The 142,025-nt window shown below is 36.7% G+C and overlaps 17 protein-coding genes, 1 long non-coding RNA gene, 2 other non-coding genes and 2 pseudogenes across 21 annotated transcripts in view; 14 read left to right on the forward strand and 8 right to left on the reverse strand.

Annotated features, from left to right (window-relative positions):
- Positions 1 to 233, reverse strand: part of LOC137716380 (aquaporin TIP1-2-like) — a 1,373-nt gene extending 1,140 nt beyond the window's left edge. Inside the window, exon 1 of the mRNA XM_068455825.1 lies at positions 80 to 233. Within this exon, the coding sequence (XP_068311926.1) occupies positions 80 to 212 (133 nt within the window). The 5' untranslated portion in view covers positions 213 to 233. The remainder of the gene's footprint in view (positions 1 to 79) is intronic.
- A 19,603-nt stretch (positions 234 to 19,836) lies between these two features.
- On the forward strand, positions 19,837 to 22,190 carry LOC137716279 (uncharacterized). The gene is made up of 2 exons (XM_068455707.1): positions 19,837 to 19,970; positions 21,136 to 22,190. The coding sequence occupies exons 1-2, from the start codon at positions 19,932 to 19,934 to the stop codon at positions 22,057 to 22,059; spliced, it is 963 nt and encodes a 320-aa protein (XP_068311808.1). The 5' UTR covers positions 19,837 to 19,931; the 3' UTR covers positions 22,060 to 22,190.
- Positions 22,191 to 22,933: 743 nt separating this feature from the next.
- LOC137714280 (RING-H2 finger protein ATL74-like) lies at positions 22,934 to 23,536 on the forward strand. Its single transcript, XM_068453525.1, has one exon. It carries the CDS (start codon positions 22,934 to 22,936, stop codon positions 23,534 to 23,536), a length of 603 nt encoding a protein of 200 aa, XP_068309626.1.
- Positions 23,537 to 24,061: 525 nt separating this feature from the next.
- Positions 24,062 to 26,214, reverse strand: LOC137716281 (large ribosomal subunit protein uL23y). Its single transcript, XM_068455708.1, has 4 exons — positions 26,139 to 26,214; positions 25,956 to 26,014; positions 24,497 to 24,857; positions 24,062 to 24,397 (listed from the first exon to the last, which is right to left on the reverse strand). Exons 2-4 carry the CDS (start codon positions 25,969 to 25,971, stop codon positions 24,313 to 24,315), a joined length of 462 nt encoding a protein of 153 aa, XP_068311809.1. The 5' UTR covers positions 25,972 to 26,014; positions 26,139 to 26,214; the 3' UTR covers positions 24,062 to 24,312.
- A 526-nt stretch (positions 26,215 to 26,740) lies between these two features.
- Positions 26,741 to 29,837, reverse strand: LOC137716489 (monofunctional riboflavin biosynthesis protein RIBA 3, chloroplastic). The gene is made up of 7 exons (XM_068455945.1): positions 29,688 to 29,837; positions 29,128 to 29,458; positions 28,550 to 28,771; positions 27,954 to 28,279; positions 27,656 to 27,785; positions 27,231 to 27,527; positions 26,741 to 27,116 (listed from the first exon to the last, which is right to left on the reverse strand). The coding sequence occupies exons 1-7, from the start codon at positions 29,741 to 29,743 to the stop codon at positions 26,835 to 26,837; spliced, it is 1,644 nt and encodes a 547-aa protein (XP_068312046.1). The 5' UTR covers positions 29,744 to 29,837; the 3' UTR covers positions 26,741 to 26,834.
- A 3,408-nt stretch (positions 29,838 to 33,245) lies between these two features.
- LOC137715669 (UDP-galactose/UDP-glucose transporter 5B-like) lies at positions 33,246 to 38,242 on the forward strand. Its single transcript, XM_068455004.1, has 10 exons — positions 33,246 to 33,648; positions 33,740 to 33,946; positions 34,031 to 34,096; positions 34,912 to 35,010; positions 35,974 to 36,065; positions 36,524 to 36,636; positions 36,956 to 37,044; positions 37,268 to 37,354; positions 37,452 to 37,520; positions 37,607 to 38,242. Exons 1-10 carry the CDS (start codon positions 33,538 to 33,540, stop codon positions 37,712 to 37,714), a joined length of 1,041 nt encoding a protein of 346 aa, XP_068311105.1. The 5' UTR covers positions 33,246 to 33,537; the 3' UTR covers positions 37,715 to 38,242.
- A 371-nt stretch (positions 38,243 to 38,613) lies between these two features.
- TRNAH-GUG (transfer RNA histidin (anticodon GUG)) lies at positions 38,614 to 38,685 on the forward strand. Its single transcript has one exon. It is a non-coding gene; the product is annotated as a tRNA-His (tRNA).
- Positions 38,686 to 41,837: 3,152 nt separating this feature from the next.
- LOC137716138 (11S globulin seed storage protein Ana o 2.0101-like) lies at positions 41,838 to 43,824 on the forward strand. Its single transcript, XM_068455538.1, has 3 exons — positions 41,838 to 42,263; positions 42,451 to 43,168; positions 43,450 to 43,824. Exons 1-3 carry the CDS (start codon positions 42,068 to 42,070, stop codon positions 43,601 to 43,603), a joined length of 1,068 nt encoding a protein of 355 aa, XP_068311639.1. The 5' UTR covers positions 41,838 to 42,067; the 3' UTR covers positions 43,604 to 43,824.
- A 255-nt stretch (positions 43,825 to 44,079) lies between these two features.
- LOC137714281 ((2S)-flavanone 2-hydroxylase-like) lies at positions 44,080 to 47,390 on the forward strand (annotated as a pseudogene).
- Positions 47,391 to 48,105: 715 nt separating this feature from the next.
- On the reverse strand, positions 48,106 to 50,100 carry LOC137716570 (putative pentatricopeptide repeat-containing protein At1g12700, mitochondrial). Its single transcript, XM_068456024.1, has one exon. The coding sequence runs from the start codon at positions 49,757 to 49,759 to the stop codon at positions 48,245 to 48,247; it is 1,515 nt and encodes a 504-aa protein (XP_068312125.1). The 5' UTR covers positions 49,760 to 50,100; the 3' UTR covers positions 48,106 to 48,244.
- Positions 50,101 to 60,188: 10,088 nt separating this feature from the next.
- Positions 60,189 to 60,902, reverse strand: LOC137714282 (pentatricopeptide repeat-containing protein At1g62930, chloroplastic-like). The gene is made up of 2 exons (XM_068453527.1): positions 60,713 to 60,902; positions 60,189 to 60,502 (listed from the first exon to the last, which is right to left on the reverse strand). The coding sequence occupies exons 1-2, from the start codon at positions 60,900 to 60,902 to the stop codon at positions 60,189 to 60,191; spliced, it is 504 nt and encodes a 167-aa protein (XP_068309628.1).
- A 701-nt stretch (positions 60,903 to 61,603) lies between these two features.
- On the forward strand, positions 61,604 to 63,633 carry LOC137716551 (pentatricopeptide repeat-containing protein At1g07740, mitochondrial). The gene has a single exon (XM_068456006.1). The coding sequence runs from the start codon at positions 61,661 to 61,663 to the stop codon at positions 63,059 to 63,061; it is 1,401 nt and encodes a 466-aa protein (XP_068312107.1). The 5' UTR covers positions 61,604 to 61,660; the 3' UTR covers positions 63,062 to 63,633.
- Positions 63,634 to 64,054: 421 nt separating this feature from the next.
- Positions 64,055 to 64,988, forward strand: LOC137714283 (dirigent protein 25-like; annotated as a pseudogene).
- A 1,091-nt stretch (positions 64,989 to 66,079) lies between these two features.
- LOC137716613 (uncharacterized) lies at positions 66,080 to 67,356 on the forward strand. Its single transcript, XR_011065694.1, has 2 exons — positions 66,080 to 66,212; positions 66,938 to 67,356. It is a non-coding gene; the product is annotated as an uncharacterized lncRNA (long non-coding RNA).
- Positions 67,357 to 72,977: 5,621 nt separating this feature from the next.
- Positions 72,978 to 74,609, reverse strand: LOC137714136 (protein SODIUM POTASSIUM ROOT DEFECTIVE 2). Its single transcript, XM_068453418.1, has 3 exons — positions 73,915 to 74,609; positions 73,749 to 73,824; positions 72,978 to 73,379 (listed from the first exon to the last, which is right to left on the reverse strand). The coding sequence occupies exons 1-3, from the start codon at positions 74,413 to 74,415 to the stop codon at positions 73,207 to 73,209; spliced, it is 750 nt and encodes a 249-aa protein (XP_068309519.1). The 5' UTR covers positions 74,416 to 74,609; the 3' UTR covers positions 72,978 to 73,206.
- Positions 74,610 to 78,616: 4,007 nt separating this feature from the next.
- Positions 78,617 to 80,532, forward strand: LOC137715246 (large ribosomal subunit protein uL29-like). The gene is made up of 4 exons (XM_068454500.1): positions 78,617 to 78,724; positions 78,824 to 78,959; positions 79,049 to 79,205; positions 80,292 to 80,532. Exons 1-4 carry the CDS (start codon positions 78,721 to 78,723, stop codon positions 80,364 to 80,366), a joined length of 372 nt encoding a protein of 123 aa, XP_068310601.1. The 5' UTR covers positions 78,617 to 78,720; the 3' UTR covers positions 80,367 to 80,532.
- A 985-nt stretch (positions 80,533 to 81,517) lies between these two features.
- Positions 81,518 to 81,591, reverse strand: TRNAR-UCG (transfer RNA arginine (anticodon UCG)). The gene has a single exon. It is a non-coding gene; the product is annotated as a tRNA-Arg (tRNA).
- A 5,312-nt stretch (positions 81,592 to 86,903) lies between these two features.
- Positions 86,904 to 88,061, forward strand: LOC137714284 (protein EXORDIUM-like 1). The gene has a single exon (XM_068453528.1). It carries the CDS (start codon positions 86,904 to 86,906, stop codon positions 88,059 to 88,061), a length of 1,158 nt encoding a protein of 385 aa, XP_068309629.1.
- A 4,225-nt stretch (positions 88,062 to 92,286) lies between these two features.
- Positions 92,287 to 93,058, reverse strand: LOC137714285 (protein DETOXIFICATION 33-like). The gene is made up of 2 exons (XM_068453529.1): positions 92,562 to 93,058; positions 92,287 to 92,434 (listed from the first exon to the last, which is right to left on the reverse strand). The coding sequence occupies exons 1-2, from the start codon at positions 93,056 to 93,058 to the stop codon at positions 92,287 to 92,289; spliced, it is 645 nt and encodes a 214-aa protein (XP_068309630.1).
- A 10,800-nt stretch (positions 93,059 to 103,858) lies between these two features.
- On the forward strand, positions 103,859 to 105,486 carry LOC137716585 (3-ketoacyl-CoA synthase 12-like). The gene has a single exon (XM_068456033.1). The coding sequence runs from the start codon at positions 103,873 to 103,875 to the stop codon at positions 105,280 to 105,282; it is 1,410 nt and encodes a 469-aa protein (XP_068312134.1). The 5' UTR covers positions 103,859 to 103,872; the 3' UTR covers positions 105,283 to 105,486.
- Positions 105,487 to 136,010: 30,524 nt separating this feature from the next.
- Positions 136,011 to 139,232, forward strand: LOC137715169 (ankyrin repeat-containing protein At5g02620). Of its 2 annotated transcripts, none has more exons than XM_068454406.1 (4): positions 136,011 to 136,257; positions 136,427 to 137,143; positions 137,238 to 137,647; positions 138,145 to 139,232. In XM_068454406.1, exons 2-4 carry the CDS (start codon positions 136,783 to 136,785, stop codon positions 139,021 to 139,023), a joined length of 1,650 nt encoding a protein of 549 aa, XP_068310507.1. In that variant the 5' UTR covers positions 136,011 to 136,257; positions 136,427 to 136,782; the 3' UTR covers positions 139,024 to 139,232. The 2 variants fall into 2 exon arrangements, with proteins under 2 accessions (XP_068310507.1, XP_068310508.1); XM_068454407.1 differs by having other exon boundaries at positions 136,481 to 137,143.
- A 1,699-nt stretch (positions 139,233 to 140,931) lies between these two features.
- LOC137716217 (E3 UFM1-protein ligase 1 homolog) overlaps positions 140,932 to 142,025 on the forward strand; it is an 8,316-nt gene continuing 7,222 nt past the window's right edge. Inside the window, exons 1-3 of the mRNA XM_068455638.1 lie at positions 140,932 to 141,172; positions 141,491 to 141,802; positions 141,882 to 142,025. The exon at positions 141,882 to 142,025 is cut by the window's right edge and continues 123 nt beyond it. Coding sequence (XP_068311739.1) covers positions 140,999 to 141,172; positions 141,491 to 141,802; positions 141,882 to 142,025 — 630 coding nt within the window. The 5' untranslated portion in view covers positions 140,932 to 140,998. The remainder of the gene's footprint in view (positions 141,173 to 141,490; positions 141,803 to 141,881) is intronic.

Genomic DNA, 142,025 nt, shown 5'->3' on the forward strand with positions numbered 1-142,025 from the left:
GATTTACAGTATGATAATATATAATACGTTTGAACGAAAGTTACGTAAAACGAATTGGGAAATGGAGAGGGTGACTTACTGAAGGCCATGCCAGACCCTTCACCAGCAAAAACAAAGATCAGGACTGAGATGAACTCAGCAAGAGCTGCTTTCAGAGCATCAGCCTGACCAAACTCAGCTGCGCTTCCCACTGCAATTCTGTTGATCGCCATTTGGACTTTTGACTTAATCAAAAAGCCGGACAGTCACGAGGAAAATAAGCTGCTTTTGCTCTGATTGCTTTTGGTTAGTGTCATAGTGACACTTATATATAGGGGTCCCTAATGACAACGTTAACACGATGAGTAACCGGAATAGTCGGTTTCCATCCGGTGACATCTGAAATTCAACGACATGTACAATTGGCAGCCACCTGTCATTGTCTGGGAGGGCTAGTAGGCGGGCCTCCAATTTGTTCCCATCTTGCCACGTGGACGGCTGATGTGACTTGGAGGCTTGACTGATCAGCTATGATGGAGAAGTTTGATCACATTCACCGGCCAACGTTTTGCCTTTGCGTCATTGCGGTTGTGGGTCCTCTCAATGATCCTCGAAAATTTAGACTGACCAATATTATTTTATTTATAATTTGTGGCTAAGTGTGATTAGTTGGTGCTGGCTTCACTTGTCTTTTATCATGCACTAATCATCAAGCAAAAAGGAATTCCCAACATAATTATAGTGATTAAATTCATTTTTCATTTGTTAAGAGTAATATTGCATTGGTCAAAATGCGAGATCATTCAAAATTCAAATTCAACATGATTTACTTATTTACATTGCGGAATTCAAATAAAGACGAATGAAGAATATTGCTCCTACTTGCCTTTTTTAACTTACGACAATGTTCTAAGAATTTCTATGTGAGTAGAGTATAACTGCCATAACAACAAATTGTTTGATAGAAATCATCCGAAAAAGCTAAGGTATGGCAATTATAGGCAAATCGGCATAGATTTTTGAACTACTAAGCAAGAAAGCGAAGAGTGATGCAAACTTAGGGTACGTCATGTACTTAGTATAAAAACTGCATAAATTCGCTACTAATTGAGTACATACAAGGTAAAGAGGGAAAATGATGTAACTATATGTTGGGATGATTGTTTCTATCCCAAAAGTTGTTGAAAGAAAGCGAAATTCCATGTAAATAAACAAGATCATGGTAACATTTATGTGAAGATATTTAAATTATAAAAAAACAAAATGCTTTACAACGAAGCATCTCATCATCATATAAACTAATGTGGTTATAAAAATTAAATTGAAATTGTGGGCCGCGGGGGAATTAACAACGGTATATTTTTTAGGGTTAGGTTGTTTGTATGCATATACATGATTTGTTTGCTATCATCTCACCTATCCATTTAGGTTTCTCCTAATCCATTGTTAAAACGAAAAGGACGAACCGTCAATGTCATCTAATAAATGAGTAGCAAATAAGCAAATTACATCATATTCTTATAGGATTAATTACCAAAAAGAAATTATATCTTCATATTGTCAATTCAAACTTTTTTGTTCGTTGTTTATAATGATAAGTTCGGGTATGACATTACAATATTTTAAATGAAGACTTGTAGCATAACCGAATCTAACCACTTCATTTAGAGATCGGTTTGGTTTGTTTGGTTCGACCATTTTATATGAAGACTTGTTTAAGTGCTTCTGAATAAAAAATGGAAGAACCAAATGAAGAAAATTGAGGTTCCACCATCAATTGGCAATATGAGGAATGACTCAACTTTATAAGCACATGCAACCCCTATGTGAGATTGATCATCTCAACACGCCCACATGTGATGAATTTTCAAACTTAGCACATGTGGCCGTTGGGCATCACACATGGGACAATCTGCTCTAATACCTTGAAGAAAGTTGAGGTTCCACCATAAAACCAATTGCTAATATAAGGAGCAACCCAACCTCTTATAAACATATTCAAAGTCTCTCCTTTCTTCGATGTGAGATTGATCATCTCAACACTAAACTGGTCACTAAATGAAAGTAGTTTGATTCGCCGTAAATCGAATCAATATGAACCAGGATGTTAGATTGATTTGGTATGTATCGAACCAAACTAGTCCATACTCATCCCTAATTAACAATATGCTACTTGTTAAAAACAAATAAAGTTCACTATAATGAAAAATTAAATAACATGGTGTCACATGTTATGAGATTCAAAATTTTAGGACCTTTTTTTTCCACATCTCAAGCATTTTTCTTTTGTGGCAGGGGCCGTAGAATATGTGGCCATCACGATGCTAAAATAAGGTTTCATAATGCCATTCTTAATTTGTTGTTGTGCTCTGCTGTCATATGCAGATATGCTATATATTATAATTCCACAACTAGCTACTACGCTTTGTAGCATGACATCTCCGCTAATTAAAAGTATACTAAGTGGGTAATTAGGAGATGAACTTAAAATTTGTCTCCACTTCAACATATAAATTAGTATTTATTAATCATTAAATTATCAAAGCCGACCACAATGATATGGATGAGCCATTTAAAATTCTAAAACCACATAAAATAAGCAAGAACATGACACAAATCCTGAAATATAATTATCCACAGTTTCATTCGTATTGGTATTGTCCGCGAATATATGAGATCAAGCTCCATGTTTTTTATAAAAACAAAGTCTCCCTCCCTCTCCCTTTTTCTCATAATTTTATATCTTATCTGTTGATTAATTTATCTAAAATGGACGGCTCACGATCACTAATCATAATTAAACACTATACCCTTTTTAGTTTATAGTTTTCTTGGATCAGATCCAAGTCGAATTCAGAGAGCTAGCCAGCCAATCACAGTTTGGTGGTAGAGGTGAGCTGTAAACTCTAATAACCAAATTCGTTTGAGGCATGCAGTTAGTAAATATGTTTTGTATTATAAATGGATTAACAATGTCTAGGATCACATGCAGGTGCTAGAAGGTTTTATTTTTCCCCAAGTTGGAGATAGTTTCTTGGCATCTTAGCAGTTGGTTCCTATTCGATAACATGAATATTTTTGGATTGCCATGTTAGACTGATTAATGAAAGAGGAAATCACAATCCATCATTGCTTAAAACTAGTTAATCCTTTTTAGCATATCCTTTTTATGGATGCTAATAGTATCTTGTTATGATAAAAATTTCTACCGTCGGTTCAAATATAACCAAAGTTGTGCTAAAAAAATAAAGGGCAGTTAAATTGTGTACCCTTCGAGTTTAGGTGAAGTGACAGTTTGATCCTTGTCATTTGAAATTTACACAAAAAAGGCTAAAGATACGAATTTTGACGCCATTGGTTCTTCCTTAATTAGTAATCTAATCATCAAGTTCATCTTTGTTTTTCTGACGTAACACTCGGTGACCTATTTTTTTCTTCTTGATTATTTTTCTTCATGATTCATTTTTGGACTTAAAATTGTATCTAGATGACAAGTCATATTTATATAATGTTTAATTTTACATGTTTTACGTCATGTGTCTTTTTAAATAAGTTATGTGACACAATCATCGGAGCTCCCGTTGTTGTTTTTGGTCCTCTCTTTCCATATAAGGTTAGACTTCATCCCTACATCCCTTAATGTTTCATTCTCGTTGTTTTGAGAAGGCTGCTGCCACCAATATATTCATTTTTGTGTGAAAAGTTCATCATTTTCTTCATGAAAAATTGATTTTAAATCCGAAAAGAAATTGGTTCACATCCACATTTTGCATGATGATCTAAGATACACTTGTTCCTTATAGTATATAATCATCTTAGGTATATTTTGTCTTTGTCTTGAAGTTTCAATCAGCCATGTCGTTACATATTTGTGTTGTTGTTGGTGCTACGAAGATGAAGAGTTCAAGAAGGAGCTGCCATGTTTTGCAAAGACCAAAATCTTGGTGATGTGCGAAGATGAAGTTGCACGAAGGTATATAAATGCCTCTTCGAGTAGATTAATTAAGACATAAACCGCTATTGAATGTTACCTTTGTATTTGAACTTTATCCACAGTAAATACCTGGTTATAAGTAATGAGCACCAGTTTTTCCCAAACGTGGGTTTTGCGGGTGAACACCTCTTTTGTGTTCTTCGTTTCGCTTTTGTGACTTGAGAGTTGTTGAATGTTCATCCAGCAATCCCCATAAGTTCATGGGAATTTTTGTACATTGTTGTATATGAGTTGATGTTAATGAATAAATTGCTATTTAAATATTGCTAGCTCGACGTGCCCTAGCGTTAAGGTTGCTACGATTAAGCATGCTACGTGTTCCAGTAAATGCATATAAATGTGTGTGAATTTTTTCTGAAATGTTAAGTTCATATGTACACAGGCCGCTCACCTAGAATTGTTGTGCTTGATTTCTGTGTCTGTTCTAGTCATCTATATTTAGTTTTCTGATAAATTACTATGCAGTAGGTTTGTGAAGTCTGCTTTATGTTCGTGTGATCTTGATCTTGAGTCATCCCTGGTATCCAAGTTTCATTAGCATTCCCCGACTTCACCGGCCTAAAAAAAACTTATCATTAACAAGTGAAGAAAAAATGACATTAGATCATATATAACACCGTCGGTAAAGTAGAATTGATATTTAAGCCCTTGTTTAGCCATTTAGCCTAAAATTGAATTTTTGTCAAGTCTCTGTCTGAAGACTGCACGTGAGCCCCTTATGAGATTAACTATTCACTGAAGTCACAACCTCTGTCAAGAATCATAGTTGTTAGCTTACTAGTCCTGAATCTTATTAAAGGGGTATATATGAGCAATGTTCTAAAATATGCTAGGCGCTAGTCAGACGGCGGGTTGGAGCCTAGCGGTTAGGCAGGGTCTAGGAGAGTGCCTAGGAAAACTAGGCAGATTTAATTAAATCTATTATATTTCGTATAAATAAGTGTCTATTTATACTTAAAATATATATAATTTCATCATAAACTACAAAATAGAATTTTATATATATATATATATATTATGAGCTATTGGAACATAATGAAAACATTGGAAAAAAGCATATAATGTGTGTTCATTTAAGTATTCAACAAGTCTCTTACAATTTATTGAAAAAAATTAAAATGCAAAATGAAAGTTATCTATTTTTTGTCTAAGTGAGTTGCAACCTAGGCAGATGCTTAGGCAGGTCTTGGAGGGCTAGGCGGCCAAGGCGGGTGCCTCAATAGGTTTAGGCACCCTTTCTTAATTTTCAAACGTTTAGGCATTAATCAAGGTGGTGACTAGCCGCCTAACGTCTAGGCGGGAATTTTTAGAATAGTGTATATGAGGAGTTCCATATATAAGAAATCCCTCGAGCCAAACAAAGAACGCACAATTTCTTTGTTACTCTCATTCTCCACATCTCCATGATATCACCAATTTTCCTCTCCCACTTCTTATGTTCTATTTGTTGGGCAATTGATCAAGATTTGACATTGGTGTATGCCAGTAAGGTGCATAAGGGACCATACATCATGTAAGGCTTTTGGTTTATATTGGAGTTATACATGCATTATGAAATGTCATGATATGCAAGTAAAGAGATGTTTACAGCTTTAGGACAATGATATCGTGCCTTTCTTATGTTCACAAACCAAAGTACTTAATTTTTCTTCTCATATATTAACCAAATTTGCGTCACCTTTTTTTTTCCAGTACAAATGGATCTATTCCTAATTACACCAAGACTTTTGGAATAAACACCACACCTCTTGGGCTACAGGTGCTTAATTAAGTTGGGGACAATATCAGGTATTAGAGCGGGTAATATTGGGTCTTTACTCTTTATGGACCCCATTAACGGGTATATTCTAAGTGCATACTATTAATGTGCTTGTCCTTCCTTTCACGATGTGGAAGATCTCTAGATGTGTGGCTCACTAAAAATTTGATTTCACATGACAAGGCGTGTTAGAATTCCGCATTTAAGATTTGACAAAACAAATGACCATTTATATAACAAATGGTTCCATTCGTAATTACACTGAGGCCTTTCAGAATAAACCCTATACCTCCAGAACTACATGTTGTCACTGATGATAGACCATTTGGCATGTCTCTCTGAAATGTTGCCTTTGAATTAACAAAAGTGAAATGACAAAATTAACCTCTCACGCTATGCTCATTCGAGTGCTTTAGACGAAAATTCATGAAATTTCAATTTTTGAACTAATTTCAGGGTCCAAGCCCTCGTCCTCTCATTAAATTAGTTTATAGTAAGTAGAGAAACCGATTGTTTATCTTGAGACTATCCTATCACACTACAAGAATTGTTTATGCAATTAGGCCTTAGAAGTTTATAGAAAACGAACCCAACAACATTTTTGGCCCACTATGAACACTACGAACCAAATAACTTACAAGTAGATGAAAGACTCAAATAACATGTTACAAACTTACAGGAGCAAATACTCATAGGCCTATAACCCCAAATCGGAAGAACGAGAGCAACCAAGGCCCAAGTCCACACAACCGTACTGCCAATAATCTTGTTACAAATGTCATTGTTGTTAATATTTAATTGGGTTTGGCTGTTGGGTTTGGTAAGGATTCAATTGTTACTCCGTAGCTTAGTTTAAGGCCATGAGAACTGATAAGAGTGATCGACTCAGCCCAAATGGCTCAAATCATACCATAAGCATGATATGCTTATCATGTATTGCTCTCCTCATACCCCTTTAATACCAAAAGGTGCCCTTTACTATTTTATGATCACTGCGAAAATTTTGTTAATTAGAATGCCTCACCTACAACAAGATTACGTTACGAAATGAAGTTATTCTAAATTAGGTAACGATCTCCTCATCTACGTCAGTTGGAATATGAAATATCTTTCAACTAAGTGAAGACAATTACCATGCTGGATTAAAGGCTAGCTAGTTGGTTTTTATGTTGTGTTATATGTGTTTTGTGTCATAATATCAAATAGCTATGATATGTTGCTAAATCAAAATTTTTTTCTAGAAGTTATGTTCATTTTTCACAATGCCAACCCTAGCTAGCCCCCTACCACTTAACTTATAATTCACACTTGAGTCATACATACTTGAAAATGAGAGACAATGACAAGGTTATATAAGTTTCCTTTTCTCTCTTTCCGTCATACACCTACTCATGCAGACATGCACCAACTTAGCCTCCCTCCCCTCCCACGACATTAATAAAGACGACAACTTTCATCTTTATGAAATGTGCTTTTCCTAACAGTAGAAATTAAAAAGCAGCAAGCTGAGTTCTCTCTTCAAACTCTGGACAAGCTTTTTTTCTCTAAAAAGCTAGACAAAAAGCATGGATGGACACATCCTTTCTTGCATGCACTCCATGCAGTCAAACAAAACATCAAAACACCACCAACCGATTAGTACAATTTGGTCAAACCCTAGCTGAAATTGGGAAAGCACTTTTTTAGGGCAGAACCTATTGGCTTATATATAGTTAGAAATCTAACTAAGAGCATCCAATGAAGGCTTAACTAAATGTAATTAATCTCATGATTAAGTGCAGTTTATTAATGTTTAACTAACCAACCTTATAAAAGAGAAAATTGACAAGTTGATCACCCACCACATATAACCATATCATAAATGGCAGACAAGGGTCGGACATGATGGCTCTATTTGGTACCATATAAAGGTAACATACTCAAATCATATAAATATGTAATGCAGGTTATTGATATAATTGCTAGGCATCTTTTATAGTTACTTTGCATGACATCACAGTTAATTACTAGTAGCAACCAATAATGTTGGCTTAATGGTCCATTTTGGTCGTAATTATCATCAATATCATGACAAAGCATCTTCTATAGAGACTGCTCCATTGGGAGCAAAATCTTGACCCGTTGGTGAAGAATGTAGTTAACTCCTTAGTCCTTACAAGTAAATCATCTCAAACTTTTCTTTTGTGTTTGAAGCGAGTTAATTTTGTTTGTATGTTTGACAGTGATTCGTAAATAAGAAGAAACGACTACTTAATTACAACATTAACACATGCAAGCATTATTAAAAATATAATATCAAGCATCGGAAAACATGTTGCTTAAAATAGGATGACATGCAATTACTTGATTAATGTTACATAAACTACAATATATAGTTATGAACTAAAATGAGACCTACTTGTACAGATGGATATACCATGGGATTCGTAAATGTGGCCTATTTAGGTTTATTACTTGTTACACAATGTTATGAACACCTATGCTTAAATTAAAAGTCGATCGATGTATGAAGCACAAAAAGTAAATGTGGCCTATTTAGGTTTATTACTTGTTACACAATGTTATAAACACCTATGCTTAAATTAAAAGTCGATGTCTGAAGCACAAAAAGTCAAGAGGTGAATAAGAACAATATGATTCATGTGAACATGAAGCTCCCATAAGAGAACATTGTATTGGTTGTTGAGGGCATACCTATTCTTTTCCTTTTCTTTTGTAAATATGGGCGTTGGAAGATATAGATTCAGCCTAGCTAGCATTCTCACAAGAAAACTGTAAGCAGGAGACTAAGTCAGCATTCACAAGAACTCTGTAACTAGGAGACTAAGTCACTAAATTAAGATAGAGATCTAGAGAAGCCGCCGACAAAGGCCCAATAAACAATTTTGGCAAGCATTGGAGTGAAGCACAAGATTTAGATTGTGTTTTGGTCTGTACATACACTAGAATGTTGAAATATTCTTTAACATACAAGAGTACCAAGTGAAGTATACGTATGACCACTTAAAAACTGCATTAGGAAAATACATTATCCACAAGATCTGTGCCAAATCGTCTACTAAGTCAATCTACATCATACGTTCAAGTAAGAAAACGTGGAGTACCATCGTAAAAGAGCATTTTCCCTTTTGAATTCGAATAACTTGCTTATGCTTCCTATTGTAGGTATATATCATGATTATACTCAAACTTACACCGTTCGACTTTCTGTTTAGTTGATTTCATTCAAAATTACGGGCAACCTTGCTTTTAGCTCATTTTAAAAAACGGAAACTAGCTCCGTCATTGGTTTCAATATAAATGTAAACAGGGTTATACGTTAGCAAATGACTAAGTATGTTTTGACATTAAGTCTTTCAACCCTAATTTTTCTCTCTTTTCCGTCGAAAGACTTAAACCCTTTAAGTATGTTTTGACATTGAGTCTGTCAACCTAATTTTTCTCTCTCTTTTTGGTCGAAAGACTTAAACCCTAAACGGAGATGGAAATTTGAGGAACTGCATAATCGTTAGAGATAAAGGAAGAGGATCCTCTCCTGAGCTCAAGATGGGGATCCTCCTGACTAGCTCATCTGGGCCGTTCAAACTTAACCTAACGGTTGCAATTATTATAACTTTTAGAGGATCCCCATATTTGGAGCCGTTAGATTAAATTTGAACAGCCTAGATGAGCTGGTCAGGAAGATCCCTATCTTGAGCTCAGGAGAGAATCCTCTTCCAAAGACAAATCCATTTCTGGCTCTCACAACGGGCCTATCTAAATGCATTGCCGTCTGTAGACTGCTTTCCTTCGTTCTCAAGGGAGCACCGACTCGACCACGACGATTCACTGAGTCACTGAGTCATTGTCTACTGTTGCGCAGGTCCTTGTTTCTGTTCAATTTCTTCACCAGAACGCTTGTGCCGACGTGTTGACTCCGCACTGGGACCACTCCCATGCAGCGACAGACGCGCATTTGCATGTGCCTCGCCGCACGGTGAATAATTCCAATTGTCTCGTACCACGTGTGCGACTTCCAGGTTCTGGTTTTCGGGCTTTGGATGTTATACGTACGTGTCGTGACGCGATGGTCCTCACATGAATCGTACCTAACTGCCATGTGCAGCTGCACTACACGACAATCATATCGGCTTACTGCAGCATTGCTTATGATAAGGACCGTCTTAATTAATTAAGTTTAAACATAAGCACTTAATTGCATTTATCTAATTATGATTTATATGATTCGGTGGATAAGGCACCAAAAAAGTGGAGAAAAGTTCTCAGTATGATCGTCATACTCTGTATCGTTTGTTACTAATTTATAACGTACACTACGAGTAAATGACAAAGTTAGCATGTGCAAAATTAACAATTAATATATTCTTTTACTCAAGTAATATTCTAGTATAATTATGAGTAGAAACTTGTTAAAGGGGGAGACGCTAATTGAAGATTCAGTTAACCTAGCTACACTTAAAGTAAATTATGAATAGATAAAAATAATATATGATAAATAAATTCATAATACTACGTTATAATATGACATGCGAATTAAAAGATTACTTGTAAAAGTTATCAGAAGGAAAAAAGATTCTCACATGAGTGGCAATTATACCTTCTAATTATGAAGATAAAGGGTAATGGTGATTTCTTATTCCCCAATAAACAAATGAGTAACGGAAATGTTTTCTTCTATATTTTTTTTATTTTCCTAAGCAAGAACATGATTTGGTCGACAGGTAAAGTCGTTAACAGTTAGGAGGTAAAAGGGAGAGGTGGTCTCAACTTTATAGGACCATTCTTCAAAGTTAATCCATAGGACCATTGCCCATAGCTTTGTATCATTCTCCATCAACAATTCGACATGCATGCATTCTCTCCAAAACCAGGATGCTATACATATCTATGGACATTAGTGGATTATATACAGTTGAGCTATGATTTTCAAATAATGGAGTCATGATGTTGACTAAAGAAACTTTAGTGAACCATTTCGTTTAACACCTGATCAGAAAATGTCGATTCTTGCCAACATATGCTGAAGGCTTATGCTAACATATGTTAACAACTACTATGAGGTGTACAAGCTTGTCAAAGATGGCTAGAAGAAATTGTACAGTAATGTTGAAGACTGCTAAGGCTTGTCGACTGAGGTATTTCATTGAGCATTTGGTGCGCACAATAAAGTCTCACACAAGAAGAGAGAACAGAAAGATATATATGGATGATAAAAAACTAAAAGAAGAAGGAGGAGGAGGAAGTTGTAACTTAGTTTGCCCTAACTATTTATAGGGTCATCACACATACGAATATACATATAGGTTTTTGAAGTTGTTAGGGACATAGACAACCAATGACACCGTACTTACTCCGCCAATGATTATATTTGTTTTTATTTTCTTAATTGTTAAAGTGTTATGTGTTCAACGCAAAACTTTTAAAAATGATTTTTCCTAAAAATAATGTTTGGTTTCTTTCTTTTCTTTGATCAATTTTACATATTTACATATATATTTAATAGGTTTGCACGTACTTATATTAACACACACAATATTTACTTAAATAAAAGTTAAAACTCTAATTGTATAACAAGAAGCTCAACCATTGTAAGTACGATTGGTCAAGCTCCAACAAACTGTCACTAGCCCATATATATGAATTTCATCTCCTAGTACTTTCTTTTTCTTTTTTTTTTCTTTTTTTTTTTTTTTTTTTTTTTTTTGGGAACAAAAACTTCACCTCCTACTTAATTTAGTCACAATTATAGCAACATATACTCCTTACATATGTCACTACGAGGCATCCTCCACAGTTTCATATTACTACATATAATATTTGCTTCATTTAAAAACTACCATGGCCAAAACTATTCATGCAGAAGTTACACTCAATATTGACCCATCTGCATTATTGTTACCCTAGCAGCTCAAACATTTTAAATCCACCCAAATTCATCGTTGAAAAGATCTAAAATCCAACATCGGAAATTTGACAAAATTAAAGATGACTTATATTGAGTGGTTCTAGTTCTAATTATACTAAGGTATTTTGTGATAAAATGTATCTTCATACCTACCGTACAAACATCAAAATATAAGTCGAGAAGAACATTAGCACGATTAACAGTGGATCTGCTGATATGTTTCTCTCAAATATTGACGAAACTTAGACCTTCATTTTGATTAACATCTCAACATTTAGCTAGTCATATTTGACAACGCAATTAGTTTATTCACATATAAAAGAGGTACGATCTCCTAATTGACAAGTTATAATCAAGTATTAAACTCAACACAAAAATGTATCGTGTTGTATTTACGTTTATCATTAAATGTGAACGGCTAATAGATAAGTCGCACATATCAAAACTTTCATCGATGAACAACACAAATCTTAATAACAATATAAAAATAAAAGGTCAACTAGTGAAGGTGCCCAAACCATAAAGCGAAGATTAAAGAACAAAAACAAATACTAAACACTCACTTAACACACGTATAAGCAAAGTAGATACATTGCATCAATGAGAAGCATATGTTTCTAATTCAGCAGCTTTTGTCCGAAACCAAAACATTTTTAAATTTAGCAAAATTTTTGTCCTCTTCCAAGTCGTAAAAAGAACCGCCAACATTAAGTACAAGATTAAGTAAACTAATCCAACAATTAGAAAAACATTGTGGGAACATCAAAACATTTCTCACTGTCTAGTTGTATGGTACATGCATACTTATTTTCTTAATCTCAATGAATTAAGGAATAATGGTATAATCAATATTAATCAAGTCGGTGACTGAGATTGAAGTTCAAGGAGGTTTTCTGTCTCAAGGGTGATGTTATTGTGTTTGATAAAAAATTGTGAAAGAATGCCGAAACCGTTTGTCAGGTATAAAGAAAGAAATATTCTGGTCTTTTCAATGGATTCCTGAAGAAATTATCCATGCATTGTGCCTTTTGTCTCTGTCAGAAAGAGGTTTATCAGGTTGGTTTTGTTGTTGAGAAATGTTAAAAAAGACTCACAAAAGTAAAACTTTTTATAGACTTGTTGACACTTCATATTTTTTATACAATATTTTATAATGTTGATACGAAAATTAATATTAAATTGTAAGGTGACAGGGAGTTCAATGAGAGTCTCAATTTGATATAGTCCCCTTCGCATTTCTCTCGTTCTTAAATTCAATGAGAAATGTTAAGGAGACTTTCTTAAAAGTAAGACTTTTCATGGACTCTATGCAATCTCATATTTTTAGCACAATATTTTATAATGTTGACACGAAAATTAATAAATTATGAGGTATCAAAGAGTCTATAAAGAGTCTCACTTTAAAAGAATTTCTTTAACGTTTCTCTAATTCATTATTAATTCTATAAATAATACAATCCTTGGCTATCTATGTGAACCTTTCTGCCACCTAATACTGCTGTATATCTGGATGCACCCCATTGCCAAATGGAAATGCAACTAATTAAGATTCTAATATTAACATGTAAAGGGTTTTATTACTTCAAATCAAACTACTGACACCCGCTGATTGATGTAAGTTTCGTATTAATTGATGGGTACATTATTAAAAAAAATATGAATTTTACATCATGATATGTACCAATTGATGACTTAAATTCAGTTGCCCATGTCCGCACAATTTTATAACCTCAAATATTCACAATTTAAAGTACAAAAGATTAGTTCATACATGCATGAATAACTAATCCTAGTCAGTATTTTAGAATTTTGTGTGTTTAAATGAAATGAATGATAAAGCCTAAGAAACACTTACGATATAAAAACTCAATAGTGATTACCTATTAAATCTCTTCCATATATATAATTGTTGACCTTAAAAACTACCAAGTTTACGTGGTGCGCATGCCGAGTAATTAATAAGCTAACTACATCCTTCGGTTATGTGCGGGACGTGCCAACTCGTCGGCCGAGGAGTAAAATGTGTTGGTGTTGCGTTGTGCGCACTGTTGACTTCTTGATCCTGCGACTGTGGCCGAGGAAGGAACACGTCTTGGCCTTCGGATTCTAGAGCCTGAAGACAAGGCTGCTAGTTCTGCGAAGTTCAATATCAAATTCGGCTTTCAATGTGCCAATGTAATAACCTGTAACACCTCACTTCGTCGAGAAGGCCAATAAAATGACTTTTGCCAATAAGGATTTGAAAATCCTTCTCGGCCAAGACTTGGATAGATAACCAGTCGGCTCGACGCAATGCTGTTTATCCAAACTAAAGGTGCTTCGTGGTCGGCTGATTCTACCGAAACAGTGATGTTTATCCAAACTAAAGATGTTCACCGGTTGCCTTCACAGTGCTGTTTATCCAAATTGAAGATGTGTCGGCAAAAAAGGAAAATAAAAATCTCAAGGTTGTTGAGAGGTTCTACGTTGAGCGAGAGTTTGCGTAGGACAGTTTGTGTGTTGAATTGGAGGGGCTTCAATAATGCACTCCCCTCTCTTTATATATAGCAGCGGACCTACTCCTGGCTGAACCAGAGTTGTATTCGGAATAAAACTCCCAAGCCTAATCTGATTAGGATTCAGCCAACCCGAGTTCAAATAGGTTTCTGAACTAAGCTCCATAATGATCTAGGTTCACTCACGTCCTCTCAACATCTTCAACTCTGAAATCCCCTTGTTGTATCATGACTCGACTTATTCGCTCTTATTTAGATCAATCCTTTTTGCAATAGGACTCGACTGACCTAATTGGACGGCTTGTAACCACTGGACGACCCATAGCATTTTTGAAAGATCCTTGGGCTGAACATAAACCTAAGCTCGGCTCAATAATATTATTTTGGGCCCAAACAATAATATATTGAATCTCTTCATATTGGTAATGGTGAACCTAAAACTTAAGGCTTCATGGGGTTTAGGCACTAAATTCGTACAAGTATGGTAGAAGTTGCATTGTAGAATTGGATCAAGAAGCATACTACATCAACCGTTACGTTGTTGATTTCAGTTTCCTCAGGCAGTTCACAAGGAGATCTAGTACAACCCTAGAAGTTAAGATAATCTTAGAAATTGGGTCCATCCTTCACAATATAATAATTATCTAAACTAAAAGCCAAAGTTTTAAACGAGTAGTTATATTTTACGAGTGAAAATTTGATATTCGAGGTATCTCTACTTCAGAGTAGGTTTCTCCCTCATGCTAATCTCCTCATTTTTTCTCTCTCTCTAGTTTCTATTGAGAATGAATTTCACATTAATGAGAAAAGTGATTTTGCATGTCCTTATATGTAGTTGGGCTACTCTCTATATTGCAAATTGGTTTTATGGTGTGGAACCTTAACTTTCTTCACGGTATCAAAGCAAGTTGTCCCACGTGTGAAGCCCAGTGGTTACACGTGCTCCACGTCACCCGAGTTGTGTTGTCTACGTGTTAGGCTTGAAAACTTGTTACACGTGAGAGGACATGTTGAGAATGAATCACAAATTGATGAAATGAAGGACATTGCATGTGCTTATAAGTAGTTGGGCTAATCCTCGTATTGTTAACTGGTTTTATGGTAGAGCCTCAACTTCTTCACTCTCACATTTTCCTCTTTGTCTTTCTTTCTCTATAAAAAAAATAAAAAAATAACAACAAGATTGTTGATGTGGCTTAAGCGTAAGGAGGGGATAGATGGGGAGGGAGATTAGGAGATGAGAGAATCCTACTCCCTCTACTTCTTGTCAATACGATTGTCCTTAGTTACATGGAACTTAGACTATCTTTTTAAAAAAATATTATTATTATTATTAAAAAAGGGAGATGGTTCAAAATAATTACAATACTTTAGATAATAGGGGAATTTTGAACCTTGGACGCATGAGTGGAAACCAAATACCTTATCCAATAAGATATTGGACCATATGCAACATATAACTATTGACCTTAAAAACTACCAAGACTACGTGGCGCGCAGAGAGAGTAATTAATAAGCTAACTACGTCATTCGGTTGTGTGCGGGGTGTGCCAACTCGTCGGTCGAGTTCAGCCGGGGAGTAAAATATGTTGATTTTGCGTTGGGCGCTGCTGAATTCTTGATCTTACGACTGCGGCCGAGGAAGAAACATGCCTCGGCCTTCGGGTTTTAGAGCCTAAGGACAAGGCTGCTAGTTCTGCGAAATTCAATATCAAATTTGGCTTTCAATGTGCCGATTGTAGTAACCTGTATCACCTCACTTCGCTGAGAAGGCTAATGAGATGGCCTCTGCCAATAAGGATTCGAAAATCCTTCTCGATCGAGACTTGGATAGATAACCAGTCGGCCTTGACGTAGTGTTGTTTATCCAAACTGAAGGTGTTTCATGGTTGGCTGATTTTACAGCAACAGTGCTGTTTATCCAAATTGAAGATGTGTTGGCAGAAAAATGAAAATAAAAATCTTAAGGTTGTTGAGAGGTTTCGCGTAAAGCGAAAGTTTGCGCAGGGCAGTTTTGTGTGTTGAATTGGAGAAAGCCTTTCTGTTACAGTACACCTTGTATTTATAGTATTCATATTTTCTGCTTGGTAAGATCTAATAATATTGTAGAGTCCAGCTGCAACTTAAACTCGCAGAGCAAAAATTGATCTATGTCAGAGGCCTATCCTTCAGATTGTTATCCGTGGTTTTTCAAACAAAGCAAAAACCTATCTAGGCTTCTAGGCTTATCACATCATAATCAGAACTCCCATCAATGCCTTGCTTTATCCCATTAAGACCCAATGCAACTATAAAGCGTTCTTTTTCCATGACATCTGTTCAAGTGCAACCACGCATGCAATGTGAATTGCAATATGTCACTATAATCCAACTCTTGCACGACATTAGTCAAACACCTATTCAATCTCATTTGTATTGTGACATCCCACATCGCCCAGGGAAATGATCCTTATATGTATATTCTCATATCTACCTAGCACGAGGCCTTTTGGGAGCTCACTGGCTTCGGGTTCCATAGGAACTCCGAAGTTAAGCGAGAAGGGGGCTTGAGCAATCCCATGATGGGTGACCCACTGGGAAGTTGCTCGTGAGTTCCCAAAAACAAAATCGTGAGGGCGTGGTTGGGGCTCAAAGCGGACAATATCGTGCTATGGTGGTGGAGCGGGCTCAGGAAGTGGTCCCGCCCCGGGCTGGGATGTGACAATTTGGTATCAGAGCCTAACCCTGGTCGCGTGTGTGCCGACGAGGAAGTCGGGCCCCTAAGGGGGGTGGATTGTGACATCCCACATCGCCCAGGGGAGTGATCCTTATATGTATATTCTCATATCTACCTAGCACGAGACCTTTTGGGAGCTCACTGGCTTCGGGTTCCATAGGAACTCTGAAGTTAAGCGAGAAGGGGGCTTGAGCAATCCCATGATGGGTGACCCACTGGGAAGTTGCTCGTGAGTTCCCAAAAACAAAACAGTGAGGGCGTGGTCGGGGTCCAAATCGGACAATATCATGCTATGGTGGTGGAGTGGGCCTGGGAAGTGGTCCCGCCCCGGGCCGGGATGTGACATATATCCCCTTGTTCTCTTATTTGACAAACATTTAATTTTGATGAAAATTGTTGTTTAACCAAATAGAAAAGTTAACGAATATTCCTTTCGACGGCACTCTTCATCATCCTTACTACTTCAAAACCATCTGATTAAATACCTTGCCGCATGAGTCTCGAAGTTGGAGATATCGTTTGCATCCCATTTATCTTGTTGTGTAAGAAAATATCAAGACGAATCCCATTAAAAGATAATTATTATGATAAAACCATAATATTATCCCTTAATAATAACAAAATTATCTTCACTCGTCCATCCGGTGGTTGAGAGTTATGCTCAATTAACGGCCTTGATTGCACGGACCGATGGTGTAAATTTGAGTCCAAACAATAAATTAAACTATTTCTGCACTTTTTGGTGTAATGTATGATTGTATTAAACAATTATGAGGTAGTTTTGGCATATAGTTGGATCTTATCTGATCGACGCAAAATGAAATTTTTAGAGATATATTTACAGGGAAAGAAATTTTCTTTTTGATGCCATTACCAAATTTCTTGCTAGCGGATGTTTGATTTAGTTGATTTCTATTGTAATGGGGCTTCGAAGACAAATACGATTGCCCCTGAATTTTAGACTATTTTTGGTAAATAATTTTTTTATACAATAGCACTAAACTACAAACTAATGTTAATTTCATAGAATATTATTTTTCAAAATCTTAATGTTTTTCATGTTGCAACTTCATATGACATACGAACATACTTTTAACCCTCCATCTTGATGGGATCCGCATAAACTCATAATCTCACCCTCTAATCTTGGTGGATATTCACTTAAACTCATAATATCAGCAACTAATCTTGAAGGATTCACTTAATTAATTAAGACTTATTTTTAGCTACGCCACTCCACTTTGCCCTAAAACTCAATTTTGGATCCCATTTTACTCCCTGAAACTCAAAAATAGTCATTTTACTCTATAAAACTCAAAATTCGTAGAATATTAATGCATAGTGAAAATTATACTATTTTATGTTAATTTCGTCATTTTCGTCATTTTACTCTATAAAACTCGATTTTAATATTTTTTATTGGTAAATGTTAATGCATAGTAAAAAATTATAATCAAATTCATTGTCACATGTGGCATAGTCTTATTAAGTGGTGGGCTCACATATTTTTTAGGGGGCGACTTTTGAGTTTCAGGGTGAAGAGAGAGTCAAAGCGGAATGAACTTTAAGTTTTGGAAAGTAAATGGTGAATTATAAGTTACCACCGACAAAATGAGATTAAAATTAAATTCTAAGCACCGTATCTAAAAATCAGCCTTAATTAAACGCTTAATCCCATAAAAAATGAAGCGATATTAACCTGCTTATAATGCAGTAATTTGGAAAAATAATTAACCAATAATGCAGTGAAATAATTTATTTATTTATTGATTTTTTTAGCACATCGATATTTTTACACTAAAAGAAGGGAGAGTTTGGCTAAGCCACACAATAAATAGCCTAATTTGGTATCGAATTTGTCATCCATGATATTTGAACCTAAGATCTCTCACTTCTAAGCGACTTAGAAGTGAAATAATTTATTTGAAGCATGTAAAAGTAGATTAGCCTCTAAACTAGAGTACCCCCAAAAGTAAATAACTTTTAAATTAGGGATCAACTTTTCACACTACAAAAATTAACTTTTTGTATTAACTTTTTATTAATTTCCTTTTTAGAATATTGCAAAATAAATATTTTATAAAAACTTCCCAAAGCTGAAAATAATTTAGAACTAATAATTAATGAAAGGGAGTGTTATTCACATACTCTTTTCATTTTTTATATATCTTTATTAATTTTTATTTATTGATCTTCTTTAATTTATTCGATTTGACGGTTAGAAATTAAGAGTGGTATGTGAAAAGTAAAAATAAGTATCTGAATAACGACACCCTTAATGAAAAAGGGAAGCAAACATCTCACCGTTGATTGGCCAATGCCAATCCTAAAATAAATCTTGCCATTATCAACCAATATGGAGGGGCATACCATTACCCATCGCGCTCCGCCGCTCTACAATTACAAGTCTCATCCAGACAAGGTGAGCGCCGGGGGGGCAATTTCATTTAAAATAGGGGTATTTATGGGAAGTCACCATCTACACATAATGCAAAACCGCGTAAAATCCTCGACACAAAAAATATATCAAAGCAGAAGGTTCTATATTTATTTGAGATTAAATGAATTTTTTTTTGTTACAATTGAGATTTCGAATCTTACACTTAGCATACTCGTATATATCACTCTGCACTTATTCTCGCAATTAGGCAACCGCAAAATTTTTTACGCATTCAAACAAGTAACAAAGTGCATAAATAAAAAACAAGAGTGAAAATCACTAAAAAAAATTTGTCTAAATTTCTTACACGTAACAAATTATTTTGTTTTGGGTAAGAGACAAGGGTCCTTAAAGAATGGGAAATATTTTAAGGAAATTTAATTTAATTGGAACCTCCAAAAATTAAAAATGATTAATTTAATTTAATTTAATTTAATTTAAGGACATATTTCTTAATTTTCCTTGATGTGGGGTGGGCATTTTATGGATCCTTGTGAGAAAGCCATCACTCTCTGTTCTGCCACATTCTCCTTCTATAAATTTGTCACAGCCTTACTTTTGTCTTTAACTCCTAGTTCTCTCATTTTTCTTCTCCCTTCTCTTCCCTTCTTCCATTTTCTCACCAGAGGTTGAAAGTCTTCCAATGGAGGAACTGGGTTCTCTGTGGACTACTGATCCTGAGGTGGGTTCCTCCTCATTTTTTCTTCTGAGCGCCATCTTTGTTGGGTTCTTCTTGTTTGTGTTGCAGTTCAATGAAAGTTTGCTGCTTTTTTTTTTTTTTTTTTTTTTTTTGCTTCAATTCTGTGTTTTTATGGTGGTTTTTCAAGTTTGTGCTGCAATATTTTCACATTCATTGCCCTTCTGGTTCATCTTTCAGTTCTTTTATGTGAATTAAATTGTTAGTGATGGATCTTCCATATCTGCGTGGAATTCAACTTTTAAAGTTTTCAGTTTTCACAATTTCTGGTTTCTGTTAAACATTTTACTTTCCAAGACTATTTTTCTTATGATTTTTTTTTTCCTGCAGCTTCATTAGAAAGTAAAGGGTCCTGTGATTCTGTGAATGAAAATTTTGTCTGTGTTTTTTTTTTTTTTTTTTTTTTGGTTCACGAGACGATATTCAATTATAAACTATTTTAATTTACGAGGTTAATTGGCTTAATTTACGTCTGCAACTTGAATTCTGTGAATAAAAACTATCTTACGGTTATATGTAAATTATTGAAAAATGCGTACCTTTACTATTAATACATGTTATGAACAGAATATGCAGAATCTTTCGGCTCTAATGTGTTTGTAGTATTGAATCTTGATGGAAGCTTTGTAAATTATTTCATGACTTCAAGGAGTTTATAGGACCCAGTTCTCTGATTTCGGTTACAGGGGTAGGTTTTAATGGAAATTCCTTATATATTTGCCCCTCTTTTTTCACCCCTTTTCTCTTATTTCAAAAAGAAATGCAGGATTTGTTGACCTGGACGTGGGATTTGCATGGGCCCTTGTTGGGTTGTCACTTTTCTTCCTAACTTTGAAATACCATGATTTTGTTTCGATCCTCCTCCTTTATGTTCCTGTTGAGAACTTTTGGGGTTTTCGGTGTTCACGTTGTTGTTTGAAACTGTGGCCTTTGATGTTCGTTTTGGTTTGTCTGATCTTGAAAATGTTTTGAGTGTGACAGTCTCACCGTCTGATGTTACTAATTCATGTGTTATGATTTGAGTTTATTCACGAAGAGATTGTTTCTGGTCTTTTCTATTATGTTCAGAATTGTTCTTTTTATGTTCTTCAATTTATTTATTTTGATGGATTTTGCAACTCATCTCTCAAATCCTGTTTCGAATTGACAGAGCGCTGAGGAGCTGAAGCAGAAGCTTCTGTACGCAACCCTTGAGCTAGAATCTGTAAAAACACGCGCAACGGATGAAATCCGGAAACGCGAGGAGAATGTGAAGAAACTAGTCAATCTTCTAAACGTTGCATACAAAGAAAGACAAGATGCCGTGGATCAGCTACAAAAGTTCATAAACAAGATCATGCCTTCAAGTCCAATGGAACTCCCCCTCAACATGTTTCCTCATGAAAGTACACTTTTGCTTCCCACCAAAGCAAACTCAAGCATAACTGAATCCAACAGCCTCTCTGAAACCTACAATCCCCAAAAATCGCACGCCTCTTCCTCTGTGGACTCCTTATTCGATGCGGTTTCTTCACCTGAGTTTTCGAACATGAACATGGCTGAATCTGGCTGCATTCCTTTTGTGAAGCAGCAGCCTCTGGTGCAAGAATATAATGGCATTGTATCTGCTGGTGTAGTCTCTTCAGGGATGATCAAACCTGACCCGGCTTCTCAAGTGATTGACAATTTTGTTAAAGGAAAGATTTTGCCTCAACAGGGCAAGTTCTTGCAGACTGTGATGGAAGCCGGTCCACTGCTCCAGACGCTTCTTGTTTCCGGGCCAATGCCTCGTTGGCGAAACCCCCCTCCTTTGCAGCCCTTCAAAATCCCATCTGTTTCAATCAAAGGCTGTGAAGCTGCTGCAAGCTTCAACCAGAAATCAGTGGGAAATACTAGTTATGTTGTTCATAAGCCAATCAACTCCGCGTCATATCCTGAGATGTCTCAAGGGTTTTCACAGACATGTTCGGCTTCCATGTTGAACTTCAACAACGGTGGTGCTTCTGTTTCATGCCTGAACAATGCAAGGATGTTGGCTTCGAATTCCAGCACTGACCACCAATTTTCGATTGGCAAGCGGCAGAGGCTTCAATGAGATTTTGGTGAACTTTTGCTTCTTAAATTTTTGTGTAAAAAATTGAAGTTTGAGAGGGTTGAGGGTGTAAAAATGGGATACTTTAGTTTTTTGGGGGTTTCAATTTTAAATGACATAGCCATTTAACTTCAGTTTTATCCTTTTTTGCTTGTTTTTTTTACATCAAGATGCTTCTGTTTGCCAGTTCATTTGCATAGGGAAAATTAATAAGTAAAGATCATATTGGTCCAACACTACATGCACCAAATCAAATTCTAAAATTTCGGATTCCAACTGATGCGACAGTGTTTCATTTGTTCTTTAGTAGAATAATCACGTCAAGCTCTTACATTGCATGAGATTAGTGGGAGCTTAAGTGGGGCCAAATACAGAGAATCTCATGCTTTTGTGAGAGCTACTCTACGGATAACGTGATTCAAATGGCCCTACAAAGCTTTGCTCGTAATGCTTATCATCAACTAATGGTGAAAATAAAATCTTTCCTCGATTTGGAAGTATGGAGTAGAAATACTAAACCATCATAGCTTCATGTTCTCTCTCTCTCAACACGCGAGCGAAAAGTGTATAAACCTTCAATTTTTGTGCTGTTTAATCTGTAGTTCCCTTGTTTGAAACTACACTCCGAGGTTTGTCATTTAACAAAATCAGAATCCAACTTTGGTATTATCTACCACAACACAAACACATTTAGCAGCTCATATAATTTTGGTATCCACATCTTTTTTATCATTGATTTAATCGTTGAAATCTTTAATTAAACTGATTTGTTTGCTAATCACCCCTATTTAATCAGCAATACAGCTTAATACAAAGCGCTTTTGGGAAATCATTTTGGTAATTAATCTCTAATTACAGAACTTTTGGTTAGATTAGCATGTCTTCAGGCTCCCAAGATACAAATTGGAAATCATGGATCATACCTTATGTTGCTCCTATTTGCATCTTCACCCTCCTCTTCGGTTACTACAAGATACGCCGACTGCTTTGTAGACCACTTGAGAGCGCGGGCTTATCGAGAAACCCGAACCAAAGTCGTGTACTGAGCGAATTCAACCCAGACGATCCCTCGCTGCAGTTTCAGCGCAACGGACTTGACTTCTCAATTGCTCGGTCTCTTCCCGTGACTCAGTTCAAGAAGAAAGATGAAGCTGAGGCTGCAGAACGGAGCCCCGGCCAGAGCAACACAGACTGCGCAATCTGCTTGGGGGAATTCAACGACGGGGAATGGCTAAAAGAACTACCGAAATGCTCCCATGAATTCCACATTTCTTGCATAGACGCTTGGTTTGTGTCTCACTCAAACTGTCCCATATGCAGATCACAGGTCTCTGATTTGATGCGTGATCCTCCTGTTCCTACGCAAACTCCAGAAGAAACATTGAGCCAAGACGAAGTTGAAGAAAGGGCGGTGAATTTCGAATTGCTGCGATCTGCCGTCATAGATGCAATCCGCCATCCTGGAGATCTCATGACATGAAGCAAGATATGCTCACTGATTTGTTTTCCAATCCAAAAGATATGAGAAACAATGAATTGCATAGATGCTCAAGACAAAGCTGTAGAATCCAGACCGGGGAAGGTGTTTCCGCTTAGAGAAACAATGACTTGCATAGATACGACTCAGCCTTTGCCTTAACCTGTTTCCGGCAAAAGGTCGAAGATGTAGAATCCGAACAGAAGCATTTGCTCTCCATGTATATTATATTTCCAGCATTGTCGTACATGTTATGTTATCAAACTTCGGAGAGAACCACCCATTCAAACAACAATCAACATTAATATAGTGGACTTCAAACTTTCTTTTATCGGATGCAAATGAAACTTGAGTTTGAAGCAACCCAGAAACCTTTGCCTCACTACCCACCTAGCCGCCTCCCTACAAACATGACGGTAGATCAACAATTGCATGACTTTCAACTACAGACGGTGGTGATTCTCACCATGCAACGCCGTCTACCATACCATCATTGTATGAACACAGTTACAAAGAACGGATGGATCATAAGTTCATAAAACATTTAGGCATTAACCATTACTTAAAATGTAAAATGTCATTGCATATGAAAATGACTGCTCAATCAAATAATGTTCCAAAATCTATTAAACTTTCACGCCTACAAGGTCAGAACTGCAGTTAAAACCACAAAAAGATAGAGACAGGTAATCGGGTATCAAAAGTTGTAAAACTTCAAAACTAAAACCAAGTCCGAACTCACAAAACTCTCTTCCTCTTAATGGAGCTTTACTACTACATTAGATGATACCGATTTTGTTTGCCACATCCAAAGCATCGTAGTCAGGGGTCAGCCTAACATAAGCCTTTTTGGTACCATCGGGCCTGGATCAAAAAAGATATTCAGATTATCAGATCATTCAACGAAGATGCACAGAAAGTAACACAAGCCAGTAATCTTTACTGAAATTGCAATTTACTAACCTGATCAAGGTATTCACTTTCTTGGTCTGAATGTCGTACATCTTCTTCACGGCATCCTTGATTTTCTTTTTGTCAGCACGTATGTCAACAATGAAGACCAAAGTGTTGTTGTCTTCAATCTTCTTCATTGCAGACTCAGTGGTCAGAGGATACTTCAATATCTGATAATGATCAAGCTTGTTCCTCGGAGTAGCACTAACACGAGGGTACTTAGGGTTCCTCTCCTTTTTCAATGTCCTAGGGCGGTGAAATGTAACTGAGGTTCTGATCTTCTTAACTTTCTTAACAATAGGTCCAGATTTCAAAGCCCTTGCAGCCTTCACGGCTTGTGACTTTGGGTCAGCCTTTTTTGAAACATCAGCTGCAAAAGATATGCACTGGTCAGATAGACGCTATTTAAAATTTTATCCATATAAATTTTCCCGTAGCTCATTGGAGAGGGGAAAGTCGAAAGGGAACTTACGGGAAATAACATACTAAAGGCCAATGAGTATGGCAAGTAAGAGTGGAAATGAATTTGAATCACCTATGGTTACTGATTAAACAAAACCCAAACCATTGCAGGGCTAATTACATCTTGTCAATAACTACGGGTAGAAGCGATGAAAATGTGCAAGTACAAGCTAACGTTAACAGGCATTGACTTATAACTAGATTGATAGAATTTATTTCTTCCAAATACTCCAAAATTCTGCTACCCTCAACCAATAATGCTAGCAGACAAGTCATAATTATAACCCACACTCTAAGATGTTCAAATCCACTTGACTATGAGTTTATAACTTTTGTCTTCCAATTCCCTTGATACCCCTAGACTCTGACGACACCCGCACATGAAACTTAAACGAAACTAGACTCCAAACGTGCTATTCAATTGACTAAACATTTGAATTCTAAGGGAGACCCATGCATCCGAGTGTGACAGGTATCATAAGAACTAAATCACCGATACATTCAAGTGCAGTTAACGACAGAGATGTAAATAGAAAAGGGAAACATGTGGGCGTAAACTGAATACGATGACGAAGCACTAAATCACCGATACATTCGTGTGCAGTTGATGAAGTAACATATGGAGTCCAATACAACCATTAAAACTAACATAACTAAATAGCACGATAAAGTTTTTCTTATAACAGGCCAACCATACACAATGATAAAAGGTTAAACTAAGAAATTAGGGTGCACAAAAACATAGAATAATCCTAATCCACTGTTTCTCAGAAAATGCAGCATTCAGCATTAGGGTTTTAGACACACAAGAACCCAAAAGATCCTCCGGCGACGACAATTTGGTAAATTGAGTTCATTTTTCACTAACTAATACTAAGAAATCATGACAAGAGAAATAAAATATATCGAGATTTCGAGACAATAACTCGATTTTCCTCCATTTTCTCAGTAACCAAACAGTACCATAGGAAAATTGAAAATGAAAATGAGAATAAAGGGGCAGGACCTTTAGCTGGAGCCATTGATGCCGACGAAGAAGCCCTGGTTGTATTCCCAAATCACCACCTGGAAATTGTAAAAGGACACACAAAAACAGCAGCACGTAAATTTCAATACTTTCTCAGTTTTCAAAAGCGCGTATGTGCAGAGAGAGAGAGAGAGAGAGAGAGAGAGAGAGAGAGAGAGAGACCTGCCAATCTGCGGGCGGGAAGCTGAACCAGTAGGGTTTGGAATGGAGGAAGGGATTATATATAGTAAAGGAAATTACATAACTACCCATGTAAATTATTTTATTCACCCGCATCAGCATATGGGCTTTCTCACGGGACGTTTATAGCTTTTCTAAAAAGCACTTTTGATAAAAGTATTTTTGTTAAGTAAAATGTTCAATTTGATTAAAATTTAAGTGCTTCCTATAGGTAAGTACTTCTCTAAAAAAAATCATTTTGCGACCCAAAATTACTTTTAACTTTTTCTATCAAATGAAGGCAGAGACGTTTCATAAAACACGTTTAATTATTTCAAAATCAGTTCTAAACATTCTTTAGTTTACAACTCAAAGTAAGCAGTCTATTGTTCCACAAGGCCAATTTGTTATGCACCTTATCAATGACACTTTTGTAAGTAGCCATATGAATCAAATTTCAAGATGTATGTTCATCACTATAAGTTCATTAGTTATTATGGTTAATATTAATATTATTTAATATTGACATATATTCTTATTCGACATTTCAGACAAAAATACTACTAAACGAAGGGCTAGTTCCGTTATAATAATCCCCATAAGTGTATAGAAAATGATTGTGGAATCAATAACAAAATCAATGAATTACTCTCTGTGGTACAAAAAATAAATCCTTAAATATCTGTACATGTGTGAAGGCTACGTATAATTTGAACCTTCACTATTTCCTGATTCCGGCAGACCTTGGTCATTTACATTAGGGTTGATGAACAATCCATCTGAAAGTCCTTGAATATCAGAACCGTAAACATGTCCCATCTTTGTTCTTTTTGTTTCCAAGTAGGTCTTGTTTTCCTCAGTGATTGGTGTCAAAACCGGAACCCTCCCGATCACGGCCAACCCGTATCCCTTTAGACCGGTGAACTTTGCCGGGTTGTTCGTCATTAGCCTCATCGTTCGGACACCTATGTCTCTCAATATCTGCTCACAATTATTCAAACAATCGTATAGTAAGTCACACAGTCTGCAATTTCCGAAAAATGTTCTTATATGTGCGGTTGAAATTCACAGTCTGACAATATAAGTGAAACTAACCTGGGCACCGATCCCATATTCACGAGAATCAACAGATAGTCCGAGTTCTATGTTGGCCTGGACGGTGTCATGGCCTTGATCCTGCAGATTATAGGCTTGAAGTTTGTGACCTAGACCAATGCCTCTTCCTTCATGACCTCTGAGGTACACAACGACTCCTCGACCGGCTTGTTCGATTAGCTGCATTGCCAAATCCAACTGGTTTCCACAGTCACACCGCGCTGATCCGAAAATATCTCCTGTCAAACACTCCGAATGCACTCTTACTAGCACATCTTGTCCATTTCCAATGCTTCCCTGTTGATGTCCATTAGCTTTAGCAGCAAAGTTCGGTACAAATAATGTTGCAGTTTGCTGTAACATGCCAAATGAACCATCTTCTCGTTTTTGTACAGGAAAATAAGAAGGGTTAGGTTAATTTATACCTTTACAACTGCAACATGTTCTGTTCCGTCTAGCTTCGAGCGATAGCAATAGGCTTGAAATAGACCCCATTTCGTAGGTAGACGCGAAACGGCTTTTCTTTCAACTAATTTTTCCCTCTTTCTCCTGTACCTGTTAGCATAAGTAACATTTGTTGTTGAGGCTCCCTTTTTTTTCTATTGATACAAGCGATGCGGTGGGATGAGAGATCCAAACATTCAATCTCGCTCAAATGTAAACGCTCTTAACTGCTTGAGCTACAAAATTCTGAAAGTTACGATTGAATTAGATTATTATTACCTGATCAAATCAGTAATGGAGACAATTGGAATGGAATGCTCCAACGACAATGTCCTCAAATTGGATAAAGAGGCCATAGAGCCGTCATTGGCATCAACTACTGCTGAAAGAACAGACACCGGCCTTAAGCCGGCCAGAACAACGAGATCAACTGAAGCCTCAGTGTGACCGGCTCTCCTAAGAACCCCGCCGTTTCGGTACTTGAGGGGAAACACATGGCCAGGCCTTCTGAAGTCCTTCGGTTTAGAATCATTAGATGATAGAGCAGCCACAGTTTTTGCCCTGTCTGCAGCTGAGACTCCGGTTGATGTTCCAACTTTTGCATCCTTTAAAACCAAGAAAAAAGAACGACATTCACAAAGTAAGCCCTTCAAAACGAATCCACCCATTTATGCTATAACATATAAATTTATTTACTAATACGATATTCGATGTTTATGACATATCTCATTCATATTATAACACGTAAATTAGTAACATCATGTGACAGTATGACTGTCACACAAAAATAATGCCATCCGAAACTCCTTCATGGCCCAAAACCCTAGTAACATAGATCTAAGGAGTATTCTGGGGCAATGCTAAAGCATTATTACCACTGTAATTGTGAATGTGGGAGCAGAAGAGTCTTCATCTTCAGTCTCTGGTGACATGAGAGGAAGCTCCAATCTTTCAAGATCCTCCTCCATCATGCCTACTGAGACAATCCCAGACCCCTGCTTGATCATGAACGCTACGTTTTTCGGGTTCGCAAACAACGCGGCCATGACTAGGTTTCCTTCAACTCCCCCATTTTCATCATCTACAACAATCACAAACTAAACGTAAAAGAGAAAAAGAAGAGACAAATCAGTGGCAGTTCACATAAAATGCACCATTGTTAAGAGGTGCATCAGTAGCACAAGTATTAGTTACTAGTATATATAAATTAACGCTCGTTGGAATTGTTTTTAAAATTACTGAAGCGCTTTTAGGGGAAAAAAATTTGGATTCCAAAAGCACTTGAGGTACTTTCTAGAAGAAGCATAGTTATGTACATCTTTTAGGAAGCATTTTAAGTGTTTTTCCAAAATTCACTTGCGTTTTTACTAAGGTTTCAAAAACATTATCAACAAAAGTGTTTTCAGTGAGTTTAATAACAATTCCAAACAAGCCAAGATTAGTTAGTCCAAACCTTTCCTTGGCGTAATGTGTTAAGCGCCTGCTCTATGGAAGAGTAGCCGTCAGATGGGCAATCAGGGTCACCCTCAGCATCACTAACAAAGAAATCAACGGTCTCCGGTGTGATCTCCGCATCCAACGTCCCAAATGGTCCTGCCGAAGCTGACTCATCTAACCCACCCAACAGAGAACCATTTTCACTCCCCTTCAAATAATTAGCATCACCAAAGAGGTTATTCCCAGCTGCTCCTACACTACTTTCAGACACCCCAATAGCCCAACAAGTCGGATTTAACCAACTCTGCCTGAACAGACATTGACGAACTGCAAGAGATCGATGCAAGCTGCGACATAATCACCCACGTTAACAAAAACAACGGGAGAGTGTTGGTCTGGTGACATCCAGTCTCCACTTTGTCGGACAAAACTCAAAATTCGTATCTCATAAGCGGTAGTAATTAATTAATATAAATAAATAAACATCACTGATCGATGTCTCAAAAACAACGAGAACGAGGATCTTATGGACGACAGTTGTTGAATAATAAAAAAAGAGAGACGGAGAAAGCGTACCTTGAGCTAGAGAGGATATAAGGGAAGAGGGGGTGAGGAGCTCGAGCAGAGTCCATGAGCAGGAGACTTCAACTTCTTCTCTTCTGTAATTGTTCTTCTTTTGGCAAAAGCAGAAGCTGCGTATTTACGTCTACTGCATGAAGGGAAAAAAGACGACCTCTAGTTGTGGATGTGTTTTGCAAACTTTTGCAACCGGAGGAGTTATCCAAAACTTGACTAATTTTGTACGGAATTGTGAGCCACATTATTTATGTACATGTGTAGGGCTTTTTGGTTACTTTGTCGACGACAAAATAGAAAGAAAAAAAGAAGGTATGGTGTCAGTTGGATTTGCCTTAAAACAAATTATAATCTTGATCTAGAAAAATAATTATAGTTTAGTTTAGTTTCAGAGGATAAAAATAAGAGAATAAGCAACGAAAGTTAGGATAAACTACTAGAAAACTTAATTAATAAATTTTGTATAACGAATATGACTATTTGATTTAAGCGGAATTTTATCTTTATTTTGTTGAAATTTTATTTTTTTAGGACATCGATATTTTTATGTTAAGCCGCACAATGGGCGGTTTAATTTACCGAATTTGCCATTCACGAGATTCGAACTTAAGACTTTTCACTTCTAAGCGAAGAGGAATACCACTAGACTGTAGTACTATGTGACTTATTTTGTTGAACTAAGTGCTAAGTTCAAATATCACGAACACACATTTTTAATCAACAAAATGAATGTCAAGTTTTGATACACATGCCTAGGTTTTAAAATTTTAAGACTAAACATTTATGCATTTTAGAGTTTTGATTAAACATTTTCCTACAATTTATGACATCACCCCGATCCAAAAATTCGTTAGGGATTCCGTCTATGCACCAGGCACGTGTGGGCGCGTGAGGCTTCAGAAAATTTTTCTAAAAATATCGGGGTGTGTCAATTTAGGTGCCACATGGATTAGAAGTAATTTTTTTTTATAATTTAAATTACCCAACTTGCCAGTATATATATATACCTTTTAATTCCTAGATAATACATCAAAACTTATAAAATCTTGTAGAATTTAATTCCAATAAAAAGTCTTTCAAAATACCCATGAATGCGACTTGCTATTATATTTAATATACCTTTTAATTTTCTTAGATAATATCTCAAAACTCCTAAAAACTTGTAGATAAATATTGTAGTATTCAATTTTAATAAAAAAGTCTTTCAAATTACACATGAAACGTAGATTTCTTCTTGATACATATTTGATACATTACTTAATATATCTTCTTGGTACATATTTGGTATGTTTGTTTTCTTTCTTGTATGTATTTGGTGCGTTTATATTTATTTAAAAAAAAACATATTTGGTACATATATTTTCTCTTGATTAAACATATATTTCTCCTTGGTACATATTTGGTACGTTACTTTATATATCTTCTTGGTACGTATTTGGTACGTTCATATTTCTTTTTTGTATGTATTTGGTACATTTATATATTATTTTGGTACGTTTATATTTATTTAAAAATACATATTTGGTACGTTACTTTATATATCTTCTTGGTACGTATTCGGTACGTTTAAATATATTATCTGAACGTACCAGCTTTAAGCCTCCGAAAGTAGAGAATAAATGTAATTATCTCACATGATATCAATATAAAATCGTGAAAACAACCACTAATTGAAATGGATAAGTCCATTCAAAATTCAAAATTGAGGATCACAGAATTCTAACGTGGGAGAAGAAACCATACGGCTTAAACATGGGAGAAGAAACTAAAACCATACGGCTTAAACATGGGAGAAGAAACTAACTTCCTAAAAAAAAGGCCACATACAAAAATATATCAACCTAAAAAGATATATATGGAATTTAATAATTAACATTTTAAATTAAAAAAACACAATAATTAGGGATGGCAACGGTTCGGTTTGGGGATGGAAATGCTACATCCATCCCCATAATCATGAAAATTAACCATATCCATAACCGTAAATTAACCATCGGGGATTATCCATAACCATATCCACCGGGTAATGGATTTTCAATCGGTTATTGGTTATATCCATCTTCGTCAAAAAACAAAAAAAAATTATATTCATCCAATTGACACATTATAAATTTTAGTAGATACTAATTCCGTCATTAAATAGCAACATCCAATTACAAAAAACATAACAATATATTTGAAGTTGTTCATGATAACATGCACCAATTTCTTGATAGTGAAACTCTTGAAGAGAGATGAATTTGATAAACTTGTAACATTTGATAATTGATATATAAAATGATTCAATGACTTAATTTGGTTGAGTATAACAATAAGAGTATTGAACTGATGAGGTTGTTGTTATGCCCATGCATGATGTTTGGTGCATAATAAAGATAGAATAGGGTTTGATGCATGCATAATGAATTAATATAGGGAGGGTTCGGTAAATTAAATAAAATTATATTATATATCATATATATATATATATATAATATTTGGGGACGAATTAGGGACCCCTATAACCATATCCAAAACCATAACCAAATAAAGTTTAGGGTTTTTCCCCATATCCATATCATACTCGAATTTTCATATCCAAATCCAATCTATTCGGATGGTTATCTACGATTATCGGGTTTAACGGTTAGAATTGTTATCCCTAACAATAATTACATGTAATCTAAATAAATATAAAAATGCTGACATGACTATTGTTTAGGCGTTATAATCAAATTTCAGTATAGAACCAATGTTTAGGCGTTCTAATCAAATTTCAGTATTAAAAAAATGTAGGAGATTCTAATATTCCTTAAAAAAAACAAAATAAGATGTGGCATATGAAATTCATAAATTAAATTGAAAACAATAAGAAGATGAAAAGCTATAAAAAAAAAAATTGGGTAACAACGGGCTAAATGCCCAATAAAGAGAAACTAAAATGAATTTCACAAAAAACATGACGGAGTCAACCATTCCAATTTACATCAAACAGCTTCCGACAATCCTGCACCAGTTTACGATGATGATAATTGTCATGTCACAAACCCCTTACAGTTACAGATAAGTTCACGTATTATTACATCGCGTTAATAAATCATCTTTAAAATTATTTTTCTGACCAAATAAACTGTTGATCTTGCACTGTAATATTTTCAGATTTTTCCTTGCTTACTAAGAAAAAAGTATATATATTAAATGAAAACAATTTAAAAACTTTCAGTTTTTAATCAAAATGATAAAAATGTATTGTAAATAAATAGTATTAGATGTGATTTTTTTACGGGTGTGTGGATTTCTGTCTGTTGATTTCTCACATACCCTTTTTACTTCTTACATGTCATTTGTTAATTTCTGTTTGTTGATTTTCTTTAATTTATCCGATATGACGGTAGAAAATTAAAAAAATATATGAGAAATAAAAAGAAATGTGTGATATCACACCCTTTTTTAACTAAAAATATCATTTTTATTATAAATAAACATTACCGAAAATGTTTCATTAAATCTCCCCCTAAAAAAAACCTATTTCCAGTTTTTCTAAAAAAAAAGTCTAAGTTGGAAAGGCATCCAGCCTTTTGGACCTCAGCGAGGGACGAGGCTGCTGACGTGTCCACACTTTTCAAAAGCCTGGGCAGCAACAGTTTTCCAGACAGCACACATAACAGAGAGAAGTCACCGCCGACGATTCCGTTACGCTGCTCGCTGCTCGCTGCCACTGCTAATTCCGCCACGTGTCCCTTAGCTCTCTTCCTGCTCTATTTGATCCCCTATCCTCGGGCCCCGCACCATTTATCCGGCGACCTAACGGCACCGTATTGTCACAAGTTCCCGGGCGAGCTCCATTGGCTACACTCTTCGCGATCGTGCTATGGCCGAAACAACGTCGTTGCCGGGCGCTCCGCAGCCGAGCAAGCTGTGGAAAGGGGTTTTCGCGGTGGCCGGAATCATGACCACGCTCGTCACCTACGGCGTTCTCCAGGTCCCTAATTCCCTCGCATTTCTCCAATTCTTCGAATCGATCTCCGTTTTCGCGGCGGAAATGTTGAATCTTATGCTTCGATTTCTTGCAGGAGAAGATCATGAGAGTGCCTTACGGCGACGACAAGGCGTTTTTCAAGTACTCGCTTTTCCTCGTCTTCTGCAACCGCATCACGACGTCGGCCGTCTCCGCCGGAGTTTTGTGGGCCAGAAAGAAGGCACTGGATCCTGTGGCTCCGGTTTACAAGTACGGCCTCGTATCGATTTCAAACATACTAACCACTACATGTCAGTACGAGGTGAGAGCTGCGGCCTTTAATTTTTGCAGAATGTGTAATTTTTGTTGGTTTTGTTATTGATTTCGTACATTTTGGTGACCGCAGGCTCTCAAATACGTCAGCTTTCCGGTTCAAACGCTTGCGAAATGCGCCAAGATGATACCTGTGATGGTAAGAAAATACAGTTCGATCAGTTATGGTGCTTCATTGTACTATTTGTGAGTAGTTTTATCTGTTGGTTAATCTTTTTTATGTTTAATTGTCAAGAGGAGTAACATTTTGTTCGAATCGGAGTTTCAAAAAAATGGCTACACTTGCACGAGTAATGAGTTTTTCTCAATAGCCATCACTTTTGAATTATAACCAGCTAGTTGAAGGAAACGGACAAGAAACCAAAATGCTTTATATAGCTTAGAATGTCCTACATACTATAATTTTGGAGTAATTAAGATCCAAGCTTTAGTTTTATGAGGAAGGATGTGGCAGGTGGAGCTGTGGAAGATTGGTTCATATGTTAACTGTACGTCTGTAGCATTCTAGGTGCCTGTAAGAAGTCATCAACCATGGTGTTGATTCGAATATGCCCCAAAAGAAAAAGGTTGACCCAATATATGGCTAATATTTTTTTGGTAGGGGATTATGCGTAATATTAGTGTATCTGCAAATGTGGTATTTCATGTTAAAAATGATACAAAATGAACAGCTGATGCAAAAAATTAAACCCAGTAGATGGGAAGGTCCATATTGAACTATATAGTTAGCTGTTTAGGGCGAACAAAATAGGCACTAAACCTTTGATGTCAATGCAAGGGCAAGAGTTGATGTACATGCTTGATTGATTAGTGAGTTCCAAATGTTTGAGAGTGTGAAAGTTGGGTTTGAGGTGAGGCCTATAAGTGAAGAGGCTAATTGAGAATATTGTTAGTTACTTCAGTATCTTTTTCATGAGGTTGGTTTGCCAATTCACACGGTTATTTTGTATGCAGGTTTGGGGCACTATCATTATGCAAAAGAAATATAGTGTACCGCACTATTTTCTGGCATTTCTAGTGACAGTGGGCTGTTCAATATTCATTCTATATCCGGTATGGTCCTTGGCTCTGATTCCCTGTCGAATTCCTTAAAATTCTCCACTGAGGTGTGATTTTATTTGAAAAGTGGTATTAATTGTTAGCATGCTACCACTTTGTAATACTCATAAGTGACCGTAGTCTCTGATTTAGCTTTCCCTGTCTGGCATGCACACCTTCTTCCAATGGTACTATAATTCCTATTTCTATCCCTGCATTCCCTCTTTTGGTCTATATACATTCCAGGAAATTCATACGCTCCAAGGGCGGAGCAAAAAGTGGAGTCTTGGTCAGAGCAAGCCGCCCTATTCTATTATCAGACATAATTGAGAGAAGCTCATCCGAAACTAGAGCTAGAAACACCTTCCTGGATGATGGTACATTGGGAACTTTTAACAAGTGTCAGCATGCTACTCTTAGAATCTCCTGCAAAATGAGAATACATATAAGTACACTTTTGCCTTCCAAGTGTTTTGAACAATGGCTTCTGTACGGTGCTCAGTGATATTATTGTCTAAATGGAATAGCTATTAATTCAAGTGTTTCCCATTTAGTTTCATATTTGGGCATAGAGCTACCAGAATTACCATCTCTCAGTTTCAAAGCCAAAGATTCGTTCCAGTTGTGGTTGTTTATTACAATCAATGGGGTGATTGTAGCTTGCATGCGAGCTTCATTCATATCTTAGTATGGTGACAGTACCATGCACCCTTGACTTTCCACGCTTGAGTACTTATGTACACGCTCACTCTGTGAGGGCATTTGACAATAAATACGGTGGGCCTAATATCTATAAGGTTCTATTTTTTAGGAATGGAATATATGAATATTTTTTTGCTTGTTTTGAAATGGTATAAATTATTAGAGAAAATTCCTTATATGTTCACGAATCCAACTCTGAAATCTTGACAGATTCTGATGAGCAAAATGTAGTTCTTTGATTCAAAATAGAACTAATTGTTTGTGTTTTGAATGTAGGCAGGATCTGCTGACATTGGTCCATCTGATATATACGGAAGAGGAAGAGAAAATACCATTTGGGGCATTTCTCTTATGATTGGTTATCTTGGGTATTATATTGAACCCTCTGTTTATTATATTGACTGGTTATGATTTATCTAAAAAGAACTTGTTGCTAGCTGCTGAGATGAACATACTAATTACACTTCTACCAATTCAAAGATATTAATACACCCAAAATTTTTACTATGATAAAGTGTGCCATCGAACTTTATCTCCAATTCTTGATGCTTAGTTGCTAGGATAACAATAATTTATGATACCAACGCAGCTCCATTAAGCTAATTGCTTACAATGATATAAATGCTACCTTACGGAAGCAAAACGTACAAAAACAAGTAGTTTAAAGTTTTCTCCCTTGTAATTGATTATGAGTGCACTGAGTGTGGGTGATTTTGTGTTTGTCTATTTTCCTCTTTACGGAGAACTTGACCAATAAAAAAAAAAGCAATGAGATACTTGGAACCGAAATTTTATACATTTAGACGCTCGTTCCTCTGTCTAATAGGTTTGACGGCTTTACAAGCACGTTCCAAGATAAGCTATTTAAGGGATATGATATGGAGATACACAATCAAATATTTTACACCACATTCTGTTCTTGTGTTCTCAGCATGACAGGTAAGATTCTTATTCTAGTCTTGTTGCTCCATAAGTAGTTATGTTAATCACACACAGGGATATTTCGTGGTGTGGTTGTGTATGTTTTCATACTCCTTAACAGGATTCGGTGTTTATATGTTGTCGCAATTTATGTTGTGGATTTCGTATCATTATCTTGTCTCTAATCTAACTTCAAAGTGATCCAAGCATGTGTTTGTGTGCCTGCTTGAAGGTTGTGAGTGTTACTACAATGCTGTACTTACAATGGTTGTTTCTATCCACAATTAGCATTATCTTGCCTTTTAGGGATGAGTTATTGATTCTGCCGAACTTTCAGGTCTTCTACTACAAGGGCAACTTCTGCCAGCAATTCATTTTGTTGCTAGTCACAATGGTTGTTTTTTCGACATTGCATTGCTTTCCACTGTAAGAGATATTTCCTTCCAATTATGGGATCTGTTAACGTTGTCCATTTCATTACTTTGTATTTATTTTAGCAGATGCTTCTAATTTTTCTAATGCTTGTGTCCATTGTCTAAGATTTTCTTTCCCATTGTGCCAAATTTTTCTTTTTCTTATTTCGTCTTCTCCCCTGTGTTTTGTTTCCCGTTTCTTTTCCTTCCTGTTTTACAAGTGGTTTGTGTTGCAGGTAGCAACAGCGAGCCAGTTTTTTATTTCTTACACAATTCGCACTTTTGGTGCTCTCACGTTTGCCACAATAATGACCACAAGACAGGTAATCCGAACTCTCCAAAATAATCCTTGTAAGCATTTCCACTTCTCAGTTATTAGTGCTTCTAATTAATGGTGTCTCTTTCTCTTTGGTATTGAAGCTGGCCAGCATTATGTTGTCATGCTTGTGGTTTTCGCACCCCCTTAGCTGGGAACAGTGGATGGGAGCCGTAAGCCTCAACCTCAACCTGGTAATTTTTTGCTTTGTTTTCTGTTTCCCCAAGCCAAATAACGCCACTTTTGTTACAATGACCAGGCTATTGTCTTTGGTTCCCTATATGCGAAAAGCTTCTTGAGAACGGATCCTTCACCTTCCCAACAAATTCAGAATGGAGCTTCGAGTCCTGTGAAGGGGATCCCTTGATAGTGTTTGGGTTAACGGTCACCACAGTATGTCGGACTAGGTACTTGCCTCTAACTTTGACCGATGGGCAGCTTTGGTTTTACGATTGTCAAGCTGCAACCTCCGAACAGGCCTTCGATGCAGTGAAATTGATCTAAATATACTCTAGAGTCTAGACCACACAGCATGCATACCGCACTCAAGAAGTCTCATTGGAGACTGAAGATTCTTGGAGGCCTACGTCTCCATAGAGAGGATTAATCATAGACTAACTAAAGGAACAAGAATGTTTCGTTTTATATTTCTTATACATGTTCTGAATACATGGCTCGAAAATGTATAATGCAACTGCGCAAGCAACATTTCGTTCGAGAGGAGAACTGGAAGAACAAAAAAGAAGAAGAAAGTCTTGGATACTCTGGAGTATTTTCTTTCTCTTCCTGTGTGACCCAAGCTTAATTAGGATTGTAAGAATAATATGTTTACTGTGTCGATTAGGGATGATGATGGTTTTTAATTATATGATTTTTTGGTGGTTGTTTCGGTTTCTTCATGTGATCAACGTATCTTTGTTCTCCCAAGGGAAGATCCAGAAAGATTTGAGAAGTTGTATTTCATCAGTGTTGTATATTGCATTGTTAGTAAAATATGCAACGGGTATAGTACGTGAAACATATGTGCGTATGTTCACAATACGCGTGTTATATGCGAATTTACTAATTATTAGGAGAAGAAATAGAAAACCGAAGTAGATTGTAATCATAATATCAGGTCTAGCTATAATGCTATGTCCCACAACACATTGAGAACAGACTAGTTTTCGGCTAATGTAGTTCCTATACCACAACGCGTGTATTTTGCCATCTGATCGACCTAATTTTTCATACTTATGTTAAAATTTCACAACTTTGAGCAACAAAGTGGCTGTAGTTTAGTGGTAAGAATTCCACGTTGTGGCCGTGGAGACCTGGGCTCGAATCCCAGCAGCCACATAGCTTTTTAAAGTTTTTTCTTTTGATTTTGTTTTTTGTTTTTTGTTTTTTGTTTTTTGTTTTTTGTTTTTTGTTTTTTTTTTTATCATTTCCCCATTTTTAGGAAAGATTATTTTGTATTAATAAAAAAAAGAGAATTGTAATTACGTTGCTTTGTTTTTTTTTTTTTTTTTTTTATCGTTTCCCCATTTTTAGGAAAGATTATTTTGTATTAATAAAAAAAAGAGAATTGTAATTACGTTGCTTTGTTTGTAGACTGTAGTTATATATTACAACCTAAATGTGAGTTTCCTGATACTTTTGTATACTTTAGATGACTTTGAATATCTTTGTATAATTCCGCGTATGACTTTGAACCTATAATTTCAAATATTATTTTTACGAGCTCTTGTTACGCTATAGAAATAAACTTTTGTTTTTTTTTTTTTACATATTGGATGTGATCCCATGTAAATGAAAGGACTAGAATTGATCAAATTAGAGTTGCGCGAGTACCACATGAACTTGTAAACATACCCGCATGAACTTTTAATTTTTGTTTTTTTTACCACCTGAGCTTTTTTAACTATTAGAATCTACCACCTACGTTATTTACCATTATTTTGTTGTTAAAACATGTCACCCGTAGGGATATTTTCGTCAATTAACTTCATGAGGCTAGCTAGAATCAAATTAACTCCAAAATAATACTACGGTACCTGAGTCAATATGACGTTGAAAACAATTCGGCAATTCCCTCCATAAGAGTTTGAAAAATTAATGTTTGAATAAATAATGATGAACCACACACCCACCTACTAACCTACAAAAAAATTTGAAAACTCCAACTTGATTTTTGTATAAGTTTCACTTCAATTCTTCAACAACCCTTACCAAAATCAACTTCTCCATTTCTCTTCAACACTGCTACAAAAAAAAAAAAAAATTTGCCTTCATACAAATTGATTCCGGCGAGCCCTAGAAAGTGAATTGACAAAAATATCCCTCCACATTAGAGGCGCTTGATGTGTTTTAACAGCAAAATGGATGAAAAGTAAAGTAGGTGGTGGATTCCAACAATTAAGAGAATCCAGGTGTTAAAAATTAAAAATTGAAAGATCAAATGGAATTGGTGCGTATGTTTCTAAGTTCAGGCGGTATTTATGCAAAATCCTCATCAAATTAAAATATTTCATTTCACAAGATTTGGTTTCATTTCACGTCTCAAATTATAAAAAACAAATCAATGTGTTAGACAAGGTACTCAAAACTAACGTTCAATTTCAAAAGGATAAGATCTAAAATCTCCATCTTAAAGTTCCAAATTAAACACATAAAAGGATTTAGTGTTCCCCTAATAAACTACTCAACATAGGATTAGATGTTCACTTCAAATCCATACCTAAATTAAAAAAAAAATAAAAGATATTCAGTTAATTAAAAAAATAGTATCCCACTAAAGTGAAAAAAAAAAAAAGAAAAAAAAAGAGAGATTAACATTGTATTTGTTTACAATCCATGCAATACATGGATGACAATTCATAGTGTGTCTACATTACTTTGTAAATCAGGTCACATCCTAATTAGTGAATATATTCCCAACTTTACATAATTTTGGTGAAGTTATTCTAAATTTCGGATCTTTTTATTTGCTTTTTAAAAAGCCTTTTATGCTTTCCTAAATATATATATAGAGGCCCTTTATGCAAAAGGAATTCTATATATTTTTTTTAAAATAGGGATAGGTTGAGGTCCACTTCACATCGAATTTTAATGATGGAAACAGTCTATTTTGTATATCTTGATTCATAGATCATCCTTACAAAAATTCAATTCAATTCAAAACCATTCATTTGTCTATTTAATTATCAAGATAAAATTTCATTGTTTTTTATATAACAAAATATTCGTTAATTTATTTAAACTCAATTAGATGTCTTAAAATTTTTTAATTTGACTAATATTTTGCAAGAATGATTTATGAGGTGCAACTTGAAAAATAAACAATTTGGATCATTAAAATTTGATGTGGTGTTGAACTTACAACTAATCCCCATTTATAAAAAAAAGAAATCTCTTTCCTTAAAGGTTTCTTATTTATATATATATATATATATCTCCTATATATTGGCATCTTACAAATAAAATAATTTTATTTCCTTTTATGAAAAGCGAGACAAATTATTAAATAAGGTTCGAACTTAATCTTGAGCTGAATTAAATATTCATTAGGATGAAAGTAATTTAGGTCGCGAAACAAATGTATGATACAAGCACGATTGTGCATATGCTTAATATTTTATTTATTTATGCTGCGAATACTAATAGCTAATTCTTCTACAATTTAAAATGAACGCATGGAAACAATAAACTATTACTTTTTAATGACAATGATAAATTATTGATAAATTATATGATTATTGATACCCACTTAATCAGCTGCTCCATTAATCTATTATTCTAGATTCTTTTCAAAATGTCAAAAATATTACTTGCACATTAATTGAGATAGCAATTATACGTAAACACGTCAAAGACAACTTCATCTTTCTACCTCCCAAACAATTCTATTTCTATACAAATTACAAATGGTAGAGCTATTTACAGAAAACCTTGCCTCAGCCGTTGTTAAACCACGTTCAACGAGAAAGTAACTTGGCAGCGCATCGCCTTGCTCTAGTAGGAATTGGTAGTAATTAATAGTTTATGTGGTTTGAAGAACTCTTGATTTAGTTAGGGATATTTTGTTTGAAGATGTTTCGTAATTTACCTATGTATTGTCATTTGAGGATAGATTTTCTTGTTATGCGAGACATTCTTTTTCCTTCAACAGGATTGAAAGCTCTGGCAAGATTTTATCAAGGCTCATTTTGCACACTATCCTTAGTTTGTACGTTTTTTGATTTGTTCAATGAATATCGTATTTTCCTTATAAAAAAAAAATTTACTTTTCACACATCCTCGTAATTTTTGACAATTAAATTGAATTAATTGAAAAAAAATCAGTATTTAATAATTAACAAGCCTGTGAAGGTGTCTGAATATCAGTATCCGTTACAAAGTGATTGTAAGAAAGCAAGATAGATAGAGTTTTATTCCCGCTAATCTTCTTTTAATCCTGATTAATGTTTTCAAGATTAAATAGAATCAGACCATCCAATTATCCTTAATCCAATCCGAATTCACAATCCTTCTCCTCATCAGATTCTACCTCCTTCCTCCTCCTTCTCTAATCTCTCTCCAACAGAATGTCGTACCTCCATACCCGCTCAACTCCCCTATATATACACTCCCCAACATACGCCTTCCTCACCACTCGATCGCATCCTATCAATCAATCGATCACTTCTCTCTCGATTTTGCGTTTTGGGATTTTCTGGGTTCGTGAAAAAAATCGCAAAGAATGGAGCTTGATCTTTCACCCAAGTTGGCCAAGAAGGTGTACGGCGGCGATGGCGGGTCCTACTTTGCCTGGTCCCCGTCGGAGCTTCCCATGCTCCGTGAAGGTAACATCGGCGCCGCCAAGCTCGCTCTGGAGAAGGACGGGTTCGCTCTCCCCAAGTACTCTGACTCCAACCAGGTCGCCTATGTCCTCCAAGGTATACATTTTTGAATTTTCTGTTTAATTTTACGGATTTTCGGCATTTTTCAATGATGGGGTTGTTCTTATTTGTTTATTTGATTGCTTGTCTGCTTCTGGATCATGAATTTTATATATAAACAGTTCATAATTTATGATGAAATAAGATCATATGGGTTAATTTAATTTTTGTTTTGTCCGTTCAGGTACTGGTGTAGTCGGAATTGTCCTCCCGGAGAAGGAAGAGAAGGTTCTTCCAGTTAAGAAGGGTGATGCGATTGCCCTCCCTTTCGGAGTTGTGACTTGGTGGTACAACAAGGAGGACACCGAGTTCGTTGTTCTTTTCTTGGGCGACACTTCAAAAGCTCACAAGAGGGGTGAGTTTACCGACTTCTATCTCAACGGCTCCAACGCCATTTTCACCGGCTTCTCAACCGAGTTTGTTGGTCGGGCATGGGATTTGGAGGAGAGTGTTGTGAAGACTCTCGTTGGCAAGCAGTCTGGCAAGGGCATTGTCAAGCTCAGCGGAGCTAAGTTGCCCGAGCCAAAGAAGGAACACCGCGATGGCATGACGTTGAACTGCGAAGAGGCCCCCTTGGATGTTGACATTAAGGATGGTGGAAGAGTTGTGGTCTTGAATACCAAAAACCTTCCTTTGGTCGGTGAGGTTGGGCTCGGTGCTGACCTCGTGAGGTTGGACGGGAGTGCCATGTGCTCCCCTGGATTTTCTTGTGACTCGGCTCTGCAGGTGACTTATATTGTTAGGGGCAGCGGCCGTGTCCAGGTTGTTGGTGTCGACGGTAAGAGGGTGTTGGAAACTACCATCAAAGCCGGTAATCTCTTCATCGTTCCTCGGTTCTTTGTTGTGTCAAAGATTGCTGATCCGGAGGGCTTGGAATGGTTTTCTATCATCACTACGCCCAAGTAGGCTTTTTCGTCTTGCCTAATTACGCTTTCGTTGTTCTTGATTTAAGCTCAGCTAGTTGAGTTATATATTTCTATGCATTTATAACATCCTGCTGCTTGGAATACACGCATACATATAGATTATTCCCACCACACACACAACTTACTTAATTCGAAAGAGTTGGCTCCCACCACACACGCAACTTACTTAATTCGAAGGAGTTGGCAATGTTTCACAGAAAAAGTTTATCGGTTGGTATCTTAACGTCTTGGTGATTCGTTTAATTACTTGTGTGCAGCCCGATATTCACCCACTTGGCTGGAAGCATTGGATGCTGGAAGGCTCTATCTCCGCAGGTGCTCCAGGCTGCGTTCAATGTGGATTCGGAAACAGAGAAACTCTTCCGTTCGAAGAGGACTTGTGATGCAATCTTCTTCCCTCCACCCAAGTGAACAGATTTAGATTTAGAGCAGTGCTAGTTTAGTTTAATGGTCCAGACTCCAAATAAAATTGCTTTTTGCTATTAGGTATTATATGTTATGGACTTATGGTTTAGTTTCTGGACCTGCCATATTTCGTATAAAGTTTTCTATCAATTTCTTTAACCATTTAATTCAGATGGTTCTCTTTGCTTCATGAGTGTTATGCATGTTGGATGGAGTGTTAGTTTCTATTCATTCGTCTTTGGTTCGAAACCTCCTTTTTTAATAATTTCGAACTCTTCCTCCGCCCTTAATAATAATAAATTTAGAAGAAAAAAATACATCTTATTATCTTTTGTGTGTACTTTGGATTGTATTTCAGCTTATATTTTGATGAAGGTTGTTTTTATTTTATTTTTGAGAGCATAATGGGAAGTTTATACTTTAGTATATTAAACGACGAGGTCGAGGTTGTGTTGCAAACGAGCGTATAGGTGATTGCAAAGATGATTTTGGGAAGTTCTAAAGGGCCGAGTGACGAGGGCAGGGATGAGGAAGCTAGGGTTGTCATGAGAGAGGTGACAAGGATTTTTGGGGAGTTTAATTTGTCAGATTTTGTTTGGTTTTGCAAGAAGACTGCTTTGTAGGGATTTGGGAAGAGAATTGAAGATACTCATAGGAGATATGACACGTTAGTCGAGAAGGTTATTCCAGAACGTGAAGACTTGAGAAAGAAAAACATGAGAAATGGAGGAGGCAGTGGTGGCCAGGAGGAGGAGGTGGAGGAGGTGAAGGATTTTCTGGACATTTTGCTTGATTTGTTAGAAAAAGGCGGTGGTGAGATTACAAGAGTTCATATCAAGGCTTTGATCATGGTAAAAAAATCTTTTGCTCCAAGCTGAAATTTGTTTTTTTTTGTTATTAGATAGTTTAGTAAGGAGATATTTTTTAATATACTTAGAACATAAGACGGTACGCTATGTTATTATACAAGAGGGGAGAAATTTTTTCTTCAAGTATCCATCTACTTGTATAATGATATAAAGGGATGTGCGCATGTTTCAGTACAACCAAAAAATCTTTCTTTAGTAATACGCATGAGTTCAACAAAACATGCAAGAGGATTTGGCAATGCATGACTGCTTTTACCAAAACGTGGCATGAAAAAATAGTAAATAGTTAACAGAAGAAAAAAAAAGTAGTAAATTGATTTATATTCTGAAAATATATTTTCCATTTTCTTTCTGCAATTTGTAACTCTCACTGCACATGCATGTATCATGGAGTCACAATTGGTCAGCTTTCCTGTGTCTTTTCTGTACGACGTAACGAAGAAGACAATAGTTTTATTGGGAGAAGAAAAGGGAGGCATGCTATGTCAAAACGGTTGTGTAAGAGTCAGTAGTACATGTTGAGGTGTTCTAAAAATCGACCTAGGCGGCCGTCTAGGCGTTGGACGGTGACCGACCGCTCCGATTAACTGTTAATCGATCGTAAAATCGGAAAATGTATTAGGCGGACGCCTAGGTGGGATTAGACGGGTCTAGGCAGAGCTATACGGGTCTGGGTGGGACTGGGCAGAAGCTAGGCGGGTCTAGGCGGGCGTATGAGAAGACGCCGGGATCTGAAAATGTTTCTGGAAAAATGTTGTTGCAGGTCGAGAGGAACTGAGGAAGAAGATGCACGGGTGGGGACCACCATTTAGCTTTCAATTTAAACATACGGGTAGGGTGACTTCTTTATGGTCCCACCATCTCCTCTCTTTTGAATTTTAATTGCACGGGTCCAGGTTCAATTACTCTCTTTACCATTTTTTATTCTTTTATTTCTAGTCCAATTACTCTTTTTATTAATTTTTTTGTTCTTTTATTTCTTTTAAGACCATTTACATAAACTGGTAAAGGTCTATTGTTTTATTATTCTTTTTTTTTTTTCAAGATCATTTACATTAGTATGTATTTAAATCCTAACATCACATATGTTATTTTAAAAGAAAAGACATTATTTATATATTATATAGTAATTTTAATTAATTTATATTAAATTTACATAAATCCGTCTAGGCGCTATGCCCAGCTAACCGTTCGACTAGCGCCTAGTATCTTTTAGATAATTGATTTTATCTTTCTTTTATTATCTTATCCATGGATTTTATACAAGTATAATTTTTTATAAGTGTCAATATACACTTATTTACAAGATATACAATAAATTTACCTAAATCCGCCTAGACCCTGCCCGCCTAGCCGCTTAGGCGCTAGGCGCCAACCTACCGACTAGCGCCTAGCACCTAACGTTTTTTAGAACATTTCGACAGAAACAAAGTGAGTCATGCATGTACATTTCAAAGTACAACTCGTGTTTCAGGATATACTTCAGAGTTGTTGAGTGTTTAGATTTTTGGTTAATGATGTCAAAAGTTTTAGTGTTTTTGAGTTTTTAGATTTTTGGATAATGATGTCAAAAGTTTTAGTTTATAGGATACATCAGAGCATGCATATAGTAGAATTTGTGTTATAAATTCATTATAATAGTGTCTTTTGCACTTTCCGAAAACAGTTAAAGAATTTTAAATTACAGATGATACTTTATCGTAATGACAGAACTCAATCATGTTTTTGCATTCTGGCGCAGATTCGATCTCTACAAATCCCTACAATTTAAACCATTAATGCTATTGTTTGTAGAAAAAAAAATCCATTTTAGGATTAACCGTCTAGAAACTCATATTTTGCAATTTGCATCATGATGTAAATAACATAAGAAATCAATTGTATTTCTTTCTTATGAAAAAAAAAAAAAAAAAAAAACAGAGGAATACATTGAACTTTTGGGAGTGTGACTCTCTATATGTGTCATATTTCTTTCAAGTGTAGCTGCATTTCCTTATGTTGTTTTTTCGTAAACACTACTTTTTGGAAGTTGTTCCAGTCATTCAAAAAATATCATCATGCACTCGTCAATACATATATATATATATATATATATATATATTTTTTTTTTTTTTTATTAAGTTTTTATAAATGCGAGAGTACACAATAATAGAGTGCTAATAACAGCTCTACAATATGTTTCTTTGAATAACTATGGAGTTAACAAGGTTACCTAATTTTATAGGGCTTCTAGGAATGTAACAAACTGTATTTTTCAGGATTTCTTCACTGCAGGTACAGACACAACCGCCATTTCAATGGAGTGGGCGCTGGCAGAGCTCATCAACCATCCAAAGGTGCTTAACAAAGCAAGGGAGGAGATCGAAAGAGTCGTCGGGAACGGACGACTACTCGTAGAATCTGACGGTCCAAACCTTCCGTACATCCAAGCCATCATAAAAGAAACACTTAGACTACACCCACCAGTGCCGTTGATCACAAGAAAATGTGTCCAACAATGTAAGATTGGAAAATATGTGATCCCAGAGAACACAGTTCTATTTGTGAATGCTTGGGCCATTGGAAGGGATCCAAAGTATTGGGAACATCCTTTGGACTTTCAACCCGAAAGATTCTTGTCGCTGCTCGGAGAAGGCGGTCGGGCTAGCACAATAGATGTGAGGGGACAACATTTTCAGCTAATTTCATTCGATTCCGGGAGGAGGATATGCCCTGGTTTAAACTTAGCCTTGCAAATGCTGCCTGGGCTACTTGGTGCTATGATCCAGTGCTTTGATTTTGAGGTTGTTGAGCCAGATCTGAACAATATGAACGGTGGTGATCGTGTTCTTGAAATGGATGAACGGCCTGGAATGACTACTCCACGAGCCAATGATCTGGTTAGTATTCCAGTGGCACGTTTGAGCTCACTTTGTATCCCTTGAAACAACACTACCATTTTGATAGTGTTCTTGTAGCCTCTAGAGGGGAAAACTTCATGTATCATTCGCGTTTTAGTAAGTAAACCTTTCATATCTAATGAAACTGCTTTATTTCACAGCGGACTACTTTCACAGTCTAGGAGAGGCAGCTTTTTTAAAAAGCACAACAAGACCAGACTGAACCTCGACCTTGAGAGAAATTTGCGATGTACAACAATGTTTCTTGGAACTTGCAAAACCCGTTACTAGGTTGATGCAGAAGCCACAATCAACCCACATGGATGAAAAGTAGTCATTGCGGAGCGTCGCTTCTCCTCAATCGATTCTTTTTATCCCAAAACGACAACCAATTGCACAGTTTCATCACAATGGTGCAAGTGTGGCTTCTACGCATCTAATAAACATGTCCATGTACGTCACACTGTCAATTTAATGGAGCATCATACCATCAAACAATATCCCCAATGATTTCTTTACAACACAAAGTCTGAATGCTACAGTTGCAGAATCATTCCGGCAAAATAACCGAAATTTGCAGACCATTTTCTGAGATAGAAACTCAAAGACCTACACAAATTATTAATGTTTAGGTCAAATCCTCCAATCACCAAGAGGGAATTGATGGATATTTTTCTTCCTAATCTTAATGCTTTCAAGCATGATGTGGTCAAATGCAAATATATTTGCTAAAACTTTGAGCACCAACTAAAAGCCGACATTGTGAAAGAGTTCCTAAGTGCATTGTGACAATTAAAAAGATCTGTATCAAAACTCCAATATCCAAATGATCTTTATCATTTTATTAAAGCCAACAAAGCAGGATCTACTTCATCCTTAGAGAGTAAATTAATTATCAATTATGTAGTCGACGCATCTGCAAACCAGCCCCTCTCCACCATTTCATGGATAAGTCTCATCGCTCTTGACGTTTCATTCTTCTTGAAAAACCCCCGGATAATTGTGTTATAGGCGCAACCATCTGGAGAACAGCCTTTCTCTTCCATTTCTGTAAACAAATTTTCCACTTCACTTATTAGGCCTGCATTACAAAGTCCAGTAATCATTATGGTAAATGTCCTGACATTAGGCTGAAGTCCTTTTGAAAACAAACTGCTAAAGAGATCCTTTGCGCATTCAACTTTTCCACTTATGCACAATCCTTCAATAAGAATACTGTAAACCACGATATTTGGATCCAATCTCTTGCCCTTCATTTCTTCAAACAATTCAATTGCCTTAGAAAGTTGTTGGTCTTTACACAGACCATCAAGTAAAATAGCATAAGTTTGAACATCTGGAAGTTGACCACAAACTTGCATCGTGGCAAACAGCTTTTGTGCATCGTGTATTCTGCCCCGCTTGCAAAAACCATCTATTAGTGTGTTATAAGTAACAGTGTTTGGAACCAGACCTCCACCAGACATTTCCAGAAAAAGTATCCAAGCCTCGTCTATCCCTTTATGCTTACAATAGCCGTTTATCAGTATGTTGTAACTATGAGTATCAGCCACGAACCCCTTGCTAAGCATTATGTCAAAGACTTCTTTTGCCTCGTCCATTTCTCCTCGCAAGCAATAACCATCCATAAGCGAATTATATGTAAACATGTTAGGCTCAATATCTCTTTGAGTCATCATTTCAACCTTGCTTTTTGCTTCCCCAACCAACCCCTCCTTGCAAAGTGTATCTACTAAGACATTGAAGGTGAACACATCTGGAAAGATACCTTTGCTCACCATTTCATTAAACAACTTCACTACTTCTTTCCACTCCCCTAATTTGCATACTCCATGAATCAAAGTGTTATAGGTGATGACATTAGGAGCAATACCTTTACTTGTCATTTTTGAGAAGAGTTTCAATGCATCCACAACCAGAGTATCTTTACAGAGGCTGTTGATAATCGTGTTATACAAAACTATGTTAGGGTTGCAAGCTCCTTGTTCCATCCTCTTAAGCAATTGCATAGCTCCAACGTTGTTACCCTTCATGCAAAAACCCTTAACTAGTATGTTGAATGTAAACACATCGGGCTTACAATTACCACTCTCCATCATTTTATTCAAAATCCCGACAGCATCAGCCTCTCTATCCTCGAGAAGGAAGCCGTTGATTAATGTGTTGAAGGTCACCACAGTCGGTTCAAAACCCAGTTTGAAGAATTTTCCCAAGACAGACAAACAAAACCCCATTTGGCTCAGATGACAAAAGCAATTAATGATAATGTTTAGAGTGTAAGCATTAGGACCAATTCCCAACAGACCCATTTGATCATTCAACGAGATGACTGCCGAGTAATGCTTCAACTTGGCGACTTGAGTCAATACTTGATTGAAACGGACAACGGAAGGCAGAGGACGCATTTGAAGCATTTCGTCGAACAGACGGAGTGCATCGTCAAGGTTAGCTACTTTGACAAGCTGATGCAATTGGGTCTTTGTAGATTGGTAGGATAGGAAGGTCGAGAGTGAAACGGAGCGAAGTAATTGTTGAAGAGAGTAAAGTTACGAAGAGGACAAGGCAGAGGCGGCATACCTCTCACTTTCACTCTTAGTCTGCTGCCGATGCCATAACCAACCTTCAAGGAAGAAGAAGCGGCAATTGTCGCCGCGCGCATCATCCTCAGCATGCCTGTTGTGGCAGAAAGAGAGAATCGGAGACGCCAGGGAGAGGAGAAAAATTGCGAGTAGGGTTCTACCGCGTTGTACCATATGATAAAGTTTCAATGCTAACCGGGATCTTGTAATCATGTCTGTTCGTACATTATACGATCAGTTTTCGTTAGTTACTATTTATATTTAATTTTAAATTTTAAATTTTAAATGATTTTTGACCGTACGATATACAATGAACGAACATGATTACAAGATCTCCGAATCCCCATGAAAAGGATCGGGCAATGATCTTTTTCCGTTTTCACCTTCCATTTCTTCTTGCAAAAGATAAACCATCCATGAAGAGAGGCTGAAATGTTTATGTGAGTTTTACCGGCCTCCAAAATGGATGAATAAGCATGTCTTACCACCAGTTATCCTCTTTAAAAACATTTTTAAAAAATGAGAGGAGCTGCATGTAACTGTATCAAGGTGAATATCTCGTTCAATCATCATTTAAGCCTCGCTTTTTGCTTTCTGGACCATCCCCTCCTTACAAAGTGTGTCTACCAAGATAGTGAACATGCGGAGATGAGGAAAAATATTTTTACTCACCATTTCATTAAACAACCTCGTAGCCTCTTCCCATTCCCCTAATTTACAAACTCCATGAATCAAACAGTTATAGGTAATGTCGTTAATTTGGAGCAATATCCTTACTCATCATCTCGGACAAGAGGTTCAATGCATCAACAACTAATTTATCCTTACGAAGACTGTAAATGATGGTGGTATAGGCAACTACGCCAGGCTTGCAATCTCCTTCCTCCATCTTTCTAAGCAATTTAAGAGCTGCATTGTTGTTGCCCCTATTACAAAATCCCTTTATCGGTGCTGACTGAAAGTAACGACATTGGGCTTACAATTAGCACTACCCATCGTTTCATTTAGAAGTTTGTGCAAGAGCTATGGTCATTTGATTGACTACGTCAACTTCTAATTTTATGCGTATGATCAGGGCACCGCAGTGTCTCAGTTCATCAATTATTTCAACACTCACAACTTCAATTACAACGGCGGAAAGTTCTTGGCAAGCTTTATCAATGACGGGAGTGGCGGATTGTCCCTGGAGATGTATAGGTTTAGAATAAATTATAGGGTAATGTTAGGGAGACCAAAATTTTAAATCAAATGATATCGTAGTAGATGATTAGGTTATTAACTAAGTATCGTTTACCGTGCTTGTTTCTTATTGGTGACACATCAATTGGTTTAAAATTTTTGTTTCCCGAGTATTATCCTAAATTATATGTATGTGCGATACTTGTGCCACAAGTAAATAAAACTTCTTTATTTAATGTCTTGTCTGTTACGGATTTTGATTTTTACTTGATGTTATACTAGATACTACTAAGATAAGGTTGAATATAAACTAATTATACTCAAACACACAACATTAGTCATTCACAACAGAATAATAAAGACAGTAAGTACATGACTGAAAGTGGTATTCATAATATTGAATGCCATAAAATAAGTAAAGTACATAAACAAATAAACTTAAAGCAACCAATGAAACTCTTATCAGATTGGTTTTAAGGCCGTTCGATCGGGTTAAGGATGCTTATTGTAAAGTGTTTCAACCAAAGTGACAAACTTTATCTACTGGCTGGTATATCGATACTACACAAAAAGATGGTAGTAGAGCAAATTTTAATTGGTCTTTGAGTGTAAAGGAAGGATTCCTAGAGTTCTAATGTTTTGGTTTCAAGTGATATCCCTATTTGGATCTCATTTCTTAGTCTTATGTTACACAGACACCATCATTGTCTTCTTCACATGTTGTACCACCATCAATCACACTTCATAATGTTGTTGAATCACACACATCCTCATCATCTCAACATCATCTACATCATTGCATTCAGCGCCTCGAGCTCCAAAGTCTTCTTCTATGATCCCTAATGCTTCAGAGTCTTTGGCATCTCTCACTACAGCTCCAGAGTTATTTAATTCTTCTCCTACCAATCCTATGCCTTTGCCTATACATACTATTAACCCAGACATGTCACACTCACCCTTATTGGCTCCTCTCCCAGCTACACAGTCTCCAATCCTTGTAGATCCTGATTTCCAGCAAGAAAGTCTAAGTGTGGTGTTGCCAGTACCTTCTGTAAGTCTTCATCCAATGCAAACAAGGTCAAAGCATGGGATTTCTAAGAGAAAAGCTTTCTCAGCTTCTGTCACATCATCAATTGTGCCTATTATAGAACCATCTTTTTACAAAACAGCTAGTAAAGTTCCAGAATGGCAAGTTAGCATGCAAGATGAGATCAATGCTTTGGAAGCTCAAAAGACTTGGACACTTGTATCTGTTCCTGTTGGCAAAAACTTGGTTGGTCGTAAGTGGGTGTATAGGCTTAAGAAGAATCCAAATGGGTCTATAATGAGGTATAAAGCTTGCCTTGTAGCTAAAGGATATAGTCAAGAAAAGGGCATAGACTATACTGAGACTTTCAGCCCCATAGTCAAGCCAACCACTGTCAGGTTAATTCTAGCCTTTGCAGCTCAATTTAATTGGAGTTTAAAATAATTGGATGTTTAGAATGCCTTTTTACATGGTGATCTACTTGAAGAAGTTTATATGAGTCAGGGTTCGTGAGTTCTTCTCCTTCTTCCATTATGTTTGCAAACTTCAGAAATCTTTGTATGGCTTTAAACAAGCTCTCAGGGCATGGAATAAGAAATTTACAAGTTTTTTTACCGGGTTTAGGCTTCAATGCCTCTCTTGCAGATCCTTCTTTGTTTATCAAGAAGACCTCTACTGGTATTGTGATTTTATTACTCTATGTGGATGATATCATCCTAACTGGCAACAGTTCATCTTTTATTTCTGAAGTCATTTTGGCCTTGACACAAGAATTCGATATGAAGGATTTGGGTTTTACATTACTTCTTAGGTTTACAGATTACTTACAAGAACACAGGCTTGTTTGTTTCCCAAACCAAGTATATTCAAGATCTTCTAGCCAAAATCGATATGCAAGATGCAAAATCATGTGCCACACCCTATCATCCTTATCATAGGTTATCAAAGATAGAAGGAACACCGTATCATAGTCCAGAACAATATCACAGTATTGTTGGTGCATTGTAATATTTGACCTTTCCCAGGCCAGATATTACATTTGCAGTCAATCAATGTTGCTAATTTATGCATAATTTTCTGGATATTCATGTAGTTGCAGTGAAACGAATTTTAAGGTATCTCAGTGGAACTCTTAATTTTGGCATTCATTTCACTCCTAGATCACTACATCTTCAAGCTTATAGCGATGCAGATTGGGCCAGGGATCCTAATGATCAACGATCAACGTCTGGCTATGTTGTTTATCTTGGTAACACTCATTTTCTTGGGCTTCCAAGAAACAACACACGGTGTCTAGATCCTTTATTGAGGCTGAATAGAAAGCACTTGTCATTAGTGCTGCAGAAGTCTCTTGGATAAGGCAGCTTCTATGTGATCTTCATGTTCCTTTATATGATGCTCCCGTGTTGTTCTGTGATAATATTTTAGCAATAGCATTGTCCATCAATGATACGCATGTTAAGCGTCTCCTAAGCCCAAAGCTACTTATGTTTCGCATCGTGCAAAGTGATTATAACATACTATGTTAACAATATTATTATACACACACAAAACATGTACCTTCACATAAGTGTCCAAGACAAGACATCTTCTTCTGGCAAACATGTTAGATTAAGCATTTAGTCTCAAACTAAGATTACAATATACAAATAAATGTTAGTTCAAAGTGATTGAATCAGTATATATATACACCTGAAAAGGCCATGAAAAATAGTATGAATGCACCGAAGAGAATACTAACAGAAGGTCTTCTACTCACACAACCTTTATGTCCAATACTAGTGATAGTCTAGTGATCCAGTGAACGTATATCTGGCGAGCAGGGACGTTCATATTTATAATATATTCTAACGTGATCCCAACTATCATGGGATCAGTTAATAACCATTAACTTGCACGTTCGAATTAGGTTATGTATAACGTTCCCATAATTCCTTAATACTAGGAGATCAGTTGTTGACATGGCCATGACTCCTAATCGGTTTAAACCTAAGCTTAGGCATCCTTATCATGATATGTGTAAGTTCAAAACCTAAAATCGTCCCACTTTTGAACTTCCACTTATCATGTTCCTTGTCCAACGCATTAAACCAATCCCTTAAGTGATCACTTGAGTCATGTCAACCATACAACAACTCATATCCGCCATGAACCCAGAAAATTTGTACTTCATAATTTGTACTAACACTCTGAGATGACATCCCCCAAAACTACTCATGCATGATATTAACAAAGTAAACAAACATATTTAACATGTCTACTATTTACACTCCTACTGATCAAATCAAATATCCTTGTCAAGCCTTTATTTGGCTCCAATGATAAGCCTTTTACAATAACCAGCTCATTAAACCTCGGTTTGATTAGTAATTCATCATTTCAAACATTGCATATTCATATACACACACAATAAATGAAACAATCATCTTGAATTCCTTGTTTAAAATCAACATATGAATGCAATAATCTATGCTTATTCAATTTGTCATGAAAACAAAAAAATGATGAAAGAAAATAACCTTCATTCACGCATCACTAAAGCATCAAAAGACCCCATAACACTCATGTATGTTACATGGTCTTTAAACACTCCAACTCCAAATGGTTTTGTGAGAGGATCTGCCAACATTTCTGAGGTATTAATGTGCTCAATGGAAACTATCTTAGACTTCACCTTTTCCTTCAATGATTGATACTTTACATCCATTAACCTTGCTGCATAAGACTTCTTATTGTTTTTGGAGAAGAACACCGATGCCTTATTGTCATAGAAAATGACAATTGGTCTTGTTATGCTTTCAACAATATTCATTCCAGTGATGAGATTCCTCAAGAAGCCAACTTGCTGTGTGGCTTTAAAACATGAAATGTACTCAGCTTGGATTGTTGAAGTAACCAAGGTCTTTTGTTTTGCACTTCTCCAAGATATTGCACCGCCATCCAAAAGAAAAATAAACCCACTCCTAGACCTCTTGTCATCCTTACAACCTGCGAAATCAGAATCACAGTAGCCAACCAATTCTAATTTCTCAGTTTTCTCATACACTAACATGTAATCTTTTGTTCTTTGTAGGTAGCTCATAACCTTTTTGGCTGTTGTCCAATGCTTTTCTCTTGCTTGAAATCTCCCAAGCATACTTATGGAAAAAGCCAAATTCAATCTAGTGCACACTTAAGCATACATTAGACTGCCAACAATGGGTGTATATGCCCTGTTTTCCATCCCTTGCATTTCAATCTCATTTCTAGGGCACTAAGACTTATTCAACTTATCTCCTTTGCTCATTGGTGCTTCACCCTTTGAACAATCATGCATGTTGTACCTCTTTAGCATTTTCTCAATGTAGGTCTTTTGTGAAAGACCCAAAAGACATCTGTTTCTGTCACAAATAATTTCTATGCCCAGAACAAAAGAAGCATCACCCATATCTTTCATTTTAAACGTTCGTGACAACAGTTTCTTTGTTTCCAACAAGAGATTAAGATTATCGCTTGCTAATAAAATGTCATTAACATATAGGATAAGAAAGATAAACCTCAAGCCACATAGCTTGAGATACAAGCAATCGTCAATTTTGTTTTCAACAAATCCAAAACTTGTTACTTTCTCATCAAACTTTAAGAACCACTGCCTAGAAACTTGTTTCAACCCATAAATCGATTTCCTCAATTTTCACACCATTTGTTGTTGCCCCATTTCAACAAGTCCAGGTGGCTGGACCATATAAATCTCCTCATCTAGGACTCCATTAAGGAACTCAATTTTCACTTCCATTTGGTGGAGTTCTAGATTGTAATGAGCAACTATAGTAAGGATGATTTTGAGAAAATCCTTTGAAGAAACTGGTGAGAATGTATAGGAGTAATCCAATCCTTCCATCTGAGTATACCCCTTGGCAACTAGTCTTGCCTTATGCCTCTTAACCTTTCATTTTGAATCTTTCTTTGTTTTGTATACCCATTTGCACCCAATGGGTTTTATGGATTCATTTGCTTCTGTTAAGACCCACACTTCATTCAAATACATGAAGTCCATTTCCTCTTGCATAACTATTTTCCACTATTCAACTTTTTCACTTGCCATTGCTTTCTCCCACATAAACGAGAAAATCTCCAGAAATTGGTGACTTTCTTGTACGTTGAGGCTGCCTCCTTATCACTGGGATCACCACTGATTGCATGGCAATTGTACCATGATTTTCATCTCCATTATGTTGCATGTTGGAGATTTGTGTATTGTTGTTGCTTGATGCATACTGGAAGTCAACCCCACCAAAATCACTTTAAAAAAATTCTTCAAGCACTTGGTTTTACATGTCAAGAGTTGCAAAACCAATTTTGGTTGATAACTTTTGGGAAGTTGTTGTCACAACCTCTTCTTCTTCTTCAAAAACAAAATCACAAGCCTTATTTCCATTCGATTCTTCCACTTCAATAAACCTTGCATTATTTGTTTCAAATATTCTCGTATGTAGGGTTGGAGCATAAAGCCTATACCATTTTGATCTCTCTAGAAAACCAATAAAATTGCAGCTTATAGTCTCAAGGTCAAGTTTCTTTGCCTCTAGATTGTACATTTTTGCTTATGCCTTGCAGCCCTATATGTGAAGATGATTTAAACTAGGCTTTCTTAAAGTCCAAAGTTCAAATTGAGTCCTGTGCACTGGCTTACTTAGGACTCTGTTGGAGATATAATTTGCCATTTTAAACACCTCACCTCATAGAAACATAGGAAGATCAATCCTACTCATCATGCATTTTACCATTTCAATCAAAGTCCTATTTTTTCTCTCGGCTACACCGTTTTGCTGTGGTGTTCCGGGAGTGGTATACTATGCTTGAAACCCATTTTCTTCCAAGAACATAGCCATTGGACCCTTTTGTTGACCTTTCTCTGTGTACCAGTCATAATACTCCCCTCCACGGTCCGATCTTAAGATTTTAATCGTCTTTTCAAGTTGTTTTTCCACTTCATTTTTTAAAGTTTTAAAGCAATCAAACACTTGATTTTTCTCAAATATATATATATATATATATATATATCTTATATCCGAGAAAAATCATCAATGAAAGACACAAAGTAGGCATTTTTGTAGATTGTTTGTGTAAGGAAAGGTCCACAAACATCTGAGTGGACGACTTCTAAGAGGTTAAGACTTCTTATTGAACCAGTCTTCTTTGTGTTTGTTATTTTCCCTTTCCAACAGTCGATACAATTTTGCATGTCATTAAAATCCAACGTTGGGAGCATTTGTTCTTTAACTAGAATTTCTCATCTTTTCTTGTTAATATGTCCAAGCCTCCTATGCCAAAGCATAGAAGACCTTTCATCATTCAGAGACCTTTTCAAAGACAAATTTGATTCCACTACCAAACATTTTGTATTTAGCATTATTTGACAATTCAATCTCCAAAGATCATTGTTTAAAGAACAAATACCAAGCAAAAGATTCATATTATTTTTCTTCTAAATCCGTACACTTTCATCATCTCCCACAAAAGTATAACCGTCTTTTACAAGCTTTGATGCATAAATTAAACTTCTAGTTAACCTAGGAACATAAAGAACATATAGCAACCCTAAAATGAAACCACTTCACAACTTGAGCTTTGGGGTGCCTACTGCCTTCACATCTACTTTATTCCCATCTCCAACATGGACATCATAGACTTCATTTCTTGAAATTTCCCTTCTTGTGAATTCATGCAAGGAATTGGTAATATGCACCGAATAACCAGTGTCAAACCACCAAGAATCTGGAGGGACTTCAACAAGATTAACATCAACACAAACAAAAACATTTTCAATTTTATTACCTTTCTTAGGTGCCCCTTTCTTTCGTTTATCACAATCCCTCTTCAAGTGACCAAATTCTTTGCAAAAGTAGCACTTAATATTTTCAATGTTGCCCTTAAAACCGTGAGATCCCTTGGAGGATGAGGGAATATCATTTCCAGCAGGATGAGAATAGGAGAAAGGTTTATATGTCTTACCAAATGTCGCGATAGTCTTCCTTAGAGTTTCAGCCCTTATAAAATTCACTGGTTCATTTGACACCTTTTTGATCCTGCTCTCCTTTTGGACACATATGGAAATAAGATCGTTCAGGCTCCACTTCTCCTTTTGTGTGTTGAATGATGTCTTCAATTGGTTATAAGTGTCTAGGAGGGAATTAAGGGCCATATGAACAATAAAAGCATCATCAATGGGGACCTCCAGGTCCATGAGCTTTGCAGCACCCTCCACTAGCTTCAGGATGTGCTATCTAACAATGCATTTCCCATCATATTTCAAAGTTGTCAAGGTAGTCATGAGATTCCCCATTTCTCCCTTCTCTAAAACCTTAAATTTGCCCTCAATTGCTTCCAGAAAATCCTTTGCTTTGTTAGATGCAAGAATGCCTCCTTTAACAGCTTCGCCAATAGATCATTTGATCACCAACAGTGTCATGCGATTTGCTTTCTCCCATTTTCCAAATTTCAGCCTTTATTCAACTGTGCTATTGTCATCCAGTGCTTGTGGCTCATCTTCCCTCAATGCAAGATCGTAGTCCATTAGTCCTAGGATGATCTCTATGTCCTGTCTCCATTTTTTGTAATTTCCCCCACTTAGAGGCTCAATAGAGGAAAAATTCATTGAAGCGGGATTCACTAAAGAAGCCATGAAGACATAGGGAAAAACACCATAAGATACAACACTTTTGGGTGAGGAACGTTTACTGCAAAAACTTAATCCATGCATAGCCATTTAGTTATTTGTTAAAATATTTCAAAACTTAGGTCTTTAGACAATAATCAGCACTATAGTTAACCATTCACCAAAAACTATGCTCTAATCCATTAATCGAACCATTCATACGTTGCCTTCTTTAGAAGAACTTATATGCATGTTATGATTAAATGAACTACAAAATTCCCATGCTTTTGATTTCTCAGTTTAACATTTCAGTATGAACCTATATATTATGCTAAGAAAACAAATCCATACACGATCCTCCTTTATTTTGCAATCACTGAAGAACACTGTGAAGTATAGACATTTATATACAATAAAAGCTTGAATCTCAGTGAGACTAAATGGCTCTGATACCAAATGTTAGATTAAGCATTTAGTGTCAAACTAAGATTACGATATACAAATAAATGTTAGTTCATAGTGATTGAATCCGTGCGCGCGCGCACACACACACACACATACCTGAAAAAGCCATGAAGAATAGTATGAATGCACCGAAGAGAATACTAACAGAAGGTCTTCTACTCACACAACCTTTATGTCCAATACTAGTGATAGTCTAGTGATCCAGTGAACGTATATCTGGTGAGCAGGGACGTTCATATTTATAATATATTCTAACGTGATCCCAACTATCATGGGATCATTTAATAACCATTAACTTGCACGTTCGAATTAGGTTATGTATAACGTTCCCATAATTCCTTAATACTAGGAGATCAGTTGTTGACATGGCCATGACTCCTAATTGGTTTAAACCCACATTTAGGTATCCTTATCATGATACATGTAAGTTCAAAACCTAACAAAACATTGTTTGCTGAATTTCATCGCCTGCAAACAGTTGGTATCAAGAAAACTAGCGACATCCTTAAACTCTTCCATCAAGATGAGAAGTTAATTATTTAGAACATGTTTGAATGTAAAACCAGTCTTATTCTCGCTATGCACCTGCATTGACATGAGTGTAATAAAGAAGCAAGGCCAGGGTCGCCTTCAACATTTATTCCCAAATCAGCATCCTTGGTATCCACAGAGTGACTTGAAGAATACTACCTCAATATTTTTATTTGGCAAGTCGCCTTCAACATTCAAGACTCAGCTCAAATACCATGCTACTCGAACAGACTTCTCTATTAGATGATGGATTAAACTAAATAACATATACAATGCATTAATGGGAATGAAAGGTGAAACAATTTCAAAAGTAACTGTAATCATTTGAAGGATCTGTTTCGACTTTCCAAGATGGAAATTAATTTCATTATGATCTTCCTATCAATGGCAACAAAGCACAATCTACTTTATCTTTGGACAGCAAATCAATTATCAATTCCGCAGTTGATGCATCTGCAGAAAAAACCCTTCTCCACCATTCGTTGAATAAGTCTCATCTCTTCTGATGTCTCGTTGTTATTGAAAAAACCTCGTCTGATTATGTTAAATGTCCAACTATCTGGAGAACAACCTTTCTCTTCCATTTCTTTAAATAACTTTACCACTTCGCTCATTAGCCCTCCGTTACAAAATCCACCAATCATTATGTTATACGTCCTGGTATTAGGTTGAAGACCTCTTGATGATAATCCGCGAAATAGATCCCTTGCAGATTCAACTTTCCCACCAATGCACAAGTCTTCAATAAGAAGAGCGTAAATCACAATATTTGGATCCAACTTCTCACTTTCCGTATCTTTTAACAATTTTATTGCCTCGGGAAATTGTTGGTTTTTACACAGGCCGTCCAATAAAACAGCATAGATTTGAACATTTGGAAATTGGCCGCAAGCTTGCATTTGAGCAAACAACTATTATGCATCTTGTGTTCTCCCTACTTTGCAAAAACCATCCATGAGAATGGTATAAGTAACGACATTAGGAACGACTCTGCTGCTAGACATTTCCTCAAAAAGCATCAGTGCCTCATCTATTCTTCTATGCTTACAATAGCCATTTATGAATATGCTATAACTATAAGCATCAACAATGGATCCCTTGCTGAGCATTTGTTCCAAAATCTTTTTCGCCTCGTCCATTTCCCCTTGCAAGCAATAACCATCCATAAGTGAATTATAAGTAGTTGTCAGGCTTTATATCCCTTTGAGTCATCATTTCGATCAATCTTTTTGCTTCCTCGACCAAGCCCTCTTTACAACGGGTGTCTACCAAGACATTGAAGGTGTCCGTATTTGGAAAGATACCTTTGCTCACCATTTCATCAAACAATCTCGTAGCTTCTTTCGACCACCTTAATATGCATACTCCATGAATCAAAGAAGTATATGTAATGAAGTCAGGGTCAATACCTTTACTCATCATTAAGAGGTTCAATGCATCAATAACCATAGTATCCTCAAACAATGTAAGGCTTGCAACCTGCTTCTTCCATCCTTTTAAGCAATTGTATAGCTTCACTGTTGTTACCTTTCATACAAAGACCCTTAACTAGTTACTAGTGTTTACCACTCTCCATCATTTTACTAAAAATCTCAAAAACATCAACCTTTCTATTTTGAAGGACTCCGTTGATCAGTGTGGTGAAAGTCGCCACATCAGGTTCAAAACCAAGTTTGAAGAATTTTCCCAAGACAGACTCTTATCTTACAACTAATTTCTTGGAAGAAATTTCATTGCCAACGTATATACCCTTGATTTGCTCATTTATTTATTTATTTTTATTAATGTCGTTCTCTTATTTTAATTTTATCACAATTAAAATAGCTCTAATTTTCTTGAACATTTGTTTTTGGAAACGATTGCTTCAATTTGTTTTCTTTTCTTTTTCCCGCGTCCAATGTTCCATTCAAGAGCCAAATCGATCAACCTTCTCCGTCATTGCGGCAGCAATCCCCTGCAATCCCATCACCAACCATATCAGACTTTCCGCTCCAACAAACCCAAGACCACCATCCCTCGCCGCCGCCAACGACTTCACAGAAACACCGCAAAGCTCCGCAGGCCGATACCTTTCGTCTCCGATGTCAAAGCAACGCAAGACCCAGAAGAGGCTTTGTCTCTCTTCCACGAGTACCACCAAATGGGCTTCAAACACGACTACCCTTCTTACTCTGCTCTTCTCTACAAGCTCGCTCGCCGCCGGAATTTCGAAGCCGTCGACGCCGTTCTCGGCCTTGTCCGAGATCGAAACATTCACTGCAAAGATACCCTTTTCATTGCTCTGATTCAACATTACGGGAAAGCCGATTTGGTAGAGAAAGCCGTCGATCTTTTTCATCAAATGCCTTCTTTTAACTGTGTCCGTACGTTGCAGTGCTTCAATGAGCTCCTTAATGTGCTTGTTGATGGCGGTAGGTTTTCAGATGCGGATGAGATATTTGGGAGGTGTTCTACATTGGGTTTTCGTCCGAATTCGATTTCGTATAATATAATGATCAAGGGGTGGCTTCAGAAGGGCGACTGGGAAGAAGCATGGAAGGTGTTTGATGAAATGCTTGAGAAAAAGGTGCAACCTAGTGTTGTGACGTATAATAGTCTTATAGGGTTTTTCAGTAGAAAGGGTGAGTTGGAGAAAGCTACTGGTTTGTTTGAGGACATGAGACAGAAAGGGAAATACCCGAATGCGGTGACATATGCATTATTGATGGAAGGTTTGTGCTTGGCGGGGAAGCATGATGAAGCAAAGAAGATGATGTTTGATATGGAGTATCGAGGGTGTAAACCACGGCTTGTGAATTATGGTGTATTGATGAGTGATCTTGGAAAGAGAGGGAAGATTGAGGAGGCAAAGTCTTTCCTTCAGGAGATGAAGAAGAGGCGGTTTAAGCCGAATGTTGTGATTTATAACATATTGATTAACTTTCTGTGCAAGGAAGGCAGGGCTGCGGAGGCTTACAAAGTCTTGGTTGAAATGCAAGTTGGAGGCTGTGAGCCGAATGCAGCTACTTACAGGATGATGGTTGATGGGTTTTGTCAGATAGAAGATTTTGAGGGAGGTTCTAAGGTTTTGACTGCAATGTTGGCAAGTAGACATTGTCCTCGTTTAGAAACATTTGAATGTTTAGTTACAGGCCTATTAAAGTGCGGGAAGATCAATGATGCTTGTTTTGTCTTGGAGGAGATGGAAAAGAGAAATATGCAATTTCATTTGGAAGCTTGGGAAGCTCTAGTTGTGGATGCTTGTGGAGAGGATATTGTTGCATGTGACGTTGTGACTGAACTAGGCTCTGCCCATTAATGGTCATCCGGGAAGAGATGAATCAGCACAAGTGGACCATAACGTCGCTTGGCCTTCGGCAGAGAGTAAGAGGAATGGTGTTCTTTGGGTGATGGGGAGCTTCTGATAAGATTTTTTCTGTGCTCTTAGGTACTTGAAGCTCTAGTCTCTGGTAATTGTGGTGAGAAAACAGTGGTTAGGTTGGCATGTAAAACAACTAAGCAATGTGCATTGTGCACCCGTAAGGCTTCAGGAAGAAGAGGAGTTTATGAATCGAAACATTGCACCAGTATCATGTAGTATTATTGCCAACTCAATGTCTGAGGAAGCTCACTATGCTTGTGGTTTGAGGTTTAGTCGGCATGTAAACTTAGCCAATATATGACCACTGTAGACTTCAGGGAAGCGAACCCTACTTGAGGGAAGAGACAGAAGGTTTGCTCCAGAGTCGAATTGTCGATGCGATTGCGAAGTCAAGTTTCTGGGGGAAGCTCTGATTGATGATGCTTGTGGTGCAAACACAGCTTTTTGTCATTTGTTTTCAATTTAGTTGTTGATACCAACTCCTTTGTTTAATTTTTGGTGGGGAATATAATGGCTTCCATGGATCTTACTTCTATTTCGATTTTTTGAGTTTATATACAATAAAAAGTTACCATATATCTTAGAAATTCTTCTATGAAATTACTTTTTACTCTGTTAATGGATCAAAAGTTAAAATAATAATACGATTTTAATTAAAAACTCAATTAAAAAGGGAACTTCCTAAACGAATCCAAAGGTTTTAATTAAGTTCACAACTGAAACACAAGCCTCTAACCAACACACCAGGGCCAGAAATGCAAGAACACCTACTCCATCTTATAATTTAAACTTAATCTTGTTAAACTTAAATATATGTTAAACTTAGATATATATACCCAACAATTCTGTCTTAATTCATCATCAACCCATTAAACAAAATATCCTCTCCAGATCATAAGTTCTTCAATTTTCTACCTTTCCTTCGAATTTATGGCAACCCGGAAATCGACTCCCTTGGCCCTCAAGCTCACAATCTGGCTGCTGCTTCTAGCTCTTGCCATTCCATGCGCCACCTCTGCCCGAATCCTCGATGAGGAAAACCCTGCGGCCCCCGAGGAGACTGATACAACTCAAACACAAACACCTGTTTCCAATGTGCCACCTCCTCAGGTAGCTACAAATCCAGCAGGCCCTGCTGCAGCTACAAGTGCCACAGTTGGCAATACAGCATCCTACCATCCACTAACCTTCTTCTTGCATGACATTATCGGTGGATCAAACCCCTCGGCTAGAGCTGTCACTGGAATTGTGGCCAATCCGGCAGTCAGCGGTCAAGTCCCTTTTGCCAAACCCAATGGAGCAAATATCCCAATTGGGAATGGCATTCCCCAGAACAACAACAACAATGGAATCATCAACAACAACAATGTCCCCTTCTTCACCGGCCTTGGTGGAAACGCCGGCAACAACTTGATCCAAAACAATGGCAACAACAACATCATTGGTGGGAATGGGCTTCCGTACCTGAACAGGGCTCAGCTTCCCCCTGGAATCACCCTTCAGAAGCTTATGTTTGGGACCCTTACAGTTTTCGACGATGAGCTGACTTCTGAAGGGCATGAGCTTGGATCTGGCTTGCTCGGCAAGGCACAAGGGTTTTACGTGGCGACTTTCTGAAGATGGGAGCAGCCAGACCATTGCCTTCACAGCCATGTTTCAGAGTGGAGGTTATGCTGATAGCCTCACCTTCTTTGGTGTGCATCAGGTGGCAGCTTCGGAGTCTCATCTTGCAGTCATGGGAGGAACTGGCAAGTATCTCAATGCAAAGGGTTATGCTCTTGTTAAGACTACTCCTGCAACAAATCAGCAAAACACTGATGGAGTTGACACTGTGCTGCAGTTTACCACGTATCTTACTTACTAGTGTGCTAATTAAGGTTTTAATTTAAAATGTTGTTAATTTTGTGTTTCGCTAAAATCTCTGCATTAGAGATGCATGTTCGAAAAGGATTGTGACTTAAATTGCAGAACTGATTGTTATTTGCATGAAAATGACGTATTTTTCTTTTGAAATAACTCTTAAATCGGATGGGACTAACGTGAGATTAGATGAAACTAAACTACATGAGCCTCGTGCTTTTGTGAGAAGTATCTCACGAAAAGTTTTTCTCTGCTTCAAGAGTAGGCTGATTAGCCTTCTAACTACCTTGGCTAATTAGCCTCTACCACTTCGAGATTAAGTGATAATTTAATATTGGGGTTATTAAGGGCATATTTCAATCAAGTTTTATGAAGTTCTTTTAAGATTAAAACTTACCTATATATACCGATTAAGTTGGAGAAAATGTCAGTACAAGAGGGCTGAAAGACGTTGGCAACCAACGAATAAAAGCAAAAATGTGAAATTTGTCCTGCGTGGTTGAGGATTAAGTGAAGAGTTTAAGGCATTTATGCGTTTTACGATAGTGAATGGTTGATTTAGTGAAAAGGTTGATCAACAATAGAACATGGGCGTGGCATCAGGGGTTGGGTCATATTGGGCTCAAACGGGCAAGGTCGTGAGCTAGGCTTGGATTCTAACAATTAGTTCAATCCAGTGTTTGTTCTGTGCTGAGATTATGTTTAATGAGATTAAGAGGGAGTCGCACGGACAAACTCCTTCACTAGGAGTTCTTAGCGAGACCCCCCCCCCCGATACCATGGGATTGCTAAGACCTCGTCTGCTCCGTCTTCATATGCTCCGTCCTCACCGTGCTCTTATCTCTCTCTGCTCTCTGTTCTCTTGATCATCGACAACCACCATTACACCACAACTCACCAACTCCAGCGAGACCACACCACCAACCCACCACCACTCTCTCCCTCTCTCCTCACCCTGAACCCAGAATTTCGAACTGAGGAAGATCCCATTTCTACCGTTGTCCGTCCAACTTTAGCTGTCCTTTGATCCACCTCCGAGGAAGATCTCGCACTCATCGTCCTCGATTCAATACCGCTAAGGAGTTGTGTAGGTTAATTTACTTTATTTCCTGTATTTTTTTTGGTTCAATTTCAAACTCGTGATGCAACTCTAAAAAGAGCAGCAAAGCCTTTGACCCGCAACTCCAGCATCAACCCCCTTCTCCAACCCCACCAGCTTGTTAATCAGGTTTGTGTTAATGGGTTTGATAAAATTACGTTAATTTGGACTAATTTTATTAATTTTTGGTCAATTACTTGGCTTGATTTGTGATTTTTGCTACTTAGTTTCCTTGTCGTCACTTTTGAAAGAGGTTATAGTTTGATTTTGACCGTAATGCATCACCAGTGCCTTACCTTTCTAGAAGTGGATAACCCCAATTAAAGTCCTTAAATAAGTTACTCAGACCACAGTATATCACTGGTCAATTGAAGGTCCTTAAATAAGTTATTTGAGTATTGTGCAATCATACTTGTTCAAGTTTTTGTCATGTGGAAACATTACAAATCTATGGTATCAATCTGCTTCTTGAGTTAAACTTTTGGTCTTTATTTGTTTTCCTTGTATGAATGAATTTGAAAATTCTTTTGAATGTAGCCAAGATGGAATGTTTGGGGTTGTGATGTTGGTCTCCATATGTGGAGGAAATGGGTGTGTTTTGGTGTTAGGTCTTTAATGGTCAAGTATTTTGGGATCAATTTTGTGGAGTAACTCAGACCGTGAAGATTTTTATTTGAAAAGAAAAATGATGAATTGCAGCATTGTTGTTTCACATTCTTTTTTGTACTAGGAAAGCTATCTTAGCTATGAGTTTGGCTATTCTAGTTGATATGGATCTGATAGCATGCCAAGCATTCTTTGGATATGGGACATGTCACATACACCATCTTGAACTCGCTGCTATCTTGGTGCAGAAATATCTTATTCGTGCAGCAGTTTGAGATCCTACGTGCACTCGTTCCGTTGTTTGCACAGGAAGTTCTCGTTTGTACATGTGGACTCCTGGTGTTGCCTACAGTGTGAGCATCCTTCCCTAACCACAATTTAGCATGCTTGATCTAAAATGGAATTGAGTTGGAAGCTGTCTCCTCCTGATGGATAAAGAGTTGTTTTGCTGTGCTTCTGTTGCAGTTCTTGAATTTAGTAAATATAGCTCGGATGATTGAGGCAGTTAGCTATTTTCCAGAGTTTATTGTAAAAAATTGTAGAATGTACAATTAAGCAGTTTATCTTGCTTTGCTGTGTATTGTGTTAATGTAGTATTGGGATCTTTCATTTGTTCTAGTTGGAACATCCAACAGTTCGATTAAATTGGTGACCTTTCCGTCTCTCATTTGTGTTTCCTTTCATTGGATTAGCACTAGTGCACCTGGAATTGACTAACTGACTTGTTTTGTTGTGAGGGAAGACATTTTAATTGCTTAGTTTTATATACAAATGGAATGCATAAATTGTTCATGATCTCTTCCTTTTGCATATTGTTACTAGTTTGCTTCAATCTAGTTGGAGCAAGCCAATTTACATGCTAGGAATCCAAATGTAGCAATGATCAATGCACAGCTATCCATTTGTCATTGTGCCTCGCATCATTGTGGTATTGGGATTGAATGCAATTGTCATGGTATGGACTAAAATTGGCTTATACATACAAGAGCAATTCCAAGTAATTATTTCACAATTGAGTAAAAAACTAACTTGTCAGACATCAACTTTCGTTCTACTCAAATACAAGTATAAACCAACACCTTTAACTTTAATCTACAACTTTAAACCAAAGGTGAATAATTAAGAAAAGCATCATGAACCCTGTCGATTGTTGGGAGTACACTTTGTTATATTGATGTTTGGAACAACTACTCTTGAATCATGTATGTTTCTTTCATTGGCAAGAAAATTTGGTTTTTGTATTTTTATTGAGTCTCACTCTCATCCAATATTATTAATTTTAATAATATCTTTAATAAAATAAAAAAAGCAATTGAAATAGAACAATAATGTAGTCCTAGTCTGAGCAAACATCAAACGGTGATATTACTGTTTTTATTATCCTGCTTTTTAGTTCGACACTGCACCAAACGCTTTACTAAGGTAGTCTAGCTTAGTCTAGTCTAAGCCAGTCCAGCTTTGTCCTTGAAGCTAGTCCAGTCCGAGACAGTCCGGTGTAACAAACGCACCATTTGTCCTAGGCTTCGGCAACAAAAGATTGGGTTGGTCAGCCAACCCAATGCTACATGTTAGGCTAAGCCGAAGTTTGGCCCGATTGAACTCGAATTGACCCTCTTTAACCTACTTTAATTATAATTTTTACAAATCGGCGGGTAGAATCATTCTCAAACCACTTAAATTGGTGATGAGGTATTTTAAGTGACAGAATAGCCTTACCGTTACCAGTATGATCCTTTGAGATTCAGTCTTGTGTCACGTCGAATTTCCCATCTCCTTGTCATTTCCCTCTCTTTTTAAATTACTCATCCTTTGCGAGACGTGGCTATTCTTATATGACAAATCACGATCCTTATAAATGAAATGAAATTAATTTCCTTTCAATTTGATAAAAAAAAAATATTTGAGATCAAATTCTTTATTTTTCTACAATGCAACCAAGCATCGAATGCCACGAAAAATAAACGGCCAAATTTGAACATTAGATCTAACGGCTAAAAAAAGATAGATTGCACGGCTAAATCTAGGGTATTATAGCCAGATCCCAAATTCTTTGAGATATAATCCAACTAACTTTGAATCCATGTGACATATGAAGGTTTAAGTTTTTGAGGCGCTCTCTTTCGTACATTTCAAAAAAAAAATGACAATATTTACATGCTAAAAAATTCATATTTTCCGGCCAAACTACAAAATAAACCTCCAGCGTGAAGTGAGAATTGAGAAGAGATATACCGGCCATACATATTGAAATATTTTTTTGTCAAACAATAGATTTTATTAGATTAAATGTTAAATTAGCCATCGATGGGATTCAAACCCACGCCATCATGCAAATGCTCAACAACTTTCCACGGCCATCATGCAAAGGCTCAACAACTTTTCACCACTGTAGTAAAAAGCCACTTGCCCATACATATTGAATTGAGTTCCGAGTTTTGTAATCTCGTACCCTAGCACTACCAGAAGGTTCAAAGGTGAGCTCACATAACATATGGAAGATAGTTCCAAGTTTTAAGCTTTCATACGTCAAAAGCATAGTTTCATGTCTCAAAAAGGAGAGTAACCTAACAAATTTTAATTTGCTTGGATAACATATGGATATCATAAAAATTTCTAAAGTCAATTTCAACCTTTTTTTTTCCTATCCTTCTTTCGTATGTTGTAACTTTCCATGTCGATTTCTAACACATTGTTCCCATCACCCTTCCTCTATCTTTATTCATCCCTCTTTTCTTCATTGTTTTACTCTTTATTTCTAACCAAAAAGTATAACTAAAATTGTACCCAAAAAAAAATATAACTAAATAAAATGGTTATGAAATAGCCTAACGTTTTCAAAATTCCCTCTAAGTTATAAGGAAATGATCATGTTTCAAACAAATTTGTGGTGATAATATAACAATTCAATATATAAAAATAATCTCTTTTATTAAGAGCTCTCTCAATAAAATATTTTATGGCTCCTCCTTCCGATTTTATTTCAATTATCCAAATCATCTATTTTTTTATTATTATTTATTCAAAAATCTTGTATCCGAACAATAGATTAACATGGTATTTCAAGAAATTACTAAATACAAAATAATTTAATTGAGTTATTATGGTTGGTATCAGATTTGAGGGATTACCTAAAAGCTATAAGGTTCGGATCATTGAAATACAATGCAAAGTAAGACTTACAATGGTGCCACTCAGTTAAACAAAATGAGAATATTTGAGGCATTTCTCAAATTAAAGTAAAATATTTAAGGGTGCCCCTCAAACTAGATAGTTATGAGTAAGAGTAATGCTATTCATACCATATTTTTGCACCATATTTTCATACCACCTTAGGTGGTATTTGATGTGGACAACCACATCATTTGAATTAATCAGATTTTTAAATTTAGTTCATTATTTAATAAACTAATAATTAAGAAAAACTAGTTAATTAAATAATGATTGTACTATACGAGAAGTCTTTCTCCTTCCTTTCCTTGGGTATTGCAAATTTTTCAAATGATGTGGCTATCGACATCAAATGTCACCTAAGGTGGTATAGAAATGTGGTATAACAACATGGTATGAATAGCATTGATGTGGTTGTCCACATCAAATGCTACCTAAGGTGGTATGAAAATGTGGTACAAAAATATGATATGAATAATATTACTCAATAGTTATTGAAGAGATCTTTGTTAGGGCAAAGATAATCCAATGTCCAAACACTTCCTTACAAACAAAAAAGTAAAAAATTTAAGGGTGCCCCTCAAACTATAGTTATTGAAGGGAATCTTTATTAGGGCAAAGATAATCCAATGTCCAAACACTTCCTTACAAACGAAAAAGTAAAATATTTAAGGGTACCCCTCAAAATAGATAGTTATTGAAGGGATCTTTGTTAAGGCAAAAATAATCCAATGTCCAAACACTTCCTTACAAACGAAAAAGTAAAATATTTAAGGGTAGCCCTCAAACTAGTTAGTTATTGAAGGGATCTTTCTTAGGGCAAAGATAATCCACTGTCCAAACACTTCTCAAAAACAAAAAAGAAAGACCTTTTAGCTAAAATGTTTCTTCAAATAGACATAATTTTTCATTTTGGTCTTTGAGATTTAAAAAATGATAGAAGTGGTCTTTGAGTTTGTCCACCATAAATCATTTTGGTCATTCTGTGAAAAATCTCCGTTAGATAAGGTTAAAATTACAAAAATACCCTCATTTTTTGTCAAATCTTTTTGGCTTAGTGTTTATTAAATTGAGGTTATTTATGTCGTTTTGGTCCTTACTTAACAAAGATTTTTCATGAAAGGACCAAAATAATTTATCATAAAATGACCAAAATGATTTATAGTGAACTAACTCAGAGACCGATTTCAAATCTCATAAACCAAAGTGAGGAATTATACTAATTCTAAGGACCAATTTAACTAAAAAGCCAAAAAGAAAAGATTTCATGGTGATCATCACAAAAAAATTTGCACCGACAGGTATACCAAATTTCTATACCAAAAGCATATTCTATGATATGATCGCTTGAAGGGTGAACCATTTTCCAACTTTCTTAATAGTAAAAAAGTCACGAAACATCCGAAAAAGAAAGATCACAACAGAAAAACAACTATTCAAGTTATGGTTAATTGATGGTGTTTTACTGTAGTTCCGGAAAATAATAATACATATGCACTTTATTGCAGGTTTGATTATCACCTATCTCCTTCCTCTTGAAATTTAACAATTTAACACATTAACGCTATCGTTTATAAAATAAAAGCTATGGCTAACTTTGCTTGCTTTCAATCTATGGATATTACAGAACTATTTTGCCTGCTAATTACTTGGTCGGAGGATAGATGGATAATATAGTTTAAAAAAGCAAAAAAGAGAAGGAACAAATTAAGCCGACCAAGAAAAAAGGCATGAAAGTATGCAACTTTTGAATTAAAAGGCTTGCAACAAAAAAAATGTTAGTAGAGCTTGTTGTCTTCATTTGGTTCTTTGTGGGAATGGCAAGTTGGGCTAAAGTACAAGAGAGATTACACTTTGGTCTCTAATTATTGTACATGAGAATTGAACTAATGAAAAATCAGATGCTACAAAATCAATTTAAATTAGTAATTATTGTTTGTGAGATTTGATCTTATAAAAAAATCGAGTGCTACTAAATCAAGTGGTGGCTTTTTTTTTTTAGTACAACGATATATTTTACACTAAGGAGGATGGGAGTTCAAATGGGCAACCTAATTTGGTATCGAATTCGTCATCCACGAAATTCGAACCTAAGACCTCTTACGTACAAATGAAGAGGAATATCACCAGACAATAGTATTGAGTGATCGGAAACAAGTGGTGGCTTTAAATTATGAAAATCTTGTTAGAGAGCTAAGATTCATTACTAGCATACAAATACTGACCATTTATTTGACCACTTACCGTTACTTATGGTACAATCCAGAGGATAGGAGAAGAAAGGAGAAAGAAGAAAGGAAAAGTGCTTCTTGTCCCAAGCAATAAGATGTCCTTGAGTGCCGACCACATTGACAACGCACGCATTTCTCTTTTTCTGAACATTGTCAGGACGCACTCTTGTTTGTATGTTTCACGTTGTTGTTATATATTTTGCCACACTTGCTACCTACTACCGCATCAAAGGCGTAGGATGCTCAAATGTCAAATATATGTTCCCGGAAGTCAATTGATGGGAAATATTACGTGATACCTGAATATACGATGGTGTTGTATAACTTGTGTGATTTCTCAAAAATATGTGCATGGAAAACGATAGCGTGGTATAACTAATTTGTTCCGAGTGATCGGATATAAAGGTTTGACACTGGTAGGTTTAATTCAGTAACTTTAATTCTCTGACAATTATATGTGCAATGCATGCTTTCCCTGGTAATCTGCTAAGAAGGAACTGATCATGTTAAAGAAGTTGCCAACAAACATATACGACAAACAAACAATCTTTGAGCCATTAGATGAACTTTCAAATTCAGATTAACAAGATTATGTCGATTTAAAAATTGGGAGAGTTTTCAGATGTTATACGTGATCGTGTCACATAATTCTTCTCGAAAGAGTCAAAAAATTTAAAGTAATGCTAAAAAACTAATTATAAAAGGTGATGGTGGTTAATATAAGTACATATATGCTCAAAACTGAAAAGTGAAACGAAGTCGTGGATATGTGGGGTGGTGATTGGTGAAATGCTCAGATTGTTTTGCATTTACATATAAGATACCAAACTTGATTATTGACTTAACAATTAATTAGTTAAAAACTTAATCATACAAATTACAAACACACATGCAGGCCTGAAAACTTGAAATATGGTAGAGAATATATAACATAGAGTAGTGCTATCAAGACATTTTTTTCCCTCTCACACATCTCATTTAATTTTCGATTATCAGATCGAATGAATTGAAAGAAGATCAATAAACAAAAATTAACAAGAGTGTGTGAGAGGTAAAAAAATGTGTGCAAATAATATTACCCATAAGAAAAGAGATAACTGATTTAATTAATTTAGGGTTCATGAGTGGTTCATGCTGACCACCGACGGTGATGAGGGTGATGATGATGTTGGAGAAGGCCAGAGCTGGGCTTTCTTCACCTTGGATACGCTTGAGAGCACAGCCGATGGGGTCACGTCCCCCATCACCGTGACTTTCTTTGTCGGGAAATCTATGCTAAATGAAGTCACTCCTGCAGAAATTCAGCATCGCATTACAGAAACATCATCTATTATTTCAATTTTCATTCCAAGTGATGTTGCACATAACATTAACATGCTTGAATAAGGACTATCTGAATTATCAATAAACAAAAAAAATTATAAATTTTTAAAAAAATGTCTGACATTATAACATATTAAATTTTCTGACATGAGAATATTCTTTACATCCCGCTACTGACAAACTCAAGATACAAACACCTAAACTAATTTGTTTTTTAATACAAAACTAATTTGGTTTGAGGTATAAAGAAATGTATACAAATGTAATTATTAGATATATACAAAATTATACGAAATTTTAAGTATTTTTTCTTTCTCCATCTAGTAAATAACTATACCTTCCATTTTAGAGAGGTGCTTTCTCACTTGTCCTTCACAACCCTTGCAGTGCATTGAGACCCTCAAAGCAACAACCTACAACAGTTGAACAACTATATGCATGAGCTCAATTGTCCAACAGCAAAAAATAAAAAGAAACAGAAGAAAAATGAAAATTAGGTTTACCTGGTGACGAAAACGAGTAGAGGAAGACTTCAAATCAGTATTAGAATGACCATTTGAGCTCATCAAACCTCCAGGCTTAGAGGGTACTTGAGGAGGAACAAACGCAGCCGAGAGATTCTTATGATCGGGCTTCGGTATCCAGTCGATGAAGGGCGAGTCACTTAAGAGAAACCGAGAAGAAGAAGAGCCGTTGGTACTGTAAGTCCTTGTTGAGTCACGTATGTCAGCAGAGCTTTTTCTGCGTGGCTGACTTTGTGCACTAGAAAAACTCTTTCTACATTTCTCGTAAAACGGTTTGGGATCGATAGGTAACTGAGATGAGCAAGGGGCATGGTGAGTTTGATGATGAGGTTGGTTTTTCAGTTGATCGCGATCACGAAGATGATAGTGATGACGATGGTCAAGGGGCCCGAGGCCTTGGCGGACCATAGCACGTTGGTCCAGGCTAGAGCAAATGGCTGTAGAAGCTGCAGATGCACAGAAAATATCCATTCCTTTCATGGCTAACTGGAGAATAACTTGGACTATAAATGGGGTAGCTTTTGTTTGGTGAAGATTGAGGAGAAATAGAAGAGTGAATAAGTGATACAAGGATCGATTTTCTTCAAAAGAGGCCAACTAGTCTCCTTTTAAATTAGGTTGCTGGATGAAATGGAAAGCCAAAGAAAAAAGATGTAGTTCTGATCAGGCCCCACATCAAGGAATAGAAGAAAGGATTGGGATCAACTCCAGATATTTGTGTCCGAAATCCGCAAATCGAGATATTCGGATCCCTCATTTTTAGTTATACGGCCCTATTAGCATCCCACTAACCCACTTAAAAACTTGAACGCCCAAATCTCTCAGTCCAGACTTAGGACACAGAGATCCAAAGTGAATCTCATTCCTAGAAGGAAAATTTCTTGCAACCATTGCACTATTCTAATGGCATCATTCATTCATTCAATAGACGTTTATTATTTGTCTAATAAACATTTGATACATGAGGAATCAATGACAAAAGAAAATCTCTTAGAAGAGAGAGGATGATAGTACCTTAGAAGATTAGAAGTGATCCATTAGTCTGTCAAAGTTCAAAGTTGTGAAATTTTTTTTGTTATTGAAAATCTCATTTTCCATTGATTTGAGAGGTGGGGATAATTTTATTAAAGTTGTGGTCATCTTTGTGTGGTATGCTAGCTCAACTATTTCTCTAAAAATAGGATCTAGTTCTATTATTGTTACATCATATTGTTTTACATTTCACCCTCGCCATGCATATATAGCATGAATATCCCTATGGTTGGCTAGTTGGGTGCGAATCACATTTGGTTTTCTCATATATAGAGAATATGATTGTCACTTGTCAGGTTTTATACGTTGTTGAAGAAGATTCTGAGTTCAAATTTTATAAATTAATTTTTTTAAAAGAAAAAATTCGATATTTTGTTGTGCATGTACGGTCTGAAGCCAACAAGATTTTCAGTTTTGTGAAGGTCGGCTTTCTTGTGCATGTACATTTACTAACTGACTAATTATTTACTCTTAAATGCGATGCTAAGCAAGCATGCATTAGTTTCCGAAGCACCTTTGACTAGATCTCTATCTATTTTATACATTATTTTTTAAAACCTTGGTAACTACATTTGAAACAAAACAATCACCTTTAATGCTGTAAAATTATGTCCACTTCTTACGATATGAAATAGGAACTTCAAAATAATTATAAGCGACAAAGCAAGGGGCAATAATGGTTGGATGGTGCCAAATTAGTGTAACTGGGAGAAGGTGGCAGTGGGTCAAAGCATGATAATCTGACCACTTAGCTTAAAACACACATAATTTATTAATTTTACCCATTAAATCAGAACCTCAAAATGTAAAAGGGATGTTTTACCGACCTTCTTAGTTGGACATTCCCATCTTACTTTTTTCGTTTTGCATTCTTATCCTACAATACTGCACGATGATTAGAACATTCTACTTTCTACTTCGTCCCAAACTTTGCTGCAGTTTACTGTACAGCATTGCATACCTGCTTGCTGGTCATATAGAATGTCCAGTATCCTGATTTTATTTAGCTGTTATTAATTGTTATTTGATTGTGAAATGATTACGCATGGGGAATGGGATAAAGGACTGAGTTGTGTTCCATCAAACATTGGCATTTTGCACCCAAACTGGGCCAAATCCCCGAGTGACATCTTTTTGTAGATGAAGTACAAAGTTGTAAACCACAAGTATTGTAACCATCGATTGCCTTCTGATTAGCTGGGAATTGCAAAGATGATTATTCCCTTCTAATTGATTTTCATGGAAAGCCTCTCCTTTTGACTAGGGTTGTAATGGGCATCCATCACTGCCTTGATTAATTGATGTTACAAAGATTTGTTAGCTGAAATTCGTGAGCATTGATTCATGAACTTGTTGTAATGCAGAGCAATGATTCTTTTGGTTAACGCCGTTATACTTTCTATCCAAACTAAAGGATTTAAAGGGGAAAAAAGATAGAAATTCTAGTGGGGTTAACCAGAAAGATCATTACTTCATATTATAACAAGTTAAGGGACCATATTCACGAATTTTTATTTCAAGGACCAAAAATCCTATTAATTGAAATTCGATGGCCATTTCTCAAGTTATCTTTCCATAAAATTGAACTAACTCATCATTTGGCTGCTCAATTTGAAAGATGATCAATGTTGCTCATAAATCTTACAATTGCACATCATTCATTGCAATCATTTGTCTTAGTCTTACCATCTTATACCTACCAAAGTTTGATCATGACTAAACGGACTGTGGCAAAAAGCTGCTGCCACCATCTATGATTTTTTATTTATTTTTATTATAAGCATCAGGTATGAGGGAACTAAACATTGAAACTATCAAAACATTTTTAACCACTTGAATTATTAACTCATTACCATCAACTATACTCTAAATACAACAATACAAGTTTACTAAATCTTTTTTTTGGTCAAGAAGTTTATTATAGCTTTGGTAACTATAACTGTAGCTTAAACTCACTATGACCAACTCCAATGGTCGGGTAAAAACTAAATTTTTAGCTTGAAAAGTTTAGGTTTCAACTGAAAAAACAGTTTTTCTTCTCCAATGATTTTAGCCCAAGATTATTAAATGATGAGTTTAGGGTTTTTTTTTTTTTGGTAACTTATTTTTTTTTTTTTTTTTTGGTAGATGATTCTAATTTATTTTTATGAACACTTTAACTTAAAAATGTTTAGATTCCAATAAATAATGAAAAATCGTTAAATATGTTTCATCTTCTAATACAAACGTTTTAACCCATTGATTTTGTTTGCAATAGAAAGAAACAGTTTTAGAAGTGGGTAGAAAGGAAAAATTAGAAGAATTTTACGTGAAAAGTGAATTTTGTATGGATGTTTACAGAGTTTTTTGGTGAATTTAGTTTAAATAATTTTTTAAATTGTTTTAGCCATTGGGTTTAGTTTTGGAATGTTAGATCTTTTGTTTTGATTATATTCGATCTCAATCGTTAAATTTAATGTATTTATTATATTTAAAAAATAGGATTTAAATATGAACCGTGTGATCAAAATAACCTTCGAGGGAGGATTTGTTTGACCGACAAAGCTGTCAGTGGTGTGGGTCATACCCGCTGCAGCTTTGTCGCGTGCAGGACATGGGCCGCGTCAATGCGCCTAGCATGCTTTTTTTTCTTTCTTGCGCATGCACGCATAGTGATGGGCCAGAAAATAGGTTTGGCTTTTTTGGGCTAAAACTTCCCAAATATTAGATTTTATTCCGAAACTTGTTGTAGGCCCAATGGTTAGAGATAGTCGAGCAGGTTTAAAACCTAATTTTAGATTTTAACTCAGCCATTGGAATTGGACTAAGCATAAAGACTAAAAGGAGGAAGTCCCTAGTAATTTAGGGGTTCATTTGAAAGCGTTTTTAAAATGACTGAAATCGTTTTTAGAAAAAATGTCTTTGGATTCTAAAAGCACTTGAAGTGCTTCTTTCAAGAAGCACTTTAAGTGCTTTTTTAAAGACTCACTTGCGTAAAACAGTTATGTGCTTCTTTTATGAAGCATCTCAATTATTATTTTAGGATTCACTTGCGTTTTTACTTAGGCTTAGTTTCAAAAATATTTTTACGAAAAATGCTTGTAGTCATTTTAAAATCACTTCCAAACAAGTCTTAGATCTTACAAGTGTCCAATTAATTTAGGGTCTTTCCCCTCTAAATAAGAAGAGGTGATAAGGGCATCCCTGGTGAGGGGCTTTATATGGGGATGAAAAAGTGGTAGAAATAGCCCATTTTAGAATTCCGAGGAAAGAATCTCTCCCAATGAGGGGCTATATATTTCGAGCTCTATATGGAGCTATATATATTTATTTATGTAGTAATTTGATTAAGCGACAAATTTATTTATTTATTTATTTTTTTGTGTTAGTTTTTCTTAAGTTGATTGTTGGACGTGCTATCTTAATTTTTTTTATGGACCTTTCAACCTAAAAAGTTAAAATGTGGATTTAATCACTTATGAAATTTCTCTCTAGGACTTGAAATGTAGTAGCCTTATGAAAGATAGAGCATCCATGCTCTAATAGAGCTGACGAACTGAATGACCCAAACCCATATCCATTTTAGTCCAACGACACAAATAGAGAATGGAAGGATCCGCAATCACTTTAAGCCCAAATCTCATGTGAAAAGACCAAAATGGCCACAACTTAGGGTTTTAGAAACATATATTTATTAAAACCGCACCCGAGTTCTAGGGTTTCACTTCTCGTCTCCACCTCCTTCTTCCAAAGCGAGCAACACAGACCGCAGCAATGGGTACGATCTGCAAAATTATCATCCTCCTCATCAAATTTCTTCTGAAATCTAATATGGTTTGTTCTAATTTAACTTTTTTCCTAATTTTTGATGTAATAGCGAGGATTAAGGTCCATGAGCTCAGGCACAAGACCAAGGCTGATCTTTTGGCTCAGCTGAAGGATCTGAAGGCAGAGCTCGCTCTTCTCCGAGTCGCCAAGGTCACCGGCGGAGCCCCCAACAAGCTCTCCAAAATGTATCCTCTCTCTCACTGTCTAATTTTGTTGATTGATTGATTTGTAGAATTTTGTTCAAATAATTTTTCGTTTGTGTCTGTGATTTCAGCAAGGTGGTGAGGCTTTCAATCGCTCAGGTGTTGACGGTGATGTCCCAGAAGCAGAAGGCGGCTCTGAGAGAAGTCTACAGGAATAAGAAGCTTCTTCCTCTCGATTTGCGTCCCAAGAAGACTAGGGCCATCAGGAGGCGTCTCACCAAGCACCAGGTACTGCTAATCTGCATCTCATTTGAAACCAATTTTGATTTTCGATACTGATTAGTGCGTAGTGACTCGGGCCTGGTCGATGGTTTAAAAGTTGGTGCTAAGTAGGGAAGTTTGCGAGTATGCTTTTGTTATATGCTTCCTTTGCCTGGATATGATATGCATATAGGCCATGTAATACTCGTTTCTTTGTGTTGTCGACGACCCCCTTTAATGATTTTGTGAGAAATAAGTAAAATGACTGTCTGAGAGACCGGGACTTAGTATCGAAGGATGAAAAGTAATGTGTTGGTATGTTTGATTTTTTTCCTTTTAATTCTATAGTTCGTATACGGTTTAGGCTTTAGGATCTAGATGCAATTGTTTAACCCTTGTTTGACCTGCTCATGGTTAAAATAAAAGACACAATTAAGATTTCCAAGACTGCGGCTATATAACTTCATGGTTTTTCGATATGATCCCGCAAGCGCTATGTCAAATCTATCTTAGCTGATAAGCTCAAATTTACATTTGAAAAGGAGTGATCTAGAGAATCTCTCTATCTGGTCTGGCTACTATGTGTTCCTTTTTGAAATTTCGGGTCCAGTCTTTCTTGGTGTTTGCAATCATATGGGAGAACGGTTATTCTATTTGATTTTCCAAGATAGACCAACTTGAGTGCAAATTTACTTCGTCTGGTTAAGATAGTCTTGTGAGTAGGTTTAGTTTTTCTTTTTTACCAGGATCTTATATGATTCCAGTAGTTGGGGAATTCCTCTTGGTTACTATTTGGATTTATTGAATCTTTTCCTTGCTCTATTGCTTTATGATTTTTTCGGTTTAACATCTATTTGGCACTGTTGTATAGTTGATAGATATGAGCTCGAGTTTTGTGAATTGCTGTATTGTTCTGTCTATTTTTGTCCCCCTCCTCTCCCCTCCCCTCCCTTCCCCTCCCTTCTTTCTCTCTTTCGGAACATGATCTGTAGGATACCCTTGCTTAGCTTTTAAGCCCTCGCCACAGTATTGTAGGGGTCAGAATAATTATCGATGTCAAATCTTATGGCAACATCTTTTTATATAATTCAGTTGTCAAATTGTTTCTTGTAGGCATCTTTGAAGACAGAAAGAGAGAAGAAAAAGGAGATATACTACCCATTGAGGAAGTACGCAATCAAGGCATAATTATGGATCCAGATTTGAAGGGAATTAAGCGTTTCACCCGTTATATGATATTCCAAGGACATCAGTTTAAAATGTTGAACCCTTTCCGTAATTTTATCTATGTAGACACTTTACCAAATATGATTTTGTTGATCCAGAATTTTAACGCTGATTTTGATTTCGTTTATAGTTTGATTTGCTCTAGCGAGTTGAGTCTATCGAGCTCTTCTTCTTACCCAAGCCAAACCGTTTCATGATGAGAACTGAGTAGTAACTTTGTGATGCTGATGAGGAATATCGGAACATGGCTCTCTTCTCATCATTTGCTTGATCCTTCTGTATTTCTGGGTATATTGCTTTACGAGGCAACTCAATGTCTTCGATTAGCTGTTGGTCCTTTGATCGCGCATCTTCCGTGTTGTCCAACAGAAGCAGTGTGACGAGCCTGATAACAAAGCATCTAAACTTTCCCTCGCATTGTTCTTTAGTTGATTCATGTTGCTTTGTTAATTTCTCTGAACCAGTATGGTCATTTTGTGCAAGTAGAGATGTATACTTAAAGCAAAATGCATCGGGGTGAAGCTTTGATGAAGCTTGTGGAGCTAAAACTCAGGAAATGGTCTGGTGGTATTCATCTTTACCTGTAAGTGAAATGTCTTAGGTTTGAAAATTTTAGATGGCGAATTCGACATCAAATGAGGTTGACTATTATGTGACTTAGCCGAAATCTCCCCTCATTATAGTGTAAAATATATTGTTGTACTAAAATAAATAAATAAATAAAATCCAGAAACGGATAAACCCAGACCAAAATCTCTACACCTCAACGTATATGCATTAGGCTAGTTCGTGAGGATTCAGAGTGTCCGACCACTTACCCTCCTTACGCTCAAGTTCAAATTCCCATCCTTGCAAATTTCACTTTGTCATAAGGAAATAATAATATACAAAGCATTTTTTTAGTACAACGATATTTTGACACTAAGGGAATGAAGAGTTCAGCTAAGTCATACAACATATACAAAGCATTTGTTCAGCATACCATTGAGCCCCAAGCTTTTGAGTTGTTGGGCTGTAAATTTGTATGATTGGATGGACCACAAAAATGGGTTTGGCCCGTTTGAATTGGAAAAATATGAAAATAAAATAAAATAATAAAGACAGACTGCATGCGACCACAGTGGGAGTCGAACCCACGACCTTTTGATCCGAAGTCAAACGCGCTAATCCACTGCGCTATGCGGTCTTTCTTGTGAATTTGGATAGCATAAGGAATTAGGTAGGTACACATAGTGGGGTCTTCCATTTAGAGTTGGAGTATAATATTAACAAAAAAAATCCTCCTAATAATTATAACACAAATACATTAATATTATTAGAAAAAAAAAAAAATCCTTCTAAGACATAAGCGTGTTGCAATCTTCTTCTTTTTTTTTTTTTCTTTTTTTTTTTTTTCCAGCCGAAGGTTTTATCCAATTAATTTTTTTCTAGTAAAGTTTTAAAAAAGTAGCATTACATACATCAACGACCTTATCAATAATTCATAAAATGTTGTACTCTTTTTTCCGTTTTAAGTTTTGTATCACTAAAGTTTTTAAACATAATTCAAATGAGGAACTTAAGGAGTTATGGGTCCTAACTCCTAAGCCGACAAAGAGTTGTTAGGATAACTCAAATGGGCCAAGGAGACCCTTAAAACATCATAAACTAGACTCTGACCCACCCTTACATGAGAGCCACAAAAATTTTTAACAGCCCTTCCCCGCTTAGGCCCGTCTAGACATTAGACTCCTGCTTGTTGCCTGATTAGCGCCCATTGTCAATTAGAATCTTGTGTGACGAGGTGTGTTGAAGAATACAAAAATCTCACTTTGGAAAATTTGAAAAATTAAATGACTTGTATTGTGTGATTCCACTTCTAATTATATTAAATGATAAAACCCTCACACCTTGATAAGATAAAAATTGGAAAACATGATTCCACTTCTAATTATATTAAATGATAAAACCCTCACACCTTGATAAGATAAAAATTGGAAAACAATATCATCGTGATTAGTAATAGACCGAGAGTCCGTCTCTATGAAACCCTTGACATATTGCTCAAAATATTTCTCTCTTGTGTTTCTATACATGACTATTTAATATTCCAATATATAATTAGTAATTTAATTTATCACATAATAAATTGATAAATTCAATTTTTTTTTTTTTTAATGACACCCACCACTTGCACTTGCTCTAGGGTAATGGAAACGATTTTTGCCTTAAGATTATATAAACACGATCATCATATAGCGCGTACATTTAAGCCTCCAGCTGTAGTTACAGTGAGTGAGACACATTGCCATCAAACATGTGCAATGGTTGTTGAGCATTAAAGAATTTTCATTATTTTAACTACCCCAAAATATTAAATAAATTGTACTGACCGAAAAAATTAATAATAAAATTAATGAATTGTGCACACACAAGTAGGCAGAACTTGAGGCACTTAATATTATAGTTTAGTGGTATTTTTGTTTACTTGTAAGTGAGAGATCTTAGGTTCGATTCTCGCTAAAAGCAAGTTTGAACCACATTATTGCTCGCATATTGTGAGGCTAAGCCTTCTTCTCACCCTTAGTGTAGATAATATCATTTGTTTAAAAGTAGTCAGAAAGCAAAAGGCCCTGAAATTTGAGTGATTAATAATATGCATGAGACAAGAGAAAAGTTGCATATTTGGGTCTATTTGGTGAGCTAGTTGTGATAAGTTGTGACTAATTAAAATAGATTTGAGTTCAATTCTAATTTGTTGTGTCAAAGTGAGACGAACATGACTAGATATGATAAGTTATGACTTCAAAATAAAATAGATTATCTAACATATCTTTATGTATATATTACAAGTCTTGTCTTCCTTGTCTCTAAAACCAAATTCCATACAGTCTACCAAACGGTTAGAGTTTTGGTATTTAGCTTCAAAAAGTGCTTGCTGTCTGCGTACGTATTGCATTTCCGTTAGGGTTATGGAATTAGTTGTCTAATTAAATCAATATTTATTGAATCAATTGTTTGATGTGATGGAGGATCAGTGACATTAATTTTTTTTTCACATAATTTTTTATACACGTTTTTGTAAGGACTACTTCATAATATATTTTAACAATTTGAATCATTTATCTTTTAAAATATCATTCATAAATCATTCTGATAAACATTAGACAAATCTAAAATCATTATGATATTCATTTGTAGTAAAAAAAAGGATGAATATGGATTCATAAAGAAATCCTAAACCTTTAATTCAACGGTCATATTGTTTCAGATTTTGATGATTTTTTAGTAGATATGATCTTTGAAGGAAGACCTAAATGAGAGATTGTTCAAATCGTTGAAATACATTATAAAGTTAGACCACAAAAATATATTTCAAAAAATTGTTTAAAAAAATAGTGTGACGAGTCCACATCATAATATATAATATACATACACCTATATTTATCAGCTGAACGGCATAGGCTTAGTCTCCATATATAGATAATCTTTTATTTCCTAATTGGGCAGCAAAAGAAAATAAATACAAGAACATTCTCTCTTTTGTTTTTGGTCAAAAATTAAAGACAAGAATGAGACAGTGACATGCAGGTTGCAGCCGTTGATCAGTTAGATGTTTGTCTCTTCATTTACTAATTTGACTCTCCCGATCTTGTGACAAAGGAGGATTTCATACGCCAAGATATGTAGACTTTTTCCACTCACACATTACACCTATCAATTTATCCACATTTTTATCTAAATTCCTTCCCTAAAGAATTGTTAGAGTTATAGTGTTAATATCTATTTAAATTTTGTTGAGAAAGAATGGGAGAAGTAAGGGCGAAGCTAGAAAGTTAATTATGGGGAGACACAATAAAGTAAAAAATTTCATTTTTTTCATGAGGTATTTTGTCGAGCGCTTAGCAAACTTTTGCCATTGTGTGCTTAGGGCACTTCTCTATCCTTTAATGCTCTTTTAATGGTGTCTTTAGGTCAATATTGTTACGGTCAATAAAACAAAGAGTTAATCATATATAGATAGGACCATATATAACGCTCATGTCCGTTTTAATTATTAAGCATTATATATGAGCTTAATTATTAGCTGGTAGACTTCCATAACTAACATGATTCCTTGGTTTATTGTTACTTTCCTTCAACCAAGGTTTTCTTTGAACAAACGATATCATTTACACTAAAGGAAGGGGGTGAGCTTAGCCTCACAATGAGCTAGTAAAAATGTGGTTCAAATTCGCCTTTTTGAGTTCAAATAATTTTCTTCATTGGTGTAAAAAAATCCTATCAAAATAGATCTCAATCTCATATGTAAATTAGATTTGTTTTGGTATTTTCCTATCAATATAAATATATAATCAAGTTGGGTTTGGATGGGGGGATTGCAATACCATCACTACTCCATATCTGACTCGGATAATTTCAACAATTTCTGATCAAACCTGCCTCAAATCCGTTCATTGTCCTGCATAACTGCCTCATTAGGATCAGGTATCCGCGGATATTACATTTTTTTATATAAATTTTCCCTTTTATCACAAGTTTAACAAAAAAGATAAAATCATCAGACCTAGTCAAAGAAGTTGACTATTCCTAATAATAGCTCACAAATGTACAATAGTGAATAGTTCACTTCTTTAAAATAAGTCCGATGACTATAATTCCACAATACGAGTAAGCTTATTTGTAGCTATTCCCATCCCCTCTTAATCTCTTTTTCCTTCTATTTTCATCCACTTCTCTCACATTTTGCTTTTTGTTTTTTGTTTATTTTTTTTGTCTCTATAAAAAAATCAATATAAGATGTGTCGTGGCTTAATCGTAGTCGTTCAAATAGGAGGGAAGAGAATCCTCCTCCTGCATTCATTGGTCTTGGTTATTTCACACTTGATGCACTCTTCCACTACATCCATCCAATTTGTATTTTATGGTTGAGATCTCCATCTAATTCTCCGTTATTTTGCAAGATAGAATCAAGATAATGAAAACGTTCATTCTTTGGTACTTCCTGATCTCCAATCTAATTCCCAGTTATTTGCATGTACTAAGGTATTTGAGCTAAATTAATTAGAAATGCATTAATGATGGAGGAATTGAAAGGACTATATGCAACATATGCATCGAGATGAATTTGCAAATGACTACCTGGAAAGAGTCCTTTGTAAATCATCTGTTTATCTCTTTGTAATGATGCCATACTTCGAATTCATTATCTGTAGTTTTGTAGTTCATTTCTAATCAACTTATCTCTTGATACTTGCAAAATTTTCATCCAATAAGCATAGGGTTCAGGATATACCGCCCTATCCGATATCGTAAGCTAAGCTTAGGTTAGAGACACGGGTTTGACTTCAATAATATGTATCATTCAATGATACGGGTGTTGTGACTGTTATATTTGATTTAAAAATATTAAAATAATTTATTCACAATTACAACCATTCATTTTCCATATCTGTAAATGATAATTGATACGCACATTGCATTAGCAGTCAAAGTCACCTAGCTGTGAGAATCTGCCCTCAACATTTCCCGTTTACTTGGTTTGTATATATGAAGTAATTAACCCTTTTTCTCATAGAATATTGAACTGTAAATTGTAAAACTGAAAAATTGAGAAAACCTACTACAATTTGATATTTTAAGAAAATGTCTATAAAATGATTGGAATTCAACTTATATATAGTTGGAATAAAGTGTTTCGGATAAATTCAGAATTGTCTAATAATCACAAATTTGAATACTTTATTCGTCTCCATGAAGAGGTTTTATAAGATTATAAGGAGCAATACTAGAAAATAATTAAATCAAATCCTCGTTCACAAGACAAGGAAATTGGACACCAAATTTCTTTTTTCCTTCAGTTATGTTTCTTTCATCCAAACTCTTTTTTTCCTTCTCTTATGGTGATATTCAAAGATTGACATCATTTTGTTCCCCTCTTCAAATTCAAAACCAAATTAAAGCTAGAGAAATAATATGACAATGCTAGGGAAATTAAATGTATAGACTAAACTTGGTAAACTAAGTGACATGGAAGTTAATGATTGAATTATTACTTAAGTGTTGATTAACGTACTTATTTTATATTATGAACTATCATTCAGTTTACAAATTTAATCTACCTAACACTACTCAAAATAATAATAAAGAACCCTTCATGATAGGCGGATGCCTACCATGACCAAAAACTATTTCTTTTCCTTTTCCTCATCTTCCTCCATCATTTTTTTTCATTAATCTTCTGTGACAGCAGCAGAAACTGCTTTACCTTCTTCCTTTTATTTCTAACTATAATAGATAATTTTCACCTTAGGTTCATGACATGTGGGTGGCCGAGAAAATTAGCTTTGTGCACATGCATGCATGCATACATGTTTCTTGAATGTTCTTGCAATTAAGATATGTATATAGGGGCGAGATACAAAAGAGAGGAAACTATAGAAAATTGACAATTGAAAAGGGAAAAAAAAAAAAAAAAAAAAAAAAAAAAAAAACAAGAACAAGGAATATAAATTTATAATGGCAGCATCATCTTCCCTCCCAAGGATGGGTAGTCGCTTGGGGAACCGGCGGCTTGCTGCTCTCGCTCTCTGCCTTGTATTGCTCCTCCATATCACTACCACTACTTTGGTATTGTCCTCCAACAAGGGAAAAGGCGGCGGTGCAAAAAAAGGTGGTACACAAAAAGGTGGTGGTGCACAGAAAGGTGGCGATCGAAAAGGTGGTGCACCTGGAACTGCTTGCGGTAAACCCCGTGGTGTCGTACACGTTGGTGATGCAGCACCTCCTGCCGGCGGCAGCTTCCGAGCTCGTGGAAGTGGCGGAGCCATCACATACCATGGAGGGCCTCTGATGACCGGCGACATTAACCTTTCCATCCTATTTTACGGCCAGTTTACAGCCGAACAAAAGAACGTGATTCAGAGTTTCCTGAGGTCCCTCGAGAACACGGAGAACGACCACGTCGCCGCCGTGCACAGGTGGTGGGACGTCATCGAGAGCTACCAATTGTTCACTGGTCCAACCCCCGCTACCGGTACCCCACCTAGACTCCGCATCAAGGTGGGCATCCAGCAGAGCGACGACAAGTACTCGATCGGAAAAGTGTTAACCCTTACATACTTCAAGAATCTGGTGAAGAAGGCCGACTCCGGCAAGCCCAACACTCTTTTCGTGTTCTTCACCGGGAGCCAAGTGACGGTGCACCAATTGTGCCGTGGCAAATGCTATGACCACGGCTTAATTGACAACAAACCATACCTCGTCGTCGGAAACCCCGAAATCTTGTGCCGCGGGGCTTACGGTTGGCCATTCCAGAGGCTGGACTACGGTACGCCTAATCAAGTGACGGTGAAGCCCCCCAACGGCAACATGGGCATTGACGCCATGCTCGCCCACCTCGCCTCCGGCGTGGCAGCCGTCGTCACCAACCCATTCAACACTGGATTCTTCAAGCCGGGACCCAAGAGCGACCCCATCGAGGCCGGCACCGCCTGCGACAACATCTTCGGAAGCGGTGCGGTCCCAGGCAAGACCGGCAAGGTATTGGTCGACCCCGCTACCGGTGGGTCCTATAATGCTGTCGGAGAGAAGGGCATGAAGTTCATGCTCCCCGCCGTCTGGAACCCACGAACTTCCTCCTGCTGGACGGCCATTGTAAACACGAAAAATTCCTGAAACAAGAAACAAGAATACCGTGTACAAAATAATATTTTTGTGTTTAATGATTTTGGGGTTACAATCTCTTTGTAATTTGATCCTCTGATTCTATCTTCGTAGGGTGTAGGTTTGTGGATGAGCTGTTGATCCAAAGGGCCGTCGGAGCTTGATCTAGGGATGAACAGTTGATGAACGGATCTTCGAGGGCTTTTGAGCTTGATCTTGAAGACTGGGTGTATGGATTTCTTCAAGGGGGTCGTCGGGGCTTGATCTTGAGGGTTGATGGATGAGCGGATCTTCAAGGGCTTTTGGGCCTAATCTTGAAGACTGAGTGTATGGATTTCTTCAAGAGGCCGTTGGGGCTTGATCTTGAGGGTTGATGGATGAACGGATCTTCAAGGGCTTTTGGGCTTAATCTTGAAGAACGATTGGATGTGTGAATTTGTTGAGGTTGTTGATCCAAAGGGCCGTTGAGGCTTGATCTTAGGATGAACGGATGATGAACACTTTCTTCAAGGGGCCGTCAGGGCTTGATCTTGAGTCGGTGGAAGTTCTTCAAGGGCCGTTGGGGCTTGACCTTTGAAGGAGGATTTGACGAAGAACGAAGAGTGTTTTCTTGATCCTTCGGGATTTGCTTGAGAGCTTTAGAGTTTCGAGGCTTCAAGGTTTTGGTGTAATGTGAATTCCCTTCTTTCTTTCTCTTCTTCCTTCCTTTCTCCTTCCTTCTTCCTTCTTCCCTCCTTGAAATGAATGCCTTGGCCTCCTATTTATAGAATTCCAAAACTTGATTTTTTGGATTTAAATAATCAGATGAAATAAATCATTTCTGCCAGATATTGACACGTGTCCTATTTGATGACCTTTCCAATTTATTTCGATTTTTCGTTGAGTCACACGCTACATGTAAAATTTATGTGACACGTGAGCGTTGAAATTTTAATTATTGGTTAACATTCATTTCACCGAAATTTCGATGTCTACAAATGCCCCCACTTCAAGGCGCGTCGTTGACATGTGCTTGTCACGTGTAGAAGATGCGTTTTGAAGTCCCTTAATGTAGATGTCAACCCAAGGGCCGTCGAGGCTTGATCTTGAATTGAGCTGGAAATTTCTTCAAGGGCCATCGAGGCTTGATCTTGAGTTCGACTGGAAGATTTTCTGGTTTCCTCCAATCGTTGATTTTCCACAAGCTTAATCTTGAACTGGGCTGGAAGATTTTTTTGGTCTCCTCCGAAGGTCTGAACTTACTCCTTTTATCTGGAGTTGAATTTGATTCAAGGGTGGTGAACACTTGATTTTGAATCGGACTTGTGATTTCTTCAAGGGCCATTGAGGCTTGATATTGAACTGGGCTGGAGGATTCTTCTGGTCTCCTCCGCTCGTTGATTTTCCTTTGTGCTACTCTTGAACTGGGCAGCAGGATTCTTTTGGTCTCCCCCCGAAGGTCTACGAGCGGTTTCAGGATATGGCAGGCAAGTACGAGGTGGAGGTGCTGACCTGTTTCTTTGTTCAATCTTTCCAATTCGTATTGAATACGAATCGGAAAGATTGAAGTTTCCTTGTCCCTTCTCTGGCAGTGTATCAACCGTTGAAGATGACTACTCGAGAGCAATACTAGGTAAGCAATCAGGAATAGATTCTAGGTAGTCGGTTCCAGATCGGAAGACTGACTCCAAGTGCCGGCTGATTGCTTCTTTCACTTTGCCATGCGAGTAAGAACAAGGACAAAGGAAAAGACAGAGAAAAAGCATGATATGAGATACCTTTGCTTTCGAAGAAGTAGCGAATGAATCAACACATATATTTGTTGTGCTTGTCTCCATATGCTTCGATGTATCATTTTCACTTACCTTACTTGCTCCCCTTTGCAGAAGTGGTATTTCCTTATGCAGGTTTAGCATCTTCTCTTGTAGTATTTGTCCTCCGATGCAGGAGTTGAATGCAACCGTTGCATTTAAATGGTGCTTCACTTCTTGGTGGCAACTGGTTTGAGTGGAGGTTCCGACATATTGCTTTCTCTGTCCTTGTCTTGGCAGGTGAGAACAAGGGCAAAGGAAAAGATAGGGAAAAAGCATGATATGAGATACCTTTGCTTTCGCCCTTGATGATATGAGATACCTTTGCTTTTGAAGAAGCGGTGAATGAATCAGCACATGCTTCAATCTATCGTTTCCTCCTGGGTCATCTGTACTCCAGGCATCTGGTATCTTCAAAGGTTGAATAGGTTTTCTCAAAGGAAGAAGAAGAATTGTGTATTTCGAGAGGCTTTGCTGGGAGTGCGCCCTCAGAGGTGAGGAAGAGTTGGGCATTTTCTTCAGGTCTGCCTTGCCATAAGAGACGAAGGTCGACACATATAGGGATTTCTTAATAGCAAGTGGTGGTACCGTTCTTTTACCCTTGTCGACAAACGTCTCTTCGATATCTGAACGACGCCTCTTCGATTTCTGAACGACGCCTCTTCGATTTCTGAACGAGCGCCACTTTTGACAAAGTTGCACGCGTTTTCTGAAAAGCAGAGAAAGCGTCGCCGAACTTTGCGCTTGTCGGCTAAAGACGTGTAGTTGCGATGATGGCCTCCACGTGTTCTCGACTTTGTCAGATATCTTTTGACAAAGTTGAACGCATTTTCTGAAAAAGCCGCGAACGCGTCGCCGAACTTCACGCAGGAAAATCCGGATTTTTGAATCGGTGGTCGTGTCGCTTGGCTTTTTACAGAGGTATCGATCACTCCAACATACACACTCTGAAAATTGCCCATTCTTGAAAATCGTCTCCGGCCTTTTGAGAATTATCTTCATCCACCCATTCTCTCTGAACACCTTTGAAAAAATGACTAACTCATCGAACCTTTGCTTAGATTTGAGTCTCAGCAGCGATCCGGTTGCACCCGGTCAAGGTAATGTATGGCGCCCTTCTTTTTTATCTTCTAACGGTCCTTTTACAGGTGAAGACTCCGTGATGCAGGACGCCACAACAGCTACAATAGTAGCTAGGAACCTCCTCACTCCAAAAGATAGTAGGCTGCTGTCAGGACGGTCCGATGAGTTGGCCGTTCAAGAGTCCCTCGCTCTCAGTGTTCAGTGTGCAGGCTCTGTGTCCAACATGGGCCAACGCCTACTTGCTCGCTCCCGTCAGGTTGAATCGTTGATGGCAGAGGTGGAAAGTCTCAAGCAAGAGATCAAGCAGCTGAAGTATGAGAATAGAAGTTTGCACGTGCTTGCAAACAACTATTCGACGGGCATGAAGAGGAAGCTTGATGAGCTGCAAGAATCTGAAGGTCGGATTCAAAGCGATCGTCAAAGGTTTTCGTCTTTCCTCCAGAGGCACCTTTTTCCTGGGTCTTCCAGCGTTTGGCCAAGTATTGAGGCCTGGAATGCTCTAGCTTCAATGCCTCCCGCTCCGATGCCTTCTGCTCCGATGCCTTCCGCTTCTAGAGTTTTGCCAAGTAATGGGGCTTCACGTGAACATCCTTTGTGAAAGCTCCATCTTTTTTTTTTTTTTTTTTTTTTTTTTTTTTTTGGTACACACTTGTAATTTCTTGGAGATTAATGGACATGTTTTATTTTATTCAGTGTATTGTGCTAAATACAGATAAAACATATACATCACCGTCCATCATCATTCCTTTTTATTTTATTTTATTATTTATTATTATTTATTTGTTTTTTTTTTTTTTTTTTTTTTACTTTTCTTTGCTTTCGGTGGCACTGATCCACCATTCGTTTATATATATATATATATATATATATATATATATATATATATATTTCAGATGGTGCCAGAAGCACCATCATTGTTTTTTTCTTTCTTTTTATTATATATATATATATATATATATATTTTTTTTTTGTCTTTTTGCACATGGTTCCAGAAGCACCATCATTGTTTTTATTATATATATATATTTTTTTTTGAATGGTGCTGTCCATCCAGATTCCATCATTTTTTTTTTCTTTATATGGTGATCTGCAAGGCTGAGTTTGTGGGTGAAAACCCAGGCCGAGTCCGAGAGAAGACGGAGGAGACCTTTGGGTGTGAGTTAACAAACTTTGATTTTGTCAATCACATTCAAAGGCAGCAGCAGAGGCAAGCAGACGGATGAGATCTTTGGGTGTGAGTTGACATACTTTGCTTTTGTCAATCACATTCAAAGGCAGCAGCCATGGCGGAGGTGCAGAAGCAGCCATAGCTTGAAGTAGTGCAAAGCATCGAGCTTCACGATCGGCTAGTCGTTTGACAGCGGTCACTGAAGTTCTTCGCCGATTTTGACCACGGTGGCCGGAGTGAGCTTTGCGATCTTCTTCTCCAAGGCGGCCTTGCAGGCATCGGAGGCGTTGAGTGTGATCGCTGCGCCAGTCAGACCCCAGCCGAGCTTAATCATCAGCAACCAACTGAAGACTGCATGTTCTACAGGTACTGCAGCTGAGATTCAGGCTATCACGCTAACTTTCCTCTGTGCTTGTAAGAATTTTTTTTTTTTTTTTTTTTTGAATTGGAAAGTTGAGGGCATAGGCGAACAACTGTGGAAGCATCCACACTGCAAACTTCCCGGCGGAAATCTCGGTGGTCTCTCCAACTAGCTCGAGAATGGGTGGGGACCACACATAGACGGGGACCAAAACGCAAGCTGTCACCAGCAGAATGATCCACGACCTCTGTATGTACACCCCTAACATCCGGATCTGACCCGCACCGTACGCTTGTCCACACAGGGTTTCCAATGCACTTCCCATACCCAACATGACACCGAAGGCGAGTCCCGCGATGACAGAATTCTCGATGGAGACGGCGGCTAGCTCGAGATCACTGACAAACCCGGCAAAGGTCTGAGTGAGGGCACCCAAGGAGTACTGACAGAGGGCGGTGAAGATTGCAGGGCCGGCAATTTTCCACAGCCTCTTGGACCCGATGCCGAACTGCTTAACAAATTCGATCTTCTCCTCTCCGCCGTCCTCCTGGCCGCTGTGGTTGGAAACCAGGAGAGGCGTATTGTGGTTGTCATTGCCAGCCTCCATGTGTCTCAACTCAAAAGCAGCAGGTGCTGGTGGTTGATCCGGGTCGGGTTGTTGTGCACGCAGGAGGTCTCGTCTTCTTCTGACACCTCTTCTCCAGGGAAGAACACTTTAGGATGCTCAGAAAAGAGAGCGATGCCGGCAAAACCTCTTTTGGCAGGAATTCGAGACTATCACACCACCCAATTTGGAGCTCTTGAAGAAAAGTGAGGTGTTGAAGTCCCTTTCCCTCCAAAGATTTCAGATTTTTCATTCCACGGATTTCGAGAATTTGAAGAGTGGTAGGGAGCAGCTGTTCCTTGAGCACCGTCTCCATTGTTGTCGTTCGCACTTTTAAGACTCTGCTTGTAGTTGTGGAACATGGTAGCTGTCTGTGCTTTAACAGTAATTCCCCTTTCTCTCTCCACCTGCAATTTGTCGAGGTACTGGGGCTGGCCATGGCCTCTCTTGATAGTCCCGGTGAGCTCCAAAAGCCTGTCGGCGAGAGTAGACTTGCCGTGATCTACATGCGCGATTATCTAGAAGTTCCGAATCCTCTCCGTCAGATACTGGCTTATTCACCTCCGCTGATAACATATCCAACCTAACCAGCAGCTTCTTTCACTGCCACCGTAAAAACATCTGCAAACGTTTCTTAAAAAGATGAATAAACTGTGCAATTGCAGCAGCATTAGAGCTTTGGAGGAAACTGGGGCGCTTTTCGGGACCTTGGCAGCAATAGCGGGTTGCTGCTTTTTGCAACAGATGTGGGTTCTGCAGCTGAAACTGGAACAGGTTCTGCTGTTGAGAACTCGATGACATGAAGTTGAGAGTTCTCGATGAATTGTCGAAAACAAGGGTCTGCCTCTGCACAGTACCTGATGAAGACCCAGAAGCAGCTCTTAACCCATCATCAGCGTTGTTCGAACCACCATCAGTCTTCCTTTGGGATATTTGGTGGTGGTGATTCTTTTGCTGCCCAGCTTGAGGTGCTGGTGTGATTTTATACCCTTGCTGGGTAAGTCAAAATCGGAGAGAGAACCAACGAACGAACCCGCAACCCAGAGCTCCGCCGCTTCTTCTCACAGAAGGGAAAGAAACCGAAACCGACGACGCTTTCGATGAAGAAGATGAAGAAACTGGTGCTGGCTGGTTAATGGGCTGAGGGTGGAGCTGCTGAAGCATAGGCAACCCGAATCGCTGATGAGGCAAAATCGAGGTGGACGGAAACGAAGACTCGGAGCCTGAAAGTGATGACCCAGATGAGAAGTCTATCGGAGATAACGGCGAAATCGGAGAGGAGTGCTGGAAAGTTCTGGCCTTGAGGGAGCGGAGATAGAGATTTTGGCTCGGATTCTGGTAGGGGTTGTAGTGGTTCTGCTGCTGGGCTTGGAACTCCGCGAGCGTCCGCTTTCCAATGAGACCGGCTGCTGGGTTTCGGGTTTGGGGTTGGAATTGTGTTTGGCGAGCGATCTGGGATGCGGTGGGGTCTGGGCGATGGCCATGCCGACGTTGCCAGCGCCGATGACGGAGATCTTGGCGTGGCGTTTGGTGAGGGAGGGAGTATTCGCCGAGACCATCAGCATCAGCCGGAGGTCGCCCGAGAAGCTCTTCAAGATTCTCGACTTGCACGATGCTCTGATGGGCTTGATGCCAGATATCGAATCGGTAGCTGCTAGTGTTCGACGAATCGCCGTGCTGGAGAAGCTTGTCGATGTCAACAGCCGAGACGAAGAAGATGGAGTTGTTGAAGTAGAGGATCAGCGAGCAGGGATTTGGAACTTGGTGTGCAACATGTGGGCCTAGCTATTGGGTCGTGTTCCTTAGCTGGGGCTTGTGTGCGGATGGGGATTGAAGAGAGAGACTGATGCGGCTGATGATGATGTTGTGTTGGCGAGATTGATTGCGCCAACGTGGAGGGAGCTTGATGAAGACAGTGGTGAGAATAAGCTCTCTTTCTGAATTCTTGAGGCCTTGAGCTGTGGTGCACTCCATTTGATTTGGTGGATATTTTGTCACGGGCCTTAAGGTTTAGAGGGTCCAAGAGGCCTCTAAGAGGCCATTCCAGTTGTTTGGGCCGAGAATATATATATACACATACATATATATATTTTGCATTTTTTTTTTTTTTTGTAATTGGGAAGAAACTATAATTTAATTTTTTTTTATACAAAGAAAATTGCATTTTTTTTATACAAAGAAAATTGCATTTTTTTTTTTTTGAATAGAGAATATATATATAGTAACATATGTATAAAATTGACTTTCTTTATTGAAACATTTATTTATTTATTTTGATGTGACTGTACTTGAAGTTTTGAAGTTTCAAGTTGCCTACGTACTCTTCCAAAGAAGAGATCAAGTCATAACGTAGTTCAAATGAGTGATGGTTTTGATGATGATTTTGCCGTACACAATTTATGCTCTTGCGGGCCAGGAGCGTTTGGTGCCGTTTGCAGTTTCAGCTCATGCAGACAAGGAGCTTTTGGTGCCGTTTGCAGTTTCAGCTCGTGCAGGCAAGGAGCGTTTGTTGTCACCTTTTAGGCTCGTGTGAACAAGGAGCTTTTGTTGTCGCCTTTTATGCTCGTGCGGACAAGGAGCGTTTGTTTTTTTTTTTTTGATGATTTTGTCAAACGATCTTAGAGAGGCATTCCTTGCAATCTTCATAGCAAGGAGTCTTGATTGAGTGATTGAAGAAGTCTTCTGGGAAGAAATCGCGTATCGTAATGGCAACGGACGATCTTTGTGTCATAACTTCATCATCCTCAACACTTTCATGTAGCTTTGAAGGTTGACGGTAGCTGCTTTGCCCCCTTTCCGATTGGTGAACTTGTGGAGGAGACCTATGTTTCTTGTGCATTTTCTTTGGAGTGACATAAGTCCATCCTTCAACTTCACTTGACTTGACTGACATGGTTTTGGAGCATGCCCCCAGCGGTTGAGGTGAAGATTTTGAGTTCAAAGAGCCAGAAGTGACGGAGGTATAGTTTGATTTCACCACATCATTAAGATCTAGCTCGATGATCCCTTTCTAAGCCAACTTCATGATGAGATCTTTTAGCACAAAGCACTTTTCCGTCGGATGACCAATGAAGCGGTGGAATTTACAGTACCTTGGACTGTCAGTACGGTTCATCTCTTCCGGCCGTTTACACTCAGGTAGGTTGATCACCTTTTTTTCCAGCAAGTCATCTAACATGGCAACCACGTCAGAGTCGGGGAATGGATAAGTCTTCTCCTCAAGCTCCTTCAAAGTGCGTCTACGTATCTCTTGATCACGAAAAGCTTCGGTTTGAATCGCCTTGCCTCGTGTATGGGTTTTGACTGGAGTTGTGTTGAGCGTCATTACTTCCTTGGTGGGTTTCCACGCAGCCTTATCCACCTTTGGCCCCAAAACTTTGTCATTCTTGTAGTCGGCGATCTGTTCTTTCTTCCCATGACGGGTGATGCTTAACTTCATATCATGGGCGCGGGTGGCTAACTCCTCAAATGTTCGTGGTTTGATGCCTTGAAGGATGTAGTGTAGTCCCCACTGCATGCCTTGAACGCACATCTCAATGGCAGAGGTTTCAGAAAGCCGATCTTTGCAATCCAGACTTAAGGAGCGCCATCTATTTATGTAGTCGATGACAGGTTCATCTCTCCACTGTTTCGTACTGGTCAGCTCTAGCATGCTTACAGTACGACGAGTGCTGTAGAAACGGTTGAGGAATTCCCTTTTTAGCTGGTCCCAACTGTTGATAGACTCAGGTTCGAGGTCAGTGTACCAGTCAAAAGCGTTACTTTTCAGCGAACGCACGAACTGTTTGACGAGGTAGTCTCCCTCTGTCCCAGCATTGTTGCAAGTTTCAATGAAATGGGCGACATGTTGCTTCGGGCTGCCTTTTCCATCGAACTGCATGAATTTTGGGGGCTGATAACCCCTTGGCATCTTCAAAGCATCAATCTTCTTGGAGTAAGGCTTTGAGTACAGTACGGAGTCATGCGAGCTTCCTTCGTACTGTGTCTTGATAGTGTTTGCGATCATCTCCTGTAGCTGCTGGATAGAGAGAGATCCCATGAATGCCGTTGCTTGGTCTAGCTTCGGCTTCTCTTCAACTTTCTCCGCTGGTGGCTCATTTTCTTCGTCGTCTTCTTTCTTTAATAGGCCAATATTTGGGTCGACTTTCACGTCGGGCAACGCATCTAGTTGGTTGACAAGTGCGGCAATCTGCAAGTCCTTCTCTTCCACAGTCCGTGTGAGCTTTGCGATTGCTTCATTCATCTGAGCTAGCTGCTCCTCGATTGAAGTTGCTCCAGTGGTCATGACTTGCATGGTTGTACTGCCGCTTGGATCAGGGTCGGAGAGTAGGGACTCTGAGTATTTCCTCGGGCTTTCGTCTTCTTTACCTTCTTGAACCGTGATGTAGAAAACATCTTGGATCTCTTCTTCAGTGTCGTTCTCTTGGGTTTGTTGGCATGAAGATTTGCCAGTGTGGACGATGATGCGCCTCCTTACCTTCAGTGGTCCTTTTGTGTCGACCTCTAGGATTGCTTGGCGCTCCATCCTTGAAGGAATCAAGCTTCGAGCGTCGTCTTTTTCTCCTAACCCATCGAGCTTTTCTTCCTTTGGTGTTGTCTTCCTCTTTCCAAATCTTTCTGAAGCTGATCGTTGCAGATGAGAGATAGCTGTGTTGCTTTGTTTCTTAGGCTTTAACAACCTTTCAAAAACAGAGCTTTGGGATGTCGGCGCGTTAAGCCTCTTGAAGACAGAGGTTCGGTCTTGACCACCAATGCGATTAAGCACTGAAGTTCTGGAGCTTGAATGGCTCATCCTATCGAAGACCGACGTCCGAGGGGAGGGTTTAGGTTCTTCTTGGTCTTGTTCAATGCTCACGATGATGTGTTGAGCGCTAGCTTTCTTCACTTTGCTTGAAATCTTCACGGGTGCATTTGGTGTGAAGCCAAGTTCAGCCTTGTTGTTGTCAACTCCATAATCATGCTCCTTCAACTTCTTTTGAGTCTCGGTGAGGTCGCGATCTTTGTCGTTGACGGTGTTTGAAACCTTCTTTCCAAGATTTGAAGAGGAAACAAAGTCATGCCTAGCCTTTGACATGAGTTCGTAGGCATTTGGGTTGAAGCCTTCTTCGATCCTCTTAGTTGGAAGAGAGCTTGGTTTCACTTTGACGCCATGCTGTGCCTCTAGACGGTTGATGAGTCCGGCGGTTTGCAAGTTTTTTTCCTCTGCAGTCTTTATCAGCCTTGCAATTGTTTCCTTCATCTGAACCAGTTGTTTTTCAATGGAGGTAGTGCCGATAGTCATGACTTGTTCTTTGTTTGAAGCCATGGACTGTGCTTGAATATCTTGAACGGAGACAGAGATGAGAGGTAGAGATAATCCCACCGGGCGTGCCAAATTTGTAAACACGAAAAATTCCTGAAACAAGAAACAAGAATACCGTGTACAAAATAATATTTTTGTGTTTAATGATTTTGGGGTTACAATCTCTTTGTAATTTGATCCTCTGATTCTATCTTCGTAGGGTGTAGGTTTGTGGATGAGCTGTTGATCCAAAGGGCCGTCGGGGCTTGATCTAGGGATGAACAGTTGATGAACGGATCTTCGAGGGCTTTTGAGCTTGATCTTGAAGACTGGGTGTATGGATTTCTTCAAGGGGGGCGTCGGGGCTTGATCTTGAGGGTTGATGGATGAGCGGATCTTCAAGGGCTTTTGGGCCTAATCTTGAAGACTGAGTGTATGGATTTCTTCAAGAGGCCGTCGGGGCTTGATCTTGAGGGTTGATGGATGAACGGATCTTCAAGGGCTTTTGGGCTTAATCTTGAAGAACGATTGGATGTGTGAATTTGTTGAGGTTGTTGATCCAAAGGGCCGTTGGGGCTTGATCTTAGGATGAACGGATGATGAACACTTTCTTCAAGGGGCCGTCGGGGCTTGATCTTGAGTCGGTGGAAGTTCTTCAAGGGCCGTTGGGGCTTGACCTTTGAAGGAGGATTTGACGAAGAACGAAGAGTGTTTTCTTGATCCTTCGGGATTTGCTTGAGAGCTTTAGAGTTTCGAGGCTTCAAGGTTTTGGTGTAATGTGAATTCCCTTCTTTCTTTCTCTTCTTCCTTCCTTTCTCCTTCCTTCTTCCTTCTTCCCTCCTTGAAATGAATGTCTTGGCCTCCTATTTATAGAATTCCAAAACTTGATTTTTTGGATTTAAATAATCAGATGAAATAAATCATTTCTGCCAGATATTGACACGTGTCCTATTTGATGACCTTTCCAATTTATTTCGATTTTTCGTTGAGTCACACGCTAAATGTAAAATTTATGTGACACGTGAGCGTTGAAATTTTAATTATTGGTTAACATTCATTTCACCGAAATTTCGATGTCTACAGCCATGTAATGTAAATTATCTCAGCACCCACACGAAAGTTCTCAAATCAAATCTTTGTCCACAAGACAAGAAAACCTAAAACAAGTTAAATCAAATTAAATCCCTAATTAAATCTATACCTCAAAATAAATTTTCAAATTAAATAAATCTTTAAAATACTTTCCGTTTATATCTCAACATATATAAACGTCCACTACTAGTAAATGATCCCAACTCCAACTAGTTGAACTTTTTGTGAGCTAACTTAACGTATGTTTCTCCGGCATGTTTTCTGTGTGTAAAAAAGCAACGCGCGTGAGTAGCAAAGGGTTTTATGCGTAATGAATATTAACGGGTAATGTCAGGAAACTAAATTTGCAAACAAAATTTTGTAAATTAAATGACATAAAATTTGATGATTAAATTATTAATTAAATATTGATAAACGTGCTCATTTCCTATAGTTACCTTAAACATATATAGTTTGTTTGGTATTGACTTGTAGGAGCTAGCTAGGATAGGATGAATAGAGATCATAACCATTTGAAAGAGCATGCGCCTTGTACAAATTTTCTTCATAACCTCTTAAAGCTTGAAAAACTCTGACTTTGAGTCCCTACACGTAACATATCCCTTTCTTCCTTCTCACGCGATCGAAGAGAAAGACTGAGGGAGCGTGAACTCATAAATGACTGTGTTTATATACCTAACGCGTAAAACAAGTAATAGAAAGTCAATGCATAAATGGTAATTAAGTCTCCAACCATCGAACCGTTGTACAATTTAGCAAAATCCAATGCATGTATCAACTGGCGATAGCTACAAACTGTCGTGTTTATTAGGGTTTGCTTTCAGCCTTTCAGCCTTTCAGCTTCATCCGTTTAATCGCCAAAGTAATAATTTAAAATTCAAGGCCTGGTTGATTGCAAGAGGCCAAATATAATGAGGAGCAAGGTTCAGCTATAGGTTACATTACAACTACATTTTAGTTATATAATTAAATTAGGATTTTCTGAACAACTACTTAAGTGTGGACTTATAGCTCCAATGGTAGAGCACTTTTACTCTTGCACTCACAATAAGAACTCATCAACTTCCATTAGTTTTTTTCGTGAATCCATGGTAATTGTACTAATTCAGCTAGTTGTTCCTTAGCTTATTTGATTCAAGCACTGCACCCACACGAATTGCAAAGAGGTTTAGGCTTAATGGTAATTAATATAGTTTTGTTCCTTGTTCAAATCCAACAATATATAATCATCATTAGCACTACGATTTAGTAAAATTTTTCTCTATTTGTCAGTAGAATACCTCAGCTTCAACTCACATGGATGACAAATATGATAATTTTGGTTGACTCATTGTATATTCCAAACCTTCGTTCCTATAATATAATACATTGACTTTTTGGTAGTGACTTGTGGAACCTAACGTGAGTGGATCAAAATGAATGACACATTGTACAAAATTTCTTCTTGGGATGCGTTTGTTGAGTCGGACTATCTCAAATTGGATTAATTTTGGGGACTAAGCTTAACTGTCTTATACTAGACTAAGTTAGACTAACTTAGTGAAACGTTTGATGTAGTGTCGGACTAAAAACTAAAAACAATAACAAATTATAATATTATATTATTTAATTCACTATAATTATTATTTTATATTATTAACTCAGGTTTATTATTATTTTATTCTTACTTTTGTCTATATTTTTCCTCTCTAGAAACCTCTGTAATGCTTTCCTTTTTCTTTTCTGTTCATTTCCCTCACCCTTCATATGTTTCTCCATCCCTAATCCCTCTTTTTCTTTGTCCCTCTCTCTTTTTATCTCCACCTTTTTCTTCCTATTTTTCTCCGTTCATCTCCCTTGTTTCTTTTTCTAATTTTTCTAAGACGCAATTGGCAAATCAGAACCCATATCAGAGTTTGAGTCATATGGGTTCTCATCGTTCTACTTCTTCGACGTCAACGACGAAGGTCTGCGATTAAGGAGTCTGGAGTGCATGTGTAATTAGAACGGCTCTTGTGCATGTGTGAATGGACGACTGCTGTGCGTTTCATACGCATAGCAATTTTGTTTTTTTTGCTTTTGTTTTTTTTTTTATCGAATTTTGGGTTTAGATCTAGTTTTGAGAATGGAAAGAGTGCATAATTTTTTTCCTTTTTTGTTTTCAAATTTTGAGGGATTTAGGTTTGAAAATAGTATATGAGAAGGGCGAAGCAAGGAGTTGGTCTTAGCAATCTGGTCGATTTCAGGGGGTCTCACTAAGACCCTCTAGTGAAGCCGTTAGTCTTGGTTAGTCGGGGCGAGTCTTATTAAAGCTTGTCTCGGCGCGGAACAAACACGGCATTGCATTCCACTTAATCTAATCCAGTCCAATGAATGCTAACGAGTGCAAACAAACGCACCCTTGAGGTCTTAAAACCTTTGTACAACTTGAGTTGAGAGTTGAGAGTTGAGGCCCTAGTTTTGGACTCATTTCGTTAGGAAGGCATTGTTTATACCTAACACCTAAATCAGGGAATAGACTGAACAGAGTCAATACATAAATGCCAAGTTCCTAACCAAACAATTTTCTCATAAATATATGTTTTACCAAAGTGCCAAGTCCAACACAAATCAACTGGCTTATTACAAAACTAACAAAACTCAACAGTCACCAGCAGCCAGTAGAAAAATCCCCAAAATTAAAATAATATAACTTATTATTAAAGTAAGATATATAACACCCTAGTTGACTGTAAGTGATAATGTATGTTCAGTTATGGATCACCAGCATTTTCATTATTTGTTTGAGGACTCTAATTGAGTTATAAGAACATTGCAATAAGGTTAATACAACATGTATTTAAGTTTGTTCGTGCTGAGGGAAACACTTATAAATAATTTTAGCAGTATATCACTTTGTTCATACTTGTTCAACTCACATCCTCCTTGTCCTTTCCTGAATCGAAAAAGTTTGCTCATGCTAAATTTATCATGAGTACGTGACTTATTATCTAAATCAATATTATGATACATAGCAAAATTCTGTCGTATTCAGTCTTAACAAAATTGTACCTAAAAACACACATTTGATCAAAGACCAAAGTCATGCATTCAAGGAGTGGGGGGAAGTTTTGGCCAATGGATCTACGATGTCTAAGTCAGTTTCTCTAAAAATAGAGAGATTTTAGTGCTTAGTCGTGTAACAAATGGCTTCAACTTACTTGCGAAGTATGGAAAATGAGTATTTAATTATAAGGAGGTGTAGCCGACCACATGTGTAGGGATTGATATACCATGTGCCGGCATCTAGCTAGCCAGAGTGTGATATCCATTGGATGCAACAGGAAAGTATCTTTAAGATGCTGATATATCTTAAAGATGCTTGAGAATAACCTATCTGGATATTATTAAATTAATAATATTTCAAAATTATTTTTGTAGAATCCTCTATTGGATGCGACGATGCTTCCTTGAATAAAAGAGTAAGTCTTTGATGAGGAAAGAATTAGTTATTAATCATACCCTTAATTCTCTTGTTTTATGGCCTTGCCATGGGTAGTGGAGTAAGAGAAATTTTAGTCAGCAACTCAGGTCTCATTGATTGAACTGCGTTCGAACGTATGTAGGCCTCGCCAAATTAATGAAGAGTTTTCTCGTCAATTGTGAATAAAAGTCCACACATCAGCTTGAGAATTTTTCAAATTATTTTTTGTTCCACAAAAATTGTAGAAAAAATTCCGCTTTTGTAGAAATTAATTTTTCTTGGTTATTGTTCTTCCAACCAATTTCTATGGAAATTTAGCTAGTTGTATGCAATCTATATTATCTTTTCTTTCTTCTAAACCATATTAAAAACATTTTTCTTTTTCTTTCGAGCTACCACTGATCTCTCTTAAATGCGGGCAGGCTACTGACTGTGAACTATAATACCTTTCCATTTTAAAAATATTACAAAATTTTGAAGCCTTTGGTCATGCCCAAAATTATAAGGTTTAAAGAATTAAATACAATGTCTTGCAACTAGTAGTTCTTTGATATGGAGACCTTGCAAGGTTTATGCATGGTACGTTTGCAATTTTGCTCATTGGAGGAAGTTACACAAAAAGTCTAAAACCCGGGGATCTCCAATATGTATTTACTTTTCCATGCTTATTATGTGACTTAAGCAATAAAGTTTGATATCAAAAGGAAATGATAAACACAAATATTTTTCTCCTTCGAGATACCTCTCTTTATTTTTCCGTGGCCATCAAATTGAAAAATCAAGCTAGAACAACAGACAAAATTAAGCTGTATGGTATCATTTCCTTGTCAAAAAGCTTAAGCCACACACATCAGTTTGGTGGGGGTTGAGAAGTTGCAAATGAGAGTCTTTAGCATCTTCACATGTAGTGTGCCTCCTCCTCCTCTCTCTTCTTATAAGACTCCCATTTCAAGCTCACATTTCCATCCACATCTATCTATCTCTCTCTTTCCCCATTTTGTAATGGAGCTTCTTGCTTTAGTCTGCGTTTTTTCAGCCTTGTTCTTCATTTTTATGATGTGGAAGCTTTTTGTTGAGAGGAGAGACCACGAGTGCTACATTTTGGACTACCAGTGCTACAAGCCCACAGATGACAGAAAGCTAGACACTGAGTACTCAGGTGAGATTATCAAGAGGACCAAGAATCTTGGTCTTTCGGAATACCAGTTCCTCCTTAAGGCAATTGTGAGCTCAGGGATTGGTGAGCAAACTTATGCTCCAAGAATCATGTTCTCAGGCAGGGAATCATGTCCCACATTGGAAGACAGCATCTCGGAGATGGAGGAGTTCTTCCATGACAGCATCAAGAAACTCCTTGACAGATCAGGGATTTCACCTTCAGAAATTGATGTGCTTGTTGTGAATGTCTCCATGTTTGCATCTGTTCCATCGTTGTCCTCCAGGATTATAAACCACTACAAGATGAGGGAGGACATAAAGGTCTTTAACCTCAGTGGGATGGGCTGCTCAGCATCCCTCATCTCAGTTGACATAGTGAAAAACATTTTCAAGTTGCACAAAAATGTTTATGCACTTGTGGTCACTTCTGAGTCCTTGAGCCCCAATTGGTATTCAGGCAATGCCAGATCCATGATTCTGGCAAACTGTTTGTTCAGGTCCGGCGGTTGCGCAATTCTACTGACCAACAAACGGGCCTTAAAACACCGAGCCATGTTCAAGTTGAAGTGCTTGGTGAGAACCCATCACGGTGCCAGAGACGATTCCTACGGGTGCTGCATCCAACAAGAAGATACACAAGGGAATCCAGGGTTTCACCTAGACAAATTCTTACCCAAGGCGGCTACGAGAGCTTTCGTGGACAACCTAAGGGTAATCTCCCCCAAGATTTTACCCATTAGGGAGCTGGTGAGGTTTTTGCTTGTAACCCTAGTGAAAAAAATGACCTCCTTCCAACAGCCCACTAAGGGAGGGGCTACTTCTAGCCCATCACCAAAAGCTGTGATCAATTTCAAGACTGGGGTGGATCATTTTTGCCTCCACACTGGCGGGAAGGCGGTGATCGATGGGATAGGAGTAAATCTTGGGTTGAGTGAGTATGATCTGGAACCTGCAAGGATGACACTCCACAGATTTGGGAACACATCAGCAAGCAGCCTCTGGTATGTGTTGGGATACATGGAGGCAAAGCAGAGGTTGAAGAAAGGAGAGAACGTTTTGATGATAAGCTTCGGAGCTGGGTTTAAATGCAACAGTTGCTTGTGGGAGGTAGTGAGGGATTTGGGGGATGAAAATGTTTGGAAGGAGGACATTGCTGTGTACCCACCAAAGACACTCACAAACCCTTTCTTGGAGAACTATGGTTGGATTCATCAGGAGGATCCAAGCACATTCAACCTGGAAAATTATATTTGAAGCTATAAATTAAAGGTGATATCAATCTCTCTATTTGTTTTAATTACTTCTGAAAAGTGTAATTTTTGGGGGGTTTTACTCTCTCAATTTCGTTGTTTTTGTTGTATTTTTTTTCTTTTTCTGTATACTATAAAGTTCTTATTGTTGAATCCCTCTGTGGGGATTTCATAACCAATGCTGCTTCGAAGTTTAAACCCTTTTTTTCTTCTAGTTTATTTTCTAATTTTATATTTTTTATTTTTTTACTTTGATTCAGAAACATGTATGTAAAACAAGTTTATCCTACATATGCTTGAGTAATTAATTTATACAGATTTATTTTGCTTTGTATTTATTTCTGTGGTGCAAAGGAAATGCGTGCATATAAGAACCTTTTTGCATTTGATTTTATGGAGTGAATGGAGTGATTGTGGTAACATGACATGCTTTATACGCCGGACTACTATAATAAATTTTCTTTAGTTGGCAAATAAATTCACCCATCGAACCCAGTTTTATCAGTATAATGGCTATGGATGATGAGTCTCTTTAGAAGTTCAGTTTGAGTTGTCCGGGTAATGCAGTCTTGTTATAGGCGAGTTTTGTGGTCTCTTTCTGTACTCTCGTTAGAGATTTGTCGTGTTTTATCAAGTTGCAGCTCATCTATTTGGTGACCTTTGTCGTATTGGTGCATGAATCGTGAGTGTTTGTCATATTTAGCTCATGCTTGCATGAGTCTTGTTTATTGTTTCATTTCGATAATTTTATATCATTTCTTCTCATACAAAAAAGCCAGAGAAATCTCATTTCGTAATCACTAGGGTTAGGAACATTTTTTTCCCCAAATAGCTAAGGTATCAAACATTAAGGAAACCAGTTTTGAAAAGTATTCCTAATCCTTTCAATTTCAAACCACATACGAAGTAAAGAAACAAAACCATGCTATTGTGTCTAAGAAGCATGTGTTAGAATTGGATTAGTGGATTAATTTTGATAACGACATACAAGTCAGGATGTCCCAGTCAACGGTTCTTACAATTTGGGGAGTCTTATTAAATATGTATACCCTAGTACATATATGGCATGAGAGAATACTTGTGAAACTGAAACTGGTATGCCCTTAATTTGGAGGTTGGGTGGATACTTATGAGAAACAAAAATACAACTTCATTTAATTTTCTTAGACCATCTCCAATGGTGACTTATAACCTAAAATTTCCCCTTTTTTCCCCTCCAAAATCCACTCCAACCCATGACCCAAAATTAACCTAAAACTTAAAACTCATTTGAGGGTCAAATACCGGCCCAGTTTTAAGCAACAAACCAAAATGAGCCCCACCAACTGAGATTGAAACTAGGGCTATGAAGCCTAGTTCCCTTTCCCTACTCGCCTACGCGCTGCACGATCTAGGCACTTTCAGAAAACCAATAGCCCCACGTGGGGGTGATCCCTCAGCTGTCAGTGCAATAAGTAGCCCAACAGCTACTTTTTATAATCCAACGATGACGTTTAAATGGCCGTTGGTTAATCCAACGGTCCAGGTTCAAATTTTTTATTTTTTTTAGTTTTATATTTATGTATTTATTGAATCCAACGGCTTAAATCGAATATAATTAAATATAACGGTAAAAAAAATCTAACGATCCAAATTTAAATCCAACGGCTAGAAAATTTTAAAAAATTATTTAACTTAAAATTCAACCAAAAACTATATAAATACCTATGTATTTGTTCAAACATCCACACAAAACTCACTTTTCTCCTACAATTCTTCCAATTTTTCTTTATACCATTTATTCTCATTTCCAGAATTTTCAAGATGGCAAAAGAGCATATTAGAGGTCGTAATTGGACTTTTGACGAATATATTGCTTTATGTTTGGCATGGATTTTGATTAGCGAAGATGGTGCCGTCAGCACCAATCAAAATTGAAAGGTTTTATAGGGTAAAATCGTTGATAAGTTCCATGAAAACTCCAACGCCGGTCGAAGAGAAGTTGCTGGTGTTTATGATCGGTGGAAGATTATCAACAAAGCGTACACTTTGTGGAAAGGAAGCTTGGAGAGAGCCATGGTTGACATGCCTAGTGGAAGGGGCGCCTCAGAAATTGTGAGTTTATTTGTTGATATTTTAGTTGTCATGTACATAGTAGTATTTTGCAACTAATTGTTTTTATGTATTTGTTGCATAGGGTGACAAAGCAATGGCAATTTAGAAGACAAGAACTACACCAAAAAATCAAGTTTTTAAGTTGCATCATGCTTGGAACATCCTCAAGGATTGTCCGAGGTGAGGAACCGATGCGAACCAACAATGTGGAAAATTATTTCATAATGAAACCCCACCCCCAAATGATGTAAATGAAGGTGTGAATTTTGCCGACAATGAAGGTGTCGAACAAATGACCCCAACTTTTTCTTTTGCAAGGCCCCCGGGTAGAGATAAGCAAAAGGAAGCAAAGAGAAAAAGGAAGTCCCAAGATATGACACGTGCACAATTTGCTAGCGAAATGGCAATAATGAACGAAAACCAGTGTCGTCGGCAAGAAGAATCGGCCCAAATTCTTTTGGCCATGAAGGAAGAAGGGGATAGGGAGCAAGAAAGGTACGAAACTAATTTGATAATGGTGGACCTTGACAAATACACTCAAGAGAGGAAGAGATACTTACGTGGTAAGCAAAAGGAAATTTTATGAAGGAATGCCACAAGGAGTATATTTCAAGATGATGATTCATATGAAGACTATCACCCAAGTCCATCACCAAGTCAAGATGGTGGATATCATTATTAAGTTTATGTAGTCTATGTGTTTTCGATTGTATTAAGTTTATGTGGTTTATTAATTGTCTTTTTTATTTTTTAAATTTATGTGGTTTATTAAATGACGTTGGTATTAAGTTTATGTGGTTTATCTTGATTTTCATGTATTGATTTAGTAATTTTTAAAAATTTATCGGAATTTAAATATTTTTAGGTTAAAATGTTCATAAAATTAATTTAGGATAGTCTACATAATTTTTTTTTTTAAATTTAATTTAAAAAAAATAGACTTAATTCATTCTTTGATAATCTGAGGCTAAAATTTTAGGCCAGAAGGATTGGAGTAGAAAAACTGTTTCTGGGCTAAAATATAAATTTTCTGGGCTAAATATTTTTAAGTTTTAGGTTACCATTGGAGATGGTCTTAAAGGCTTAGAAGTTCCACCGCTAACTTTTTTGTTCTCAAATATACGATAAGAGTTCGATTCTTGTCATTTCTCTGAATTTAAACATTAAATTTCTGTACAAATATAATCTCTTTCTATGATGAGTGAAGAAATGTGCATAACTTTCGTATGTATCACCAGTAATTAACTTTTTTGCGGAAAAAGATGTAAAATTTACAGATATAATATGGCCTGCAGCAAAATCCACACAGACTGACGCTCCTTTTTATCCTTTAATAACACTTAAAATATGCCACTAAGATTGAGAAATGGGCAAACCAGAGAGAGCATAATGGGTCCACGTACAGTTCAGATGCAACTGGAATTTGTATCACCACCAATTACTGAATTGCTGCAGATCGATGGAGCTAACACGGTCGACTGCAATAACTTTTACACAGCTACTCCACTCTCTTCATTTCAAAAAATTAGTTTTAATCAAAGGTCCCTACTCTATAGCCGTTGCAATATATATATATATATATATATATATATATATTTGTGTGTATATATATCACCAGCTTGGACACACAGAGAAGAGCTCTAGCCCTTATGTGGCCACCACCATTGACAGTAGAAAAAAACTTTCTTCGGGAAAGAACATTGAATCTAATCCAGATCTTTTCTGCATATACCAGTTATCTTAATTTCTGACACATGGGTACGGTTAGTTGTCCACCAGCCAATTGTTGATGTAGGCAAGGTGGGATACCAATGTCGGTCCTTTCCGAGAAATGTTATTAGATCATAATTTTTATTTCACCTTATGTGGCAGCTTAATTAAACATGTCATATTTTTAGTTTTAGTTTTATTGTTTATTACTATAATTAACACACTTATTCGTTAAAAATTAATAATTAAAACACCATAATTGGAATTGATTAGGTTTGACGCTTCGTTTTCCACTCCATCTCCTTTCTCCCTCTCACCCCAATCTCCTCCCTCCTTACTCTTCAGCCTTTTGCAGTGTCCATTTTTTTTGTCAAATTTTATTTGGTTTCTAACTGATTGTATTTGTTTTCCTTTTCATTGTCATAAAATAAGGGTTAGCTTTCGTTTCATTCAACAATGACTTTATATGCATCTTTAAAATTCTGATGGAGGAGTCAAAAGGAACAAGTTTTCTATCAGATTGAAGGTTATGGGGTCAATATTCTTGTTGAAAAATCCTCATATTTATGCTGCAATTGCTTGCCAATTATTGAAAATCCTCAGATTTATGTTCTTAATTTCTATTTGTTTTGGAAAAGAGGAGGAAGGAGGATGAAGAAGCACAAGATAATTAGAGTAACTTTAAGGAGGGAGGAGGAGATTGGGATGACGAAAAGATATTTGCGGACGACTGGACGAGGGATGCAAGAATATGAAAATTGAAGTGTTTTAATTCAATCTACTATCTCTTTCTAAACAAAAAAACTATTAAAATTATGGAAATCCAAGTATACTGTAATTAAGTGATGTGGCATGTCCAACTCAACTGCCATATAAGGTGGTATAAGATTATCGTATAATAATGTGGTAAAAATAGCATTATTTTGTATATAAACGATTTGAATCTAACTTTTTTAATGCTTCTAAACTTTTCTAACTTTATACAAGGTACGTCAAAGGAAGAAATAAAAAGTTATGTTCAACTTGAAGGTTGAAGATGGATAACTCATTAAAGAAAAATTATAAGTGTAAACTCATTGTGCACTTTAAAATCTCTTTGTGCACTTTTTATAAGCGTACACTTTTTTCTTTCTAAATATAAAAATTTGGAGTGCGCAATGAGATATTTGGAGTGCCAATAACATCCTAAAAATGACTTTATTTTTTAAATTTTATTATATAATAATGCTATAGATTTAAGTGAAACTTGAAAGCTTGAGTTTTTAAAGCTTTTTTCTCGTTTGGTTGTTTAAGATTGAATTGCTTTTGATTATTTAGTGACATTTTTGTAGCTCTTTTTACTTATTGTTTAATAACATTTGTAAACTTCAACAGTTAATCCTCAAGTTTGTTTTGATGTAAGTTAATGTTTTCTAGCATCAATACATTGGCCTACTGTTGTTGTTTTTTTTTTTTTTTTTTAAACAATCTTAATGATTGATCTTTTTATAAATTTTACAACAATGTCCCGAAATTTTAAAGACGACCCTAATTATACAGGCGCATTAATTTTGCCACTGAACTTAAACAACTTAAACAGCTCTCTTCGGCCAAATTGTGCTTTCATTAAAATCCTATCCCCCTTTTTGCATTATTAGCCGAAGTTCCTGGTGTGATGACCGATGAACCACACGAGAAAGAAAGCATTATTAGCCGAAGTTCCTGGTGTGACATTATTAGCCGAAGTTCCTGGTGTGATGACCGATGAACCACACAAGAAAGAAAGCAATGAACTTAGCCCTGATTTGGTATTGAGGTATTTCTGAAAAAAAATGGGTATAAAAAAAAGTTATGAGCTTTTTAATGTTTGGTAAACATTCAACATCAGTTTTTTTTCACAGTTTTGGGTGAAAAAAACCAAAAACACAAAGCTACAAAACCCAGCTTTGAAAAACCGGCTTTTTTTGCTTGCCCAGCTTTTGCGCAAACCAATTTCACATGAGGCGCTGAGGGCTTTAATGAAATTTTCCGATACCCAAAATGGCCTTAAGCAATTAAATAAATTATACATTATACCCGTCGACTTCATCGCCGACCCCGCCACATCTCTTTTCCGTCCTCTCTGGCTCTGAGCTTCTTCGGATTTATGGGACAGAATCGGTCGGAGGTTCATCGAATTTCTGGGTTTTGTCAAAATTCGGGGCCTCTTCGTCAGATTTCTAGGCTTTGTCAAAATCTGGGTTGCACAAAGAATGCTAGATTTGCACCCTTCTGCTTGACACCCAAAATCTCAACGGGAAAGCCTTGACGCCTTCGCCACTAACATTGACAGTAAGTCCTAAAATCGGAGTTCATCCGTCTTCCGCAAATCAGTTAATGCGACCCAACCTTCCTTTCCCCACAACCTAGCCTTCCTTAGGATCAAGCAGAGAGAGACAGAGAGAGATAGAGAAAGAAGGGGGAGAGAAGAAGTGAACGGAGGAAGATAACAAAGGTTCTGCAAAAATAAAATAGCGATAAGGTAAGGAAGAAACGACTCTTAAAGAAAAGAATTGAATAAAAAAAATTATAAATATCTTAATAAAAAAAGATAAAAGTACATTCTTCGAAGCTCACAACTATTTATAAATAGTTTATATAAATCTTATAAATGCCATAATAAAAGAAATGATTAAAAAAAATTTATTATATAATATTCAGCATCATATATTTTTTAGTCATTTTATACCGTCGCAACGATTTTACATAAAAATTTACCAAACACTTTAACACTGCTTTTTTTGCTAAAAGCACTTTTACAAAAAAGTTTACCAAACACCTTATTGCTTTATTTCACAGCTGTTATTCTCGCAACACAGCAGAAATAGTTTTTTTTTTAAAGCACAGCAATACCAAACTAGCCCTTATTGGGAGAAAGATAATTACGCATAGAAGAAGTTATGGTAGCACTATTAACTTATGCGGAAAGAGATTGAAAAACATACGTTAAAAGTGATATCTAATTATATTATAACACGTAATGTACTAATTTATATTCTGAGTACATAAGAATTTGGGACTATTTTGTATTGTCCATGTCTCGATGCAGATATAGGGTAGCTGGTAGGACTTTTGAATCCAATCCCATCCATGGTTCCGTATAGTCAATTTTGCTTCATTTGTCATAGTAGATTGGAATGTTACTTTAGGTTGGACGACACTTAGATTAAATTCTTATTGTTCACCTTTCATTTAGTGTCAATATTAAGATTAGAATGCGTAAATTATCGTTAATTGGTACAACATTAATGTGGAACATAACAATATTAAACCAATGTTTTTATATATAATTAAAGAAGGGAAAGCATACAACTACACAAAGATTTGGATTACATTCCAAAACTCAAAAGAGGAGTCTTGCATCAACAATTAACATCAATCTAATATCCTCCCTAGTTGCATGAACATTGAGCAAATAAGAGCTATATTTGTAAGTATTTTTAATATCACTGAAAGTAATTTTGGTAAAAATATTTTTAGAATCAATATTTAGTAATAACGTAAATGAATCTTAAAAAAGTATTAGTGCTTTTTCCAGGAATCACTTCAAATGTTTTTGAAATCCAAAAATATTTTCTCCAAAACGCTTTATGTCATTTTAAAAGCACTTCCAAACGAACCCAATAACATAAGTGAATCCTGGAAAAGCAAATTAAGTGTTTTTAGATCTCAAAAACATTTTCTCTAAAGAGCTTTCAATTATTTTAAAAACACTTTCAAACGGAATCCAAATCTAGAAACAATTAAAACTCGTTCACTAAATGGCAACAATAGAAAAGTTGATTTCGAAACTTGGAATTATCAATGTCAAATAGGGAATCTAAACCAACTTCATTCATAAGGGGGCTAATTCGCAAGGGTCAATGACATGACAGCATAAAAGGGCTTCGGATGGCAATTTAATCCGTCACATCCGATCTCCGTAGTTAACCGATCCGAACAGTTCGGTTTTGGGGATTAAATTTCAGGTTTTTTATGGTTATGGGTAACTATTGGATAAATTGTTCGGTTTCGAGTTCGGTTATGTTATAGGGGTATCCACTTCGAACCCGCCCCATTTTCATTCTTTAATAAAAAATATAAATATTATTATTTATATATTTTTTTTATAAAAGAATGAAATTCTTATTTTTTTTTCTCCAGCAACTTCAATACTCCATCAATTGAGGGATTCTGGGAGACTCCAAAGGTCTTGAACCTGCAGACTTCAAGGGTCTCTTAACTTTATTCCAAAAAATGTAATGCTTTCAATCAATAATGGAATATGGAAGAACTCAAAGGTCATAAATGATGGTTCAATACTTCAATTTTGGGAAGAAAAACCTATTTATTTTCTCTTACAAATTAGCAGTAGCAGATACTGCTTCAAGCCTTCAACCTTTTGCGAATCTCCAAGTTTATGAATCCATCAATAGGTATGTTTTCTTCAAATTATTCTTCTTTGGGGTTGAAATACCATTGTTTTCTTCCTTCTCTTCTTTGGAGTTGAAACATCATTGTCTTCATCAATAGGCATGCATCTACCCGTACCTTTAACTGGAAAGAAAGAAAAAAAAAAAAAAAAAAAAAAAAAAAAAAAAAAAAAAAAAAAAAGAAAGCATTGAAACTCTGTTAGACAAGAATCCATAGTGCAACATACTTCTTTGCAATCTCTCATGTATAGGACTATTGCTCAAGATTGATTATGGAATGAAATCAAAGGTATTCAAACTCTTAATATTTCATAAGAAAGAAATATTATAAATTCATAACGGCAAAACCGTTACCCGATGGGGAATCCGTTACCCGATGGGTTTGGTTACATGGAATACCCATTTGGGTTTTGTACAGTTTCGAGTACGGGAAAAACAAACGGGTTCGGTTATGGGGATGGCACATCCGAACCTAATCCGCCCTGTTGCCATCCCTACTCTACATCCATGCCAATCCAAAAATCTAGACACCATTAAATTGAGATTGGTCCACACAAGTTATCGACGTTTCATTCTCATCCATCAGATACAGAATTGGATTATCTCCGAGGCTAAGCCTTGGGATCCTCCTGACCCACTAACATGGGCCGTTGGATTTTGATACAACAACTACAATTATTATATCGTCTATAGGGGCCCCCTTATTTGTAGCCGTTGGATCAAAATCTAACGGCCCATGTTATTGGGTCAGGAAGATCCCAAGGATTTGCCTCGGAGATGATCCAATTCCATCAGATACATATTATATTTGTCACCTCAAGCCTACCACAATCAACATTTCATTCACCACATCAACCCCTAAATAGGGGTCAACACTAGAAGGATCTAAGGAGATTCAAGTTTCAACTTGAATAACTTGGGATAAAGCCCCAAGAAGACTTGAGGCTATCTCCAACCGAATGAGGATCAGATGACTCGTTTTAGACCTATAGTCCTTCAAGAAATTAATATTTTAATGAACAGTACAAGACCATATTTCTTACCATCTCCAACCGAGGGGCTAAAGGGCCATAGGCCAAATATAGCCTTGTGACAAAAAACCATCTCCAACCGAGAGCCAAAAGGTCATAGGGCCAACACATAATTTATTATTTAAATTTAAAAACTACAACAACATAACTTAAATTTAAAAACTACAAATTAAATTTAAAAACTACTACCACTTAAATTTATAGGAAAAAAAGTACCTACAATAGGATCTTGTTGCATATCTTTGGGCCAAAAGAAGCATAGAGTAGGCATTTAAGTTTTATGTTGTTAAATGTTTTAAAAAATATTGTTTAAGTTTCATGTTGTTAAATGTTTTTTTATGTTGTATAATTTTTATGTTGTTTAATGTTATTTAATGTTATTTAATATTGTTTAAAATTGTTTAATGTTGTTTCATGTTACTTAATGTTATTTAATGTTGTTTAATGGTTTAGGAAGTTATAGAAAGAAAGACAAAAGTTTTTTTACAAAAATTTTGTAGAAAAAAAAAGAAATTCAAATATAACAGTTAGCTGACGTCAGCATGTTACCATTGCATTCAAATCCTGGCCCAACCCGGGGCTAGCTGGGTTGGGCCAACCGATTAGCCATTTTCTCCTTTTTTGGCCCTTTGGGGCCCACGAGCCATTTGGCCTAACCCTTGGTTGGAGACGATTTTCATGTCATTTCAAGCTATTTTTTGCCCTCTGACCTTCTGGCCGGATCAGTTAGAGATGGCCTGAGGTGAGGTAAAGTCTAACACTGTACAGCTAGGAAAGAAATGTCTCCACGTTTAATGAGAGGAACGGCTAGGTTTATTTTCTTGGATGAATTGATTTCCAGAGAGTGGAAAAACAATGAAGTAGTGCGAATTGTTATTTAACTCCAAAATAGTTATAATATCCCTCTCTTTCTTTCTTTAGAGTGAATGATGTCTATTTTGGAGTGGTATTATAAGAGAATTGGCTACACATATAATTCAGTAGATCGAAAACATACAAGGAAGAAATTGATGACAACTTTCACAAAAATAATTGAAAGGTATAAGATGGATAACTAATGAAGGAAATTAAGTTATCCATTTGAATCCCCAAAAAAGTACATCATCCTTGCGGTGGTGAGGGGGGCTTGTAAAGCAACATATTATGTTACAGCAATGTAGAACATCAATAAAGGTTTTAGAGAGAGAGAGAAGGGAATGAATTCTTGTATATTTCATTAGTAGTATTATAATCCATACAATTTGTTAAATAACCTTCTTACTAAAAAAGCTTACACATCAAGTCACTACAATCTCTACAACCTTGACTACCTTATAACAAACTTACTAATCTATTGACACATGGCAATACATCTAACCATTCATCTTATACTCTTATCATCCTCCCTCAAGCTCAGGAGATGGATTACCAAGCCTGAGATTGCAGCAATGAGTGTGAAATAATGGTGCGACAACCTTTTAGTCAGTATATTAGCAAACTGTTCATTGGAAGACAAATTGCATTTGAATAAGTTGTTTGGCTACCTTCTCACGCGCAAAATACACATCAATCTCTTTATGCTTTGTTCTTTGATGCATTACTGGATTACATGTGAGTGCAATAGCTGACAAATTATCACAGAATATTGTAGAGGGAATTAGACCTGGAATTTGTAAAAACACAAGTAGTTGTCTTATCCAATCAATTTCAGCAGCTATTGATGCAATTGCCCAATACTCAGCTTCAGTAGATGAACGAGATACTGTATTTTGTTTCTTAGAAGACCAAGAAATAGGATTAAACCCCAAGAAAACAACCAATCTAGTTGTAGATCTCTTATCATTAGGATTTCCAACCTAGCATCACTGAATGCATTTAGATCTAATCTTCATTTGACATACTGAATCTCATAACTCTTTGTACCTTTAAGATATCGAAGTATCCTTTTGATAGCCAAATAATGTGACTCTATTGGATAATGCATGAAGTAACAAACTTGATAAACATAAAATGCAATGTCTGGTCTAGTAAAAGTGAGGTATTGTAGAGCTCCCACAATGTTTATGTATAGTTCTGGGTTGTCAAAAGGTATTCCACCATCTTTAAGTAGCCTGTTATAAGGCAAGCTAGGTGTAGCACAGAGTTTAGCCTAATGCATTTCTATTTTTGTTAATAGATCATTGACATACTTACTTTCAGAAAGAAAAAATCTTGCTGCAGTTTTTGTAATTTGAATACCAAGGAAATAGTGTAGAGTTTCCAAGTCCTTAATATCAAATTATTAGGCCAATTTAGTAATAATCTCACTAATTGCATCAACTGCACTACCTGGTATGATTATATCATCTACATAGAGCAAAAGAATCACCACATCAAAACCAACATGTTCACAAATAAAGATGTGTCTACATAAGTAGACTGAAATTCCAAGGAAGGCAAGAAATTGGTAAATCTCTCATTTCATGCCCTTAGGACCTGTTTTAAGCCAAATAGGGACTTGTAAAGTTTATACACTAAGGTAGAATGCAATGAATCCACAAAACCAAGAGGTTGTGCCATATAAACATCCTCTTGTAAAATTCCATGCAGAAATGCATTTTTTTTTTTACATCTAGTTGCCTTAGAGACCAACCAAAATGTGTAGCTAGTGCAAGAACTAACCTCACTGTAGTTGGCTTAACCATAAGACTGAATGTCTCTCCATAATCTATGCATGCATCTTGATTGAAGCCTTGGCCACAAGCATAGCCTTGTATCTTAAAATTGTTTCATCTGCATGTCTTTTAATCTTAAAACCCCATTTACATCCCACAAGGTTCCTATTTGAAGGTAGGGTGACCAAAGACTAAGTATTATGAGAGTTCAATACTTGTATTTCCTCTTCCATAGCTTTAAACCACACTAGAGATTTAAGAGCAGACTTATATGACACTGGTTCAATCTGAGATAGATCAACTTCTGCATAATCATATGACATAGCCAGAAAAGCATTCTTCTTTGAAATACCACTTTTTGATCTTATTTACATAGGATGCAAATTCAGCGGAAGAATAAGGAAAATCACTTGCAAGCTTTCTGGTTGGAATTCAGGAACCACATAGATTGTAAAATAGAGTGACTGAGATGAAGTGCCAGTAATAAGTTGATTTGAGACTTCAGCTTCAGTAGCAGCATTTGATGGAGTCTGAGATAAGTCATTGGCACTAGCAGATCTAATTTTAGGATTAGGAAGTAGTGGTGGTGGTATGACAACAATGTTTTCACTTGTGACAGACACTGGTTATGAAGGTGTTCTTAATAAGAAATTGGTTAGAATTGCATATTATTTTTGTGACAATGAAGAGTATGGAAACTCACACTCATCAAACATGACATGCCTGGAAATATAAACTCTTTTTGAACTAACTTCAAAACATATGTATCCTATATACTTAGATGCATATCCTAGAAACAGACACTTTATGGTTTTTGGTTGCATTTTTGCACTGTTATAGGGTTTCAACAATGAAAAACATGAACAACCATTACTACAATATTAGCTTTAGGTGTCAGATGATGATGACGATTTAATAAGCCATTATGTTGAATAAAAGATATCTGACACATAATTCAGTTAGTGTCGGATAACAATGAAATCATGTCGGTTATATTCGACATAAATTTCTAGTGGATATTTAGTGTCGGATGCAACTGCCGTAAAATTATTATAACCGCCAGTATTTTTGAATATTAAAAAATATATATTTTTAACATATTCTAGCGGTTTTTAAGTTAATGGTGGTAGTTATAACCAATAGAAATTGACTATTTTATTATTTTTATACCAAAAGTTTTTCAATTTGTTGTTCATGCAGATTTCTTCTTCTTGCTCATCTTCATTTTACTCATTTCTTTCTCTTCATTAAAAGAATGTTGTCTGATGGGATTGTTTGTCTGAATCTTGTTATAAGGCAAAAAAACTTATAAATAACTTGGGTCTAACGTATGTGAAGGTTGATGCATCTCCGAATAATTGCATGATCTATTGGAAAGACACTGCGGAGTTAACCGCATGCTCAGTTTATAGTGAATCAAGATATAAAAATGTCAATGAAGATGATGGCTCTAGAAAAAAAAATGGCAGCTGAGGTTATGTGGTATTTTCCTTTAAAATCACAATTGCAACGCTTGTATATGTCTAAACATAGGGTTGAACATATGAGGTGGCATGCAACTGAATGTCCTAAGGATGGGTTTATGAGACATCCTTCAAATTCTCCAGCATGGAAGCATTTAGATAATTTATATCCGGAGTTTGGGTCAAAAATTCGAAATGTCTGATTAGGGTTGGCCAGTGATGGATTTAATCATTTTGGAAAAATGAGGCAAGACTATAGCACATGGCCTGTGGTGCTTTCAGTTTACAATTTGCCGGGCTGGATGTGTATGAAGCAACCGAATTTGTTGTTGTCTCTATTAATACCAGGACCGCGCAGTCCCAGTAAAGAGATTGATGTGTACATGCGTTCATTAATTGACAAGTTGAATGAAATGTGGGAGGTGGGCACTCCCACTTATGATGCGTATTTTAACCAAAAGTTTACGATGAAGGCTGTCGTTTTATGGACTATAAGTGATTTTCCGGCTCATGGAATGTTATCAGGATGGAGTACACATGGATATAAAGCCTATCCACATTGCATGCATGATAAAGAATCTATTTACTTGCCAACGAGTCGTAAGATTTGCTATTTGGGGCATCGACGCTTTCTTGCTGATGATCATAGGTTTTGAAGGCAAACCACATCTTTTAATGGTCGTCGAGAGTATCGTAGTGCACCAAGGCAGTGGATTGGTTTACAATGTCTTGAAGAACTTTCTACTTTGAGATTTACTTTTGGAAAACCATAGAAAGATGCTTCGGTTGGGCAACGCAGAAAACGAATTGAGAGCAGTACAAGTAGTAAGAGTCGGTGGAAGAAGAAATCTATTTTTTATGAACTACCTTATTGGAGGCATCTGATGATTAGACACAATCTTGATGTTATGCATACAAGGGTTGGCGTGGAAGAGACTCCTTTTCACGAAGTATTACCGTTGCCTACTGAGTTCACTAATTTTGTCAATGACGACCATGACCAAACAGAAGATGAAATATAATAGTTTTATTATTTACTACGCTTTTTAAGTATTAATTAGATTATATTTCAATTTGTGTGGTGACTGTTATTTAAAATATTCTAGTTTGTGTTGTAAAATTAAAAATGTTATATTGGTTAAAAAAAAATAAAAATAATAAAAACCACACACACACACACACACACGGTTTAAATTTTTTATTTTTATTTTTCACTCATGGCCCCATTGAATATAACCGATACAAACAAAGCAAAATTTTGGGCGGGAAATTTCCCACGACTTTGATTCAAAAAAATTAAGGGCGCACAAAATCCGACGGAGGAAAATTTTGTGGCTGTTTTTGGTTATTTTTGTCGATTATAATCGACACTAACCTGACATGCATATTAAAAAGGCTGGCGGTTTTTATTCAGGTTGTCGGTTATAACCGACAACATTTATTACCCTAAGCTAAAATAATTCAACTTCCCATTTTTACTTTAGCCGTTCCTATTCTCGTTCCCATTTTTACTTCCAGATGTTCTTATTTTCCTTCCCATTTTTACTCCTTCCTTTCTCAGCCATTTTACCTCCTTCTTCCTTTCCTAGCCATTTCTATGGAGGAACAAAATGAAGGCCATGAATTCCAGGAACAAACTAAAAAGGGTACGTTTAAAAGTAATTATATTGTGAGTTTTTTCTTTGTTGTTTTTGAAATACATGACAAATATTTGTTTTTCATTAATAAGGAGCAACTCAACGTAGAACTCGTGGAGCTGCTATTCCGAAGTAGAAAGAGAGACAACTTTGTTCATTTGATTCGATAGGGAAATGTGTTAGTGCAAATGCTGCTGAATTTTCAAAATTAATAGCCTTTGAGGTTAAGGATCCAAGAAATCTTCCATTGAAAAGGGATTGGCGCTTGATTCTAGAAAATGATAAGGAAGTTTTGAGGGAAAGAATTAAAGTATATATTTTCGTTTTTTACTTTTATATTTCAAGTCTATATTTTGGATCTGTATGTTTTTATGAATATAGAAGAATATTATTCTTCTTGATGAAGACTATGATAAAATGCCACTGATTCGTAACATGACTCTCCACGTTGCAAATCATCTGGTCCGTAGTTACTAATGTTCATTGACTGGGATCTTATCAGTTTTCATATTTTTATCGAAGTCTCTAACATAATGTCAACAAATTTATACGTCAGTTATCTGAAACATGAAAATTTTGCAACCAGGTTTTGTAGCTGCACAGTTTAATTTCATCATTTGCCTATGTATTGTGCTATCATTGTTTTGGGTTCATTCAATGCGTGCTTCAAAGTCTCTGGATAATTTCAAACGTCTTTTTAAACTTTAGGTAACGTTAAGAAGCTTTTCCAGTTCCTTATCCTTTTGCACGGCATATAAGGACCTCTAATACCGTAATATTTGATGATAACAGCCCGAAGAAGTTGGAATCGTATCCCATCATCGGGAGGACGTGAGTGACTCCAAACTTAGTAACAACAAAGTTTCTCAGGAGATGTTTGACAGCATTGTTCGTGAGGTTGTTGAAGAAATTGGAGTACCTTCATCTTCCCTTGTACGTACATCTGTATGCTTGTTTCCTAGTTTCCCATGATACATGTTATGTCGCTTTCCTGCTTACAATGAATTGATTATTTACTGTATATATTGCCCATGATACATGTTGATCATTTGGTTATGCTACAGTATGAGCAAGTTTTTATCGGTATATCTCGCAGGGAGTTGAACGTGAGGCCAGCATCTTTTTTCTTCATGGAATGCAATCTCAGCTCAAAGGAAATTCAAGAACTGTACTCTAGTGCCCAAGACAGCTTTGAGTCAACTCAGCTCTTTACAGTTCCAGTGGTAAGTTCAAAGTTTTATTTGACAGAGATGCATCGACGTTTGGTTTCTGTTTGCTTAGCAGTTATCTGCATTTGAATGTTTTCATTTACTTGTTAGTTATCAATTGCAATCAATGACGGTGAATGGCAATTCGCGGTAATGTTGCTTACAATCCCTTGCTTTTTGTTAATACATTAGACGACCAATGAATCTCAGCTTTTTGTTCAAGTTTCAAATGCAAGTTCTCATGAAACTTCCTTATACCAGATTGATCAGAGAACACGGCATCTAAAATGCCCGGCTGCCACGAAGGCGTATTCACCTTCTATAAGATGATGGTTGGACCCGTGAAGAATGTTTGATGGAAGGTCTGTTCAAATTTGTCAGTTGTTGCTTGTTAGTGGCTCGGCAGGTTTGAGTAACACAGTTGTAAGGCTCGGACTCCCTTTCTTTGTTATTGTTGCAGTTTGGTACTAAAAGGGATAACCTTGCTTGTTACATTCCTCAGTTTCACACATATGCTTGTAAAATGTAATTTAATTTAATTACAGTTAATTTGAATTATGTACCAGTAATTTGATTCTTTTTTTTTTTTTTTTTCCATTGGCTATAGCAGTTGATCTGTTCTTTAAGAATGGCTAAATATTCAATGGGAAAAAAATGGTTGCAATCAACGTAAGACGTAAGCATTTTGTCTATATGTCTTAACAATACTAGACGTTGCATGATTTGCTGTAACATTAACTAGTTTAATAACCAATTCATTTTTAGTTCACTTTTTTGAAAAATGAAAACTAAGATCTTATTTGGTAAAACTTTAGTCTCTTTGTTCAAAAAAAAAAAAAAGAAAAAAACCTCAAGTCTCAATTTTGTAAACTCAAGAAAGTAGTTTTCAGTTTTTAGTTTTCAAGTTTTATTTTTTATTTTTTAAAGTGACAAGATTTCAATTTTCAAATTTCAAAAAACCGAAAACGAAATAATTATTAAATGGCTCATAATACTATCAAAAGTGAAACTTTTTTTTTTTTTTTTGCACAAACAATATTATCTACACTAAGAGGAGGGGGTGAGCTTAGCCTCACAATGAGCTAGCAATAATGTTGTTTAAATTCACCTTTGGTGAGAATCAAATCTAATACTTCTCACTTACAAGTGAAGAGGATTACCATTAGGCGGCAATAATATTAAGTGGCAAAAGTGAAACGTATTAAAATAAGTTGAATGACATGGACTTTTCATCGACGTATCCTATTTACCAAGAATGAGGATCCTCTTTGAGAGGATCTCGAGAATTATCCAATCACATTTGTTCATCGTATATCGTGCAGCCGATTTTCGTCAGGTACTATCTATATTTAATTTTAAATAAAAAAATTTACAATGATTTATGATCGTACGATATACGATGAACAAATGTGATTAAAGGATTCCCGAGATACTCACAAAGAGAATCCGGAGAGAATCCTTATTCATTTATTAAAGCTTCGCAAAGTACACTTATACATCAACCAAAAATGAAATGGGCTAATAATTGATCCATTTAAGATTAGTAGGCCCAGAAGCTTTCCCAGTTACATTGCTTTGACTGGAAAACTAGTAATTTCAGTTTAGCATAGGGGTGGGCACGGTGCTGTTCGGTGCGGTTCCACCCCTAAACTGAAACCGGAATATATTAACAGTTCGGTTTGGTGCGGTTCCGCTTAAATTTATTATTAGAACCTTATGGTTCGGTCTACATCAGTTCCGATTCGGATCTTGCCGATTTACGGTTCCTAATACTAAATCATTTGAACATCAAATCATCATGCATTCAAATACATCTTCTAAAACGTATTACATAAAGTTGCATACAACACATTTTTTTTAATGCAAATGTCTTTGGTAGTGACACTAAGTCAACAAAAAGAGACAACTAAAATACATATGCATTGGTCAATGAGTCAACAAACAAAAAAAATGATGAAGCAAACTGCAGGTTTTCAGACCTCAGAAAGCAAGCAAGAAGCAACAACTCCTGTACACAATCAGCAGCTCCTGTACACAATCAATTAATCAAACAACATAAAATCAAATCAAACAACTTATTCCAAAGAGCAAGTAGAACCAAATAACTTATTTCAGAGAGGAAGCATGGGCTTCCCTAGTTTGAAGAAGCATCAAGAAAAATAAAAACCATCTCATGCTCATCTCATTCTTGCCGAAACTTCAATATAAAAGGTGTAATTCTTACAAGCTCCAAATAAATCCAGAAATTAGAGTCATAACCCACCTTTCCTACACATCTTATGCATTTGCAGTGTTCCTTTCTAGTCATACCCACATATGTTATACTTACTCAATCCCAAATTTTAAAGCATTTAAACACATTTTGTCTGCCATTATGCTCCAAATTTCAACTTGCTGCCACAGATTTAAACAAAATCTGCTGACAGATTTAAACTTGCTGCCACACACAGATTTAAACAGAATCTTATGCATTTTGACTACCATCTGCAGGTTTAAAGTATACATTTTGACTGCCACTGATTGAAAGAGTAAATTATAAATTCCACTAACTATCAATAGTAACAAAAGGGAACATATAAGAGTGAAAGATTAAGGAGAAAAGGTGATAAGGAAGGTGCTAAAAAATTAAAGTTACATACATACCATTATTAGTAAAAGGTGATAAGTTAGGATTGAATAGTTTATGAATCCCCAATGCTAGATGTGCCACCATTCCTTTTTTCTAGAACATATAAAAATTAAGAACTCATTAGAAAATAAGAAAGTAAGCATGCAATAAAACAAGAGAAAAAACAAAAACAAAGTAATGAAAAATAAATATTCATACATGTTTCAAGTGCTTCATAAAACTATATATCTTCAAAGATTGTCTCATCGTCTAAAATTGAGATGTTATCTGACATCAACCAATTTTGAGTACAAATTAACCTCTTTACCATTAGAGGAGTCAATGAAGAACAATATGAGTTCACAATCCTTCCTCCCGTGCTAAAGGCATATTCTGAAGCTACCGTTGAGACCGGAATTGCAAGAACTTCCTTTGCAATTAGTGCCAACATTGGGTATTTAACACCATTCAATTTCCACCAATTTAAAATATCAAATTCTTGACCTACTTCCACTTTTTCATTGTGATTTAACAAGTACCTATCAAACTTATGGTCAAAGAGCACGGCATTACTTGCTTCAACTTCTTTTCCCCCTTCCATGTTGATTTGGATAAACCCCACCAATAGTAGTTGCAGTACTAGTAGTATTAGAACAACTATTAGCATTAGAACCACTTGGTTGGTTGGAAGAAGGAACATATTCATCATATAGTTTGAAGATTAGGCTTTTTATCTCATCCTTCTTAGTCATGGCTTCATCAATACTACACCCACGACGCTTCAAAATATGTGGCACATAGTCCAGTTTATATCTTGGATCAAGCACAAGTCCCACAAATAGAAAAGGATTCACTTTAACAAGATCACCCCAATACTTATCAAATTTTACCTTCATGCTTCGTGTCATTTCATGCAATATCGAGCTTGTGTAGGTTTGAGTCAATAACATATCTTCTTCAACGAACAAATCAATTATCTCTTCATCAATTGCAAGCAAATCAGAAAAAATACTATGACAAGCCGGATGCAAAGTAACACTCATCTTCAATGTCATTTGATAGAACACTTTCAAAAAATTGACAAAGATAGCGGCATTACTCCAATCTTCCATATTTGGTGGCCCATACCTCTTTTACCATTGGAAGGTTCACCCACCCGTTCTTCTTCTCCCGGCAAATCTTCACCAAACCATGACAAGTATGCAATCTCATCATCTCCCATTCTCACAAAAGCTTTTTCAAATTTCAAAGCATTCATTAACATCAAATAGGTGGAATTCCACCTAGTTGGCACATCTAAAAAAACAAGACCCTTGCATTCAAATTTTTCCTTCTTAACACAACTCCTAAAAGCTTCCACCCTTTGTGAAGAAGACGTTACATACACCAACGCATTCCTAATAGCTAAGATGGATTTATCTAACGTCCTCAAACCATCTTGAACTATCAAGTTAACAATATGAGCACAACACTTAACATGCATGTGTTTTCCCTCAAGTATCATTCGTGAATTTTGCCAATGACACATCTTTGTCTTCAAATACTCTACTGTCACCTTGTTTGAAGAAGTGTTATCGATCGTGATGGTTAGAACATTCTCCAAACCTCATTTTAGCAAACAAACCTCAAGAAGTTTTCCAATGGAGTTCCCCTTGTGATTAGCTATGACACAAAAGTTTAGTATTCTTTTGTGCAGCTTCCATTACTATCTATGAAATGTGCCGTTATCACCATGTAGTTTACCTTTTGAAGACTTGTCCAGGTGTCGGTTGTGAAGCTAACTCTATGTGAGGCTAACTCTGTTTTCAATTTTGCTTTCATTTCATTAGACATGAGGACAAAGTGTCTCGCAAGTGTCCTACGAGATGGTGGATAAAAATGAGGGCAAACAACACTACAGAAAAACCTAAACCCTCTCCCTTCAACATGTGTAAACGGCAACTCATCTAAGACAACCATTTGTACCAACACCTTTATGCAATCCTTTTTCGTATTCCCCCTAGCCATAAGAGTACCAACACCATCATCAAAAGACAAAGTCTTTTGCCTTTTATCCTGATTTTTTCCCGGGTAACTCTTATATCTTCCTCCCTCAACATGTTTTCTAACGGTTGAAGTACCATTTCCAGAAGGGTTAGCTGCAAAGGTAGTAAAATAGTAATTACACCTAGCTCTCCTTTTAATTATTGTTTCTTTGGTCCTATCTGGCTTCACAATGTTTTGTATGTCATCGTATTCAACAAAATGCTCCCACACTATTAACCTACCCCTACTGTTCCCAAGAGGAGGCAATGGAGGAATACCACTCGGTTGAGTTGGTGATTGTGCTTGGGGTGGAATTGGTGGTTCTGGTTGTGGTGGAGTTGGTGGTTGGGATTGGGTTTGAGTTGGTGGTGATGGTGTTGGACCCAGTAATGACGAAGGCGATGATGAAGAAACAGATGCAACAGAAGAACAAAAACCATGTGATGTTGATTGGTTCGTCATCCCTAAAATAGACAAAAATAAAAATGCTACTGTTAAACTTAAGCATCAACAAAAACATATATAAATGTCTAAGCAACAAATACATGTCTAAGCAGTTTGAATGTTCATGCAATGCAATCAGAATCTATTACTGCTAGACCTTCAAATCTATTACCTTGTCTATAATAATTAATTGCAAGCTTTTGTTTGTCTGAAAGGTTCTGTGATTTCCACATCAAAATAAACAATTGAAAGAAATTCTTAACAAATAATTATTAAAACTTAAAGGTTGACTAGCCAATATAACATATCAGTCAGTCACCTACGGTACTTACTTAAAAAAGGGATACATCTGAAGCATACAACAACCTACTTCAAGACAATAAAAACCAATCTTTTGCAAAGATAAGGTTGAATAGAAACTATACATATTATGCATATATGTTTCAAAGTGTATAGTTTGCAACTCACAAAGCACTGGATGGGACCAAGTGACAAGTACCTTACAACCACTTACGTTCAAATCAACTATGTGTTTGCAGTTTTTCACTAGGTGCGCTATACCTATATCTGTTACCCTGAAATTCAATGCATGTTCACAAATTCAGTGAATGCAGTTCTTCACAAAACCTCTTATTTAGCGGTAGAGACGTCAAGAAGAAATTCAAAAGAAAATACGAGCCCATGCCATTGATAAGTTGCACATACAAAGTCAATTATATGTCAGCAACCTCAAGTAGAAGTAGGTCTAACATTATCCTTAAGTTTTTCTTCTACACTTGGTTAGTTGGTTCATGTTCGTCAAATGCATCAAATTCCTTTCTGGCTTGTCAAGATATTACTAATTTTCAACATAGAAAACATCAACTAAGGGAACAATAGCTAACATGTTTGAGACAGAGGGGAAGATACAAGGAGAGAAGCATTAACGAGGAGCAATTACCACTCTACAAAAGCGTCATATTCCAATTCATTTGACAAAAAAAGATACACATTACAAGCAGAGAGCATCAACAGTTCACAACTAGAATACCAGAAATGTATAATCTTGGCCTAAATAGTCACATAGAAAGCTAGCAAAAGAAACTACCATTACTATAGACAAAGAATCCACAAGACCACATCTCAAATAGCAGTAACACGAATGACATCACAACACTTTCTTCGAAATGCAAATGTCCTAACATCGTCAACAAACATTAGCTCATAGGATATGACAGGTTAAACATTCGCATGTGGGCATGTAATGTAAGAGGAAAAAAATCTCTATATTGGGCTGCAAATCGCAAACTCAATTAACCATAAACCAACATATGCACATATGACCCAGAAATGCACATGATCTTTGCAATTTCACCAAGTATTTTAAGCATGTGCAGTTAGATATAGATAGAGAAAATACCAAGGACGGAGGACGGAGGACGAAGTATCGTGAGCTGTCGCGGAGGAGGGATGATGAGGGTCGTCGCAGTTGAAGATGAAAGGTCGTGAGTGGGGGTCGCGCAGGGTCGACTGTGTTTATGTGAAATCTAAAATAGGAGAATCAGGATTCAGGAATTTAGGGGGGGGGGGGGGGGTGTGTGTGATTCGTGAAGGTGAAGCTGTGTGTGTGTGTGTGATTCGTGAAGGTGAAGCCGTGTGTGTGAGTGAAAGTGAACCCTAATTGGGATAGGATTCTCTGCTTTGCAATTTAGTGAAACCAATTTTTCAACCTATTATAACATGACATGTGTATATATAATTTATTTATTCATTATTAATAAAATAGTTCGGTTCGGCCGGTTCTTGGTCATTCGAAACCGAAATCGAAACCAGTTTGAACGGTCTGGTTTGGTTTTTCACTCAAAGTTGACTTTTCCAGTCAACACGATTTTTTTCGGTTTTTTTTCATACAATTCGATGCGGTTTTACGGTTTGGCGGTTTTTATGCCCACCCCTAGTTTAGCAGTCAACACCCACACTAGTGTGTATTTAAAAGATGTTGATGGAGATAATGATAAGGAAATCAATATGTATTTGGTGAGTCAATGATGGTGAAAGCAAAGCTCAAGTCAACTAAAATTTTAATACAAATATACACCATATATTATATTGCCAGATAAGCATATATTGTTTACATAGTCCACTAGATTCAAACATGTTTTAGTGAGATGCAAAAATACAATGTGCTATCAATTTATACGTAGCGATGTACAATCACATTGATTTTTTTTTTTTGTCATAATATCTATCCAAACAACAATAACAATAAAGTTTTATCCCACTAAATGAGGTTGGCTAAATGAATCCTAAAACGTCATTGCACTATGTTTTGCACCAAATCTTTCGTTAGCTCCAAATACTCAATGTATTTTCTTAAATTCTCTTTCCAAGTCTTCCTATACCCCTTTTATCCTAAGCCTCTATCTCATAATTGCATTTTTTAACCAGAGCCTCTATAGGTCTTCAATTCATATGTCCAAACCACCTTAACAGATTTTTTTACATCTTGTCTTCAATTGTCACCACTCTTACTTTACCTCTTAAACATGTTTTTTCTCGTGTGCCCACATATCTAACGAAACTTTCTTATCTCCGCTACATTCATTTTTACCACATAGTGATGCTTGACGGCCCAACATTAATTCTATGTCATAAAGCATACAATGATCGCACAACACAACGGACGCCCTCTTCCACTACATCCATCCAGCTTGTATCTAGTGATTGAGATTTCCATCCAAAACGAAAATGTTCACTCTTTGATACTTCATGTTCTCTAAATGAGAGAAAATAACAGCAACATTTTTGGGGCATTATATGTAGTGCACAGATTCCCATCCGGGCACCAATTAGGGTTCAAGGCAGGACTGACTGGACCAGCACGTGCAAACTGCACGTGAGGATAATTATTCTCGATTGGTGTTGCAGATATGCATGCTTTATTTCCTCCTAATAGTTCCCATGTGAGTTATATGTGTTTAACTGTATTTTAATTTTACTAAAGTAGCTAAGGTGGTCTGTCATTGGATTTAGGAGTACAAACACTCGAACACTGCTTTTCCCTGTGGCTTGTTTGTGTATACAATTATAACATGAACTGGACTTGGTTGCTGAAAATTCAGTAGCATGTTCTGTTTACATTCAATCTCGGTTGAACATGTGTTTAAATTTTAATTTTTTTAATTAAAACTTGGACACGTGTTTAGCTGGAATTGGATGTAAGCAAAACCTATTGCTCAATTCTTCAACAGCCAAGTCTTTTCCTTATAACATAATCTAACACAAAATTACATGGTATACAAAATGTTATTTCTTTCTTCTTTTGCTTTTGGTCTTTGTATTTAAATAAACAATTGCATGATTCTGTACTTACCAGCAATTATGCAGTTTTCCTTGCTTCCTTCGATGCGAAGTACTTGTATTTTTTGTGTTTTTTATTTCTTTAAAAATGCAGGATTTTAGAGTTAAGAATGATTAAGAGATTCTTTCAAAATTGACTTTTTACAGTCTCTGCCACATTATGTTTTGACATTGCTTCATTTCATTTTATTTTTTTGTCGCAATGTTATAATTTTTTTTAGTAGAGCAGTAGCTTCTACGTTGAAGTAACATTTTAACTGTATATAGAGTTTACTTGTCTATGTTACTATTGTCGGCAAGAAATTTTGTAGCCACTGACCACATTAAGAATTTTTTATTTCCAATTATTTAAGTTCTTTCATAATTTTCATATTCATGTGTGCCTCATTTGTTGAGTATGAAGAATTGATTAATTTAGGTATAAGTTTTTACATATTAAACGTTGAATTAGGATCAAACGACTGATGCGTGCAGATTTCTTATGCTCGTCGTTAATAGATCTAACGTTTTGATTTGAATATATATTTATTTATTATTAAGGTTATTATCCTTTTTTTAATAGTTAGATCGTATATAAATTTTTAAGATGCATTATAAGAATTATTAATTTAATAACACAACATGTTAAATCTCTGGAATAAGTGTGAGAGTATAATTTTTTTTTCTTTTTTGAACAAAGTGTGAGAGTATAATTTTAACATTTAAATTTTGAAGAGCTTGAATCTCACATAAGAGTGAAGTATAAATTTATAATAAAACACTGCAAATATTGGAAAATAACAATGACCATATAACAGATTAGTTGAAATGTAGAAATAGATGTTCAAAATATGAACCTTATTTGTCTTGAATTGAGTTTGGCTTTTATTACATTTTGTTCATAAGGAAAGATATCAACGAGACTAAAGGAAGTAATTTTTTCTTATTTAAACTCGCAGTTGTGCATATACGTTGTGTGCGTAAATAATTTTATTTTATTTTTGTTTTTTATTAAGGAGTGTGATCCAGAAAAAAATCAGTTATTAAAAATGTGACAATGATCAGGCAGTTTCATCTAATGTAGCATATTTTTTTATTCATCTAAGGCAGTTTCATCTAAGACCTCAAAGTTTAACCGTCTCCAATACACTTTCACAGAGTCAAGCATACATCACCCATGACTCTTATAAGTTTAGAAGATTATTATTTTTATTTTTTTTTGGAACGAATGATATTAATTATGAAGATAAATCCAAAACTTAAGCACCATTAATGGCAATTAATAAACTTAATTGTAGTTTAAGTTGGAGGCAATTTAGGAATAAAAATTAGTCTCTCTTATTTACTATTGTGCGATTCAACTACGTAAAAATTTGATATCAAAATTTAACGTGTGAAATACGAGTTTCAAATTCGTTTCAGCCTAATCGCTCTGTGATTGTTTGCTTGTTCTGGCCGTGGGTTGGTGTGCTCTTGATAGTTGGGATCTCCCTCGTTATCTATTGATCCGGACATAATCCATCTGAGTTCATCAGCACTTGTCGGACTACACAGTCATCTCCAGTACGCACATTACGCGGCGCGTGCTTCCTATCTCCCGTAGTTGGTGTGAGGTGTCCTCCGATACTCGGGTGTGGGTCCGAGGGATTTGACAAATACGCGTGGGTCCAATTTCACTCGTCGATTTTGTCTTGTCTTGGACTGCCGTGGCAACGTGGGCGTTCTCACCTCCGTCCAAAACAGTCGCGGTCCACCTGCGCGGGCCCCAAATATTTTAGCTGACTTGGGCCAACCTTTGGCAATTAAACGACTCACACAGTGTAAAGTGTGTAAAATATGCAATCATTGTAGGCTTGAATTCACTTTACTTCCTTGGACCAAAAAATATAAAAAGAAGAAAAAAAAGAAATCACTTTACCTCCCGAGTCGCCGACCAAAATGAACTTGTAGAAATTAAGCAAGATATGAAAATAGCAATTTTTTGGTTTATGAAGTGTTCTAAAAATTAGCTTATGCGATGGAAGATTGATGCGATTTAAGTTGAAAAGTGAAAAAAAAATTGGGTAGAGGCTAGGTTAGACGAGGATTAGGCAGTTCCATTGTTTTTAATTTTATTGATTAAGTTAAAGATTTTTCTGAATAACCTAGTTAATTAGTAAATTTTCAAATTTGATTTTTTTATTTTTCTTATTTTTTGCTGCATTTGTCAGTGACGATGACAATATGGCTTAAGTTTAAAGTTTCAACTTTTCTAAATTCCTAATATAAATATATTTTTATTTTCTAGTGTGTAAGTCGGCACTTATTTATATGTTATATAATAAATTTCATTAAATCCATCTAGAATCCCGCCTAGCCGTCTAGGTACTGGGCCCCAACCTATTACCCTACTAGTGCTTAACGTTTTTTAGAACTTTGCTTATGAATAATAAAGATAGATAATTGGTTCAGAAAAATAAAAGATAAATACTTTGGGACATTTTAAGTTACCGACCAATAAAGAAATAGCGAGAATATTATTTTGTCAGACAATAGAATGTGTGATCAGATTTTATTTCGTCTTCGTTTATGCATTTGAAGTTCTAAATTTGATTCTACGTCACCCATTAATATATATATATATATATATTTATATAATAACAGTAACATAATAATAGTGTTATAGTTATTATTGAAGTGTACAATTAGATTTTTAAAGTATCAATAACAATTTCTTAGGGGTAATGCTAGGAAGATCAAGTTTCTAAACCAAATTTTGTAAAATAAATGATGTTGATACTAAAGATTGGATTATTACTTAACTGTTAATTAATGTACTTATTTTCTATTTGTGACACACCATTTGATTTAAAATTTTGGTATTCCTAACGTTATCCATTTCATAGTGTTATTTGTAGTATTCCAATTAAGTGCGAATATGATTAATTGATTATCCTTAACAAAAACACAATCCAAATTCTAAACGAGAGATTTTTCAGTGTGACCGTCACACAAAGTGGTACATCACGTGTCCCTATATAAATGGTGGGTTATGTGTATTAAAAGATTAATAACTTAAAAATTAAAATTTTCCACCACTTGCATAAAAACATGTGGTATACCATCCGTGTTCCCATCACAACTAAAAATTTCTCAATCTAAACAAAGTGATAACAAGCCAATTAGCAAAAATGATTAAAAAAATCCAAATTGTCTAACTGACCGACACTCTAATAGACTCATTATATCACTTTTATAGACTCATCTTACCCTTATAAATTCATTATTTTTCTTGAAATTGATTAGAATCATTAGAAAAACAAAATTTTGCATTTCCATATGCCTAACCGATAATCACATACAATAAAAGGGTATGAATAGAGAAAATTTTCAGTGTGTTAAGAACACATTCCGATACATCAAGTGTTATAATATACAATTAATTGAATTTATATTTTTAAGTTTCTAATTAATTGTATTAATACACTTATTATATTGCTTATGTTTCCAACACATTAAAAAAATCTAGAGTGCGAATGTCGTCCACAAGAATCAACTTTATCCTTTACTTCATGAAAGGTAAAGAATGGATGGGCCCAAAGTTTTAAAGATGGATTCAATAGACGTGTACTAAATTGAACTCCATGTGCGAAAATCAAATAAAGATTTTATATGTATGTGGTAATTAGCCACTAGGGTTTTTGGGTTGGTCGATGATTACCTCAAGCTGTGACCCACTAATACTTATGGTGCTTTTCCCATCATCCATTATATTTTGTAACCCAAATCAAACCCCAATTATACGTAGAATAATATTTGACTTTTCAAAAGATAAATATGAATGTTTACTCAAAACTATTCGTTTCAGTGTTTATGATCGGAGGTGTTTATATTGTTGCTCTACCACCTCCAGGTTGGGGTCTCATTAGAGTGATTATTGTGCAATTTTCCTGACTCGCGCGTGATTTGGTCTCTTGCGTGTCAGCTGCCATTTTATTCTTGCGTTCCTTCTATTAAATAAGTTATTTTAGTGCTTTTGGCTAAGAAAAATTGGCTGAAACCCTTAGTGAGGTCAGAGGATATTTGAATATAATTTCTTTGGCTTTGAAGTGTCATCTTGGTCCTCTAAGGTATGGTTTGGGGTTGATGTGATTTAAAAAAAAAAACTGGTATGAAAAAAAGCTGGGAGGGTTTTTGGTGTTTGGTAAACTCTCAAAATTAGCTTTATTTCAAAGTTTTGGATGAAAATAAGCCCAAAACATGAAGCTGCAAATAGCAGCTTCCAAAAACCAGCTTATTTTTAAAAACACGGGTGAATAGTAATCTTTAATGAATTTTTCAATAGCCCAAAATTGCCCTCCTCCTTTCCTCACACTTTCAGAACATGCCTCTCGTATCAGCACACCTCTCGCACCCAAACTAGAAAACTTCAATCTTGGCAATCTCTCTCGTTCTCCCAGTGATCTCTCTCATTCTCCGAGTCGCGTTCTCCTGCTCGGCATCCTTCCTTTGGTAAGCTTCTCATGTCTAAAATTTCGTTATTTATTTGTTTGGATTTTTAAATTTGGGGATGGGAGAGTGAGAGTGAAAGAGGGGTGGGAAGAGCAAATGGATGAGTGTATGGGTGTCAGGAAAAAAGATAGGGGATGGAGGGTCGGGAACAAATTAATTGGGGAAGGTGATATGGTTTGTTGAAAAAATTAATTGGGAAAAAATATTGTACATTAACAATATTGTACTAATGAATCCTAGCTATCAGTCTAAAATATTTCAATTGAAGTAGTTTGTCATACAAATTAATATTTAAGATAAGGTTTATAAATATTTTTCTTTTAAAAATAAAGTATATTTAGTAATTCACCTTTATTTGTTAAGAAAATTAAATTAATGGCACATCCAGTATTATACTCTTTTTGGTCATTTCACACAGTTATAACTGTTTTACATAAAAGTTTACCAAACACTATAATACTGTTTTTTTTTCTTTTTCCAAAAGTACTTTCACAAAAAAGTTTACCAAACACTCCGCTACTTTATTTCATAGCCGCTTATTCTCACAGCACAGCAGAATCAGTTTTTTTTTCAAAGCACAACAATACCAAACCAGCCCTAAGTTTGACTGTGGATGATTTTAAGACTTTGATGCGTTGTTTTACTTATTTTCGGGCGTCTCTCCCTCAAATCCACTAGTACTGTGGCAACTAGTTTGACCGAGTTGACCTTTTATGTTTTATTAAAGCTTATTTAGATCGAGGGCCTTTTGGATGTTATTTCGAATATTCTCTTTGATAGTTATATTTGTTATAATAAAAAAACCACTATCGTTTTGTCTAAAAAAAACAAAGAAAGCTCCGAAAATTAAAACCTAAAACAAGAAACTAACCGAATTAATCCAATATTTTATTAAAAAAATCCTAATTAGTTCTTTGGTTTCACCCCCTAATCTCAACATAAGAAAAAACCTATTGCTTTCAAGAACTTCAATGGTGGTTGACCTGTCATCAGAATTTAATGTTAAGGAATATAAATTTCAATACAAGTAAACTCAATCCTGAATGGATATGTCTACTTCTTAACCAATTGTTTGTAAAAACAAAAATAAAAATTAATAAAAGAAGAATAAGAACATGAAAACCCTGTGCGCCAACCCATTGAAAAGCGCGCGTGGTTCTGTTATTTCGTTACTTCATATATTTTGCCACTTCATTCTGTTTTTCCCTCCTCCCATTTTATTTTATCCCATCTTCATCTTTATAAAAATAATATTTTCTTTTAATTTAAAAAAAAACAATTTTTACATAATATTTTTATCCTCATAAACACCATATTTGTCATTTTGATCGAATAAAACAACCGAGATTAGCATATGATTTTAAATAGAGACGTACAGAAAAATAAAGACGTGTAGAAGTCATTTTCCTTAAATTTTCTCTAGAACTAAAACCTTTGGGCAATCATTTATTGGTTATTCTGGGTCCGATTCGGATTCACGTAAAGTTGCAGCTGTTGCTGTTGTTGCATACATGCCCTTTTTTTATTTAATACTTTTTTTTTAAAAATTTCCATTTCTTGGCCTATTTTCCTTCAATTTACATATTCACCTGGATATATATATATATATATATATATATATATATGTGTGTGTGTGTGTGTGTGTGTGTGTGTGTGTGTATGTATGTATGTTATAGCCAATTCCTTTCTTGCTCTTTCTACCTCCGAAAGAAAAGGGCCTCTCAGAAAAAAGTTTCTACTTCCTTTCATTTGTCTCCTAAATATGCTTTTACAGCGTGGTTGTTGAATCCCATGGCCCTCTAGAAACTGCTCCTGAATTTTACGGGCTGTTTTTGGTTACATGGAGGAGGAGAACATACAAGCTCCTTTCTGTTTCTTCAGAACCAGGTACATATAGTTTCTTCGGTTTATTTTTCCCTTTTTTCTTTGGTTTTTAATTCAAATTTTCAAATCCTGTTGTGTTGAAAAAACTAAATGAGAAATTAGGATATGTTGAGAAAAGTGCAACAACAAAAACCCATAATTTTGTTTTTGTAATATTGTGTTTTTTTTTTAGGTTTGTTGAAGCTGGGATTGATTGGTAGAGCTCTGTTTTTTGTTGTGGAAACAGGGCAGCGATTTGGGGTGGAGAAGAATTCAGAACCAGAGGTGTGAGATAGAAACCGATTTCAAAGGCCGGAGTTTTGCTGAATTTCAGGGGATTTTAGAAGATTTTTTTGAATTTCTTTGATTTGGTTTGAAGAAACGATGACTATTTTGGATGAAAAATGCAAATTTTGATCTGGGTTTTTGCTTGAAAGAAGAGGAAAAACACTTGAAATCATTGGTTAGAATTAGCTTGTGGAGAAGGAGAGAGAGAGAAAAATAGATATAGAAAGAGAAAGAAGGGGGATATTTTTGTAACTTGCTAAAATGGAGGCAGAAGCGGCCCCGGCTGAGCAGCCGCAGGCGGCGGCGCAGCCAACCTTGTCCCGGAAAAAGATGACCAAGCAGTTAACGGGAAAGCGCGACGATACGCCTTTACATTCCGCGGCGAGGTCAGGAAGGATGGCGGTGGTGATGGATATCCTTGAAAATACAGAAGAGGGTGAGTTGAAGGAGTTATTGGCAAAGCAAAACTCATCTGATGAAACAGCACTATATGTTGCTGCAGAATATGGTTATGTTGATTTGGTCAGGGAGATGATCAAGTACTATGATCTCGCCGACGCCGGAATCAAGGCGAGAAACGGGTTTGATGCGTTCCACATTGCTGCCAAACAAGGGGATATGGGTGTGTATCCGTTAAGAACTTCCCCTTTTTTTTCATTTTTCGTGTTATGTTGTTTCGGTGGCAGATTAATGTTTTCGGTTTGTGCCTTTTGCAGATGTGTTGAATGTGCTTATGGAGGCTCATCCGGAACTGACTATGACGGTGGATCTATCAAACACCACGGCTTTGCACACAGCTGCGATGCAAGGGCATATCGAGGTGGTGAACTTTCTATTGGAGGCAGGAAGCAGCCTGGCAACCATTGCTAGAAGTAATGGAAAAACCGCGCTGCATTCTGCAGCGAGAAATGGTCATTTGGAGGTTGTGAAGGCGCTTCTGGACAAGGAGCCTGGTATTGCAACGCGGGTGGATAAGAAGGGGCAGACGGCGCTGCACATGGCGGCTAAGGGGCAGAATCTTGAGGTGGTGGAGCAGTTGATCAAGGCAGATCCTTCTTTGATAAACATGGTGGACGGTAAAGACAACACGGCGTTGCATATAGCTACCCGGAAGGGTAGAGCTGAGGTAAACTAACCTTTTCCCTGACCTTACTAACATTTCATGTTTTCTTAATTGAGCTGAATGCATCATAAGAACTTATATTAATGATTCAACAAAATTCCTTCACATTCTTATGCCTATAGGCTATAGTGCACATTACGTTCGGTTATTTAGGCAGGCTAGATGCTCTCATCTTCCAGATTTTATGCAATGCTATAGCGCGATGGATCGCTAGATCTCAATCTTTTGAGAAAAAGCAGTAGTCTTGTATAAGCTTACCTTCATTAAGTTTTGTAATTTGGGCATCTTAGTTGCTTTTGTTCGACAATTTTGGTGCATTTCCGGGTTGTCCCCCCACGAAGTTACAAATTCTACCTTTGTTAGGTTTTATAGGTACTTATGATGCTTCTTTTATCTTTTATTGGTTAATCGGATGAATTTATTAGACCCCATATACCAAATTACAGAAAGAAATTGTATGTTTCAATCTGACGAGCATAATGTCGGTTTTATGTGTGCAGATTGTTAAGATGCTACTCGAACACAGTGAAACCAACACAAAAGCAGTAAACAAGTCTGCAGAAACTGCCCTTGACACTGCCGAGAAAACTGGGAACCCGGACATTAAAGCTTTTCTCCAAGAGCGCGGTGTCCAGAGTGCTAAAGAAATCAAACCACAAGCTACAAACCCAGCTCGAGAGCTGAAACAAACAGTGAGTGACATAAAACACGAAGTCCACCACCAGCTAGAACACACTCGCCAAACCAGAAGACGAGTTCAAGGCATTGCCAAACGCCTTCACAAAATGCACACGGAAGGCCTCAACAATGCCATAAACTCCAACACTGTCGTTGCTGTCCTCATAGCCACGGTCACCTTTGCAGCTATTTTCCAAATCCCTGGCCAATACGTTGATGACCCCGAAGACATTCCTGCGGGGCAGTCACTTGGCGAGGCAAACATCGCTCCCAAACTCGCCTTCATAATCTTCTTCATCTTCGACTCCATTGCGCTCTTCATTTCTCTGGCTGTTGTGGTGGTGCAAACTTCTGTTGTGGTGATCGAGAGCAAGGCGAAGAAGCAGATGATGGCAATCATCAACAAGCTAATGTGGTTGGCTTGTGTGCTTGTTTCCGTGGCATTTCTGGCGCTCTCTTTTGTTGTGGTGGGTCGTCAGACATGGCTAGCAATTGGAGTAACAATCATAGGAACTGTAATTATGGCTGCAACTCTGGGAACCATGTGTTTCTGGGTAGTTAGGCATCGGATTGAGGCGAAGAACATGAGAAGCATTCGGAGATCATCGTTGGACAGCAGATCGCGCTCGTGGTCTTTGTCTGCAGTAATGTCTGAATCTGAGCTGCTCAACAATGACTATAAGAAGATGTATGCAATTTGAAACTGCTTCCACACACGCCTGCATCATATTTTTGTTTTGCCACCATTGGGCCTAAAAGGTGTCCATAATTATTATAAAATCAACTTCAAAAATGTATAGTCTACAAGGAGTTCATCACAGTTTTTAGCCAAAATGCACCTTGGAATCGACATAACTTCTCATTTTAGTTTTTGAGATTTAAAATTGATGGAACTGGTCATCGATTTTCTCTACTTTTAATCATTTTGGTCATTCCATAAAAAATGCATGCTAAATAAGGGCAAAATATTCTCAATTTATTTAACAATGGGTCTAAATGAATTGACAAAAATTGAGAGTATTTAAGTTTTATTTAATTTAACAGAGATTTTTCATGAAATGATTAAAATGATTGATAATCAACAAATAGTTCTATCGATTTTAAATGTCAGAGACCATAATAAAAAGATATACTAATCTCAGAAATTATTTGACTATAAAAACCCTTTTTTCTCCTTTAGATATTTTTTTGGGTTTTGCGAAACCATATCCCAACAATTTGTCCAACTAAAGACCATCATTGACTTTGAGGACAAGAGGGACAATCATAGTGAGTCGATACATTTAATGTACCCCCATACATATATTATCATGTTGAATGTACTATTTAGAGATGCGATGATAAGGGGATTCGATAATTATTTAAAATATGTCGATGTTTCAGTAATATACGTACTCAAACGTTCGGACCTTGCGTTACTGATTATATTATTGATTACATTTTTATGTAAAAGATTTTATTCATGTTATGTCTTAACTATAAAGGTTACTATCACTTTTATGATATGATATTATCAGTAACATGTCGATTGATTGCGGAAAGAGATTATCCTCGGATCTCTTTTTCTAAAGCCACCAAATCAAGTAATCCAGATCTTTGAAATTTGATTAAACAGCTAAAAACGGAGAAGTTAGTAAAAACTTTAAAAATGATAATACTTTTTTACCATTGAATCAGATTTCAATAGTCAAAATCACTTGATTTAGTAACTTTGAAGAAAGAGATCATGAGAGGATCTCTTTCCATTGGTTGCATATATAAAGTGATAAGTGTCTAATCTTGTCTTAAAAAACACGTTGATTCACAAACAGTCCATTAAACCGAACTAGTTATATTTATATCATTTTATAACACTGAAATTAACATGATATTTAACTCTAGCAGTGCATCTCATTTTTCTTATAAAAATATGATCGTAAATAAAATTTTGTAGTTGATGTCCTTAAAATATTGTCACATGTGGCAATATCGATATACAAATTTATAAAAATATCAATGGATATATCAATATCCATACAGATATCAGTTGTTTTATATGAAAATAATGAAAATTTGCTAAAAAACATGAAAATTTAAAATGAAATTTAAAGAATATTTTATGACATTTTATCAAAAATATTCAACAAAATCCTTTGATTTTAACCGAAATTTTAGAATTTTTTCTGTACTTATAGTTTAGACTTCAGACACTTTTAATATTTTTCTGATTTTTTCAATATTTTTATAGAAATACCGATCGTGTCGAAAAATTTTATTAGTTGACAGTCAACAGGAGACACAAGCGCACTCAGTACTCACTCGATGAAGAATTGAGAATTATTAGGAACCACGTGTAATAAATGCAAATGGTCAATGTCGAGGCGGCTGCGGAAGATGGTCCCCTCAATCGTCCTGCCCAGGGTGGGATATTCAGTAGCAGAATGGTCCCCTAAAATCTTTTTATTTTATTTTCCATTTCTGGATACCCATAAAACACGAATTATTAGACAATATGGGGCTTTTTATGGGCTTCAAGCCCAACTCACAAAGACGCACAATGGAGTCCGAGAAGCCCAATAGAAACCTGTTTTTGCGAGAAACGGATGTACGAGAGCATTCGGGTCGAAAGGTCCAACGAGAGCAAAAGCGCGAACAAAACCTCTCTCTGGACCCGGAGACTCGGAAAGTGATCCGAAAATGGACGACGAATTGCTGGAATTGCAGAGGCAATTCGAGTTCGCACAGCAAGCGAAATCGAGCATCAGATTATCCGATCGAAACGTCGTCGAATTGGTCCAGAAGCTTCAGGAGCTCCACATCATCGACTTCGAGCTCCTCCACACCGTCACCGGCAAAGAATACATTACTCCCGTAAACCTCTCTCTCTCTCTCTCTCTCTCTATATATATATATATATATATATCTATATGTTTGTTTCTCGAGAAAATAGATGAGAAATTATTTGAAGAAACTCCCTTTTATTTTCAATTTCGGTCATCAAACACGGCATTTCGTTTTAATTTCATCGTAATTCAAATTAATAATGTGTTTGGTAATTAGTTTTTCGTTTTATTTATTGTTATTTATTTAATATGATAATTGCATTTGTAATTTGAGTAGTGAATGTGAGTGTGATTTTTGGCTGGAATGGTTTGAATTTGATGAATGATGGTGGTGTGGTAATGATAGGATCAATTGAGGAACGAAATATCGGCGGAGGTCAGTAAACTAGGGCGTGTTTCGTTGATTGACCTTGCGGACACTACAGGAGTGGATTTGTATCATGTTGAGAAGCAAGCTCAGCATGTTGTTTTGGATGATCCGGGGCTTATGTTGATTCAAGGCGAAATAATATCACAGTCTTATTGGGATTCTGTCGCCGAAGAAGTCAATGACAGGCTTCAAGAGTGTAGCCAAATCGCTTTGGCAGAACTTGCCGCGCAGTTGCATGTCAGTTCGGAAATGGTGGCATCTGTGTTGGAGCCCCGCCTTGGGACTTTGGTAACTAATTTTCCTGGTTTTGAGTGATTTTGGAATCGAGGAAAGGAAGATTATGATATGGGTTGTTCTCTTGATTCAGGTGAAAGGTAGGCTTGAAGGTGGGCAGTTGTATACTCCTGCATATGTCGCACGGGTTACTGCCATGGTTCGTGGTGCTGCCAGAGGTATCGCAGTTCCCACAAACTTATCATTGTTGTGGAGTTCGTTACAGCAGCTGTTGCAA

Source organism: Pyrus communis, chromosome 14 (genome assembly GCF_963583255.1).
Source record: "Pyrus communis chromosome 14, drPyrComm1.1, whole genome shotgun sequence".
NCBI lineage: Eukaryota > Viridiplantae > Streptophyta > Magnoliopsida > Rosales > Rosaceae > Pyrus > Pyrus communis.

Coding starts and splice junctions, on each gene's coding strand:
- LOC137716551 (XM_068456006.1), top strand. CDS start 61,661: ATGTTCCATTCAAGAGCCAAATCGATCAACCTTCTCCGTCATTGCGGC.
- LOC137714282 (XM_068453527.1), bottom strand. CDS start 60,902: ATGGACGAGGCGAAAAAGATTTTGGAACAAATGCTCAGCAAGGGATCC. Junction 60,503..60,712: donor TTATACCATTCTCATGGATG/GTTTTTGCAAAG, acceptor TTCTTATTGAAG/ACTTGTGCATTGGTGGGAAA.
- LOC137716585 (XM_068456033.1), top strand. CDS start 103,873: ATGGAGCTTCTTGCTTTAGTCTGCGTTTTTTCAGCCTTGTTCTTCATT.
- LOC137715246 (XM_068454500.1), top strand. Junction 78,960..79,048: donor CCCAACAAGCTCTCCAAAAT/GTATCCTCTCTC, acceptor CTGTGATTTCAG/CAAGGTGGTGAGGCTTTCAA. Junction 79,206..80,291: donor GGCGTCTCACCAAGCACCAG/GTACTGCTAATC, acceptor TGTTTCTTGTAG/GCATCTTTGAAGACAGAAAG.
- LOC137716281 (XM_068455708.1), bottom strand. Junction 24,398..24,496: donor AAAGTGAATACCTTGATCAG/GTTAGTAAATTG, acceptor TTTTTGATCCAG/GCCCGATGGTACCAAAAAGG.
- LOC137714280 (XM_068453525.1), top strand. CDS start 22,934: ATGTCTTCAGGCTCCCAAGATACAAATTGGAAATCATGGATCATACCT.
- LOC137716279 (XM_068455707.1), top strand. CDS start 19,932: ATGGAGGAACTGGGTTCTCTGTGGACTACTGATCCTGAG. Junction 19,971..21,135: donor TGTGGACTACTGATCCTGAG/GTGGGTTCCTCC, acceptor TCGAATTGACAG/AGCGCTGAGGAGCTGAAGCA.
- LOC137715669 (XM_068455004.1), top strand. CDS start 33,538: ATGGCCGAAACAACGTCGTTGCCGGGCGCTCCGCAGCCGAGCAAGCTG. Junction 33,649..33,739: donor TCACCTACGGCGTTCTCCAG/GTCCCTAATTCC, acceptor GATTTCTTGCAG/GAGAAGATCATGAGAGTGCC. Junction 37,045..37,267: donor ACATTGCATTGCTTTCCACT/GTAAGAGATATT, acceptor TTTGTGTTGCAG/GTAGCAACAGCGAGCCAGTT.
- LOC137714136 (XM_068453418.1), bottom strand. CDS start 74,415: ATGAAAGGAATGGATATTTTCTGTGCATCTGCAGCTTCTACAGCCATT. Junction 73,825..73,914: donor CTACTCGTTTTCGTCACCAG/GTAAACCTAATT, acceptor CAACTGTTGTAG/GTTGTTGCTTTGAGGGTCTC. Junction 73,380..73,748: donor GCACCTCTCTAAAATGGAAG/GTATAGTTATTT, acceptor GAATTTCTGCAG/GAGTGACTTCATTTAGCATA.
- LOC137716138 (XM_068455538.1), top strand. CDS start 42,068: ATGGAGCTTGATCTTTCACCCAAGTTGGCCAAGAAGGTGTACGGCGGC. Junction 42,264..42,450: donor GGTCGCCTATGTCCTCCAAG/GTATACATTTTT, acceptor TTGTCCGTTCAG/GTACTGGTGTAGTCGGAATT. Junction 43,169..43,449: donor TCTATCATCACTACGCCCAA/GTAGGCTTTTTC, acceptor ACTTGTGTGCAG/CCCGATATTCACCCACTTGG.
- LOC137716489 (XM_068455945.1), bottom strand. CDS start 29,743: ATGGACTCTGCTCGAGCTCCTCACCCCCTCTTCCCTTATATCCTCTCT. Junction 28,280..28,549: donor CCACATTCACAATTACAGTG/GTAATAATGCTT, acceptor TTGGTTTTAAAG/GATGCAAAAGTTGGAACATC. Junction 27,528..27,655: donor AACATGTTGCAGTTGTAAAG/GTATAAATTAAC, acceptor GGACATCAACAG/GGAAGCATTGGAAATGGACA.
- LOC137716570 (XM_068456024.1), bottom strand. CDS start 49,759: ATGCTTCAAATGCGTCCTCTGCCTTCCGTTGTCCGTTTCAATCAAGTA.
- LOC137714284 (XM_068453528.1), top strand. CDS start 86,904: ATGGCAGCATCATCTTCCCTCCCAAGGATGGGTAGTCGCTTGGGGAAC.
- LOC137714285 (XM_068453529.1), bottom strand. CDS start 93,058: ATGGAGGCTGGCAATGACAACCACAATACGCCTCTCCTGGTTTCCAAC. Junction 92,435..92,561: donor GTGTGGATGCTTCCACAGTT/GTTCGCCTATGC, acceptor TGCAGTCTTCAG/TTGGTTGCTGATGATTAAGC.
- LOC137715169 (XM_068454406.1), top strand. CDS start 136,783: ATGGAGGCAGAAGCGGCCCCGGCTGAGCAGCCGCAGGCGGCGGCGCAG. Junction 137,144..137,237: donor TGCCAAACAAGGGGATATGG/GTGTGTATCCGT, acceptor TGCCTTTTGCAG/ATGTGTTGAATGTGCTTATG. Junction 137,648..138,144: donor CCCGGAAGGGTAGAGCTGAG/GTAAACTAACCT, acceptor TTATGTGTGCAG/ATTGTTAAGATGCTACTCGA.